This window comes from Primulina eburnea, chromosome 17 (genome assembly GCF_022965805.1).
Source record: "Primulina eburnea isolate SZY01 chromosome 17, ASM2296580v1, whole genome shotgun sequence".
Taxonomy (NCBI): Eukaryota; Viridiplantae; Streptophyta; class Magnoliopsida; order Lamiales; family Gesneriaceae; genus Primulina; species Primulina eburnea.
The window spans coordinates 2,438,114-2,581,409 of NC_133117.1; the positions used below are offsets into that span (position 1 = coordinate 2,438,114).

At 34.2% G+C, this 143,296-nt stretch overlaps 16 protein-coding genes across 21 annotated transcripts in view; 8 read left to right on the forward strand and 8 right to left on the reverse strand.

Annotated features, from left to right (window-relative positions):
* Positions 1-838: 838 nt before the first annotated feature.
* LOC140818569 (temperature-induced lipocalin-1-like) lies at positions 839-2,534 on the forward strand. The gene is made up of 2 exons (XM_073178571.1): positions 839-1,396; positions 2,197-2,534. The coding sequence occupies exons 1-2, from the start codon at positions 1,025-1,027 to the stop codon at positions 2,380-2,382; spliced, it is 558 nt and encodes a 185-aa protein (XP_073034672.1). The 5' UTR covers positions 839-1,024; the 3' UTR covers positions 2,383-2,534.
* A 1,692-nt stretch (positions 2,535-4,226) lies between these two features.
* LOC140817785 (mannose-P-dolichol utilization defect 1 protein homolog 2-like) lies at positions 4,227-9,939 on the forward strand. The gene is made up of 8 exons (XM_073177569.1): positions 4,227-4,531; positions 5,900-6,050; positions 8,393-8,465; positions 8,583-8,649; positions 8,764-8,823; positions 9,110-9,170; positions 9,266-9,307; positions 9,609-9,939. The coding sequence occupies exons 1-8, from the start codon at positions 4,343-4,345 to the stop codon at positions 9,710-9,712; spliced, it is 747 nt and encodes a 248-aa protein (XP_073033670.1). The 5' UTR covers positions 4,227-4,342; the 3' UTR covers positions 9,713-9,939.
* A 748-nt stretch (positions 9,940-10,687) lies between these two features.
* On the reverse strand, positions 10,688-12,116 carry LOC140817784 (class V chitinase-like). The gene is made up of 2 exons (XM_073177568.1): positions 10,942-12,116; positions 10,688-10,844 (listed from the first exon to the last, which is right to left on the reverse strand). The coding sequence occupies exons 1-2, from the start codon at positions 12,023-12,025 to the stop codon at positions 10,783-10,785; spliced, it is 1,146 nt and encodes a 381-aa protein (XP_073033669.1). The 5' UTR covers positions 12,026-12,116; the 3' UTR covers positions 10,688-10,782.
* A 5,915-nt stretch (positions 12,117-18,031) lies between these two features.
* LOC140818210 (nod factor hydrolase protein 1-like) lies at positions 18,032-19,567 on the forward strand. The gene is made up of 2 exons (XM_073178098.1): positions 18,032-19,226; positions 19,335-19,567. The coding sequence occupies exons 1-2, from the start codon at positions 18,101-18,103 to the stop codon at positions 19,355-19,357; spliced, it is 1,149 nt and encodes a 382-aa protein (XP_073034199.1). The 5' UTR covers positions 18,032-18,100; the 3' UTR covers positions 19,358-19,567.
* Positions 19,568-19,807: 240 nt separating this feature from the next.
* Positions 19,808-27,816, reverse strand: LOC140817759 (protein INVOLVED IN DE NOVO 2-like). 2 transcript variants are annotated; one of them, XM_073177538.1, is made up of 7 exons: positions 27,661-27,816; positions 24,685-25,724; positions 24,418-24,599; positions 23,506-23,595; positions 23,125-23,412; positions 22,336-22,545; positions 19,808-20,204 (listed from the first exon to the last, which is right to left on the reverse strand). In XM_073177538.1, the coding sequence occupies exons 2-7, from the start codon at positions 25,598-25,600 to the stop codon at positions 19,968-19,970; spliced, it is 1,923 nt and encodes a 640-aa protein (XP_073033639.1). In that variant the 5' UTR covers positions 25,601-25,724; positions 27,661-27,816; the 3' UTR covers positions 19,808-19,967. The 2 variants fall into 2 exon arrangements, with proteins under 2 accessions (XP_073033639.1, XP_073033641.1); XM_073177540.1 differs by having other exon boundaries at positions 24,685-25,747; positions 27,661-27,806.
* A 1,450-nt stretch (positions 27,817-29,266) lies between these two features.
* Positions 29,267-34,444, reverse strand: LOC140818215 (triosephosphate isomerase, cytosolic-like). The gene is made up of 9 exons (XM_073178106.1): positions 34,284-34,444; positions 33,705-33,780; positions 33,002-33,125; positions 32,254-32,338; positions 32,009-32,141; positions 30,252-30,346; positions 29,959-30,037; positions 29,595-29,677; positions 29,267-29,486 (listed from the first exon to the last, which is right to left on the reverse strand). Exons 1-9 carry the CDS (start codon positions 34,320-34,322, stop codon positions 29,436-29,438), a joined length of 765 nt encoding a protein of 254 aa, XP_073034207.1. The 5' UTR covers positions 34,323-34,444; the 3' UTR covers positions 29,267-29,435.
* A 1,721-nt stretch (positions 34,445-36,165) lies between these two features.
* On the forward strand, positions 36,166-40,954 carry LOC140818425 (ATPase 8, plasma membrane-type-like). The gene is made up of 12 exons (XM_073178370.1): positions 36,166-36,408; positions 36,797-37,015; positions 37,099-37,236; positions 37,327-37,641; positions 37,816-38,262; positions 38,383-38,505; positions 38,600-38,704; positions 38,810-39,634; positions 39,727-39,900; positions 40,014-40,196; positions 40,309-40,490; positions 40,622-40,954. The coding sequence occupies exons 1-12, from the start codon at positions 36,358-36,360 to the stop codon at positions 40,716-40,718; spliced, it is 2,859 nt and encodes a 952-aa protein (XP_073034471.1). The 5' UTR covers positions 36,166-36,357; the 3' UTR covers positions 40,719-40,954.
* A 3,092-nt stretch (positions 40,955-44,046) lies between these two features.
* LOC140818708 (uncharacterized) lies at positions 44,047-44,808 on the reverse strand. Its single transcript, XM_073178751.1, has one exon. The coding sequence runs from the start codon at positions 44,806-44,808 to the stop codon at positions 44,047-44,049; it is 762 nt and encodes a 253-aa protein (XP_073034852.1).
* A 1,320-nt stretch (positions 44,809-46,128) lies between these two features.
* Positions 46,129-50,602, reverse strand: LOC140818709 (uncharacterized). The gene is made up of 5 exons (XM_073178752.1): positions 49,525-50,602; positions 49,322-49,413; positions 49,124-49,216; positions 46,666-48,188; positions 46,129-46,612 (listed from the first exon to the last, which is right to left on the reverse strand). Exons 1-5 carry the CDS (start codon positions 50,600-50,602, stop codon positions 46,129-46,131), a joined length of 3,270 nt encoding a protein of 1,089 aa, XP_073034853.1.
* Positions 50,603-51,859: 1,257 nt separating this feature from the next.
* On the reverse strand, positions 51,860-68,502 carry LOC140818376 (dicer-like protein 4). Of its 4 annotated transcripts, none has more exons than XM_073178311.1 (25): positions 68,239-68,502; positions 66,873-67,050; positions 65,001-65,111; positions 64,530-64,670; positions 64,355-64,427; positions 63,055-63,095; positions 62,669-62,812; positions 62,462-62,590; positions 61,365-61,503; positions 60,952-61,048; positions 60,532-60,718; positions 60,201-60,361; positions 59,925-60,131; positions 59,553-59,815; positions 59,197-59,471; positions 58,687-59,114; positions 57,805-57,899; positions 57,061-57,269; positions 56,700-56,909; positions 54,283-54,741; positions 53,920-54,192; positions 53,200-53,526; positions 52,743-53,073; positions 52,554-52,668; positions 51,860-52,217 (listed from the first exon to the last, which is right to left on the reverse strand). In XM_073178311.1, exons 1-25 carry the CDS (start codon positions 68,385-68,387, stop codon positions 52,031-52,033), a joined length of 4,929 nt encoding a protein of 1,642 aa, XP_073034412.1. In that variant the 5' UTR covers positions 68,388-68,502; the 3' UTR covers positions 51,860-52,030. The 4 variants fall into 4 exon arrangements, with proteins under 4 accessions (XP_073034412.1, XP_073034410.1, XP_073034413.1 ...); XM_073178309.1 differs by having other exon boundaries at positions 64,530-64,694; XM_073178312.1 differs by having other exon boundaries at positions 51,861-52,214.
* Positions 68,503-72,020: 3,518 nt separating this feature from the next.
* LOC140818514 (protein ENHANCED DISEASE RESISTANCE 2-like) lies at positions 72,021-86,604 on the reverse strand. Its single transcript, XM_073178501.1, has 23 exons — positions 86,067-86,604; positions 85,222-85,296; positions 84,999-85,052; positions 84,305-84,370; positions 83,777-83,835; positions 83,309-83,385; positions 82,572-82,697; positions 81,601-81,635; positions 81,319-81,419; positions 81,153-81,248; positions 80,275-80,339; positions 79,494-79,565; positions 78,602-78,772; positions 77,829-78,037; positions 77,674-77,740; positions 77,371-77,546; positions 75,667-75,768; positions 74,791-74,838; positions 74,170-74,313; positions 73,980-74,075; positions 73,128-73,229; positions 72,353-72,439; positions 72,021-72,256 (listed from the first exon to the last, which is right to left on the reverse strand). Exons 1-23 carry the CDS (start codon positions 86,367-86,369, stop codon positions 72,248-72,250), a joined length of 2,340 nt encoding a protein of 779 aa, XP_073034602.1. The 5' UTR covers positions 86,370-86,604; the 3' UTR covers positions 72,021-72,247.
* Positions 86,605-90,694: 4,090 nt separating this feature from the next.
* On the forward strand, positions 90,695-93,149 carry LOC140817753 (uncharacterized). Its single transcript, XM_073177524.1, has 3 exons — positions 90,695-91,283; positions 91,853-92,775; positions 92,862-93,149. The coding sequence occupies exons 1-3, from the start codon at positions 90,755-90,757 to the stop codon at positions 92,985-92,987; spliced, it is 1,578 nt and encodes a 525-aa protein (XP_073033625.1). The 5' UTR covers positions 90,695-90,754; the 3' UTR covers positions 92,988-93,149.
* A 533-nt stretch (positions 93,150-93,682) lies between these two features.
* LOC140817754 (sugar carrier protein A-like) lies at positions 93,683-96,490 on the reverse strand. Its single transcript, XM_073177525.1, has 5 exons — positions 96,474-96,490; positions 96,186-96,373; positions 95,572-95,891; positions 94,611-95,237; positions 93,683-94,191 (listed from the first exon to the last, which is right to left on the reverse strand). The coding sequence occupies exons 2-5, from the start codon at positions 96,328-96,330 to the stop codon at positions 93,784-93,786; spliced, it is 1,500 nt and encodes a 499-aa protein (XP_073033626.1). The 5' UTR covers positions 96,331-96,373; positions 96,474-96,490; the 3' UTR covers positions 93,683-93,783.
* Positions 96,491-106,975: 10,485 nt separating this feature from the next.
* LOC140817712 (transmembrane 9 superfamily member 11-like) lies at positions 106,976-109,580 on the forward strand. The gene is made up of 2 exons (XM_073177444.1): positions 106,976-107,122; positions 107,280-109,580. Exon 2 carries the CDS (start codon positions 107,380-107,382, stop codon positions 109,351-109,353), a length of 1,974 nt encoding a protein of 657 aa, XP_073033545.1. The 5' UTR covers positions 106,976-107,122; positions 107,280-107,379; the 3' UTR covers positions 109,354-109,580.
* An 8,788-nt stretch (positions 109,581-118,368) lies between these two features.
* On the forward strand, positions 118,369-120,004 carry LOC140818164 (uncharacterized). 2 transcript variants are annotated; one of them, XM_073178045.1, is made up of 3 exons: positions 118,369-118,609; positions 118,716-118,836; positions 119,732-120,004. In XM_073178045.1, exons 1-3 carry the CDS (start codon positions 118,477-118,479, stop codon positions 119,976-119,978), a joined length of 501 nt encoding a protein of 166 aa, XP_073034146.1. In that variant the 5' UTR covers positions 118,369-118,476; the 3' UTR covers positions 119,979-120,004. The 2 variants fall into 2 exon arrangements, with proteins under 2 accessions (XP_073034146.1, XP_073034147.1); XM_073178046.1 differs by having other exon boundaries at positions 118,370-118,611; positions 118,721-118,836.
* Positions 120,005-142,460: 22,456 nt separating this feature from the next.
* The window catches only part of LOC140818710 (uncharacterized), a 1,855-nt gene continuing 1,019 nt past the window's right edge, over positions 142,461-143,296 (forward strand). The window contains exon 1 of the mRNA XM_073178754.1: positions 142,461-143,296. This exon is cut by the window's right edge and continues 214 nt beyond it. Within this exon, the coding sequence (XP_073034855.1) occupies positions 142,461-143,296 (836 nt within the window).

The following is a 143,296-nucleotide window of genomic DNA, read 5'->3' on the forward strand; positions in this document are numbered from 1 at the left end:
TCTATGTACCCATCTTACTATCACTACTTTGACATATATTCATTCTCAATACACCATGAACAATATAAGAGTCATGTTCAATCTCAATATTGATACTTCATTCATCACGTGAAACCTAATGAGGTAATTAACTACAAAATAAACGACATAAACACGTTATAATCATTTGTACGAGTAACCGGGCATTACATTAAGCTTGTGGAATCGCTCGTCTGTTAGGCTATCACTACTTTTTCCTAACGTGTGACAATTGTTCCACGTTGATTTATTAAACTAATAAAGAGTGATTCGTAAACTCAAGATGTCATCTCATCCAATATGTAAGTTTTTTGGGGTACAACAATTCTCGGGTTTATAATCTAACATTGAAAAATGTTAAGGTGACTAGTTTGAGTCAACCAAATAAACTTGAGTTACGGTGATAAATTTTTTATCGTTATTTGTCGAATGAATTATGAACAATTCCTCATTTTATACCAACTATCGTAATTACACTAAATCAACTAACTAACACAGCAAGTATCTAAGTCTACCTTCTTTCGATCTTTACTTCTTTTCTGATATATTTTCTTAGTAGTATCATTATGTCACATATCGAATTTGCAGTCATTATCTTCCATACACATTAAACAAATTCTCAAATTAAATAATAGTTCGCAAATCGCGTTACCTAATTAAATCATAATATAAACATTGTGTGCACTAGATTGAGAAAAATGTAAGTAAAAAAAATCAAATTTACGAGTATTCAATTAAACGATTAGTCAGATGGGATAAATGTATTGATAGGATCGCCAAACGCATTAACTTTCCCATCCCGACCATTTCTAGAATCTTCACGTTTGAAGCACCGTTACACGTTTAAGGTTGTGCTTTCTCCACGCCTCCAAAACCCTCGTATATACGTACAAATACTTCTCCCTTAACCCGAAATCCAACACAACCTTATCGAGAATCACTACAAATACATACCCCCAAAACGTCGACCCAAGCAACCCAAACAAAGGAATTCTCGTTGAATTAAATGGGAACGAAAGAAATGGAGGTGGTAAAGGGTTTAAACGTAGAGAGATACATGGGAAGATGGTACGAAATAGCTTCATTTCCCTCCTTTTTTCAGCCCAAAAACGGTGTGGACACGAGGGCTACGTACACTTTGAATCCAGATGGCACTGTGCATGTTTTGAATGAGACATGGACAGGTGGGAAAAGGGATTATATTGAAGGGACTGCTTGGAAAGCTGATCCGAAGAGCGATGAGGCGAAGCTTAAAGTTAAGTTCTATGTGCCCCCTTTATTGCCTATAATCCCTGTCACTGGGGATTATTGGGTTTTGTACATTGATGAGGATTATCAGTATGCTTTGATTGGGCAGCCCAGCAGGAGGTATCTTTGGGTATGCTTCTGAAAATCTTGCTTTTTATATGTGGTTTTTGTGTTTGATTTGACTGAATTAGTCTGTGCTTGTGGATTCATGTGATTTTTATTTCTTGATTAAGGATAGTTTGGATTAATCTTGGCTTTTTGAGAAGCAATTTTCATGTTTGATGCGTTTTTATGCGTTTGAAATAATTGTTCTGGTGTTTTTTTAGGCATTTTTACAGAACAATCTGTTTTTAAATACCTATTAAAGATCACTTTTTCGAGCTTTTTGAAACTCATGGAGGAAGAAGAGATGCTGATGTGTTTCGAATTCTAACTTCCAATTCTTTTGGACTTACTATAGTGTCAGCTTATTTTGATTGAAAAAGTACCTACATTCCGACTCCAAATGCAACCCAAGATCAATCAATACTGTCTTTTTATCTGGAGGAAAACAGTATAAATTCTTTATATTGCGTTCAAATCTATTTCACATTGATCAGTGTTGGAGTCTGGATACAGGCATTTTATGTGGGGGGCAAGGGGTTAAAACAAACAAAGTTAGGGGTTGAAATCATGCGAGTAGTAAGTGGGCAAGTGCTTCGGCAATTCTTGGCCTCTTGGGTAGCAAGCCTCGTCTTTTTGAAGAATGCAGCTGGATTCAATTTGCTGCTAAGTCTTGACTTTATTGTTTGATCGGAAACCGTTTGGTTCATCCCATAAACATGTGTGATATAGGGTTGGATAACAATGATCTTCGACTCTAGCTAATGTCTAATGCTTCGTATCAAAAGGCGTCTCAACAGTTTTGTGTTGCTTGTTGGGTATTGGCAGATTCTTTGTAGGCAATCTTCTCTTGATGAGGAGACGTATAATCTGCTTTTGGAGAAGGCCAAAGAAGAGGGGTATGATGTCTCCAAACTGCACAAAACAACACATTCTGATACTCCACCTGAGAGTGAGGAGGGCCCGAAAGACACCAAAGGGATATGGTGGATTAAATCTATCTTCGGGAAATGAATAATAGGAAACTTTTAATTCGTACGTTATCATATTTAAGTGTGTTTTGTGAGGTTTATTTCTGGTGCTACTCTGCTTGTGGATGTTATGTTATTTTGGATTCTTTGTGTATTTGCAGTTTCTGTTGAATGACCATTTACTTTTCTTTGATGTTCCAACTAAATATCATGCCAGAGGACTATCAAGTTAGGATTTTTTATATTTGAAGGCATCATTAGCACTTAATCGCTTGGATATGGATAGAGTATTTTTGTCTGATTCGACTCATCAAAAAAAAAAAAAAAGTTGGTTTGGACTTGGTTTTGGAATAGTGATGAAAGTATATTTGATTCTCGAAAAGGATTCTATTTCAAATCACTTAATTTTTGTTATCATCGCTAAAATATTTGATTGTTTAATTATTTGAGTATGTCTCTTGTGAGGTGATATGACGAATCTTTATCTGCGAGACGAGTCAATTTACTGATATTCACAATAAAAGTAATATTTTTAGCGTAAAAAGTAATATTTTTTCATGGAAGATCCAGATAAGAGATTACGTCTCACAAAATACGACCTGTGAGATCGTCTTACACAAGTTTTTGTCTAATTATTTAAAAGTATACCGTATATGCAAGCGGTTCATTACTTGAGAAAAGTTTTGAAGTTGCCATTAAATCAGGTTAGACATTTAAAATAATAATAATTAAGAAATTTCGTAATAAAATTATTTCAGGGAAAACATTCATAGATTTGAAATAATGACAATTTATTTTAGTTAAAAAATTTGAGAATAATTATATGAAATAAATACATATAATTTTTATAAAATGGTATTAATTAAAAATTTTTTCATGTACGTAATTTACTTTTTTCGATATAATATTTTTTTGTGTTATTTTGTTTTATATATAATTCATTAAATTCTATGAAAATGTTTATAAATTTATATAAATCTTTTAAAATAAATTTGTAAGAGTTTATTAAACTTTTTTACAACTCTATGACATTCTTTAAAAATTATTAAAAATCTATTACATAAAAAAATAATAATTAGATCTCTACTTGCTAATATGAATACTCTTCAATTAGTCTTTTGTTCAATTAGTCTTTTGTTCTTCTTCAGTAAGAAAATTCTATTTTCTTTGAAAAGTGCACCCAACACAAATGTTAAAGTATAATTTTATTGAAGCTTGGGAAGGTTAACTCAGATAAGTCAAGACACAAAAAAGTAAAAATCTGTGTGAGATGGTCTCACATGTCATATTTTGTAAGAAAGATTTTTTATTTGCGTCATCCATGAAAAAATATTAATTTGTATGTTAAAAATATTATTTTTTATTTTGAATATCCGTAAGATTGATCTATCTCACAGATAAAGATTCGTGAGACTGTTTCACAATAGACCTACTTCAAAAAAATTTGCCAATAAAAGAGAGATAGGGTGCATGGAAAAGACTATTGATTGGTGATAGCAATTTGGATGAGTAGGATCGGGGCTATATAAAGATAAATGACAAAAATTTGTGTAAGACGGTCTCACGAGTCGTATTTGTGAGACATATATCTTATTTGGGTTATCCATGAAAAAGTATTATTTTTTATGCTAAGAGTATTATTTTTTATTGTGAATATGGCTATGATTGACGATCTCACGGATCTCACATGAGACTCACTCAAAATAAATTATATATGATACGAATTCACCATGTGTATCTTTATGAACATTGTTGAAAGTATGTTTTCTGTTTTTTTATTAATATTATTATTCAAAATTCCGTACTTATAAATTTTTTAATTTGATAGTTAATTACATAAAATAAAATAACGATATGATAAATAAAATAAAATAAAATAATAAAAAAGAGGGAGAGGTACAATCTCTTTTGATTTCCGCGCGACGCTCACCTCTGAAAGACCCAAACCGGCCACTGAAGCCTCACCAAACGGGCAGCAGATCCGGCAACACGCCTCCATACGCATGTCCAGTTCGCAAGCGGCATCTCGAAGAAAAATGGTGGAGATGAAATTTCTTGGGATAGACTTTAGCTGCGCATTGGGATCGCTAAGCAATGGTGAATTCCCTGAGAAGGATTGTTTGCTACCCCTAATATCTAAGATTTTGGGTTACTGCATCGTCGCTGCGTCCACCACTGTCAAATTACCACAGGTAATTACGCAGTCTCGTCTAAATTCGTGTCGATAAAACGAGTTCTAATAGTGTAGTTATGGTTGTTTCTCGTGCGTTAATTTTTGTATTGATTGGACTTAGCGCGGTTGTGGTTGTAGATCCATGTTTACTGCACTTCTTTCTTGATGTTTTGGTGCACCATATGTTTAGTATCTTAGATGGGAGGACGCGAGAGGGTGGGAAGGTTTTTTTTATTGATGATAACATTATCCGAATTTTAAAAGTAATTATGCATTAAATAGAATGGATTAATTTTCCCTTTTGTCTGGATTTGAGAAAATTAATTGAAATTGCTATAGAACCCAATGTATGAGTTAGGAACATCATTTAGAAATTGTTGGTTATTTTTCTATTTTAATTTAGAAAAATCTTTTCTTTTTTATTTTTTTAAATGTGCTTTGTTTGCTTGATTTTTCATTAGGTTTCATCTATTCAAATTCAGGATATCAAAATCCCGTGTTCTGTGTAGATTGGAACTCGAGACGAGATCATTGTTATCTTTTCCACTTGGTTATCAGTTTTAGCGTGGATGATATGTATTGCTTGAGATGTGCGGATCCATTGGGACTTGAGATTATCATTGTCTCAAAATTTGTAATGTATCGAAAGGAATTGCCATATTGAAAGGGGGATACCATAATTCATCAAAATTTTCGATGCTCATAAATTTGAATATCAAATTAGAATCTTTCGTTGTATTCGGTTACCCTGAAAGATAAAAATTATTTGGGGCAAAATATATGCACAGATTTATATGTGTGCTAATCCTTTCTTTAGATATTTTTTGCGGTTCTCCTTTAAAATCTTGAAAAAGCTCTCTGGTCTAGTCTGCATTGATATAGATTATGGAGGATCCGTTAGAAACCTTGAATATGCTGGGAAATGGATCAGCTGAATCTTTATTTTAAATTACTCCCCTGTTCAATTCATTCATAGGATAAACTTTTCACACTTTCTCATCTTTAAGCTGAATGCATACTGTGATTCAACATAATTGTATGATATCACTTGACTAAATTGATGTTCTCAAGTTTATCTTTCACAGGTTATTCATTTCCGAGTGGAATCAGTTAACGTGTGTCCATAGACTTGCATAGAATGATGTGTTAATCTTAATCATGCAAATGAATGATAAAAGAGTCAATGATGAGAAATAAGCAAGAAAAATTAACATTGTTCTATCAATGGAGGGGCGAAAATGTTTTATTTCCCCCCATTTTCGTGCCTATAACACAGTGAAAAGGGCTTTTAATGTGTATGATTTTAATTCTCAAGTCAATTGAGTCATTTTATCTCGAAACTTGTGATTTAGCTGTTCGATACCAAATGTTTGCTGCTCTTTTTCAGATACTGAAAATATTGAAAAATAGTAGTGTGAGGGGCCTAAGTATTTTGTCTTTCGAACTTGAAGTAGTTGGTTATAATGCTTTAGCGTATTGTCTCCACAAAGGGCTCCCTTTTTCAGCATATGGGGAGTTGGCATTCCTTTTGCTCCAAGGTATGTTTAATAGGGTTCCAGCTTTCAAGTTTTCACCATTTCTGATATCACGTGACATAGAATTATTTATGATTTATGTTACTGCTTAGCAAAAGTTTTTACTACTATATTATACGCCTTACCAAAATTTATAAAGAATTATAAGTTCCAATGAAAAAAAAAGAAAAAAACTATTTTTTTTTGAATTTATGATACTTTGTCAGATTTTTGTTATGGAAATTATGAGTTTTAAGTGTGTAGATGATAATCTAGTTATTTTTTTCACTAATTTATAAATTACATCTACAAAAAAATCAATCTTTTTGATTTTATTTTTCCAGAAGAATGGGTTGTTTCAATCGATATTTTTTCCCTTCTTTAATCCTACTACTGATTCTTTAAATTATCAAACTTTTTTTCCAAATATTCTTTTGTTTTAAAATTGAATGTAAAGGAAAATTGAACTAGAATATTATTTATTTTTCAATGTTTGCATGTTTTCAAGACTTTGTGTGGCTTTATTTTTACGAGAAGATAATTTTTTTTTTATTTAGAAAGAGATGTTGTAGCTTGAAACTATAGTTTTTTACACATTGTTTGGTGGGATTTGGATCATCCACAATGCATTGTAGAACATGAGGTCCACTTGATCCAATGGTGGTGTTGTGCTGCAGTCATCTTTTTGGTGTGGTTGATAATATGAGTTTTAATTGCTCTACTCACATTAAACATATACACCAAACATAATATAATTAATCACACTGCATAAATTACATGTATCTATCAAAATTTTTATCACTCTTTTTTGCACATTCACATTCTTAATCAGCACATACCACTTACCAAATATTAAGTTAAAGTTATTCTCATGAATTTGTAGGCCATTGATGCCCTCCTTTCTCTTACTTTTCATCCAAAATTTGAATTTCTACTTATGTACACTTGTATTAATATGCTTGAAAAACTAGCCTCAGGCTCAATTTCAAAAAAGTAGTTATCAAGCGTATTTTTTCTTAACACTCTAATCGCACTTCTTTTAAACTCCAAAATAATATAAATATGGATGCACCAATTATATACAAATGCATTATTTAAACCAAAACATTACAATGTCATGTTTTATTATAGTGGTGAATAAATGGTTGTTCCTAATTATAAAGTACCAAATAAAATTATTTAGATTATTAACTTACTACTAAAACAAAATTAAATAACTCAATTTCCACACTATACAAGTAAGACGACAAGGAAAAATTCAAGGAAGAATTTTTATCAAGATCTCGGTGCACCTAGTGTAATCTCTATTATTCTTTTATTAATTCTGGTCGAATTTCCATATATTGTTGAGGTGACGGGTTTCTAAATTATTTAATGGGTAATTTGCATTCACCTCCTCTACATGTATTTGACACTCACATCTCTTGACATGTTATAATATTTACACTTGATAAAGGAAGTGAGTGTCAAATGTTTAAAGTGTAGGGAAGTTGAAGGCTAATGACCCATTATTTATACCCTCTCAAACTATATCAAACCTAATATTAATTTGCAACAATTAAATATTTTTAAATTGATTAACAAATTAATATTGCATTTATCATCTTTGAAAGCCACTAGCCTTCAATTGAATAATTTATTGGTATCACACATGTATTTGACTTTATTTCTCGGTCTTGGTCTAAATCCATGACATGTAGTATTCAATCATATTACAATCTCGTCTCTCGATTTTCGACTGTAATACATAAAATAATTAAAAAGCTCAAATTTTGAAGGCATTAGAACAATAAAACATGCACTCATAAAATTTAGGAAATCAACTGGATAATAATTAAATTATAGGCTCAACAAAAGGTAACCTGATCTTGATAAACTAAACTTAGTTCACAGTTCAAGATCAGAATAAACTTAGTTCATAGTTTGATCGAAGAAATATAGTCTAACAATGTTTAGCAACACCTCAAAAATGTCATCGCTCTAAACAAAATTAAGAGACAGTTTAATATAAGGATAAACTCTTGAATATCAATCTTTGGTTGATCCTTCTTTGTTTCCCTTGCATTCTTCCGCTGCTTCTATCATTTCTTCTTCAAAATATGTCGCTCCCTATTAATATTATATATATGTGAGTCAACGTGGAACCCTGGGCCTAGGCGCACTAATTCTTTTATTTTTCATATGTGAGTCAACAATATCTGATAAGGCATTGATCCTTGCAATATCAGTGTTCATCTAAAGCCTTGTTGATCTTGATACATGTTGAATAATTCTTGTAATCAAACTTGGTAAACATAACCTGTTAGGTGCTTACATAAACACTTGACAAATTTCACATCTACACTGCTCTTTTCTGTTCTTTGCAGGCATAATTCTGGTAGCAATCATTTACTATTTTTCTCAACCTCTAGGAACCATGACATGGATCAGGGCATTACTGTATCCTTTCCATGCCTGTTTATATAATTGGAGAATGTGGTCTACATTTCCGTTTGGATGATCTTTTTTGTATGGTTGGATAATGTAATCTCCATGTCCTTGACCACTTAACTAAAGATATTGTGCTCTTGCACCAACTATTTTAGCTGGTCGAATCGATCCCCTACTTTTTGAGGCTCTATATGTGAGTCACAATGTCTACTATTTATGCACTTACTTTGTTTTTGCTACTCTTCATCAGTAATATTTACAAAGTTTGAGCTTTGAAAATTTAATTTGTGTGGGTCAAATTTCACAGGCTTCTCAACACGCAATATTTTTCTGTGCAAGGATTCCACAGATCTGGGCCAACTTAAAGGCAAGGATTTAATCCAACCTTATTTCTTGGTATTTTAGCAATTATGAGATATCTCTTTTGATCTAATTACATATACTAATTCCATGATTGAGATTTTGTTTCTGCAATATTCAAAGGAAACTTAAAAATTATGGTGTTCTGGAAGTGCGAAGGATATTTTCTAAATTGTGGAAAAAAGTCTTGATTTAAATCAACTGTTTTGGATGAAATTTTTTTAGTAATAAAATTTGAAATAGTACAGGTTCCCCCTTATCGTCTAACAAGTTATTATTGCTGTTTTGAGCAGAACAAAAGTACGGGCGAGCTTAGCCTTTTGACGTCGTTGATGAATTTTGCAGGTTCAATGGGTAAGTTTGTTGCATTTTCGCATTCGCGTAGTTGGATTTAATGGGAGGTATGTAATTGACTAATTGTCTAATTGATGTTACTTTCTCTTTACCAGTAAGGGTCTTCACCAGCATGCAGGAAAAGGCACCAATGAGTGGTAAATTTACGTTTTCTTATTTGCTGGAAACTAATATTGGTAGTGAAACCTATGAAAACATTAAAATATAATGACTCTCCATAATGTCATGTGATTGCTATCGATTACTGCATGCTATACAAGACCGACTTCAGCCCCACGTGGTCTTGGAATTTGCATTTTTAGTCCCTGGTTAATGGAGTTGGATGAGTTTTTTGTATCTTAATATGTACTCAATTTAGGACCTATGACAAACAATTGAATATCTTGTTAAACTGTTGTTTGAACTGACTTTTATCTTTGTTTCTTGAATTTGCTGTAGTGGTTTTGGGCTCCGTTATTGGCATTATGACTAATGGCACCATCTTAAGTCAAATAATTCTGTACCAAAAACCACCTGCAAAGAAACAAAAGAAAGCTGATTAGAGAACTAAAGATTGCTTCTCCAGGTTTCTCATACTGCCAAGGACGAATCAATTTTGGTGGAAAAATTTGTACGCTGTTGCACGGTAACGGTTCTAATTATTGCATTATTTCGTGTTTGACTAAAGTTTTACAATATTTGATGTAAAAAATAATTATGTTCTCTTTAATTTTCTATTTACTATATAAAGGAATTCTCCAAAAATTAATATACGATAGAATAAACATTCTCTCAGTTCCTAATTGCCCTTTAAAATACCAGGCTCTATGCACAAACATCTAAGCCACTATAGACTATAGTAAACTCAAATATATGAGAAAATAACTATTAAGTCCTTGTATTTTAGTTCTTGAACTTATCATGAAAACATTTTTGTCTTGTAAACTTTTAAAAAAGAGCGCAAAAATAATTTTTACCCCACTATCTACAATAATTGAGTACAAGTTCTTGCTCTATTAGGTCAAATGCAACACCTAAGAAATGAAATTTCTATTTTTGTATCTCCAAAATATAGTTTATGTCTTATATTTTATTTTTTATAGCATGATCGTTGAATGTTTATTTTGTTTTATGATCTAATTATGATACTCTTTTATTTGTTTATGACTTCATTTAGAGGGCCAATAATTATAGATCATTATGTATAGCTTGTTTAATTAAGTCGACTTCTTCTTGTTTTTGTTTTGTTTTGTTTTTGTTTTTTGTGACGGGAACATACATGCGTATTTGGTAAACTTTCGTACTTAATGCAAGAATCATGCTTAACATAATAATTTGCAAACCGACTAAGTATCATTGTAAACCATCCACCGACGAAGGTAGGCTATCGGGTTCGAATTTTCAGTAAAGTCATATTGCGTGTCGTCTTTGTGTATGCATAATAGTATTTTTATTTAGTAAGTGAGATTGATGTTGCCATCTCATCTCACCCTCTTATCTAAATTGGTACCTTCTCCGATTCCAGAACCATGTCTCCGATTTAATCAAAACTCTTTTTATTCTGAACCACGTATATTTACAGGCATTTCCCATCCATTTCTTTATTATATGCCTTGTATTATAACTTGTTCCCTCAGAACTCAGACAAGCCATAATAAGCAGCTTCATGCTCTCCAAGTCCCCATGATTGTTTAGCTGCATCAATATTCAATAAACAAAAGATCAACAGTTTGAAAAAAAATATATTATTAACAAACATAATAATATAAAGAAGCTCCATTTTGATTGTAACCTTGTGTAGAAAGAGCCCAGTTGCTATCAACTCCCACGTGCCATGCAAAGTAACCAAGCAACCCTTTCTGCTTGGCATACGAAACTTTAGCAGCAACTGACTGAGTGTCATCGTAACCGATCCAAGTCGTCCCTGAGTAACAGTAATTAGTCACAATCGTGGAGTTGTAGATAACCACCGTGCCAGTATTGCTGGCAATGAAATTCTTGATTTGGGTGTAGCCCATCGCGCCGCCATCTGGTGCGGCAGGTCCTGTCGATGGTGCCAACATGCCATGATTATTGGCATTGGCCAAACGCCAAGCATACCCGTAAAACGGTATCCCAAGTGCCAGTTTCTTGGCACCTAAACCTGCCTGAATCCAAGAATCGATTCCATAACTTCCACTAACTTGGCTGGTTGAATCATACAGCATAGAATGTGAATTTGTGTATCCATACCATGAAGGACCGTAGAAGTCATATGCCATAGCGTTGACCCAATCGAGATTCGTATTGATCGAATTCACTGGGTAGTTCAGTCCGTTTACGTTCGCCGCGTAGTAAAACGCTGCCGTTAGCAGAAGGGCCGACTTCCCGGAGCTCTGGGCCTCCGTCGTTACGGCGGTGCGCCATTCTGTTAAAAGGGTACCTAAGTTAGTCATATCCGAGGATGTTTGCGGGTACTCCCAGTCGAGATCAAGCCCGTAAAATCCGTAGGATCTGGCTAACTTTATGGAAGAATCGATGAAAGATTTTCTTGAAGATGATTGACTAGCCATCTGAGAGAAGACAGTTTTGTTAGCACTTCCACCACCAATGGACAAAAGGGTTTTGACAGAAGGGTTATTGAGTTGAACAGTTCTTGTGAACTGGTAGAAAGAAGCATTATTTGCGGAAGAAATGGTGACTTGTTTGGTTTGAGGATCAAGATCCGCAAATGCGCAGAATATGTGCGTGAAAAGAGCCGAGTTGATGTCTGAGGCTGCGAATCCACTGTCTGGGAACCAGTACACACCATTCACTGCATTTTGTCCTGCACAAAATTGCAGTTCAACGAGAGAAACGACAGAGAAAATAAGGAAGATCTTCATCGACGAAGCCATTTTGAAAAGTCGAGGCTCTTCCTCTATGTTTTTATAGTAAAAAATTATCGAATTCGAGTTTTATTCGTGCAAGTAACCTATCACGTGGCTTGACTTTGCATTCAGAAATCAGAGTTATAAGTTTATTATGAGACGATATTTATTCGTGAGATGACATAAAAAATATTATTTTTATGAGTGACTCGAATAGAATATTTGTCTCACAAAGTTAACTTCTTAAATCGTTTCACATTAATTTTTTTTTTGTTAATTACATAATGCGGAAATTTTTTACCACTCCCACGATGATAAAAGCTACTTGCTTAATTTTTCGTCTAGATTAGGTGGCGTTAAACTTTTTGAATTAAATTTTTGCAAGGTGGACATTTCTCCGACCGGTAACTTCACTATGACACAAATTATATAATGCAAACGTTTTCGATTTTGAAACGCAATCGAATTATGCAATAATTGGATTACAAAAAAAAAGTCGAATAATAAAAATAAAAATAAAATGAAATTTCACTCGAATAGAGTTATATATCCCCATACTTTATAGGCGTATATATTTATTTATATAAAAATATAATTTAATTCCCTAAGTTATTAAAATATTAATTAACATGTCATGATTTATGTGCGAGTACAATCTTAATACACTCTTGAATAAACATAATAAATAAATTAAACTTATTTATGAGTTGGAAACCACTTGCCCCGAATTTGCTTTTGTTAAATCATGAGAGCTAATCACGATACCAATTAAGTTAAAACACATAAAAGAGACGAGTCAATGGATTCTTTTTAGGGTCAAAGTTGATTTTTTTTAAAAAAATTATACATAAAATTTAATTGTTTTCTAACTGTGAGAGCCTCTCATTGTATCCATTTTTAAAATTATTCTTAAATGTGTTTAATGAACCTCATGTAGGATAGCTAACATAGGGATGACAATGAGGCGGAGCGAGAGCGAGTTTGTCATCCTCATTCCCATCTATGAATTTCATCCCTATCCACATACTCATCCTGATCTTGTTTTCCTAACCTAAGAAATGGCAGGTCTACGATAATTCGAGTGGCTGAAGCTGAAGCAACTACTTTCGAAGTAACATAAAGAAAATCAACGACAAACTGCTCAAAAACCCGTCCTCAGTTCGGATTGCTGGCTGCAACTCTCGCGAATTAGTGAATTAGACATGACTCCCCTTAATGAATTTAATGGTCCTTCGACCTTCGTTTGATTCCGATGGCCGGCTTGATACAAATAAACGAATTTTTGTTCTGCGTCTAGCTTTTATAGAAGCGTTAACAATTTATGGATTGGTTGTAGCATTAGTACTTTTATTTGCGAATCATTTTGTTTAATCTTAGAAATAGGAAAAATATATATTTTTCCTATTTTATTTCTGTGGACTTGTCGTTTGCTTTTTCAAATTAGACACGAAAATATTAATGGGATAAGATGGAGGAGGGTATGGAGATTCTCCGAACCAAAACTTATTATTATTTATTATTATTGGTGATAATATTAAATATTATTAATATTTTAAAAATATTTTTATTATTATATTATTAATCTACTAATATTATTATTAATATTATTTTTCGGACAGATTCGGTGATGATGATACCCGTCCAAACTATAACGCTACGTTTGGTAGGGGTGATAAGGTGGGTTTATTTTTTTTAACCCACCTTATCACTCGTTTGGTACGCGTGATTATTTAACCAAGTCAATACCTCCTATGAATGATTATGTTATATTAGGTGGGTTAAAATAATACATCCTCACCCCTTAGGATAATTTATCCAACTCTTAATCCTTCATATTTTTTCAATTTTACCCTTCTCCTATATTCAAACCCACCACCACTTCCCGCCGCCACCGAACACCGACCGCCGCCGCCCTCGCCGGCCGACCAGCGCAACCGCCACCGACCGCCGCCGCAACCGCCAGCCGACCATCGACCGCCGTCAACCGCCGGCCGACCGGCGCCTCCGGCCGACGACCGCCGCCGGTTGCCGCCCAGAATCAGTCGCTGACCGATAACTTTCGGCCGACCGACAGCCGTCACTGTTGCCGGACCGCCGCTGCCACCGGAGTGGAAGAAGAAAAAAAAAGAAGAATGGGTAATTTTGTCATTTCATCAAAAAATTCAAAATTATCCTACATTTAGAAAGCTCATGATATTATCATGAGCCCGTGATAAATAATTTTATATAGGGATAAAGTATCTCTTTTATAAGATGTGATAATTTTAATCTAATGATAAAAACACCACAAATGACTTAATTGCCCTCAATATATAAAAATCCTAAACCTTATTGTTCTCTCATTTTACTCGTAGAAATTAAAATTAAATAAATATTTTTATTTATTTTTATATATTATATAATAAGAAAAATATATAAATGAACTCGAGATAATTATATAAATGATTTGTATGAATCTCAATAAAATTATTAGTATCACTCGATTAGCCTTAAAAATTTATATTTGACTTGGCTCACAAAATTAAGGGCTCAATTATCATATTATATAATATATAAAATTAGGTAAAATAAAATAAATCATGCAAACACTGTCGGCGCATGAACAAATAAGAAACACGAACTCAAGCAACAAATTTGAAATTATAAAATTTATTATGATAAGGTTAATTTTGTCATTACAATCTAATATATAAATTTAATCACTCTTATTAAAATCATACCAAACATTGAATATAATATCCAACATCTTATTTATCCTTAACTTATCCTTATATTATATATCACATGTTTATCCTATCATGTGTACCAAACTATGTCTTAAGTGTCTTATTAATTGTTTTCTCATGTCTTCATTAATTAGTTTGTACATTATTTATTGAGTAGGTCTCTTGTAAGACGGTCTCACGAATCTTTATCTGTGGGACGGGTCAACTCCACTGATATTCACAATAAAAAGTAATAATATTAGCATAAAAATTAATGTTTTTTATGGATGACCCAAATAAGAGACTCGTCTCACAAAATACGACACGTGAGACCGTCTCACACAAGTTTTTACCTTATTTATTTGGTTTGTCATCACAATTTATCTTCATTTCCATTGATTATTTTAAAAATAAGGCTACAAATTATTTGTTTAAATAAAATTTATTTACAACAAACATTTTTTTTATATTTATAAATTGTTTGAATAAAATATGATAAAAGATCATTTTTATATTCATTTTTTTAGAGTTTCCAATTTTCTAATATGTAATTCTTTTGTTTGTGATGTTGGCTAGAATTAATGTATTTTTTTTAAAAAAAATTAACCAACATTTTTTGGGTTTACATTTATAAACTACTTGAATAAAACATGGTAAAAAATCATTATAATATATGTCTTTTTTTAGAGTTTATATTTTTCCATTGTTTTTATTTTACTTGTGTCCATTAGCCAGAAATTATATGTATAAATAGAAGTTTTTTTTTTAGAGTTTCTAATTTTTAATATTATTATTCTTCTTATGGACATTAGTAATAAATTATAAATTTAATTAAGAGTATCTCTCTTGTAAGACTGTTCACGGATCTTTATTCGTGAGATAAGTCGATTATGTCCATATCTACGATAAAAGTAATAATAATTCATGAGTGGTCCAAATAAAAGACCTATATCATAAATTGACATGCGAGACTATCTTATATTATTTTTTTTGTGAAATTATATATTTAAAAAGTATCAATTATATAATATCATTTGGTTTCCGATTTTTATTTTTTTATATTATTTTTTTATTTTTATGGTTTATATTTATAAATCTAATTTAATAAAATATGGTCAAAAAATTATTGTGATATATATTTAAAAGAATTTCTATTTTAAAATTTATTTAGTTGTGATCGTTGGCTAGAACTTATGTATTTAAGTAAAAAATGTTTGCAAACCAACATATTTTTGCGGTTTATATTTATGAATTATTTGAATAAAACACAATAAAATATCATTGTGATTAGAGTCGTCAATTTAAGTTGATCCACACCACCAAAATATTTAAGTGGGTTGAAATTTTGTCAACCTATTTAAAGGTGAGTTTAAATATGCCCGCGTGAGTTTATATTAAATATCAATATATTTCATATTATTGATTTTCAATCATGAATTCCTCAAATCAAGGGGAGCATATCGTTTTGATTTTAAATTTTTTATGTTACTAATCTGTCCAAAAATTATGGATTGTTGGGATATCCCTTACCAATGTATTTTTACATCCCACAATTTTGACATATCGCTTAGTTTCGTTCATCTTCGGTGCAAGAGCGCTCGATCTGTGAGCTATTACGCAACATATAGTTGATAATACTGATAACTCTTGGATTTTCTTCATCCTTTAAATTGGAAGAATAGACAAAAAAAAATTGACATGATTGAACATCATATTTATCTAAATGTAGCGGATAACAGCGAGGCTCGAGAATTGATGTGTATTCGAATCATATGAACTAGCAATCATAGGGGATTTTTTTTAAAAAAAAATCAGAAAATATGGTTATTTATCCTATATTCAAAGACAATTGTTAATAAATTACAAATTCATTAGGTGAAAAAAGTTTTATCCAAGAAATGATATCATAGTTTACAAACATTTTTTTTCAATGTATATTATAAAATGTAATATAATGGTGGTCCTTCCTTCCACTCAATATTATTAGTTGACATTGGTCTTATTCCAACATGAGGAACCTTCCACCTTATATCGACCAAATGCAACATTATTTTGTCTTGGGCGGCACTTTTCACAATGAATTGCTAATTTATATGATAAAAAAATAAATATGAAATGCATCAAAGAAAAATTTAATAAACACATTTTTCTTTAATCGGACGAGCATGTCATATAAGATTTCGTCCAACACGATTTACCTGACTATTGAATTAGTTCGGAATTTATCTAAACACATAGAAGAGTAGTGACAACAATAAGCTCCACCCACAAAATTCCACTAGCTAGCAACACACTTGTTCAATTTTATTACTGCAATGTGTTTTGAACAAGTCTATACTTTTTATTTAATCATGAAGGGCAAGGGCGGCTTTGTCTACGGAAAAAAAAAATATTGATTAAATATTAATTACTCTAACATCTTATAATCTTCATAATATTAACTCGATGTTGTCACATATTTCATAGATCAATTTAATAATTTAATGTATTAATGATGCAATATTGGTCAAAAAACATTCAAAACACTTTATATATGCGGCTGACATTAGTCAAAATTGGATATTTTTTTTATCCATTGTACACATGATCGCGTCGACGTCAAGTTGGTGTCATTTCTGGATCGCACTATGTCAAAAAATACCAAAATTACAAAACACACACACACAAAAGATAAACCAAAATTGGTCAAATAACATTCAAAACACTTTATACATGCGAGATTTGGATCTTCTACTGTGTTGAAAACACAGTATTTGGTACTGTGCAGTTTTTACACGAGATGATCATCTTGTAGACATCACATCATATGAGATAAATTTAAAAAGTTGTCAGATTAAACAAGATGATCATGTGATCATCTCGTGTAAAAAGTGCACATCACTTCGTGCTGTGTTTTCAACACAGCAGAGAATCCAAATACATACATGCGGCTGACATTTGTCAAAATTGGATATTTTTTTTTATCCATTTGTACACATGTTCGCGTCGACATCAAGTTATTGTCATTTCGAGGTCGCGCTACATAAAAAAATACCAAAATTACAAAACATACATACACAAAAACGATAAAACAAAAATTGGAATTCGACAATATAGTAGAATAAAATTAGAAAAGACAAATATATACCATCAAATTTGCAAATTATATATATCTATAGAATTTAAATTTCGTCGAGATACCTCTTTATTGTTATTGAGAGAGTTCATATTCTTCTTGAAATTCAAAAATTAAAGTATTATTTGCAAATTTGAGAAAACAACATATACATATATCAATGCTTGATGGATTATTAAATAAATCAAATTTGGTGTTTTATGTCTATCGTATGGTATTAGATTCATCACTGGTAGTTTATAAATATCCACACAAAATACACAGAACTCAACTTGGAAAACAATGGCAATGATGAAGAAAACTTGCGGATTTGCAACATTTTTAATGGTTCTCATCATGAATTCGTATTCTGTCAATGCATCTTCTTCATCTCCTCAAGCAATCAAAGGTGTTTATTATCCTTCATGGGTTTCATCTAATCTCTCTCCATCTTCCATTAACACGAAGCTTTTCACTCACGCATACTACGCATTCCTCACACCAAACAATGTCACCTTCAAGTTCGACATAGAACAAACTCAAGAAGCTCCACTGCTTCTGAACTTCACATCAACTCTTCATGCAAAGAATCCACCAGTCAAGACAATTTTCTCGGTCGGAGGGGCAGCAGAAGGCCCAGTTTTATTCTCACGTATGGTGGCGGATTCGTCCTCTCGTTCGCATTTCATCCTTTCGAGCATAGAAGTAGCAAGAAAATTTGGATTCGATGGGGTTGATCTTGACTGGGAGTTTCCGCAGAGCCCCGAGGATATGGAAAACCTGTCGCATTTGCTAGATGAGTGGCGTGGGGAGGTCAAAAAGGAAGCGAAAGCCACCTGCAGGGAGGAGCTACTCCTCTCAGCCGCGGTGTATTATTCGGCTGATACGTTTCTTTCCGGCCCGCAAAGATCGTACCCTTCTGGTTCTATCAGCAAGAACCTGGACTGGATTAATATGATGAATTATGATTACCATGGTGGTTGGGACCCTACTCTAACTGGAGCTCAGGCAGCACTCTTCGACCCCAAAAGTAACGTGAGCACGAGTTACGGAGTTGAGTCATGGATCCGATCAGGTGTGCCACTGAGCAAGTTGATCATGGGTTTGCCCTTGTACGGTAGGACATGGCAGCTCAAGGACCCAAGATCATATTACATCGGTGCGCCAGCGGTTGACGTGGGACCGGGCCCGGATAAAACCGGAGTATTGACTTATTCCGAGATAGTAAAGTATAATAAGGATCACAAGGCTAAGGTAGTACATGACATTGAGACTGTGTCAGTATATTCTGTGGCAGAGACAATATGGATTGGATACGATGATACTAAAACAGTGGCCATAAAAATTGGTTATGCTCGAGCTCTTGGACTTCGAGGGTACTTCTTTTGGGCTGTTAATGGTGATTATAAATGGAAAATTTCGAAAACAGGTACTATATTGTTCACAGATCTGATATTCTGTTTCTTGTATATATTTGGCTCCTTTAAAATCTTTTTGCTAACTTATGATCTTCTGGTATATATGTTTCGATTTGCAGCGTCGAAGTTGTGGTCTCTATGAGTGTGAGATCAGATTTGGATCGATAGGTTCGAGTGCACATTTGGTTTTTCTCACGTTGTTGAATATCATTGCATGTTTTTTCTTTCCAAATGTATTCATTATGTATTGTTTCAATTCTAGAAGACAACTTTTATTCTTTTTTATATGCATAAATTAGTGAAATGTCAAATAAAAGGTAACAAAGTGATTGTCCTAGTTAATGTTTCCTTAATATCATATAAATGCTTCTTAAATAACAAGAAATTCCACAAACCAAAATTTAAACAACTCAAATCCAAAGAGGATCAGAAAGGGATTTTTTCCTCGGCAGAAAAATAAAACTTGCTGTCAAAACCAAGTGTCTAGGTAAAATATCCTCAAGGCTTCGAGCTTTAACAAACTTAACTTTGTATTTTATAGAAATGGGGTTATCATGTTGAGTCCAGTTATAATTTTAAATCAGTTGACTGATTTTGTATTTCAAATGCAGCCTAAGAGATGGCTTTTTTTTTTTTTTTAATTTAAAATATAAAAGTGTACAACAATTGGTCGATGATAATGTTTAAAACCAAAGTGTACAAACACAACAGAGCACCAGTCCAAGATTTAAACCGTAGCATAATTCTAACTTTCAATCCATTCCCCTTGCTCGCTTTTGGTATCCCCATCGCTTCAATAAAGAGGTGACTCCTTCTTTCAAAGTAGCTTTCCTACCTTCTTCATAGTTCCATAGTTCAGAAATAATGTATCTCCCGCTTGGGTTGTATTCGTTTATCTCGAATAAAGCGGATATCACAGCATCGTAAACTTTGACACCACAATTTGCTTTAAGATCTACTAGCTTTTCATCTTCTTCATTTATCACTGTCTGCAACAACAAAAGAAGTCATTCGAGGAAGTGTTTGTAAACCATAAGATCGAGACCGGTGGCACAATAATAAACTCAAGAGAATTGTGCACGACTTGCCAATTTTTAACCACTCTGAATCCAACTTCATCTTTTAATCTATTCTAGTTTCGAATGAACTATAATGTGAATCAAATAGGATTCTGTATTTGCATTTCATTATTCCACAAAAGATTTGTAGATAATGCACTATGTGTTAAATACATATCATGAAACGGTAAGTCGCATCCATTTGCCTCAAAATGTAATTCTATTAACCATTTGTCAAATTTATTTATCTACACAATGATCTTAAAATCGGAATATTAAACATCAATTGACTTTATCATGACTACCTTACATTTCTGGTAATTGATGAACAGGTGATGCAAAATTAGTAAATTAACTTTTTCACAACAGCAAGAATCTACATTCATCAGCCACACTCTTCAAGCGTTAAGGATACTACACACTCAAATATACCAATGAAGTCATTACTTTGAAAATAATAGATTTTTACATGCATTGGATCCAGTACACTCCGTTATATTATTGAATAAAACACAGAAATTCAATGGAACTTAACCATCAAACGAGTAAAAAGGTTGTCTCAAGTAAAAATAAACAAACAAATATGCCGTACAACTAAATAGAGTAGTCCGAATGTCATACAAGAAGCTTTGGAGGTTAAACAAAGTAGATTTAACAGTATGATGTACAAGTTTAACACAGTTAGATTATGACTGACACTCCCATCACTATAATATACATCATCGTTTCCATATACATGAATAAATGTGGAAGTTAATTCATTTACTAAGATAGGCTGCTTTGGAAGGTTAAACAAAGTAGATCTAATAGTATCATGTACAAGTTTACCAGAGAGATTATGACTGACACTCCTGTCACTATTAGTAAGATATCCTGATTCAATTCTATTAGTAAGATATCCTGATTTAATTTTTCCCATTTTAATTTTTTTAATAAATACTTTAAAATGGTTTCGTAGACCTTTATGGTTATTAATGCGAACATGAACCAACAAATGGTTCTGGAAAGAGTCCAAAGATATACTGCAAGAATCTATTAGGGCCAAGTCTATAGAAAGAGTTAGTTAAAAAAAAAATTTGATGCGGAACTTCAGATGCAAAATTTTATAGGAGTTGAATTGCTATTTACTTAACCCGAAAAACAACATTAAAGTGTGGAGCAAGACAATATCCAGCTGCAACTTGATAAGAAGACAGCACCACCAGCACTCAGGCTCATCTCATGAGGGTCCAAAATCTTTTAAGAAATCTAATAATTATAAATTTTTTTGACTAAAACATTTCTTTATCTCGATTAAGATAAAATCCTGTAAGCTCAAGGCTCAGACATTTAACAACTTGGCAAGCAATAAATCAAGTAGTTTAGCCTCGATGAACTAAATAAGGGATAAGCAATAAGATTATCCACAACAATTTTGTCAAATATCTAGCCCTTAAATCCAGAACCCTACAGAAATATTACATAGTTATCACAAACTCTTCACGCACAACCTACCCTCTAAATGAGGAGAAAGGCCCTGATCAATTTGCCTCACTCATATGCTCCATCATTAGGTCAAATCGATATCATCATTCGATACGATAAACAAACTTCAGTCATTCAATATGTCACTGTTAATTGGGCTTCAATTGTTAGAGTCAATTTGACCTTGTATAGAGTCAATGGGCTTTGATGCATACGTGTTAGCTGATTGATGGGGCTTGGACAGTGTAATCTCATGTTTACAGTTTGGTTTATGAACGAATACAGGTATTCTTCATTTTTTGCTTGTTTTTCATTTCTGTATCTATGTGTGCGTGTGCGTGTGTGTGTGTGGTGTGGAGGGGGGTGGTTAGAGAGGGTAAGATAGATAAATAGAGAAAGTGAGAAACTAAGTCAAACCGCTATCAGCCTACAACTTATCAGCATCATGTTAGCGTTCGTAGCACTTGAGAGATGCAATCGACCCAAATAAAAAAGAGTGATGCTGAATTAGCTTCCGCTTGAAGTGCAAAAACAAACAAAGATGTCCTCATTTCCGACCACACAAACAAATAGTCACATGGATATGTTGCTTACATACCTGATGTTTTCCATTAATTTGAACCACCTTTAAAGGATGCCATTCAGGATCTCGAAGGTACTCCTCCCAGAGAGAGCACAATTCTGTGGCCCTCTCATCGGCCTCAGCTTCACTGTATTTTCTCTTCATGGCTTCATGAAATGGTTTGCTGTCAAGCTCCCCCATTCTCTTAACACCAATATGAGAGTTTGATGATAAATCTTTCAAGCCCTAGAAAGCAACTTTATCAAGTCATTCTCCAAATTTCATCCAAACAACGTGCTTGTATCGAGAAATATCATGTACGGTTAGCATGCTTCTATCATAATGACTCTAGACACAAAAATCTACCCACCGGCCTGGTTGGCTCCAGGGAGGAAAAAACACTTCTTCAAGTTAAAGAGTTACCATTTTAATTATGAAATGCATGTGAAACCAAAATCAAGAGGGGTAATCATGATAGAAGTAGCTAACACTTTAACCTAAAATGTGGCTATATCATCAGCTCCTTCAGAAAAACACAAATTCTAACTTACTGCTTGTGCAACAAATGCATTATCCTATGTCGCTTGGAGTTGCCCGTGAGCGCTAAATAAAACATATAATCTAAAATATGTACATTGAATTTCCCATGAGCAACCTTCCTCGAGTTTCACACAGCAGGAAAGTCGATGTAAAAAAGTTGAACTGCGCTTGTGTTAGCTGTTAAATCAGTAGCTTGGCCATTCAGTCATACCCAGGCCAGATCTCATGGCAAGGAATGGTACTGAGTTTTCCAAATAAAACGAAGAAAACAAATTTGAAACTTACGTTGAGTAGTTCTTTTCGCGCTTCTTGTAGTTCATCATTGCTCTTGCGCTCCTGCACAATTAAAGTTTGGTTCAATGCTGTAAAATCCTCGAGCTCTCCTTCCTTTTCCCTCAAGGACTTGAGCAGCAAATCCACTTCTTCTAGCACTTCCAGATCACCTTCCTCCGCCATGTGTTTTATGACATTTAATTTACCTCTTAATTGCTCGATTTCAAGCTCCACAGCTTGCTTTGCATCCAGTTGTTTCTCCAGCAAAATTATTCTATTATGGAGGTCCTCCTTTTGTTTCTGAAATCAATAAACCCAGAATATAGACTCATGTTTAACTTTGCATCCTGGAACAATTCCAGTCACCATAAGGATATAAGAAAAGTTAAATACCTTCTGTTCTTCAGCCAAAATCATTACTTCTTCATCAAAATTTCTTTGCTTTTCAGCAGCAGCCTGAAGGGAGCAATTTTGCACTGCATTCTGGAAGAAAGAACAATGACATAATAACTTGGTTAGATTATAAATATGCGGAACAATATCACAAAGAACAATACATGTTGAAATGTTCAATTCTCTCAATACAACAAGCCTAAAAAAATTATGGCGCCATAGAACTTTGGCGTGCAAACAGCAGGTTTGAATATTGGGAACTTTGTGAGAAAATAGGCACATAAAAGTATGCATTATTCAGATCTCAGGCAGTCCTGTCACTTTAAATGGAGAATTAGAAGGCTTTGCATGAAAAATGGGCCCCTAAATCAAGTGCCACAAAAGAAGATATCCTTTTGCAGGTCCACTTGCTAAAATTATTCTTGAAGCAATTCTAAGATCTTTCCTCTATTTAGCGATGCTACATGATAGTGGTAAACCCCAGTCATCTATAACGGTCCCCTTAAAAATATAAAAAATGATAAAGCCATAATCTGCGTGGATTACAACTACCCCTTCAAGGATGACAAAAGTGGTTTCTCAAGAGTCCCATGTCATGCCGAGCATCACAGAAGCTGCTTAGACAGCTAGATACAGGTTTACGAGATTTTATTTGAGGAAAATTGTTGCTTTGTTGACAATATAACATCAAAATGTATAGTACAGTAAGTAAATATCAACAAGTGAGAAATTAAATTCAGAAAGGATAAGAGTAGTGTCATTCGACATCAACAGCACTCAGCCATCAGGGCAAGTTTACAGCTAATTTTACAAGCATCATGATGTCCACCTTTGTTTCTGTCAAGTAAAACAAACATAGGAAATTCGAATGGAAATCACAAACAATAATGATATAATAAAAGAGAAAGGAACCTTTTCAAGGTCTTCCGCAAGTTTTTTCCGCTCATGTTCATTATGAGTCTCACGTTTCTCCAGTTCTTGTCCCCGAAATTCAAGCTCTCTCTTTTGGTTGACCAAAAGCATCTTTAGCTTTTCATGGTCATTGAATATCTTTTGGAAATGATCTCTTGCACTTGATTCAATCTTTTTCATCTCTGATTTTGCAAAAATGGATGTGAAGATCAAATTTAAATCCATTACATTTTCTTTTTTTTAAACTCCAAATTAGACACAACATACCTTCATTGTAAGATTGATGAAGTTTATCCTTTTCCATGATTAATAGGCTAAGAGAGCTTTCTGTCTCATTGAACTTACTCTCCATCTCAATCAAGTGCATGTTCTTTGCCTCAATAACATTTGTTAAATTACCTACAAGCTTGTTAGTTTTTCGAGCTTTTTCTTCCATGATATCCGAAACCGTTCCGAGGTCTCCAATCTTGCGAAGATTTTCTCCAACAATGTTATTAGCATTATAATCATCTGCCCTAGCAATCCATCCATAAAGATCAGCTTTCGTTTCACTTTTTGTCAACCAATTTCTTTTGCCATGTTGATTAGCATCGTAAAATTTCTCAAATGACATGGCATTGTTAAACCCTTGCCAACCTTTAACAAATTCAACAAGAGCGATTCCTGAATGTCCTAAATAATTCCACAAAGGTCGCACTCTAGTCGGATTAAATCCTTTGCTTGCCAACTTATCCCTCAACTTAGACCCGCTTCCTCCAACATAACGACCGTCCTTTAATTCAGTAGGAATGTTGACAACTATACCAATCCATGGCCAGACAAACATCTCGTCACGGTCATGATCTACAAGGGCATCAGCCTCAACAGCAGGCTCTGAAGGACCATGCGCACCCATGTCATTTTCCAAGTATTTTGCCAGTGCAGCATGATTGGCCTTGTCTCTAGCAGTTCTTTTCGCTGAATTGCACTTGCCAATCCCACTTGCATGTTGCAAGAGTTCTTTATACAGATAGTCTCTCTTCTTCTTGTTAGAACAATAGGGGCAAGTATACTCGTAATCAGAGATTTTAACTTGGTGCTTACCATTCTTCAGCTCTTCATATGTCTCCTCCACATACTCCTCCACTTCAGAATCGTTTCCATCACTTTCTTCTCCAGAACCGTGCTCCATTGAACTTCTCATGAGTTTTCACCTCAGTGAATATTCACACATACCCAACGAGAGAATATCGTTGAAAGTCACTATGAAAGTGTTTCAAACGTGATTCTTATTTCGGTCAACACCAACCCATAATGAAATGATGCACCTACACAGAAAAGGAGAGAAAAACTGTCCAGGAATCTACATAAAAAAAAAGTATACAGCCTTTTGAACATGATAAAAATTAAAAAGGCTTATAGATTTAAAAGGGGAGATCAAAAATCCAAACTTTTTTAAAAATATTTTAAAATATGCAAGTTAAATATCATTGAATCACATTTTAAATTACTATTGCCTTCACTACTTACTCAACAAAGGAAAAGTAAATCTGCAATCAATCTCATTTTACCCCACTTCTTTTCCAGAACAATAAAATACAATTGGCAAACTCAACAAAAATTGCAAAAGTTCAGATCTGAGTTAAACTGCACAGAACCTCGGTACTTTTAATTCAGACTTCAGAGAAAAACAAAGAAAGTGTGGAAACCATTATTTCACTTTCTCAACATCGACACTATTCAATAAGGCATAATTACAAAAACCCAAAACAAAACAGAAATTCAAAATTTCCGAATCAAATTATATCTTAAAATGCAGCAGTTAATGAACTTAATCATAATAAAAGGCGAAGAGTATTGCACATGCATGTACGGAGTGAAGCATAAAATTTATCGAAAATAGAGTAATTCGTTGCACTGTAAAAATCGGCATTCATGAAAATAATTCAAACGTTGACGAAATAAAAATTGAGTTAGATTAGAAAATTATTTATAACACCCGACTGATTAAAAACATTAGTTAAAAAAATAATAATATTTTAAATATTATAAATAAAGAATTGGGTTATTAATATGAAATGCTTAAGATGATGAGCAACTAAGCTTTGCGTGAACTTCCGGGTCAGAAAATAGAAATCATCCCAAACCAAATGCTCATCTTTGACTCATCACTCACTGTGTACATACAAAAACTTAATTCTCACCAAATTAACAACGCCGATTTTTAGAGTGTGGTGAATTTCTTTAGTTTTGCGGTAAATTTCCTGCTTTACTTCGTACGTGCACGAGCAATACACTTCAACCCTTCATCATGTTTATGTTCATCAAGATACAATTTGATTCAGAAATTTTGAATTCTTCGTTTTGTTTTGGTTTTCTATAATTCTGGCATTCAGTCAATGATATTTAACTTTCATTGTTTAAAATGTTTTTAAAAAAAGTTTCAATTTTCGATCTCCCCTTTTAATTTTCAAGTTTCAACTCATGCAGGGTCAAAAAAATTGCTTAATGAACAAGATTTTGGAATGGGTGGGCTTGGATATTGAAGCCCTCGGCTTCAACAAACAATTTGTTAAGCAAAGTTCTTTTGAAAGCACACAACTGTATGTTTGAGTAAGATAGATACTTTTCTTTTAAAAAAAATTGAACAGAAGTTGAGGTAGAAGAATTATAATCTACATTCTGACTTCATGATTATGATTTGAAAGTTTTAAAAGTCAAACCAAACACTAACATTAAATCTCAACGCCTTTTTTTAGTTTGGCTTATGTGCCCAAATGCACTCCATTGTATCTTGTATGGGTGGGCGGTGGGTCGGGTTTTCTGGGTCCGGTTTACCCAAAATTTCAGATACCCTAACAGAGCACACGCAGTACCCTACGTCGGGTGCTAAAAATGATGGCTTTTTAACAGTGCAAAAAAGAAGATTTACTAACATATACCTTCTAAGTTCTAACTGTTTTTGCTCAGCAAATTTATAGTAAACATTTGAGTAACTAGCAGAAATTAAAGGCATAAACTAATGAAATGATGGCCAAATAATCGACATTCAAAATTTCTGAATGTTTGAGTTAAGAGTAACCAGTGCAAAATCAGAATTTTCCCCCAAATTTAAGTGACTAAACGATAAATTAAAGGAATAAAATAATGGGGGGAAACCGGAAAAGTGAGCAGAGATGGCGAAACAATCGACATTCATCACCAATCAGAAGGAATAATGGAACAAAATTCGGATTAAAACACTGAGGGAGAAGATGAGAATACCGGTGCACAGTGTGGCCGCCGAAAATCGCCGAGGAAGACGAGGAGAATACCGGTGGGGGTGATTATGAACCGCCGACCCTAGCGGGTAGCCGCTGCAAATGGCCGAGGACTGAGGAATCCTTAAGACGAGTGAAGAGTGAAGAGTGAAGAGGAGAACATTTGTACTTTTTTTAAAAGTAATTTTTCTTTTATTATTGTTAATAATTAATAAAATATTAAATTAATTAAAACTATATTTAAAAAAATTCTATATTTGTCGGGTACCGAACCCGATCGATACCGAAAACACTATCCGACACCAACCCGAAAAAATTATCAGATTCGTGTTGACATGCTCACAAATTATCTGATCGTATCATATCTGTTTTTCGAATCGAAATACATCAACCTCTGATCTTGTATGTATACAGTATATACATAAAAAGTCAACAATTAATAAAATATGACAAATTTATCAAATACTCTCAGAATTTATTGTTTTTATTGTATGTCATATCTATATTATTCTATGTTATATCACCAATTAATTATTCAGATATTGCCTTCTTTCCTGTAAAGATGAAGACGTATTTATTAAATTAATCTTGCAGAGTTGAAGTCAGTTTTTAGTAGTATAGATGTTAAATTATTTAAAAAAAATTTCTAGTAACTAAATACTACTAAATTATGGAGTATATGATTTGATCGTGAATGTTTATTAAGAGAAAGTATTGTAATGTTGAAATAATATCATAAGTTTTTGTATCATATTTTTTGAGAAACGATCCACAGACAATAATTTTATCGAGAAAAGTAAAATTTGTCATAGAAACTGATAAAATGAAAAAATAAAAACTTTTTTTTGTTTATGATTTCAATCAGAAACCTAAAACCCCAGACAAAAGTTGATATAATAAACAAGTTCAAAGCAATTTTTTTTCCTTAAATAAATGTTTTATTGTTCTTCAAAATCATCTTCTATATATATGCAACTTAGGAGTTAGGAGCATCGGGTTAAATGGGCTGCTACACAGGGAATCAGGGAAAAAGTAAAGAAGGAATATTTAGGAGCCCTATTAATAATAATAAAAAAAACAAAATATCAATTGGACTTGCCTAAAAAAAAAGATTGTTTTTCAGAAGAAAGAAAAAAAGATCAGTATATTATTTGTAATCCAGCCCTATTTTCTCAAGAATCTAACTGGACTTGCTTAATTTTTAACAAGAGGATAATCGTAGTGTTTATCATGTAGCCTTCCAATAATGTCATATTTTCATTGTGTAATAATTACACATTATTTATAAATTGTGAAATATTTTAAATTTCATAATCACAAGAGAACCAAATATGAGCTAATATAAGAACACACTGATAAAAGGTAAATAAGTAAAGATGTAGGTCATGTATGTAAAAACCTATTTAAGTGCTTTCAATTTCTACACACAATTTACAAACATTTCACTGACTAGAAGTCTGTAAATACTTGAAATAAACTTTTGCAAACGCTATCATAATGACGAGACGTGTCGAATTTCAAGTATACATACACACCCGCACAGAGCAATAGCAAATATGTTTTCCAACTAGCCAAATATATCAAATCACTTGCAGAAACATAATCGTTCATTCAACAGAAGAAAGGATTTGTTTCAATTTATTCATACGCTGAAGGCTTGTCTTCAACAAGCGGCCAAAAGTTCAAAGTCGTAATTAGACCAGAAGAATTCCACACAGTAGTTGCATCTTCTCAACCAAAATGTTCAAAAAATAATCATAAAAGACTGGGTAACTACACTTAACCAGCTTTCTTCACCTCAGCAGACTTGATGATGTCGATGAACTCCGGCTACACGTGGGAAACGAAGAATATGATTTTATCTTCCATTGTATTATTAAAAATTATCGTTTTCTTAGGATTACTAGAGTAGAAGAGGAAGAAAGGGTCCTAATATACCTTAAGTGAAGCGCCACCAACAAGAAAACCATCAACATCAGGTTTTGCAGCCAATTCCTTGCAGTTACCACCAGTCACAGAACCTGCAATTCAGTAGAATTTGGAAGCACGTCATTTGCAAAATGAGCATCAGGTTGTTTGGATTGAATTTGTCGTACAAGAACTATGTTTGAGTGAAGGAAGTTAAACATAAATGTTGTGGTTGCAACACTAGTCTTATCTCGCAAAAAGAGAGTGTATGGATGTCATGTGTCATGGATTTGTTACGATAGTTCTATTATAAGCAAATAGAGCAAATAGAGCCACATTTCTAAATTTTGCATGCAATTGTTGTTCCATAATTTGGTTAGGCATTGGGCGCTACCTCCATACATGATCCTGGTTGAGGCTGCAACTTCAGAGCTAACATTTGCTTGAAGCCATTTCCTCAATTCACAATGTACCTGTACATCATTCCACAAATTGAGCTCATTATTTTCAAGTTTAAGGAGTATACCAGAACAAATAAACACTTTTTTTGGGGGGGTTGGGGGGGTGGGGCAGCATATATAGTGAACTTCAACCCAGAAATAATCCACTGAGTTCATTTTTAAATTGATTTTTGCAATAACCGTGTGTACTAATCATGTGTATATGGAATTGCTGAAGCCAACATACTTCCTGAGCCTGGTCAGGAGTGGCAACCTTCCCAGTTCCAATAGCCCAAACAGGCTCATAAGCCAAGACGACATTAGTCCAATCAGCTATTTGTTCTGTACATGAAAATCAAAATGAATTTATGTTGTGAATGAAGTCAAAGCAAGGCAAACAAACACTATTCTGAATCCTGAACAAGATGCAAAATTTCCATGACTCAGTCGAGGCATGTTGTTATTTCCCAGCTCAATTTACAAGATATCATTCACCTTTGAAAAAAAATACAAGGACTTCTGTTCTCATTTTAGGGGTGAAGAAACATGTTTACAGCAGAAGGATGAGAATAATCCCCTATATGATTTGGGGGAAAAAAAGAATAATTCCCTATATAGGTCAAAAGGACCATTAAACTATATGAAACATGATATAATGATCAGAAAGTCTTCCCAGTCAAACTGACCAAGTGCTCCAACTACACAATAAATTTTTCACGTAACTAACCTTCAGATTTAGAGTGCAAAGCTTTTTGGAAGAAAAAACTCAGGAAATCCTACTAAACAATTAAATGAAAAGAACATGAAAAATGCAACAATGGACAAGTGAGCTGACAATTCACAAACATTTACGCGAAGCACCCAAGAGAAGCACTTTCATGTCGATAACAAGTTAAGTACAGCATAAAGTTAAAAGGAGAGTAAAACAACCCTAACAAAGATGGAAGTGCATCAGTTGTATATTTAGCTGTGTTCAGACTACAGAGCTCGATTAACTATGTCCCAAGAGCTTTTGAAAAAAAATAATCCAATGTTGGTAATCTAGTAACAAGTGAGGAGGAGGAGTGAACATTACAGAAACATACACTAGGCAACCCAAGTCTCTCGGTTACACAGGAAACATGTGTTGAAACAAAAGAGAATGTACAGCGACATTTAAACATGAAGTTTCAGAGATTATAGTTCAAACTTTTCACTTCATTTCCTCGAATTCATAAAGAGATGCCTTATAACTAGTTTCATATTTTACCAACGAGAAAATGGCAAAAAAATCCCAATAACTGAAGATTTATGCACCTTCGAAGCATAGTAGAAAGGCAGGAAATTGAAGTTGCAGGAAAAAATATTGTCGACAAATTATAACACTGAGAGATCAGAGACAGTTCTTTATAGCAACTAAAACTGAGATATTAGATAGTTTTTACTAATTAACTATCTTGAACTTTACTCTATTTTCATTATATATATATATAACACTGAGAGATCAGAGACAGTTCTTTATAGCAACTAAAACTGAGATATTAGATAGTTTTTACTAATTAACTATCTTGAACTTTACTCTATTTTCATTATATATAATGAAAATAGAGTAAATGTAATGACCCGACACCACTAGCTCAACTGGGACCTTTTATTGTAATGACCCGACACCACTCACCCGCGACCATTACTCATAGGACTTCTCCAGCCCAGTCACTGAAGCTTTTACTTTCCCAAGATTATAACCAAAGACTTCCTGGACTTATAGGTCTTAGCAGCAATCCTGGTACCAATTGAGCTATTGTTGCCGAGATCTATATGTCCAGGAGGTCTTGGGTTCTAATCCTGGGAATCCCAGGTAAAAGCTCCAGTGTCTAGGCCGGAGAAGTCCTATGAGTAATGATCGCGGATGAATGGTGTCGGGTCATTACAGTAAAGTTCAAGATAGTTAATTAGGAAAAACAAATTTTAACTAAGTTTAAATAAGAGAAATCATGGAACAGCTTTTTGAGACGATTCAAGTACCTGCAATAGCCTTCGTCTGTGCAGCAACAACATCAAGAGTGGATCCTGCTTCTCTCTGTTCAAGAGTCTCGCCAACACAAGCAATTACCTTCAAACCTTGACTAAGTGCATATGCAACTTTACTTCCAACAAACTGAAATGAGAAGGCAGCACAAAAGCACATAAATTTTAAGTAGAAACAGAGTAAGATCCAATACCAATATATAATTTAATTTTCATTATTAAAAATCAGTGGGATGAATTACCTCGTTCGATTCTGCTAACAAAGCTCTCCTTTCAGAGTGACCAAGAATTACCCACGGTATGTTCAGATTGACAAGCATCTCAGCACTAGACAAAAGAACACATAATTTATGAACCAAGGTTAAAGTAGATTCATTAAAATGCTATTCTACATTCTGAGTGGGAAATAACGAATGTCCAAAATTAAAATTGAATAAATTAGTAGAAATAAACCATCGAAGTACTGTGTTAAATATATTATTTACTAGGAAAATTTATTTAAATGTCAGCCATGGTAAAGAAAATACATAAACCAAAACTTTCTAAACTACATTATTAAAAATACAAGGCTGCGAGTGATCTGAAGCCAAAGCACAAGGTGAGCGCGATGCATGCAACTTACTAAAGCAAGGCTTACTAAAGAATAATGTTCTTAAATTTAGATATATTAAATAAATTTGGCCACATATAATCCAAATGTACTTTAAAAACTATTGAAAAATACAAATGATTCATTGGTTTCAAACAAAAAACCAATTACCATAACAATTTATTTAATCGTGTATTTATAACTCTTGAATTCAGCCTTTAAGCTGCATATAGGCATGCGCTTCACGGCCATGGGCCATGGCGCATGCTTTGCATAGGAATCGCCGCACCATGTGCCTAGGTGTGGATGGCTTCTAATACCTATGTGCCAAACGCCTAAACCCATTGATCTTGCAGACACTCGACAATAAAAATCAAGAAAACGTGTTCAAGAAGACATACCTAACCTCACCAGTGTAAGCACCCCCTTTCTTAACCCAACAGTTCTGAGCAGCGATGTAAAAATCAGGTCGCAGAAGACTTTTTACGATAGGAAGAAAAACAAATGGAGGGCTGACAACCACCTCTGTACGGAAAAAACATCAAGTAACTCGAGCAATCAAATCAATTAATGACACGGAAATTTAATTTGCATCACAGAAAGTGCTTATGTTAAAAGACCAAAAAGGTTTAAATTAATCATTTGTAGCTTTCAATCTCTAGGAATAGTTCCACGAAACAATTTTAAATCAAATATGACTGACCCAAGCTCAAATACAGGAAACTGTTTCAAAATCAAGAATGACTTTCGGTTGTTCAAGGGCACAACAGAACATTATTCTTGGTCTTCGTTGTATATAAATTTCTCGAAAGAAAAATATTAATCTCTTGCTTTTAGAGATAAACATGCAAGGTACGGAGCTTGAATACTCAATGTTAAGACTAAGTAGAATGTAGGGAACACAGCTCCCTCACTGTCTTTAGTTCTTCGTAACAGTTAAAAAAAAAAGAATCAGAATACTAATGCAAGTTCATGTCAAAGATTGCTTTTACTTAAGCTTTCATTTAATTTCTTCTCCATCCTGAATAAATTCCATCAGATAGCCAACTGCTAGCCTCCATGAAGTACGGTTAAAGAAAGAGTAGCTATGCAACATGTACTGACCCACGACATCTTCAGGTGGCACTTCAGCAGCATTTAGCGTTGAAACAATCTTCTTCACTTCTTCGGCAGTTCCATTCTACACAGAAGTTCACTCTTTAAATAACATTATCATTTCCTAAATTTAGCACGCAAACATGTACATATACAGAAGGGCTAAGCCATTTGAGACGACTCACCAATTGCAAGCCTCACATGAAAAGAATATATAAATAAACTGTATATGTAGGTTTTCCAAGAAAAAAATACAAGTTTCTCCATCGAATCTACGATTATACCGCATGAACATGCTCACACATAGACATATACACGCATCAATTATTTCATCGATACCATCAATCAGCTATAATATAACAGATTTCCTTCTACAAAAAAAGATCGAAAAATACACGAGTAAAACTTAAACATCTGGATAAACAACTGATAGAAATCATACACTAATTATTCAATTTCGGATCTCGAAGATCCGTCATTCAACATGGTTAACGTTAAATCTGAAACAACGGTGGAAGAACCAGCCGATCAGTTATCAAGGTGGGTAAGTCGAGGATTGAAATATTAGAATCAGATTCGGTAACTTACGCATTTCCAGTTGCCTCCGACGATGAATTTTCTCCCCATTTCCGACGAAGATCACAATAATTGCTCAACAAGAAAATACCAGAAGACTCGAGGCTTTGGGTGTGTGGACTGTGGATTGGGATGAGCTATGGGTGAATATTTTGTACTATTCTATAACACTAAATTATGACAACAGTATCAAAAGTTAAAATTTTATTTAGATTTTTCATCAAAAAAAATTATTTTTTATATTATGAATATTATTTTTTATTATAAATATCGATATATAAAGATTCGTAAGATCGTTTCATACTCCTAAATTATTTCTATTTTTTCCATAAAAGAATTTAAAATTCCTTGCTCAATTTCTTTAACTAAGCAGATGTGAATCTAATGTCTAAATTGATCAATGGAGAAATTATTGACAGATAGTTGATTACAATCGATTTTAAACTTAATCTCGTATTAAATTCGTCACAAAATCAATTTTAAATATAATCTCGTATTAAACTCGTCTGTTTGATATGGATTTAAATCCTATCATATAAGTCTAAAATTAGGTCCGAAAAGAAGAACGGATTTTATGAACTCGTCCTGCTGTCCTGCATATGTATTAACAACATGTTTATATTGTATATTATAATTATATAAGTTTTCCCAAAATTTTAACCATTTAAATGTCCAAAATTATTTTAGACTTTATGATATAGTAAGATAAAAGATAGCTAACTCTGTAACTCACAATATTATCATCGTTTGTTTCTAAATTATTATTAAAATGTTATTTTTTGGATATAAATTTGAGGTGTGTCGTGTTAATTTTAGGACCCTTTTTTTTTGTATATTTTGCTAGAATTAAAAATATTTTTATTATTTCACAAATTTACAAATTTTTACGACGGAGTGGGTCCTAAATGACATCATCTCTAGTTCCAACATACTTAATTTATGGAATTTTTGAGAGCATAAATATAAATAGACTTTTATTTTAAACTTGGGAAAAAATATGAAATCCTTGAATAGTAAAAAAAAATTAATATCACTTCTAGATTTATTTAATTTTGTCATATTCTTCCGTGATAAATTACATAGACACCGTTATCTTCAAATAATAAGACATTAAATGATTTTACATCATTCTTTCATCTGATTATTTATTCAAATTATACAAATGATCAGAGTTATAATTCATTATGTTATCCATATATAAATATTACACATTTTTCAACGTCCCATGAATGAAACACCGAGTATAACAAAATCTATTCAACGATATTTCATTTCAAAATGAGAACATAAAAATTTATTGATTCCATTAATCACACAAATATCGGTCTCAAGTATAATATCACATATGCATATATACACTCTATAGCCGTATTATAATTTGTAGAACAATCTAATCTACAATATAACTATGTAATATCGTAACATTATAAATTATTTTCATGTCATTGTTTACGTGCTTGTTATAAGGCCAATTCTTGGTCATAGAGCAGAAATTTCTCCGTTTTTCATATTTTTAACTATTTGACAATATTTTCTGGCTTTATATTTTGTTTGCTTATTACGTTACCTTAACAATTACATTAAAAAAATGTTAATTTAAATTTTTTTTGTCCAATTTACTTGTTCATTTATATACCCTCTTTAGGCATTTTTTTAACATTCTCGTCTAAAATATTTGAGTCCACTCAAGTTCATATGTCGACCAAACTCCACGAGTGGCTCTCCAAATTTGAAGGCCAAAACTCAAAGGCCTTTAGGTATATTACACGAAAGTTTTAATGTTCAATTTTTTTTTTCCAAAACAAGAAGTCGGAAATGTGTGATCCTCCACCATTTTAGAGAGCTTAAGGCCACGATAATTGGCTAAATATAAAGAGGAAAGGCCTCTAAATAGCCAAGGCTTCTCCTTCCTCATTGTGTGCTCATCGCATGGACGCCTAAGGAAAGTTGGTTGGTTTGTGGAAGAAAAGTGAGAGCAAGAGGGAGGGAGATTGAGAGATATTTGGGTTCTCAATCTTTCTTCCTTGATCTATTTTGAATTTTCGTTGATTGTTTTCCTCTTTTATTGAAGAAAAAAATAAAGATCATGGCCTCGGATATTTTATTAGAAGAGATCAAGAATGAGACTGTTGACCTTGTAAGTATTGTTTTTCGCCCCATAGGCTCGTGAGTTGTTCGATTCGAGCTAAATTTGAGCTTTTACATTATCGTTCCAACAGCTCGTGTTTTACTGCTATCAAACTATCAATTTTTGTATCAATTAAACATCATGATAATTAATGAAGCTATTCTCAATAATAACCATAATAGTAATAATAATAATAATAATGAAGTTCATTTGATATTCAAGTTTTAATTCAATCTTCTCTTCATAATACAATGCATACTCTCATAATATATACTCGGTTCAATAAATCATCAGACTCGTTTCCACACCTACATATATGGTATGTTTCTTAATCAAGCATGTTTTTGGATTCAAGAAAGAGGAGTTGAATGATGGTATTTTCTTGTTATTCACACAGGAGAATATACCCATTGAGGAAGTGTTTACACAGCTGAAATGTTCAAGAGAAGGTTTGACATCATCAGAAGGGCAGAAAAGGCTCGAAATTTTTGGTCCCAACAAACTCGAGGAGAAAAAAGAGAGCAAGTTCCTTAAATTCTTGGGATTTATGTGGAATCCTCTCTCATGGGTCATGGAGTCTGCTGCCATTATGGCCATTGTTTTGGCAAACGGAGGGGTAAATTTGTTTTTAGGCCACTAAATTTTCTTCATATAACTGGAAATATCCGTGCATAAACTCAGTTTTATTAATAAATGCAGGGCAAGCCTCCAGATTGGCAAGACTTTGTCGGTATCATCGTGCTGCTCATTATCAATTCGACCATTAGTTTCATCGAAGAGAACAATGCAGGAAATGCAGCTGCTGCCCTTATGGCTGGCCTAGCTCCCAAAACCAAGGTACTATACTACGCATTTCATTAGGAGAAAAAGGATTCAATTTTGTTGTTTGTTCAATACCTGGCTAATTGTATGATTCATTTGTCGAAGGTTTTGAGAGATGGTGCCTGGTCTGAGCAAGACGCTGCAATCTTGGTTCCGGGAGATTTGATCAGTGTCAAGTTGGGAGATATTATCCCTGCTGATGCTCGTCTTTTGGAGGGTGATCCTCTCAAGATCGATCAATCAGCCCTCACTGGTGAGTCCCTTCCTGTAACCAAGCACCCGGGTGATGGAGTCTACTCTGGTTCTACCTGCAAGCAAGGTGAGATTGAGGCTGTTGTGATCGCCACCGGTGTCCACACCTTCTTTGGCAAAGCTGCTCATCTTGTGGACAGCACCAACAATGTTGGACACTTCCAAAAGGTATAATTTCTTGAATAAAACATGAAAAAGGGCACTTCGAAAATGTGCATCTCTTGAATGAAACATGAAAAAATTACTAGTTTGAAACTGAAGCTAGTAATAAAGACGTGAACCAATAAGGGTTATCAAGATTCTCCTTTTATCCCTGCTACTAATTCATTTTAAATGACACAGGTGCTGACTGCTATTGGAAACTTCTGCATCTGCTCCATTGCTGTGGGAATGGTGATTGAGATCCTAGTAATGTTCCCAATCCAAGGCAGGAATTACAGGGAAGGAATTGACAATCTTCTTGTGTTGCTCATTGGTGGTATCCCAATTGCGATGCCAACAGTTCTGTCCGTAACCATGGCCATTGGATCTCACAGGCTGTCGCAGCAGGGAGCCATCACCAAGAGAATGACTGCCATCGAGGAAATGGCGGGCATGGATGTGCTCTGCAGTGACAAGACAGGAACACTCACCCTAAACAAGCTCACAGTCGATAAAAGTTTAATCGAGGTCTTCCCAAAGAATCTCGATAAGGACAGTGTTGTCTTGTTGGCTGCCAGGGCTTCCAGGGTTGAGAACCAGGATGCCATTGATGCTTCAATTGTTAACATGCTCGGTGATCCAAAGGAGGTGAGTTTTGAATAATTATCATTTAGCCCTCGTTCTTTAGACTTGTACTCTTGATATCAGAAATGAATCTGTTTACTGTTATGTTCAAAATTGAAAAAAACATTTCATTTTGAACTTTAGGCAAGAGCAGGACTCACAGAGGTGCATTTCTTGCCCTTTAATCCAGTCGACAAGCGCACTGCAATCACGTACTACGACTCGGATGAAAATTGGCATCGATGCAGCAAGGGTGCTCCTGAGCAAGTAAGGACTATATCAATTTGTGTAGTAACTAATAAATGGTCTTCATATGTTCCATACTCTAGGGCTTACCTTTTCTATTTCTACGATTTGACAGATAATCGAACTTTGTGAACTCAGTGGAGAAGCAAGCAAGAAAGCCCATGAGATCATTGACAACTTTGCAAACCGCGGACTTCGTTCTCTTGGGGTTGCACGACAGGTGATGGCATGGCTCTCAATAAGTTATAAAACATCATAATGCATAGGAATAGCTATAAAATAAATTTTTTGAATTCTAAACAGTGTAAATTTGGTGTCTTCACAGACTATCCCCGAGAAAACCAAAGAGAGTGCTGGTGGACCATGGGAGTTTGTTGGATTGTTGCCATTGTTTGACCCTCCAAGACACGATAGTGCAGAGACTATAAGAAAAGCTCTGGATCTCGGTGTCAATGTCAAGATGATCACCGGTGATCAATTAGCCATAGGCAAAGAGACTGGCCGTAGGCTCGGAATGGGAACCAACATGTATCCATCATCTTCTCTTCTTGGCCAGAGCAAAGATGAGTCCATTGCTTCAATCCCAGTGGATGAGCTCATTGAAAAGGCTGATGGCTTTGCTGGTGTCTTTCCAGAACACAAATATGAGATTGTGAAGAAACTGCAAGAAAGGAAGCACATTTGTGGTATGACTGGAGATGGTGTTAATGACGCTCCAGCACTGAAGAAAGCAGACATTGGTATTGCTGTCGCAGATGCAACTGATGCTGCCAGGGGTGCATCGGACATTGTTTTAACTGAGCCAGGACTTAGCGTGATAGTTAGCGCCGTGCTGACCAGCCGAGCCATCTTCCAGAGAATGAAGAACTACACCATTTACGCAGTTTCCATTACAATCCGTATTGTCATGGGATTCATGCTCATTGCTCTGATATGGAAGTTTGACTTCTCACCATTCATGGTTCTCATAATTGCAATCCTGAATGACGGAACCATCATGACCATTTCAAAAGACAGAGTGAAGCCATCTCCATTGCCTGACTCGTGGAAGCTCAAGGAAATCTTCGCCACAGGCGTCGTCCTTGGAACATACATGGCTATCATGACTGTTATCTTCTTCTACCTCGCAACTGACACGGATTTCTTCTCTGTAAGCTCTTAAATCCCAGTTTCATCATTTTTTTTCCGACTCTAGGAAAATAAATAAAAAATTGATTAATGACAAAAACTTATCGCTTGTAGGAAATTTTTAAAGTAAAACCTATTAGGGACAGTCCAGATGAGCTCACTGCCGCCCTGTACCTTCAAGTGAGCATAATCAGTCAGGCACTCATCTTCGTCACAAGGTCACGAAGCTGGTCATTTGTTGAACGTCCTGGTCTCTTGCTCGTGAGCGCATTCCTGATAGCTCAATTGGTAGGTTACAAAGAAATCAAATTCCTCAGTTTCATTAAAAATCACAGTTGATCAGATCATTCTCCTACTCAAATTTCAGAAGTTTTGACTAACTATAAGTTGTTGGATTTCAGTTGGCTACAGTTATTGCCGTATACGCATCATGGGAATTTGCGAGAATTCAAGGCATTGGATGGGGATGGGCAGGAGTCATCTGGATCTACAGCATTATTACTTACATCCCACTTGACATTCTCAAGTTCATCATTCGATATGCATTGAGTGGAAAGGCATGGGATTCCATGATCCAGAACAAGGTATGCACATGATGAAATTAATCATGTCTATATCAAACAAGAAATACAAGATAAATAAGCTTACCTGCTATCAAATATTCAATTTCATGTTTTTTATTCTTGAACAAATTAGACTGCATTCACAACCAAGAAAGATTATGGAAAGGGTGAAAGAGAAGCACAGTGGGCAGTGGCTCAACGCACTCTTCACGGCCTCTCGACCACAACCGACACTTCTGGGCTGTTCAACGACAAAAACTATCGTGAATTGTCTGAGATTGCTGAGCAGGCCAAGAAAAGAGCTGAAGTTGCAAGGTATACATATATGATTTATAGAAAGACTACTACTTTTGGGCATGTTTTCTAGGACTTTCTTATTTAAAATATTTTTTCTTCATCAGTTACCCTGCTGAATTCATTTACTTCTATGAAAAAACATATTGCAGGCTGAGGGAGCTTCACACTCTTAAGGGACACGTCGAATCGGTAGTCAAGCTAAAAGGATTGGACATTGAAACCATACAACAACACTACACTGTCTAAGATACGATAAGTTTAACTGGACGACCAAATTCATTGTCAAACAAGAGAAAATGGAGAATTTAGATTCACATAGAACACGTTTGTGACGTGTAAACATTCTTTTGTATATCAAGGAAGATGTCTTCATTAAAATTAACATCTATTATGCACTTGTACCATTAAACTTACATTTGTAGCAATTACCATATTTCAAAATATGTTTTGAAGTGATCACTAGGGAAAGAACATACAAAGAATTTTGGTTGATAAAGTATTATGGTTGAATGTTAGAGTTATTTCACGAGGTAGGGACAAATAGAGTAAGGCATTATGCTCACCATTATCAGGGAAAATTAAAAATAATAGGTCATGTATTCTATTTCTGGGTTATCTACAATGTAAATGTTGAACATAAAATAAGACTAAAGTTAATTCTTATAGATGGTTCAACAAGTTAAACTGAGCTGCCATACAAGAACTCAAACAACAGAAAGGGGAGCAAAGAAATGTCAAACATAAATTTGAAAATGTGTTTATTAAGAATTAACCATGCGATTTAGCGTATGACAGATACAAGAAATACATAAAGATGATCTCAACCGGTTTAAGTTTGAGTTTGGTGATGTTGAACGATATTTTAAGGTATTCATTCAACCATGTTGAGCGTCAAAACATGGAATTGTAAGAAATATGACACATACATGTTAAAAGACATAGCGTGTAGGAATTGGCGACGGCCAAGAAACCTACCATTTTTGACGAACATGCAGCCTCAAATTTTTTACAATTGAGACGGCATGCGCCTTTTCTTTTGATATTCATGCTCCCAACTTTTCTCGTTGTTGGTATGAGAAACTCTTATGAATAGAGCGATTGAAGTCCCTAAGCACACAACTCATAAGAAAATTATACACCATCTATCGAGATGGTGGAGTGCTTAGAACACTTCAACCGATTTTTCAATGGCTGGAGGTAACACTCGATTTATTTTCGCATATTGATTATCATGTTTATATATATGCAGAAACATGATTTTGAGAAAAATTTCTAACATAAATGATTTTGCCACTAATTTACCCGAAAATATGCTTATACATGGAAATATGCTAATGTACAGCTCATAAAAGACCAACTTTTGGGCTTTCCTAATGCGTACGACGAAAATTCGTACCTGGGCTCAAGAGTTATAGCGACAATAATTCCTTACAAGAAAGGGACGACTGGTCCTCTATCACTCGGGTCCTTTCAAACCAATGGAGAAGGTTCACTGTCACGCAGAGGCGCAGAGCTGCAGCACTTTGTAACGGAAGCATAGAAAAGCTTCATCGCCTTCGTGCAGGGGAATGCTGCCACTTCATGCCATCTTCACAGTCCGGAAAAACCCTGCGAGGATTATTTGGGATTTCGAAGAGTTGTCACGGACGATTACTTGTGTGATTTATTCTTCCAAGAAGTTAATCCAGAAGGAAGTAAATCTTGATTACAAGATAGTACAACCTGCGCTATTAATTTGACTAGCCAACCATGGAACAATATATCTTCGTGAACACCCAATACTTGCAAGCATGAGTCCCATTCACAAATTCATCCACACAACCAAGAAGCGGAAGTGATCCTTCGGCAGTCAGTGGGGGCATCGCCCTCAGTCCTGCAACAGCTCCAGCGACAGTCCAATATTTAATAGCAGGATATACTGCAGATAACTTTGGAAAAAGCACTTTGATTGCCTCGGAAGCTTCCCCCATGGCGACTTCCCTTGAATAATTCCTTGAATTTCAATCCCATGTTGAGCCAAGGTCTAGACATCGAGCTCCTTGCACAAAAAGCCATGCATTTGACAAGATCAAGGGACTGTGTTCCGGATATGTTTCTCTAAAAGGTTCAGTCACAAACATTATCAACAAATGAAAAACATCATTAAAAAAACTTTAAAATGCTGATAATCAATCAGGTTTATTAACCCACGAGCATTTTGTTTTCCTTTGTGCCACCCACTCTCTGTCTACAGGATTCACATATTTTGTTTCGTGTATCTTGTGGGGCCATGGTTTCGAGATCCCCCCAAATTCTTTAAAACTTGAACTGGTACCATGACCCAATACGAGTTTAACGGAGGTTTGATTCGTTAGACTTTTACATAAAAAAAATTATGTCTATTGTGAAACGGTCTCACGGATTTTTATTCGTTAAATGAGTCAATTATAGTCATATTTACAATAAAAATTAATATTGTTAATAAAAATTAATATTTTTAGCATAAAAATAATATTTTTTCGTAGACGACCCTAGCAATTTCAAATGTGGAAACTTTGAGATAGAAGATTGCTTATCTCTTTGGGCTATGGCTAAAAGGATAAGACCCTGTTGGACTCAGGCCATCTCCAATCCACTGCACTACATTCTGCACTACATTGGTGTTACACTAAAATCATCTCCAACCACATTGCACTACATTTTACACTACAATAGAATATTCCAAGAATATTCTTTTTTTTTTTCAATATTAATATTTTTGTTTTATGTTAATTATTTATAATTTGATAATATAATGATAATTAAATATTATAATTTATATATTAAAATTTATATATTTAAATATTTTAATTTATATATTAAAATTTGAATTAATTATTTCATATTAACAAAATAATTATTTGATTTACGTACAATTATTTAATACAAACTATATTTTAATAAAATCAAAATATCATTGAAAAAAATACGTTCATTTGATATTAAATTAATAATACAACAAAAATACAATATTAAATATTCAAATTACTATATTATTCCCATAAATGCTCAATTAATTTATTCGTAATTCATAGTGAGCATCTCTATTTTTCATTTTTTTATAACGAGCGAGAAATTCTTGAAATCTTGTATTTTCGTCATTGACCATCATTTCAACGTCTGGAACAGGTGCTTCCATTGCATCTTGAATTGGTGCACTAAGGTCACGTTCATCTTCAATAATCATGTTGTGCATGATAATGCAAGCTTCTATAATGTAATGTAAACCATTTTTACGCCAAGACCGTGCTGGAGCTGCCACAATCGCAAATCGAGATTGAAGAACACCAAATGCACGCTCCACATCTTTTCTACATGACTCTTGTTTCATAGCAAAATATTTCTTTTTCGGCCCAAGTGGGTCGCGGATAGTTTGCACAATGGTTGCCTATTTTGGGTAGATACCATCAGCTAAGTAATAGCCAGTATGATATTCTTTTCCACAAATAGTGTAATGTGCAGGAGGAGCAATGCCTTGAGCCAAATTGGTAAACAAGGTGGATGCCTCCAAAACATTGATATCATTGTTAGAACCAGGCATACCAAAATATGTGTGTCATATCCAAAGATCATAATCGGCCACTGCTTCTAAAATAATTGTTGGAGACCCGCTACGGCCTGTATATTGTCCAGCCCAAGCAGTAGGACAATTTTTCCATTTCCAATGCATACAATCGAGACTTCCCAACATTCCCGAGAAGCCCCGTTGTTTACCAATATGTAATAGTCGAGCGACATCCTTGGCATTTGGAGATCGTAAGTACTGGTTTGCAAAAACTTCAACAACTGCTCGGCAAAAGTGTTGTAAGCATTTAATCGCAGTTGACTCTCCTATTTTGATGTATTCATCGGCTGCATCTGCAAGTAAGATGTATGCTAATAAACGAATTGCAGCTGTTGTTTTTTGATTAGTTGATAGCTCAAGTCGTCTCAACCCATCATTTTGTTGTATAAAGTAGCTATCATGATTCTTGACAGCATCGATGATATGAAGGAATAGATTACGGGACATTCGAAATCGTCGTCGAAACAAACCTTCATGAAATCTTGGATTTTCAGAAAAATAGTCGTTGAACAAACTACGATCCGCTATTTCTCTATCGCGTCGGATTACAACATGACCTGGAATTGATCTTCTTCTCGTGCCTTCGTTAAGTTGTTGATTGATATAGGTGTGCATTATCATATTGCGTGTATGAATATGAGTAACAATTGCTCCTTGAATTTCTTCATCAATGGCTTTAGCATCGTTAACCAAATAATTAGTTATGTCATCTTCATTATCAGACAATGAAGACGAACTTGAAGAAGAATTCATTTTTTTGGTGGTGTTGTGAATTGTGTTATGATGAAGATGTAATTGTTACTACTTTATATAAAGTTTGTAAGGATAATAAAGATGAGATTTCTTATCTACAAAAATCTACATTTGTAAGGATAAGCTTTTATTTTAATTTATTTTTAGTATGATTTATTTTATTTTATCAATGGCATAGTATCATTTAAATTGATGATACGTACATGCATAGTATAATATTTTTGTATGGATGCATACTTTTGTAAGGATAATATTTTTAGTATCATCTATTTTATTTTAATTTATCAATGTCATAGTATCATCTAAATATTATATATTTATATGTATATATATATAAGAATAATATATAAAAAATGATAAGATTTTCTTGGATGAGATCTCAATGGATAAGATTTCATCCAAAGGATACCATTTCTTTTTCATATTTCTAAGGATAACTCCGAAATATTATAAATAAGTCTATATCTATTTAGAAACATATCCAACACAAATACAATCATATTATTTTGAGAATGATGGACGAAAGTTCAAGAAAGAACTACACTATTGATGAAGATAAGTTAGGTCAATATTTATTTTAATATTTCGCAAGATCCTATAATAGGTATAAATCAATCGAGAGGTCAGCTTTGGTCTCGGGTTGTAGAGAAATACAACAAAGAAAGAAGAAGTGATTTACATCCTCGTTCTCAAAGATCAATTGAGAAACGCATTGGAAGCATACTCACTTCTGTTGCACATTTGAGAGGATGTGTTCGTCAAATTGAAAATCTCAATCCGAGTGGTGCATCAGAACAAGATATTGTGAGTTAATTATTTTTAAAAATTACAAGTTATTAATAATCAACATTTTGTAATTAATTTTGTATACTTTGATTTAGATGAATCGTGCAAAAATACTATATGCGCAAGAGTAAAGATAACAAAGCATTTCCATTCGATCATGTGTGGAATATTGTTAAGGATTGTGAAAAAATTGCAGGAGACAAAATCCATCCAACCAAGAATCTAAGACACGTGCTACTTATCTAGACACATCACAATATGATATTCCACTAGAAGAATCGCCCCAATCAGGTTCACCTATGTTCTCTGTAGGTTTAAGTAATATAATTCGCTTATCATTATTGAAGGGAAAGCCGCAGCTTTATAGTACAAGAGATAGGATAAAACTGAAATACAAACCAAGCAAGAACTTAGGAACTGCCTAACAACCAACTAGATAAACTAAATAGATAAGATGACAACTGATACAAAATCATCTAGATAAGATGACAACTAATTAATAAATCAAACAACTAAAAATTCTAACACTCCCCCTCAAGTTGGTGCGTAGATATCAAGCATGCCCAACTTGCTTACAAGGCCCTCGAACACTGGTTTGAACAAACCCTTTGTGAAGATATCAGCCACCTGTGCTGAGGAAGGAACAAAAGGTGTGCATATCAGACCTTGATCCAGTTTCTCCTTTATGAAGTGCCTGTCTACTTCAATATGCTTAGTTCGGTCATGCTGAACTGGATTGTGAGCTATACTAATTGCTGCCTTACTGTCACAGTATAATCTGATCGGTAATGTAAACTCTAGCTTCAAATCTTTCATAACACGTTGAGCCCACAAAACTTCAGTTATACCATTAGTCATTGCTCTAAACTCAGCCTCTGCACTACTACGCGCTACCACACTCTGCTTTTTGCTTCTCCATGTGACTAGGTTTCCCCATAGGAACGTGCAATAACCTGATGTAGACTTCCTATCTGTCACAGAACCAGCCCAATCAGCATCGGTATACACCACCACATTCCTGATGTCACTTTTCTTGAAACAAAGTCCTTTGCCAGGCACCCCTTCAGGTACCTTAAGATCCTATTTGCTGCTTCAAGATGATCTCTAGATGGTGCGTGCATAAATTGACTGACGAGGCTAACCGCAAAAGCTATGTCGGGTCGAGTATGAGAGAGGTAAATCAGTTTGCCAACTAGCCTCTGATACTGATGCACATCGGCTGGTGTTTTGCAGTTCATCTCGCCAAGTTTCTTGTTAGCATCAATAGGAGTATTTGTTGGTTTACATCCACTCATACCAGTTTCCTCCAGGAGATCGAGTATATACTTGCGCTGAGAAACAACAAGACCCTTCTCAGACCGTGCGAATTCCATGGCTAGGAAGTACTTTAGTCCTCCTAGGTCTTTGATTTCGAATTCTTTGGATAGTCTGGTTTTTAGTGAGCTCATTTCCTCTCTGTCATCAACTGTGAGAATAATATCATCCACATAGACAATTAAAATTGAGATTTTTGAACCTGAGAACTTCATGAACATAGTATGATCGGATTGAGCTTGTAAGTATCCTTGATTCAGAACAAAACTTGTGAATCTGCCAAACCATGCCCTTGGGGACTGTTTAAGTCCATATAGGGCCTTTTGTAGCTTGCATACCTTGGTCCCGAATTTAGTTTCAAATCCAGGAGGAGGATCCATGAATACTTCTTCGTCTAGGTTACCATTTAGGAAGGCATTCTTTACATCAAGCTGCTGTAAAGGCCAGTCTAGATTGACTGCAATCGACAACAGGATCTGGACTGTATTCATCATAGCAACTGGAGCAAATGTCTCTAAATAATCAATACCGTAGGTCTGAGTGAACCCCTTTGCAACCAGCCATGCCTTGTACCTCTCAAGGGTTCCATCGGCATTGAATTTGGGTGTAAAAACCCACTTGCATCCCACTGTTGTTTTTCCTTTAGGCAGACTCTCCATTGCCCATGTCTGATTCTTCTCAAGGGCACCAATCTCCTCATAAACAGCTTTCTTCCACTCAGGACTTTCTAGGGCCTCTTGTATATTGTTTGGTATGTGAACATAGGAAACATTTCCTAAAAAATTTGAGAATTTTGGGGACAATCTATTGTAGGTAACAAAGTTAGATACGGGGTATTTAGCACAAGACCTCTTTTCTTTTCTAAGGGCAATTGGGAGATCAAGAAGATTTGAGACCTTACCTCCAGGAGATGGCTCTTGGTCAGATGCTTGAGAATGAAGAGGTACGTTGTCTCTAACTTCTTGATTTGGAATTCTTCTCTGGTAGACTTTCTCGTAGAATTTTCCTTGTTGATCATTGATATTATTGATCGGAGAACTATCATGAGAATTATTTTGACCATTAGGCCCAATGTCATTATTATGCTGTTTATCCATGTTAGGAGTGGAAGGAGGGGTATTAGATTCCTTATATGATGTGGAATTTTCAACCAGGTTTATAGGGTTTTGTTCTAGAGAGTTGGTAGTCCCTTTATTATGTTCAGAATTGTTTTGGTTTGAAGTAGTAAAGGGAAACATTTCCGAATATATTTCCGAATCTTCAACACCTTTGAACTCCCCCTGAAGATGATTCTCAAAATATGATCTATCTTCAAAAAATGCTACGTCGAAAGAAGTATACATTTTTTTGGACATTGGATCAAAACACTTATAACCCTTTTGCGTCGAGCCATACCCTACGAATATACATTTTTTTTTGCCTTAGGATCTAACTTACTCATGTTCCTATCCAAATTTCGAACAAACACAGTACGTGCGCAAGGTGAGGGGATTTGAAAATAATTTCGAGTTTGGAAAGTGTTCCTTAAGTTTATCAAGAGGGGTCTGAAAATTCAACACTTTAGAGGGCAACCTATTCATCAAATATACTGCAGTCAAGACTGCTTCTCCCCACAAGTATTTAGGGACCTTATTGGTGAATAGGAGAGCACGAGTGATTTCCAAAATGTGCCTATTTTTCCTTTCTGCCACACCATTTTGTTGTGGACTATCAGTGCATGTACTTTGTTGAATAATGCCCTTCTCTTTAAAAAAATGCCCTAAGATTCCTTTAAAATACTCTCCTCCATTGTCATTCCTTAACATTTGCACATTTGTTTGAAACTGAGTGTTAACCATATGGTTGAAGTGTTTAAAAACAGTCTCGACTTCTGATTTTTCTGATAATAAAAACACCCAACAAGCACGAGTATGATCATCTATGAATGTTACAAACCAACGTTTACCAAAACAGCTAGTGACACGAGAGGGACCCCAAACATCACTATGGACTAGTGAGAAGGGTCTGCTCGGTTGATAGTGTCTTGGAGGATAAAAAATCTGTGATGTTTAGCCAAGGCACAAATTTCACATTTAAACATAGAGGGATTTTTATTCAAAAATAATTTGGGAAACAAATGTTGCATATAATTGAAACTAGGGTGTCCTAAACGGGAATGCCATAAATAAATCTCATTATTCGAATCAATAAAGGTAGTTTTCAACCCGGAAAATGCCTGAGCAAGTTTACACGAGTCGGTCGCTCCATCGAGAATATAGAGACCACCGCATTCTCTAGCATTGACAATCATCTTCCCCGAGGCCACATCCTGAAAGTCACAATAAGAATCATTAAATTTAGCTTGGCATTGTAGTTCACGGGTTAGTTTACTTATTGAGATAAGGCTACATGACAATTTTGGGACATGGAGAACATTTAGTAAGGTTATGGTGGGTGACAGCTTAATGTCTCCCATTCCTACAATAGGAGTGAGGGAGCCATCTGCAATCCGAACTTTCCTATTTCCTGCGCATGGTTTATAGGTAGAAAAAAATATAGGGGACCCGGTCATATGGTCAGTGGCACCTGAATCTATGATCCAGGTACAATCAGGCTAAGAGCATAGGAGAGACATACCAGGTACTTTACCATTTTGAGCAAGGATACAGTTGGAAAGTGTTGGATTCGGTGGTTGAAGTAACCTGAGAAGCTGATCTATTTGGTCCTTAGTGAACGGAAGTTGTTCAGAGTTGGTTGATGTCCCTTGTGTTGATTCAGAAGTGGCTTGTAGGGCTCTCTCGGGACGCTTATTCCAGTCAGCTGGCTTTCCATGAAGTTTCCAACATGTCTCACGGGTATGCCACGCCTTTTTGCAATGGTCACACCATGGTTTTTTCTTCTTGTCGAGGTTGTATCCTGGATCAGTACCGTGGGATACAAGGGCAGATGTATCATTTGGGGACCCTCCATTAGTCTCATGTATCACCTGGTTATTCATAACATTTTTTCTGCTTTCTTCTTGGCGAATCTCAGAGAAGACTTCTCTGATTGAGGGAAGAGGTCTTCGACCAAGTATTCTCCCCTTGACTTCATCCAAGTCGTGATTCATTCCAGCCAGGAATACATAGACACGGTCATTTTCTTCCCTCTTCTTCTGCCTTGCAAAGTCCTCCTTGCTTTCCCACACATCATCATAGTGTTGGTCTAGTTCCTGCCACAGGGCCACCATCTCGTTGTAGTAGATTGTAACATCCCTATCATGTTGTTTCTGGTTCCAGAGTTTAGTTTTTAACTCAAAAATCTGGGAAGAATTCTCAGAGTCAGAATAGGTCTCTCTGATTGAGTCACACACCTCTTTCGCAGTCTTCATAAACATGTGAGGTTTGGCAATGGAGAGTTCCATTGAATTGAGAAGCCACGCCATGACCAGAGAGTTCTCCGATCTCCATGTCTTGAAGGTGGGCTCTGTTTCTGCTGGTATGGTTGTTTCTCCAGTCAGATACCCTAGTTTCCCTAGGCCATCAACTGCCAATTTCACGGATTGAGACCACTCCAGAAAATTCTGACCATTGAACCGATGGACAGTAATTTGAATTGAACTGGATGTCATGTCGTATATAGAGGTAGGAGAAGTATTTCTTGAGGTTACTTCGGTCACAGATGTTAATCCGAATGAGCCAAAGGTTACCCCTTTATTGCCAGTATTTGCGGCCATGGGAGAGGGTTGAACCTGGCTCTGATACCATGTAGGTTTAAGTAATATAATTCGCTTATCATTATTGAAGGGAAAGCCGCAGCTTTATAGTACAAGAGATAGGATAAAACTGAAATACAAACCAAGCAAGAACTTAGGAACTGCCTAACAACCAACTAGATAAACTAAATAGATAAGATAACAACCGATACAAAATCATCTAGATAAGATGACAACTAATTAATAAATCAAACAACTAAAAATTCTAACATTCTCTACATTTCCTATAAATTTGAGTGATGACAATATCGGTGACAGTTCTGAAAGACCAATTGGAGTGAAAAAAGCCAAATCAAAAAAGAAAAGAGATGAAGACATATCTCAAATTCAACGTACAATGGAAGAACAACATCGCGAGTTATTGAATGTTTTGAAACAAGGAACTGCCGAAAGACAACAAAACTACGATCTTCAAAAGATTAGACTTGAACAAGAAGAAAGAAAAATGAATGAAAGAATTTTATACAGAGATTTGAGCAAAATTACTGATCCAACTCTGCGTGAGTACACTAAAGCTCAGCAACAAAAAATATTGTAAAAAAGACCTGAAGATGAACGTCGAGAAAATGACAACTTCGGATCTTATTTTGGAGATATTGGAGGATCGGGGTCTGGTTTACCGCATTACTAAAAATCTTTTTTTGACGTAATTTTTTTTATGTTTCGTAATTTTTTGGTTTGTTAGTTGTCGTAGTTTGTTTATTGTTTCGTAATTTTTGTTGTTTTTTGTTCGTAATTTGTACCATTTTAACGCATTATTAATTTAATCTGTGTTTTTTTATTTTTTATTTTTACACTTAATTAATTTCTAATCAGAATATTAAAAATTTTATAATTAAAATTTCGAAAAAATATTAATTAATTAAATATTAAACACTTATATTAAATTAATCAAATTAAAAACTAAAAAAAATTTGTGGCGCAGCAATTAGAGCAGCTTGTAGAGCTGCTCCAATCCAGCGCCAGTTTTGGTGCTGGATTGGAGTGAAAAATCATGGCACCATGTGATGCCATGATTGGAGATGGTCTGATCAGGTCTCACAACCCATGTCTTGTAAAGCATTCAAGCAACACAAAGTCTCTGTGTTTTAACCTTAGTTAGCTTCTTTTGAGTAAGAAAGTCTAAGTGCAGTACATGGCTCGATTCAGAACATGACAGGTGGTGCTAAATAGTATTAAAATAACATGGAAATAGTAAGTAACAACGATCTTAGTATAATAAATTTTACATTAAACCAAACATTGAATGAGATATCAATTATAAATTGGTTCATGTACGAGTCTTGTTACTCAGAGGTCTTTACATATATATAGATATATCTACAACACAATAAGTGACACAATGAAGATAAATCACACTTAATATTTTCATATCAAAACACCAGCATATCAATTTGTTTGCTTTCCTTTATTTAATTTTTTATCACATAAATAGCCTTGGCATTGCAAGAACCAAATCGCCCCTTGTGCTGCATTCTCAGCAGCATCTTTCTTTCTTGTTCGAGGTTCGCCATAGAACTCGAAAGTTTCCTTTGGCATCTCGTCAATGTCCAACACAATTTTGTAGATGAATCTGCTAGAAACAGGAGTTGTGCATAATGAGATTCTTTGAGCAGCGAGTGTAAAAAATATGAAAACGGATACACCATTATTGAAACCTTTCGAGAAAAATACATGATCTCCCAAAGGCGCAAATTAGTCTGACTTATAACTAGATTGTCTAGCTCAATTTTTAATTTATTTTTTTACAGAGAATGAATCAAGCTTGAGCTCAAATCATTTCCCCAAAATTCTATTTCTTAAACTCAAAGAAAAACAGACAAGACCACGGTTTCTTTCTAATTAGAGCTACTTACAAATGGACTTGAGATATAGAAAATGATGACTCAAATAGTTTGAGCCGATAACTTACTGTTTAGAGTGGCTTGGACCTGTCTCATCGCAACATTCAAATATAGGTGGTTTCCAGCAGTTGGCAGCACACATCTCATGCAGGCACGACTTTGCCGTTCCATTACAGATAGAACCTAAAGCATTTGTTATAAGTTAACGAAAAAGTAAAAATTGAAAACAAGACTTTACAAGGCACACGGGTCCGCACCTGTTCCCTGTGGATCAAACCCGGAGTCAATAGTTAGATGACTAGCCGGTGATTCAACATTGAAGCCATTATTGTGAATGGTTTGTGTCACATGTAATTCTGTATGTCTCAAGGGTCTAGAAACAATATCATACTTGCTGGTGGATGCCTCACTGAGAGGATATAGTTTCGCTTCACAATCACTTCGAGGAGATTCTTGAATTTTCAGCTTACCAAGTTTTACAGATTCAATAGAGGATGTCTCGTCTAACCCAATCAACTTGGCTTCTCTCTTTTCACATTTTTTAAGCACTTCCTCGAGTGATTTTGATTTGGATCTGTAACCTTGAGCCTACAAACAAAAGCAAAGAACACAACCCAGTATGCTAAGGATTAATATGCTACAGAAAAAATCCATAAAAAGGAAAAAAAACAATGAAATGAGAACACAAAAAAGTGAAATAATTTTCAAAATCACCTTTAAACATTCAAATACTTGTCTTGCAGCAATTTTTTGGGCTATTTTTCCGCTTACGTTAGTGGCACAAGCTGTTGCTGTAATCGTTTTTTCATCCACTTTAGCTTCAACTAAGAACTTACCATCTTTCCTCACTTTAGAAAACTGCAGTTCCCAGTTATGGAATTGACAAAGTTCTCGTAGATCTCTGAGAGGATTAAATTGCAACTTGGATAAAGTAACAACAGGATCCAACAAAGACAATACTATTTTCCAAACACAGTTCAAATCAAATCCTGCATCAAGATATAAGGCACCAACACAAGACTCCACCACGTCACCAAGCACCTGAATCGATACAAGTTTAATCAGTTCACCATTGTTTCCGTAATAAAACGAACATAGAGATAATTGATAAATATGATCTCATACATCAATAGAGCTATTAACTCAAGAAAAAGCCATGTCATATTGACAACTTCCATTTGAACAGTTCTGAAATTTTGCCACAAGAGATCTTGGGTATAGTTAATAAATAACAATAATAATAGGTGGACCCTAGCAATTCATAGACATCATGCAATATAATAGTTGAAAACTTTTTCAAGCTATTCACCTAAATCATCAAATACATCGAAAGAAGTATAATTTAGTTGAAAAATAAGAATTGTGGAATCCAATTATACAATGGAACACATACTCAAGCTTCAAGTAAGGACACAGAAAGTGAATAAATTCAACCTTTGGACAAGTCAGCTCTTCAATATGCCCTTTTGCTGATGTTGATGTGCTAATGGAGTTCAAATATTCAGTCATTGATTCCAGGAGAGGACTAGAATCACAAAGAATGAATTTGTGCAAGGACCATCGTCCAGCTACATCAGCAAATGAAATGTTGTTTACCGAAGCTGATCTTAAATCGGTTAGCTGGCCAGGTTTCAAGCTTGGGTACACTGAATACAGATAGGAAGTGATCAAATAATCCAGGACGGCATCTCCAAGAAATTCAAGTCTCTGATTCAAGAGATCCATTATGTGTTAGAAGAAGAGATAAAAAAAACTTTAACTAACAGATTTTCATACATGAGAGGCAGTGAGGAATACCTGGTAGCAACCTCCCAAATGATGGTTGAAAGATGGATGAATGAAAGCCTGAATGAGTAAACCCTTCTGGTAAAACTTGTACCCCAACAGATTTTCAAGGGCATTAACATCAATCTGATCGGAAAGTGGGAGGAATGCTGCACTAGCAGAGCAGATGTTATGAATTTGAGAAGGTGAAAAATCTACTTGTATGCCCATCCAGTTAAGAAATGCAGTTGCAGCTTTGAAGCCAGAGTCAACAATAAAAGCTCCAATAAGTGCCTCAACAACATCTGCTATGACTTTTTTGTATAACCAGATATGACCTTTGTTACACCTAACTTCGGCATTTTCACCTTTTACCTTGTCAGAACATCTAAAATGTATGTTTTTCTCAGTCTCCTTTTTGCAAGTTATAGGACAAGGATGACCAAATGTAAAGAACTGGCTTGGCTCTAATGATTGATCACGAATATACACCTGAAAATGTATTTGGATATGATACAACATGTCAGCTAATTATAAACTATTAGGGAAACAATGATTAATGTAGAGCCATTAATCTTCAAAGCACTGGCACATTACGTGGGAAAATATGGATTTATAGAGCAACAGATTTATCTCTTTAATATGTTATAAGCTTATATTCCAAATCCAAAAACAGAATGATAATTTGTCAATAATGTTTGAGTGTCATATATAGTGTTCCACCAAAAAGCAGATAATTAGTTCATTAGAACCACAACAGAGTGCCTATTCTAGAGAAATAATAAACAGAAACACAGCTTAAACAGAAATAGTACCTCTGTTTATTATATGTTTTTGTTTAGGTTTTACAAGACAATATCTTTCTTTACCCTTCACTTTCTAACAAAATAACATATTTCTCACTAAATGCATTAATAACAAAATTGAAAAATAGAAAAAATTTCACAAAATGAAAACCCAAAGAATTTTAGCCAAATATAAAGCAAATTGTAGAACTTAAACAAAATATTTGTGAATACATAACATACAATTATTACACTACTATTATTATAAAATTACCGATATATTACATCAAAATATTTTGGATGGCATTTTAATTCGAATGTAGTAATTTTAGTGTTCTATTTTTAATATATACTAATGTAATTAGCAGTTTATTTTAATTTCATATTTTAGTTATTTCTAAGTATAGTATTTATATAAAATATCTATAAATCTTTATACTATACTTAGTTAATGATTTAACGACTATATTTAACTTCAAAAATAAATTTATATTTAAACTTATTTACAATTACTCATTGATCATTTCACCAAACAAAAGTTGCTTTTGAACAAACTCACAAACAATCACTTGTTTCTATTTCTACTCAAACATGATTGTTTTCCAAACAGCCAGCTATTTCATTATTTTTTGGAAAAAATGCCACACACCAAAAATAGAAAATAAATAAGTAACGAAAAATCATCCCAGATAGACTCTCAGTCCTCCCATTCAAGAACTTAACCCACTTCCTGACGCAGTTTTCTATTCCAAGCATATCTGCGTCAGGGTAACGACATCCACTCCCAGGTGCACATCTATACTATTAATATTTTTATCTATAAACAATATGTTCTAGGACCCAGTTGATCCCACTGAACTCAATGAGGCACTGCCCACAGTTCCAACGAAGAGCAATTCAATGGTGGGTCTGGTATGGTCAAGTAAAAGCCATGAATAAAATGGAAGAGTGTGTTTAGCAAGCTAAGTTCAGCCCATGTCTCTCAATCAAATCAATGAAGGAAGTAAATTGTACCTCAATTTGTTGTTGATCCCACTCAACTCCATCTGTCTCCATCCATTTTCACCATCAAGAGCATTTTAAGAACTTATTGTGATTTAATAACAGATAAATATCATGTTGCTAAATATGCTATCGCTCACTCAGGTTTTTCCTTCTCATCTTGTTAAGAAAGTACTAAACCTTTTAAATTTCAATTTAAAGAAAGAACTATTTGTGAAGTAAAAGTGAACCAACAGGTGAACAAAATTAACATAGTAGATACGAAGTAACCACAATATAACTCTGCTCATGTCAGCAAAATAACATAGTAAATATGAAGTAACCATGGTTTTTTTTAACTGGAAGTAACAACAGTTTTAAATCTACTCATTAGCATGGGGATCCACATTCTTCATGGGTGAAGCCTTTACAGATTTAAATGGAGATAGACCTGATAGCTTATTATTTTTTCAAAAAACTTTGATCCACTATTACCTTTAGGATGTCCTTTTTCCATTCTAACGTCTTAATCCTGACATTTGTTTTTTCTAACAAGTAATAAGAAACAAAAGCTACTGGCGATTGGGCAATCGCCCAATCCCAATGTTTTTGAATTCACATTCTAAGGACAGATATATCCTGAGAAAACCAAACATGACAAAAAATACGAGTCATGTCAGTTACCTGTAGATTATTCCTCGTCGCCAGCTTGTGTAAATTATTATTGTTTACAATGTTGGAACGCTTTCTTGTTAGTTGCCCTTCATCTAAGGCATCATGCTCGAGGAAAAGATGTCTTCCAACAGCAAACTTGAGGAATGCGTCTCCAAGCACTTCAAGTCTTTCAAGAGAGAAATGTTCACAACATTTCTCAGTAGTCAGCGCTTCAAGAATCTGACATAATTTTAAATCATTCATCACATAAATTTATAATAAGCTGGTTAGATTATAACAGAATGTCCTGCTCTTGGATAATTAATGGTGGAACTGAAGATTGATGCAGGCCTTAAACACAAGCTGAGCCATAAACCCAAATAAACCTTACACGATCAGCAGTAACTTCTGCTGCCTCAGGGAATGAAGCAAATAGTTTCTCCCTCAATTCAATGGCTACAAGAAAGCTTTCAAGCCGACACATGATAGATGGCAATAGAGACAATGAACTTCCAATATCTTTAGAAAAACCTATAATTTTCAATTGACATATCTCCGGAGGTAATTCAACGAAGTGTTCCTCCTTTTCTCGCCATTCTTCTGAAAAAACAATTCTCCAAAATGTCGAATTCAAAGAAAAAGGAAGAAAAATTGGAAAATTAATTCTAGAAGCATAAAAGTCAACATGAAGTACCAGAAGAAATAAATTTCAATTTCCTAGCTACTTATGTTTTAAGATTATATCATCAACGTACATGGTATTGTGAATTGTGATAGGAATAGATCCTAAGCTCGAATTTCAGCTTCCCCGCCATTCATACTCATTTATTAAACAATTTGGGTGTCAGGACTCAAACAAAAAAAAGTTTTAGCCCTCACAACTGAAAAATGGACAAACTAAAAAATTCGTTTCCTCGAATATTATAAATTTCTTAAAAGAGAAAAGTCATAAATTTCTTCTCAAACTAGTGTTGTTGAAATAAATACAAAGGAATGTGGCAAATGCTTTCTATTCTTGGTAAAAACCTTAAACTCAAACCATAGCTTTTTTATTATCTTTTTTTTTCACACTACACTCACGCACATAATCTGACAAAATAATTATAAAAGATTCACGGACTTACACAAACTATACCTGAGTGTTTTTTCTTTCGTAGTAAGTTGTCCAAAATAAAAAGTTGTTTTGCTTTTAGTAGTGGTTGATCAGGGTGTGCAAGATGAATATCAAACCTACAACGTAAAATATGAATCGTCACATGTGCTGAAGTGACATTAAAACCACAACATGATCAATCGTGTAACACCAGCACAACAAATCATACATGCTGGACTGAGATCTCAGAATCAATAAACAACAAAGCTACAAAATTTATCAAACAAATATTTCAAGTCTCATAATAAACTATTAATCTAATGAGGTAAAAACCATGAAGTTACGCATGAGAAATGCAGTGAACCCCAGAAGTGGTGTATTAATTAACGGTGAAACGAAAATACCTAGTGATATTCTGAACTAAAATTCTATTCAAGAACTAAATAAGCTTCCTAATCCAGATACAAAACGATTATCAATGTTTGTCACAAAAGTCAGTGTACAAGAAAAGCTTATTGTTGAAAAACTTGCCTCAGTTGTTCCTTTACATAAATTTTGTAAACAGAAACGTAAGCTAAAGATGAATCTCTCAGGACTTAAATCAAACATAATGCCAACTAACGGACAAGTAAAATAGTTTTATAATGCACTCTTAACAAAATCTAAAGCGCATGAAAACTACTGAAGAGAAAATACTGGTTCAATGCTCAGTGTCACTAAATTTCTGAAGTTCAGTCTTACTTTAGTGCTGTTGATTATTGTAATTTATAACATGCAGATATGAGTAAAGTATGTTTCATATGGATGGAGTTCATATCAACTCATATATTATCATTTACTCCTAAATGAAGCCGATGGTAAGAATAAAAATGAGGAATTAGTGAATTAGTAGCGATAAAAAAGTCAAGGAAAGAAATAACTTACACTTCAATGTAATGTTCCGTATGAGTTTTTGATTCATCATATAAGCTATACCCATTTTTCTCGTGACAAATATCAGAAATAAAGAAAAATGTATCTTTGCATGGGACATACACCAAACTGTTCACAATATCATGCACATCTTTGCCACCATTAGAAAGATGCAAGTGGCTGCCGGGTTGAGAAATTTCATCATCCACAACATTGTCTCGGTGTCTAAAAATTGGTGATGACAAGCATCTGTTCACTAGCATCCAGTCAACAGAGATTTTGTTATCATCATGCTGAACAATGGGAAGCAATAGATAGAAGGTTGAAGTGTTCGCTTCATGGCCGTCATTCTCTTCTAATGAAAAATATTCTGGTATGAATTTAGACCGATCAAGAATGATACTAAGAAACATTTGCTGGAACTTCTCCGCAGATGCAACCTGTGCAATATAAATTCCAAATTCCGAGGCATAAATTATGCTAAGCGTGCTTAACTATTTTGAATAGAAAGTTGAAATTTACCTCATCTTCATTAAATATGGCAACTCCAGATGGAATAAATTTTGTAGCCACCATTCTACCACGAGCCAGACAAAGATCCAATTGCATGTTCCCAGCTTCTTGGGGTAGTCGCTCTTTCACAAAAAGACCAAACTTTCTGTAAATCCTATCCACTGGATTAGGAGAAAACTTGACGTAATAAGAGCTAAAATAAGTGGAATCACCCACTTTGTTCCATGGTCCTCTCAGAGCTGCAGGAACAAGCATCTCATGGAGTTCTGCTGGTGAATTTCCATCTGCAATGAACAAATTCATTAAACTATCAAACTAATATTGAAGAAAGATAGTGCAACTCACGAGTACCAACATTCCCTCACCATCGCAGCTGTCAGAGTCTGATAAGTCCTGAGTCACCTCATCATACTTATCATCATGATCTGGCAAAAGGTAATCAGTCAATGCTCCGACTTCATGCAATTCCTTGCATGCCTTCAAGCAGGCATCTCTTTTAGATAACTCAATCGACAATTGTGGTGCACTGACAATTTGATGAATTGGAGCATTGGCTGGAAGGATTATGTTGCAAACCACTCCATCTGCATCATCATAGTAAAAGAACTGCGGCTTTGGCTTGAAGTACCTAATCAAGACAAAAAGTAATTAGACAAAATATGGTGAAACTAAATGGAATAGCCTTAATACTAGAAACCAGAGAGCCTAATGGAGACTGAATAACTAGAATATCATACTCATCATGTGGAAGTTTGGAACAATAGTGGTGCAGTAATGCAACACTCGAAACAGAACTTATAGTTGCCCCTGTAATATCAACTTTGTAGGTTCTTTCCTCAAAATCAGTTGGTGTCACGTGAGATTTTCGAGAGAAAATTTCTTCGTTCATCCGATCTTCATCTTTCTTAAAATGTTCAATCAAATCAAGTTCCCTCGGGTTGCCCCTGTAGTATTTCATTAGATTTTAACTTTACTGATAAAGTGAAACCGAAAAATGGATTTGCATAAATCACCTGTCCACCAAAAATGCATATTCAGACTGGGGCATACGAGCACGGCCTCTTGATTGTATAAAACTAGCAACTGTTTCTGGAAGATCAAATCGTATTACGAGGCCGCATGTCTGAATATCAAGCCCCTCCTCGCCAACTTTTGTTGCAACTAAGAGATTTAGCTGCCAAAACAAGTTCATCAGAAAAACTGAAAAGCTATGTGAACATGATTCTTTCTGCAAACAATCAGATAACCATAACTGAGGAAAGAAGAGGCTTAAAGACGACCAATACCTACTTAAATAACCGTTTTTCCAGGCCATAAATAGTAGAAATTAAAAGAAAGTATTACCTCACCAGAACGAAACTTCTCGAGAATGATGTCTGTGTTTTTACGTGAGACAAGTCCAGAGTGAATGCCAACAAGGAAACCACATTTCCAAGAACATAAAAACTTCAGATTTTGAAGTATATATGTGAGAGATCTTGCAATGACAATTCGATTGACAAATATTATACATTTCATACTTGTTTGTAACCTGGAAAAAAAGTTGGTTAAATTTCAGAGAAGCAACGAAGAAATGACCACAATATATACTTCAGTTCCTTACTGTCACATGATAGTTTTGTTTCTAGGTCATGATAATCGTTTTCCAGTGGCGATAGCAAAATGTAGATACACTTTACCTTCGGTTTCGGCAAAATAATTTTCTAGAGAACATATTCAAGTGGATCTAGTGTATTCATAATTTTGCGCCAGCGAAATACCGACCTGAAATTTGATAGGATTCCAATAAGCCGTAAGAGCTTTTTAGAGAAAAATGGCTCCTTCAAAACATCTACACGGGATATATCAGCTTGCATGCCATCTGCAAAAATAATAGGAAAATTTCAAACATCGACGGTAGGAAAAATGCACATGCCAAAAAGTTTATCAAGAAATATCTGTACCAAAATAAATGAAAATATTAGGCTCCCTATCAATTGATTATTGATGCAATCATGCAATGCGGATAATGCTAATATAAGATAACAAGAAGTCAGTGATGGTGATAGAGGTAGTCTCCACACTTCTTCAACATCAGGGATACATAGGACATGTGTAGGTTACACGCACACACACGCATATATAACATTAAAAAGCCATATGATGGATGAAAACCCATAGTATCAACTACAAACTACCTCCAACGCAATCAGAAGCGAGGACTGAGGCTGCCCGCTGCAAGTATTTGTTGCACAAATAGTGATCACTGCAACTCCTCTCTTCCTCCACCATTTCAGTATTCTCGTAATGATCACCCTTTGAAGCAATATAGCTAGCCTTTGGAAAAGAGAGAGAGCGAATTAAAAAGTCAGTCATCTCCCGTCAGAGATTTTAAGACACACGTACACACCCTAAACCAGCGACATTGGGTTGGATGGTTAAAATCAAGATATCAAGCAGTAAAATCCAACACAGAAAACTGAATCAGTCCTTCAAAAGTCACAGATAAGAAAACCTACAATGGCAACCTCTCATAGAAATTCAGGTAGGGATATGAGCGTCCTTAAAAGTTCTTAGAAATATCTTTACCTTTCCCCTTGGTGCTGTACATTTTCTGAAAACTAATGATACCAACTGTTTTTGCCAAGGGCTGCCAAAATAACACTCTCAAATATTGACATTTACAAAAGGAAAGTTGAAAGGAGTTTCAACTCATATACGACACTGGAAAATGCAGACTAGATGGCAGTAATGTAAGGCACACTCGGTCTCATCACAGTGCACATACTAGCACAACAACATATGATAATTATAGCACGTGGCAAAAATGTCAGTTCAACCATCAAGTGATGAAAACAGAAACGATGACAGTGGAATTTGAAGAGATAGATCCAACTTTGAATCATTCTGATTTTATAAAACCATTAACGGTTCGTGACATGACATGAAAATTCAACCGATCATGTCAATTTACATTTATTGGTCTTGTTGATCAGGACGTCTTCTCAAAAATCCAGCCTGCAAAACCCTTTGGGCACTGGTTTGACATTTGAATAGAAACTAGATCTAACAATTAAAAAAACTAAAAAAGTTAAAACAAACTAGAGGTTTGGCACAATGTAATAGAAAGAATAACAATAACGCCACTGAGTTTGGAAAGACAGAGAACATCTCTTTATTTTTACTGCTAAAACAATAGAGTTGAGGAACAACTTAGTGATATTGCATTTAAGTATAAACAGACAAATAATTGTAAATGGGAAAGAACTCAGAGCTCTAAATATTTTGACCTTACCTGTAATGCCCCCCATAGTCCTAGGTTTTGTAGACAAAATACTAAATCAGAATGCTTCTTTTGAAGTGACTTTTTGGAGATCCTGAGAATATTCTGATCGAGTGTGCTCGTCCGAATGGTAGACATACTCTGTGATACCGTGGAGGGATCAACTCAGTGTATTAAATGCAATGAATTCACCATCTAAAATGTTCCAGTACACAATACCTGGTGCTTTATCTCCTCAAGTTTCCTAATGAACATCGAGTGAGTGCAAGAGTAGCCATTCTCGGTAGAACCATAATAGTATACATTTACTTTGGGGGATGTTACAAATTGTTCCAGTTCATCTTTGTCTTGAATGGAATAAACCTATCAACAAGAAAGTCAAATGATCAAAAATTTAAGTCACAGCCACCAGAGCCACAACATCGTGATTCTAATCCCAAAACATCTAGGAAACTGAATTTAAAGTAAGAGAATGAGTTGAGAGTTGCTTCATCTGCCAATCCTCTGAACTTGCAACTTTATAAAGTTTGTATTATAAAATGTATAATTTATCAAATTGAAGTGTATAAAAAATGAGTATTTTCATATTCATTCTCGGAACTCACCCTTGCTCGCAACAAAGCCTCGAGACTGTCAATTGAACCTCCTGAAAACACAAGAAAGTATGTCAGGAAACAAATCAGTGAACCAAGGTACAATCTGTTGGTTGCAAAAATCGACAGAATTCCAGTACTTCGTAGCATATACAGATGCTCGGAAATAAACGTAAAAATAGAGATCGATGGAGTAATGGAAAAAAAAACGCAAGAAAATATCGGTTACAAAGTGAGAGTGCGAGTTAAAGAAAATAGAAATCGGGAGAAACAAATTACACTCATTTGGGAGATCAATAACAATAAAAAATGAAACTATCCAACACACCAGTATGCTTACATTTAACAGGCCAACGCAACTGATGCAAGTAACATGTATTCACTTCACAGAAATAAAAATTACCAACATGTTGATAAATAATTTGCTCCATACTCAACAACATAAAATTTAAATCCAATGCTTACAAAAGTAGATATTTTTCCTACATATGTCTCTAAAATTTAGTATAAGCCTTTGTGCCAGTACTTAGCTCTCATCAAATACATTTAATCAACACCTAGGAATAGGGTCAGATCAAACCAATCAATTTATACATCATACCAAAGTACTTAAAATAGGACCGAGCCGTAAAATCTTGATTTCTGAAATTAAAAAGACACAAGAGAAGTCATTTAAACCTGAAGGAGGAAATTCCATTTTGTCCATTTTCAAACTCACATATGGCACCATCAGAATAATTGTCCTCACATTGCTCATCTCACTTGGTTTGCAAGCTAATCAGCTAACCCCTTCCCACCTCTGAAAATATAGGAACTAAATGTATGCATTGGAACTCCAACTTGCCTCACTGAATATTTAAATCGTGACCCTCAATATTAACAACCGTGTTTTTGTTTTTTTATCCTAGCATTTTGAATTAAAGCACAATAGAATGTGTTACGTCACAAAACTACGAATGATTGAAGTTTAGCCACCATAATCATAAGAAATCAGGCCGTAAATTCTTTCATAACATTCATTTTATCCAAAGATTGTTGGATCCAACCATTTTATTCTTGCTACTGAATACCGATAATCCTTTGCTCGACTTCCACAGTTAGGTATCTCACCCCAACTACAACATTTTCCCCAGTAAATGAAGCACTAAAAAATACAGCAATTTAGTTTACAATGGAGCATGCGTGAAATAGAACGATATGAAAACTTCAACAAGAATGCAATCAAAATACGTCATATCAAGGGGGAAAAAAGAAAGAAGTTTCTTAGCATGCTCAAAAGAAATGTTCTTCAAAAGTTACTTGGACAGCTTACCTTTCCCTAATATTGGAGATGCTGTCATTCCAAAAATACGTGGAAGTTTCACAGAATCCACTTTGTAAAAGATCTGTAGCATTTTCAACATTAATCCATGTGTCTCTTGTTATGACTGAAAGGATCAATTTTCAACCACTGCATGCTGATTAACTCATTAATTCAGTTTACCCACCTTCATAATTTCAGCATAAGGATGATTGCTTTCAACTTGGGCATAATGACACTCATCAAATATCAGAAGGGCAATCAGCTCAATCTTAATGTAGCAATGTGAAAGATTATGCAACAATATCTGAGGCGTCATAACAAGGACCTGGAAATGGAAGAAATGTACAATCTGGAAATCAAAACAATAAAAAACTTCAACTGTTTTCCTTCGCAAGCCAGAGGAAGATAATTCCCCCAGGCAAGCCAGAGGGAGACGATTTATCGCAAACATGTTGAATGAACCATAAAGGTATTTTTTTTTTTGATAATATTATTAATATATGAGTGTTTACATTACAAGAAGTGGACTTGTGGTCCACTGCCACGAAATAGAAAATCATTCATTTAACAATACACATAAGACCAAAACCATAAAGGTATTAAAGAAACAGTTCCAGTACATCCATATTTAAAATTGACAACTAACTAAACTAACCTCGTGTTCCTCCAGTTCTTTTTCCCAGTTACATCTTCTCCTTAAATTCATTGAACTCCCACAGTAGGTACCAACTTTGAAATCAATAGATTTTCCTATGACCTTGGCTTGCTTTAATTTCCCATGGAAAAAAAAAAAATCAAAGTAAGATTTCGATAAATTATCACAAACTCCAGATGAACTTCTTTAAGGAGTAATTATTCTATCAATACAACACAGTGCTGACATGCTTTAACCAGAAGTTAATAGTTTTAATTTATAAGCTGTTCATCTAACAAAGGCACTGTTTATGTTACACAAGCTGAAATCTGTTTAAAATATAATTAAACCCTTGGAGCACTTGAGCTAAGGTGGTTTGAAAAAGTTACACCACATTTGACAAAGGCTCACCAGTGGAGAAAAGTGATGGGGAAAGTTTAAAAGGAAAAGGAAGAGGTCAACCTAAACATACATGTAATAAAGTGTTCTCGACATTATTAATTTCACTTTGTCGAAAAGGAAAAAAAGCATTATAATTTCACAGAAACATGATGCCAATAATCTCATTATGCTACCAGTTAAATGATAAGCTGGCCCAATGCTTATCAATCATCCTGGCCCATAGTTCAAGCTCAACAAGTCCATAAGTCCAAGATGAATTGGCCATCGGAAAGACTTGGCCCATTACGTCTACGGATTCTTCTACAAACATCTTTTGTCATTGTTCGATAGATTAATTACAACAGCGTAACAAACTCTTTCTACACTTGTCAATATGAGGTTAAATGCAATTGTATATAAATAGAATACGCTGTATACGAGAATATCAGTGACTAAATATACAATTCTCAACTCTCTTTCACATCATTATTTTTTTTCTTGCTCTGCTCAACAAACCTTGATCTAAACAATTTAATATGTTCTGATGTTCAAGTATTGACACGGCGACCCGGTGTACGAGTCCTACGAGACTTAGAAATGTGCTTCTCCAAACCCCCCTTGCCACAACCATGACTATAGTATATATATGTATAAGACCCATCCTCATTTTGAAAATATAACATGTAGACAGTGATATTCATTCAGAGCCCAAGAAAATGCCTATAATCCTTCTTCTTATACTAATCCTCCAAATTCATTTTGTGTTTTCCCAGTTTATTTCAATTCATTTACTTTAATTTACATATTCAGTATTTTTGTTTACAGAAACGTATCCGCTACATTTCTGCCCAACTTTACTTTTCCTTTATCTTCTCCTCGCATTCAATTATCCCTCAACATGTTACCTCATCTCTTAGGCATTGTTATACTTCATCGAACCATTCGATATATTTCAGGAGGGCTGAGGGATGGTATTAGCAGAAAAGCGCTGGGGATACAAGACATAAATGGGCAGACATAATTTGAGGAAGGACTTAAACCACAAGTGCGTATGCAATTATGCACCTAATTTTTGGCATCAAACGCAGTCAGAATAATTTGGATCCAGCTTTGCAAGAAAAGATACTTCGGGTAATCTGAAAAAACTTATGTCACACAACTTTCTGAGAATTGGCAGAAGCCATAGAAAATTTATCTAGTCCCCATTTTTCTCTTCCCACCACCACCGGCATAATTCATCATTAGTTGTTCTGAAAAATCAAATGTACGAGGCAGGCACAAAATTTGAATTCACACCAAATATGGAAGGACATAAAGCTATTTTCACTATTGAAGGCAAATGATTAACGGTATAGTTGGTAATATTGATCCTTGAATGAAATAGCAAAGGCCCGCACACATTAATATCAGTCCACGGCCCCACACACATTAATATCAGTGCACGAGTAGATACAATATCTACAATACCACAAAAAAGAAAAAAATGGAGACTGCAGAAAGGAATGGGGAAACCTGCTGGACTAGAGCAACTGTAGGAGCTAGAAAAATGCATACATTCTTTTGAGGCTTTTTAATCAGGTGTCCCATCTCATAAATTAGTAAAACGGCGATATGAGTTTTCCCACAGCCTGTTCCCAGATAGATGATTACATTCTCCTCCACGGCTTTCATACAAAGGTCTATCTGGTACCTGTGAGTATTTCAAAACATCAATTAGATTTGATTTTCTGTCTCAACCTATACGGGATCAGAATTCAGACATACGTTTGGGAGGGTAATTAATTCATTTGAGTTCTAATGTCTTAGACTGTCACTAAGATGACATCAGGCAACATGAAAAACAAACATTAAATTAGTTTCTTTCTTTCATTCCTTTATAGGTGATGATAACAATACCTCTTGCTTGGTCCAGAGAAGGAAGATCAAAAAGACTCTGAACGAACCAAGAAAACAACATCTAAAATTTAAAGTAAAAAACAACATTCCAGTGGAAAATGGTCAACAAATCTCCTTTCTCCATTAAAGTAATCAAGGAATAACAATAAGAAAATTCTTTCGGCATTCTTCTTTTATGTTAGCACATTATCAGGTGGACCAAAAAAAACAAGTGATCGCTCAGGTGCCTTTGACATCAATTACGATGATATTATCGAGACCTCAATATATAAATGCTTAAGGTAACGTATGAAAAAAATATCGGCATGCCATAAATAAGTATATAAACATTCTTATTACAAGCACGCCAAGAAGAATGAATAGCTGGGCTTGGTCTCTCTCAGGCCGAGCCATGAGCCGACACACAGTCCGCATTTAGCAGGCTTGCGTACTACTGCACATGCTTGATGGATTTAACCAGTTTTATTGCGCAAGAACACATATTTAAGGATCTCCAAAGTGTCAGGGTGGATTAACAGACAATTTATCCAAAAACCAACCTCGCAAGAAGCAGCTTTCCAATTTTGTAATTACAAAGGATGGATTTTGCACGTAAGAACATATGTACCTGAACCTTTTTTTTAACTGGTTCCCATATTAACAAGGTAACATTCCAATATGTTGTATTATTTACACTAAAATTGAGAATGTGGGTAAAGAGATAGGGATTTCCCACAAGTCATGCAAAAGTCCAGCCAGCTTCATTCCCAACAAAATCCAATACAGCATGCTGTTGTGATCGCACATGACTCTGCCATGCCAAAAAATCTACCAACATTGTCATCTCCCTTCTATTCCTTTTCCCTCTCTCCTACTTCCCCATACACAAATATAAAAATAAAAATAAAAAACACGACAAAACAAAAAAAATCAAACAAAACCCACAATGAGAATTCAGTAGCATGATTAAGAAACTATACTTTCCAGAGCTAAAAAAGCTTACTTTCTAGCAATTGTTCTGGGGTCTTTCTCCGACTTCTCTGTATTTTTCTGCTCCTCGTCACCCTCGAGAGAAAGAGATGATAGCTGCTCAGAAATCCCGTCTGCTACAAACTGACTCTGATGGTGCGGGATGCTGCAGCTGCCGTCCATAGAGGCGGTTCCGGCAGTGGTGATCGGCGTCAGACAGTGGATTGACCTGTAGTTAACTCAAAAGTCTGACAAGAGTCTTACGATTGTCACTTGCGTAAGAAAGTGACTTCTTTTGGGCTCCGTGAGAAATAATAAAGCAAAATATAATAACTTAAATAATAATAATAATTATATTCGAATTTATTTTATTATTATATCATATTTTTAAAAAAATTAAAAAAAATTATAGAAATTTTTGGGAGGAAAAAAAATTGTTCGAAAATAATTTGTTGCTGTTATATTATATATATGAGTAGGTCTCTTGTGAGATGGTCTCACAACATTTATCTATGAGACGGGTCAACCCTATCAATATTCACAATAAAAGTAATACTCTTAGCATAAAAACTAATATTTTTTCATAGATGACCAAATAAGATATCCGTCTCATAAAATACGACTAATAAGATCGTCTTATAAAAGTTTTTGCGTATATATAATATAAGGTGTTTTTGTATTATACATAGTAAAAGATATCATTTTTTAAAATAAAAGATAAATCATAATAATTTGCAATTACCACATTATCTCTTATTTTATAATAAAAAACCTTATATTATTTTTACTTTATAAAAAAAGTTCCAAGAAAACCTATAATAAAATATTACAATTGATTATTTTAAAAAAATCTAATTTTTGAAAAAGTAAATTGTGAACAAATATGGGATGCAAAGCGTATAAGGACTATGACAAGGTGATTGTAACGTGACGTGATTCTCCCTCTTTAATTATCTTTCTTTTTTGGTCAATTCAATGGTCTACTTTTATTCCATTTTCTAATAAAAGCAATGGGAAATCAATTTTTTTTTTTTGGACTTTTTTTTTATGGTTGACAAAAACTGTGTGAGCCGGTCTCACGAATCATATTTTGTGATACAGATATCTTATTTGGGTCATCCATGAAAAAATATTACTTTTTATGCTAAAACTATTATTTTTTATTGTGAATATCGATAAGATTGATATATTTTTCTGTGAGACCGTCTCACAAGAGACATTCTCATTAAAGCTAATTGATTAAAGTTGCAAGAGTTGTCCCTTCAATTCTTGGCGATTAAGGTAAGACTTGATTCTTCACTAAAATCGACTCAAAATTTATCAATTAAGGTTTCCAAACAAATAAAAAAAATCTAATGGTGTGGAATAAAAGAACAATAATTAAATATTATTGTTCAAAAAATCCATTTTAAAATAAATAAATCAAGCAACTATTGATTTCTACGTTGAGTGTATATATGTTCAATGTTACTTCAAAAATTGAAGAGTTTAATTTAAAAAAATGAAAATTGAATTTTGATATTTGATGTGATTCATGATAATAGATTCACGTGTTCTAATAGATGTTATACACTTGTACTTGCTGATTTATGGAAAGGGGTAATAGCCAAAAATAAAAAAAATTGCCGACTTGAAAAAGGTATTTGATTTGGGAAATAATCACGTAAATCTTGGATTATTTGAAATATATTATAATTTTTTTACGACATAAAGATCTGTAATCATTATCGTTCTATGCACAGTGTGTGAACATTTTGTCTAACGTAATATTTTATAAATCATGGTAGTAAAAACCAAACATATTAGCAAGCCAAATGTGACGAGCTCGTCTTATAAAGTATTGATAGATTACCTACCACAATTAGTCTTGAAATTATACAAATTGATTTCAAATTTATCCATCAAAACAAGTCACAAAATTTGAAATCAATGAATATAAATTTATGACCACCTAACTTTCTCAGCATTTCAATATTCGACCAAAATACGATTCTCTATCCTTCAAATGTGAAAAAGCTTATTTATATATAGTAATATGAAGCATATAAATTATCAATTAAATCATGTTGGTTATACAGTCCAAATAAAATGTTTTAGATTTTATTGATGCATAATTGTCAATGTTATTACAAATGGAAAATTTTGATTGTAAGTAAATAAAGAAATATATGATATGATAAAATTATTCAATGTTTCTTAAAAGAATGTGAAATTTTTCCTTTCTAAACTAATGATATTTTCTTTAATTAAATATTTTGTTGTTCGATAGTATTATGATAATATTAGTGATATTAATGATAAGTTCTCTAAATATCTTATTACTATTCAAAATAATTTTTTCCTAATGAAATTCTCGATTTTCTATGTGTGTAAGACTCTATACAAGGAATAAAATTTAGAGGAAAAAAGGACATAAATAAGATAACATGAGAACAACTCGATAGAGAGGTGTGTGTGACTAAAGATACTTTTGTTGTTGATGGTGAATTGCATGAAGAGAAAAGAATTTGTAAGTGAAGATTTCACGTGGTTGACTTACATTGTTTTGCTGTAAGGTATTGCAGACGATCGAAGACAACACTCATGTAAAATATTGGTCAAAGAGTTACTTGTGGCTCCCGGGTTTTGGCAATACAATCAGTGCATCCGTGGTTTTGTAATTTTTTATTTGAGATGCACTTTACTTCCTTAACCTGTTAAGGAATATCGTTTTTCGTAGTTTCACTAGTATTAATTTTGTAAACTATTTACAATATCTAGTTACTATTTTGTGCATATTTTATTCTATCTTGTTTTAGTGATAAAACTTTATTCGTGTGGTTACCTAATTTATTCTGCTGAACACTTGCACACAACTGACAACACCTCGATCCACACAATCTAACAACACTTAAAATCCGATACACACAATATAAATATTTTATGTACTTTTATGTTAAATAAATCAACTTTCAGTTTCGTTGATACTTCATTATTAATACTTGTGTATTATTTTTTTCAAACTCTTGATTTCTTGCATAATATTTATTCTTAAAAAGAATATTTATTTTTGATGAAATAAAATTCACATGAACAGATAATCCAAATATATAATCACAATCACAACAGAATTAATTAATTATTCTCATCTCTCATAATAAATTGTACTTTAATTCATTTGGCTAATTTAATCATATGAACAACTAAATTATTTTTGTATTTACTCCAATTTATTTATTTTTCCCGGAAATCGTCGGTTCAATAATATCAAAATGAGATTTAGAGAGATCCAAACAGACCAAAAAAGTAAAATTCAAAAGTCCAGCAAGACAAACATACCGAGAAGTAATTTTTTCTTGATTTAAGTTTTATTCTAACAATTAACATTCCAAGCTTTCGTGACATTTGTAACCAAAATATAAATTCTTCCAAGAAAACTAAACTCTTAACTTTATAGAGCTTAATATCATTAATATATAAAAATTATTATCATCATCGTCGTATTAACATCAATACCTGATAAAAATTCGAAAAATAATCGATATACTTTTTAAATTCATTTTTTTATAATTATTTTTGAAAAATAGACACATCTTTCATGTAGAAATTGAAGCATATACCTTGAAGAAAAGCTCTTTCATCTAGAAATTGAAGCATATACAGCACAAGTGATGAAAGTTGAAGGCCATCTGCTAATTGCGCACAAACTAAGTATCTCCAAAGATTCATTTGCATAGTGTATTGATATATGCTATATTTTTACGTGATATTAATGCTAGACTGGTATAGATTCTACACAAAATACATGCGACTTTATGAATTATTTGGACGAGTCCATGTCACACCGAATACCTTTCCATTTGTAATATCCCAAAATTTTGAGTTGCTTAAGTTAAAGTAGTATTACAACAGTAGTAACTGAGTTCAGTAGCAACAACTTTCACAAATAGCTATCATGGAAAATTGATCCAAAAGCCTATCTAGATACACCCTTTTCACAATCCGAACGCAATACAGAATGAAAAGGAAGAAGATGTACAAATGCTTGCTCAACCATCGTGGCATTAATATATCTGCATGTACCGATTTTTGTACTCGAGTAGAAAGTAGACAAAAATCATCTGTGTTGTGTTTTATCGAACAAGTAGCATGAATAGGTGACCTCAAACCTTCAAGGTTACAGCAGAATCAAGCTGAAAACGATTCAGTCTAACGGTTCCAAGAATATATTCTGGGAGTTCCGCCTCTTCTCTTGCCTGTAATAAAGAGAGAGGAGACGTTCTTCACATGTAACATCCATGCATTCCGTAATTGCTAAAAATACAAGCCACAGCCGAAGACAAAACAAACATGCTCTAATTTAGTAATAACATGTTGAATTGAATAAAAGACATCTAATAAAAGATGTGAATATCAGCACATTACAGCAAGCAGAAACACCAAAGAATACTAAGCCACTCTTTGGGGACAATGGGAACCCACAAAATTTGGCTGATAAAAAAGGTAAGTTGATGGAATGAGTTTTTGATGAAAAGAGAACGGAATTTATTCTTCAAAGTTGACCGGAGAATATAAATTCTATTTCGTATTAAATTGACGAGAACTTAGATTGGTTAAATCCAAAAGCAATCTTGTCCCATAAGCACATGACAACACATAGCTTTTCAGGGATGATCTTACAAGTAAATGCCCAAGGATTTCAATATTAAGATGATTCAATCGCATGTCAATACTAAAACATCACTATATCGATTCAATTTTTATCAGTGAAAGCAAGTGGCAAAGAGAGGAAATAACAATACACGAACCTCTATGACAATTGCAAGATCAACAACAAAATATTAAGATGATTCAATCGCATGTCAATACTAAAACATCACTATATCGATTCGATTTTTATCAGTGAAAGCAAGTGGCAAAGAGAGGAAATAACAATACACGAACCTCTATGACAATTGCAAGATCAACAACAATGCTTGTGACATATCCCAGGACAAGGCCAATGACGCTTCTTGCTACTGATGATGAACCAATATCTACGTCAATCTGCAGGATGGGTTATTCATCAATAGCCCAATCTGTAAAAATGTCAAAGGCCACCATATTCTGTACTAGAGAAACTTTGTAGCTAATAAGCTGCAAATACAGAAAGACTAAAAAGACAAGAGGAAGTTATCATGGGACTGCAACCTAGTCCAGCCAATGAAGTAAGATAAAACAATGATCTATAAGCAGAAATATTACAGTGCCACATTTATCTTGCTTTCCAGTCCACAAGGTTCTTTGCAGAAATCTCACTGGAAATTAACCAAAGAAATCCTGGTGATTTTAGTTGCCAACAATGATATTGACTTATTTTTATAGGTACTGTATAATTTGTTCAACCTATTTGATACACTACTAGAAACATGGTATCAGCTCTACAATTCTTGCAATCAAGTTTAAGAACGACTGTTTGACATTTTGAGTAATCTCAGGTCAGGCCAAGCCAAAAGCTCCATCGATTTGTTTCACAGGGCTAACTAGCTAGTCAAGCAGAGTACTAGTTCATCTCAAACGTTAATGTCATCTTGTTCACCATAAGGTTGATATACAAACTGTAACAAAAATAGCAACCGATGAGGAAGAAACATGTAGCAATAGACCATTTCAATAAGCAGTGACTAATTGCTCTCACTTGCAGAGTATTGTAAAAAATGAAGCCCAAAATACTTTTAAGTTTAACTCAATCAGCTCAGAGGCAGCAATAATAGATGCAGAATTGTGAACAAATGGGAACAAGGTATGATTTCTCACCTCCAGAAAATTATCTTGCCTGAGGTAGTTGCATGTTACTGCTTTTCCCAGAAGGCAAGCTTTCGTTCCAACAGCACGCTTTACCATCCAGTATCCCTGTTATAAGAAATTTAGATAAATTATGATTTATGAGAATGTCGTGCATGTTTCACAAAAAGACACCACTTCGTGTGATTGGAAATAGGGCTACCTCAATAATGCTAGGAATAAGCTTGAATCTTGAATCACGAAACATATCAGTGCCATTGACAAATTTACCCAACAAAGAACTTTTGTTTATGGGCCTGTCTGCCGCAAAATAAATAACCAGGCTGTAGTTCGGTCTGGCAGGAACCTGATAAAGAAAACAAGTGTAAAATATACAATTAAAAAAGTTGCTACAAGAAATAAGAGGAAAAAAATCTACAACATCATTGAGATTAAGCAGGAGAATTTTCCAGCTTCAATTAGACTTATGTGCACCTAAAATACATATATGTTTATGCTTCACAACTTTTTTGCACAATAATAGGTCCCCCAGTACAAAATTAGCATCAGTGCAGTTTTAGAAATCACAAGAGCTTTCCACTAGGACACAAAAATAAGTGTGTATGACAATTGCTACAACGTTTGTTAGTTTCCACCAACCTCAAGCATCTATTTTGTTTTTTTGCCTGCAATAGAGTTTCTGAAGCAAAATACAGAGTTACACAATGAAAAGGAGTTGATATTGTAATATGAGACAAAGACAACTAATCAAAAATATATAGCATTCAAATATTATGTTCACAATACTCTGAAGAAAAGGAATAGACAACAGTTATCAGCACACCTCAAGATTAATGACAAGGATGAATGGAAGCTTTTTCCCAGCTTCACTCTGCAATTGAGACAAAGAAAGAAGAAATTTTTTCTTTGAATTAGGTATCACAAGACAGAAAATACTCTTATATCAGTGAAATAAAACAATTCTTGAGCTAGCAAATTCTTTGTTGAAGCAAACACTCTAACTATCAACATTGCTGTCATAAGAGAGAATGAAAGCAACAGAATAAGAAAAACAAATAATATATCAGAAAACGATGTGGAAGTACATCAGGGAACATGATGCATCCAACAAGAAACAAAAGGCAACACTCACGTGGAACTGCTTAAACTTCAATGGCATTGCACTTAAAGAAAATGCATATTTAACTCATACACGGGGTTTCATGAACTGTGTATCTCATTCAACAAAGAATTAAGGGGAAATTGCAGGAAGATAGAAGAGGAATTTTAAAGAATTCTCATTGAAATCCAAATGACCATGCCATTCAGACACAAATTAGTAAAGAAACACTGTCTGAAAAACATTTTGGACAGTACAATGGATTTAACCTTACATTATCAATTAATCATCAGTTGATCAATCACTCTGAATTCATGAATTACCAAAATAATTATTACAAGCATGATTATAGAAAACTGAGGTTGCTAACATACTATTATATATCGTGGAAAAATAAGCAGCTACTTTAAAAAGCTTTTCGTTCCAAAAGTCAATTTGAGAAGAGCACAACATTGGTCAGCTTATCGAAAATTCAAACTGTAACAGCTCAACAGCTCTCTGTTACGGTGTTAAGAGAATCAATATAGAATAGAATGGAAAATCAGCTCATATAGCTTTTCCACTAATGTGAAATGATGCAATCTCAATGTTTTACATTACCTGAACGATGCTTTTAGGATGCAAAGCAACATTTGTGACACAATCTTCCACTTTAAACCAGTCAACTGCAATGAGCGTAAGAAGAGGTTCGCCACCTTTTACCTGGATCAGGAAGTACAATTTGATGAATTAGATAATCATAGATAATGTATGAGAGAAAATATCTACAAATATAAAAGAACCAATGCAAAAAAAATTGAACTAATGTTGTCCCATAAACATCCATGTAGAAAACGGTTCATTGTACAAGATGGGTCTACTTTGTGAATGGACTAGATTTACTCCAGCTTTATAATGGGAACTCAACAACAACAATAATAATAATAATAAAGATTAAAAAGCATGAATGGTGATTGTGGCAGAAGGTTACCAAATCAGGGAAAGATGGCTTCGTACACCATCGCAAGAAAACAAAAATCAGCAATTATATAATTCTAAGACCAAATGTAGATGACTAAAGATATCGGATAAATAAACTTGAAGTTCTTGTCGAGATTATAGATCAGATAACTGGAAATTTAATGCATTACCAGAAAGCTACATTCTTACTCTTCATGATAAACTAATGCTCCAGCACGCGTTGCGTGCTTGTAAAGTATTTGATATTTTGAAAGTTTTCTTTGTAGTTTAAATTATATAATAGAGATAACAACTCTAGGAAGGGACCTTATTCGCCTGGATGTATTCCTTTGTACAAACAAAAAAATTATGCTCATTATTGGACATTTTTTTATTGACTTCCGTGTAGATAATAAAACTTAATTTGAGACTTTAAAAGGATTCATGTTCAACGCACACACACTTACAACCATTTAATTGACTGCTAAAGTCAATCTCAGTTTCCATTTGAATTCAAATTTGGGCATTTCCCAGTAAATATTTTTCATGCAATTTTAAATTGACACACTGTATTGATACAGAATCAGGAACTCTTATTAGAATGGTACAAAAAAGAAGATATAACACCTAAAGAGAAATCATCCTCACTTTTCAGCATCAATGGATGGTTATTGGTACATAGCTCGTAAAATAGTCCTTTTAGTATCCACATTTTATACTGCAGGTGATACAAGTACGCAGTATCTTTTTCTGGATATTTGTCAATTTCAGTATTATATTTCTTTTTTCCACAACTCAATGTTTCTGATTTTTTTTTTCATTTTGAGAGCTGGCTTTGAATTACTAAATTAAGTCAAAATTTACTCGTAGAATAATCACCTTGAATCCTTGATCATAGTGTTTCCTAGTTATTTACAGGTAAGACTTAGGTTTAAAGAAGTTTATAAATATGAAAGAGCTTTGATAAATTTAATCAATTAAAGAGTGATAAACTATTTGAAGTATCTCAATTTTAATGCCGAGAATTCACTACTTTCTTCAATAGACATCCTTGGAAGCTATCAAAGAAATCCTATAATTTTTACAGCTTTCAAAAGTGATATATTTCTGCTGTTCTTCCTATTCTTCAATGTTGATCAACTTTCTTTTTCCAACTAATTGTATAAGCCAAACAGCCTTGCATTAAAGAATTGATCATCCTACATTGCACCAATTGCAGGAAACCTTCCATATTTTAACCCTCAACGCCACTTGAGTTATGCAAAAAATTTAGGTTGGCAGGGTATATTTGATTTAACATCACTATAATCACAAAGATATGGTATAAATATCAGGGAAACATTGCATTTAAAATACTGAATAGACCTTTATGCTATCCTTCAAGTATGTCTTCCCTCTTATCATGAATCCAGAACCATCTGGAGAAGACCAGCAGTTCTTATCAGCTTCATCCTTTGCTCTCCTCATGGACCCTTGAAACTGACTTGAATCTAGGTTGATTGGATGTACCTTCGAGTTCAACTGATTACTTGGGTCTGGATCTGTATAAATCAATGAGAGAGATGATTGAAGAATACTTAAATGCAAAAATATATTTATTGTTAGAGGGAAAAAAATATCAGGAAAAAATCTAGAATTATTCTTTAATACAGTGATTGGATAAAATACCTGAAGCCTTCTTTAGTGCCAAACCTGCTATAGCCCATGAAACATTCTTCAGCTTAATTTTTTTGACCTGCCAAAAAACGACAAAAGTTAAAAGAGAATGAAGTCCTTTAAAAGTAGATGATACAATACTCCCAACACCAAGTAAGGAATATAACCTTATTAACTCCCATTTCATCGTCGTCGTCGTCGTCATCATCATCATCTGATGAAGAATCCGCAGCAATTGCGTCGTAAAACTCATCTGCTGTTTCTGTATCCTCAAATTCACTCAAGGACCCAGAATGATCCGATAAAGTTGTATGAACTACCATGGAAGATGAATCTGATGCAAGTGTTGGATTTGCTGCGACGTATTCCTTGAGACCTGAAATATCATAAAGTAATAAAGGATTTGTGCAACTAAGAGGAAAATGGAAAAAAAAGAAGGAAAGTATTAGCATGTGTTAGAGCAGAGGAAGAGAATCTGGATAGATGAAGTTTAGGCATTGCTAAGCAGAGTTGAATCACTTAAGGGGGTAAAGGAATTGACGGCAACTAATGGGCATCTAAATAGAGAGTTAAGTTTTAGATCACAGGTTTCAAAAGAAGAAATAAAAATCATTGGTTATACCAGCTCCTTCAAATAATCAAGAAGTATAATGGTTATATTTCTCGAATTTTGGACAATAATGAGACAAGAAATCATGGAGGCAATTTGATTTGAACTTCAACCTAACTATGATTACCTATAAAAAAAGTTAAAAGACATATATCTTCTCTCCTTTAAAAATTTACTAGAAACCCAGTTTTATGAGGATGGGGAAACAGTATGAACAATAGAAAGCAGTAAGAAAAGCAGACAGGAATCAGATTAGTGATTGGAAGGGACTCCTCTCACTAATGTTTCACGAAGTTATGGGCAAATCCGGATAAAAAAAACATAACAAACCTGCTACTTGATTCAGCAATGCAAAAGGAACAGTCTTTTCAAACTTCTGGCAGTGATTATTCCTCCACTTAAGCCAACCTTTGGGGTTTATCTCCAGTGTTTGTGTCACAAGACATCTAACAGTTTTTGGCGATGAAGATGTGCTTAAACTACTAATTTCCCATGTGGAAGCTACATAGTGAAGCAAATCGAAAAGGTAACTACCAGGCATTGGGAATTTCTGCCAACTTAAAAAATTAAGGACAATCAAGCTATCTGACATACATTATTTAAAGGGCATTAGACGAAGAAAAAACTTGAACTACGAGAGAAAATGCTGACAAAGCACCCATAAACAACAAAAACATAGAATGAATAACAATTTGGCTCTCATGCAGAACTGATATTATTAGGACAGTAAATGTGGTATTTGATACAAGATAACTTTTTTTTGGACGGAATACAAAATAACTTTCACCTTAAGATCATTGGACCCATGGGAAAACTATATTGCCAACAGATTGAAAATCTATTTCAGTTGAGATTTCATGCAATCTCCAATAATGCGATTACCATACAAAGACTAAGTAGGTAATTACCTGCTTCTAGTCTCATGCCAACGCTTCAGAATATTTTCGATAAATCAAACGGAAAATGAAAAGGAGAGGCAATGACAAATCGTGTTATCTGTATTGACTTCCAAAAGCATGAAATTTGGGTATCACGTCTCATATGGCAAATACACCAGCAGTTACAAATGAGCTTTTAACTTCTATTGTTTCAGGTAAAATAAAAGCCAAAAAAAAAGGATATAGATGATTCGATTCTCCGGTTCCTCTATCTTCTCAAGTACAATACAGAAACTGATTACCAAATACTGGAAATTCATGTTGATTATATTGAATCATCTTACGGTTAATTTTTGTGCGTTTGTATCCAGATCTTGAAGGCTGCTTCTTGTGTACAGAGGGGAACTGCAGGATTGCTGCACAAAGACTGTCAATCACAAAATGGTTTGATTTAAACTGCATCATGTACTACTCAATCCAGGAAGGACAGTCATTTCCAAAGAAAAAAATTGATATTATTCCAGATTAATAATACAGAAACATCAATTCTTCATCTTCAGAAAGTCAAAATATTCTAAAACTAAATGAATACAAAAAATCCTGGAAAGTATTTGTACGGAAAATAATTATGGACGACAAATTTAGAGAATGGTTATTAGTTATTACCACTCAAAGTAGACTCTAGAAAGATGATTTCGCGGCGAGTAGAGTTGGGAGACATTGATCCACTATTTTAACAGTGTGCCTTGAGAAGTATTTTTTTTTTGGCAACAAAAATTGATATTTTATTAAATATTTAAAGGCTTTTAATTACAATAAACGGACTCACGACAAAATGCTAAACAATACCCTAACCATATCAACAATACACAAAAGCTCGTAAATCTGATATTGAGACATTCTCAAACTCTACGTGACCTGCATTCTTCACCCGTGTCTTAAGAAAGTATTGTGAATGACAAACTGATTGAATCGCTAGCTTATGGAAGTTTCTAAACTCTAAAGCTCTAACAATTTTCAAGAACAGAAAATGAATGATTATGGGTATTGAAGTTTGACTATCATGCATCAAGTGAAGCTAACTGAATGTAAGCATGGAGAAGCCACAAAATAGCAAATGCTTACTGTATGTTCCATCTTGTCCACGAAACCATTGCCTTGAAAAGACAAAATCCCTTTTTGACTTCCACCTGCATATAGAACATCATAGAAATGATGATCAATGATATGGGCAGAAAATAACAGCAAAAAAAACATCATTTCTCTTCATGAAATGGATTGAAATAATGAATAAAGAGATAAGAATAAAATATTTAGATGATAAGACTTCAAAAAAAACCACAAAATCAAACAGGAAGAAAGGCTATAGCCTAACAATTGCATGAACTCAAGCCAATTATATCATGCAGCCGCTATAAGCTTCTTTGATATTTAAATTACACTTCCATGAAATCATTGAGATCTGGGTTATTACATAGCAGGGGAACACCTTGAAGAAAACACACATAGATGCAGCCACTAACTCTCAGCATACAAAAGATTTGTGAAGTCAATCAACACAATGGGTTGAAACAGTTTACTTTCAGCCAAGATGAACTTCTCGGTTCCACAAAGTGATAACCAATTATTTATAAAATATAAGCAGTACAATCTCTGAAAATGATTAAGTCAAGTATAACACTATCACTCGACATAGTCAATAACGTGGTATAAACTCAAGCCTTTACAGGTCCTCAAACAAGGAAACAACCCTTTGAATAAGTTTCAAACTAGCAGCATCCTGTGGTAATATAATCATTGATTAAGTTCTCTCTTATATCAGTTACCTTCTAATGTGAAGCCAAGAGGATATAATGCTGAGCGATAAATAAAAATGTTAGGATTCTTCAATGAAAGTATTACCAAAATGCTTGAGGAGATTTAAACCAAATGTTCAATGTGTCCTCTTTTATCTCCAAAAGAGAATATTATAATACAAGAAAGCTAATGCAAAATAAACATACCGAGTTAGATAACGCGGATCAAATGTACCATATACAACATCATAGTGTCCGTTTATTGAATCCACCAACTCCAAGTCACCTATTAACGTATCCCACCTGTAAAAGATGCATTAACTATTTTTCAGTTGAAAAGGCAAATCCAAATTCATTAATCAGGCCAACTCACTCATATCTCATATGTCGTTCAGTACTCAATACAACTTCAAAAACAGTATCTGCACTGGCATCAACAACACCAACAGCTTTGACAAGAATGCCTTTGCCACTCTTCAAAAGAAGCAAAGCATTCAATGAAATCATTATACCAAAATCCACATTATAATTTAACATGAAGGGAGATGCATTCTAGTCTCCGCTCCAAAATAAACCATAAGTAGAATGATGTGTTAACAGAAGTTTGAAATATGCACAACATGAGAATTACAGTGACATTTGATCAACTATCTACCTTTGAGTGGGCCACGTCTTCAAATATTCTCACACCTGAAACCCAAGAGAGAAGAACATATGTTAGGGATTATCTAAGTATGATATAATTCTCATAAATACCAAATGATATCTGAAAGCAAGAATACTAGTTCTGGTCCACAAGTAATCACATCCTCTTTCCTTCCAATTCCTATTCTCAAATAAGGCATTTCTCCATTCTATAAATTTAATGAAATTTGTTCGCAATCGTATATCAGAAATCCATAGAGACATTAATATTTTTGCCAGAATAAAATTTTAATGCATCTAAAAACTAAGAACCCCACTTTTAGACCAAGTATCTGACTTCCAAATGCTGCTGATTACAAAACTTGCAGACCCCTATGCCCATGTTTTCAATTTGTATCTGGGTCCCTTTGTATCTGGGTCCCTTCACTAAACCCATACCTTAGGTCCCAACAGGAAGCAACAAATTTAAAATCCTAGGGAAAAGATTGGCAACAGTTCCATGAAACCCCCAACATTCATTCAATTCCAATTTATAGCATGTTCTATGTCCAACTTTGATTGGCTAATTTGTCAAAACGTTCAAGTCATCGGAGGACACACAATTACATATTCAACGATGTGTGTACAAATCGTGTCAGAATCCTCCCACCCACTCACACATATGTTACAGAAGAAAAGCTCCTTCATATTTTAATAGAATGGACGAGTTCATTTTAAATTAAATAATTCTGAAAAAACAAAGAAAAATTAGTGACATGCATCAGACAAACATGGAGTCAACCACCAGCACATGATACGCAATGCTGTTAAATTTGAATTTTAACTAAGAATCCTTTTTGACCACTCATGTTAATACTTAAAATGATGAAATGCACAGTGTAAGATAAATGAGATTTTTTGTTTTGTCTTTCAAGTTCAAAAAGATGTTACCAATGCACTATCTTAGATAAAATATTAAGTAAAACAAGAACACAAGTTTACCATTGATTGTACGGACACATTTCCATTCATAAGTTTCGACCACATCTCCACCATCAGCATCAAAATATGCATCCAATCTACCAGCAGAACCTAAGTTTGAGGTTTTGCGCAGAAGCATTTCAGGCCCTGTTTATAGCAAAGATAAATCAATCACAAAACAATATTTGATATTTCTAATCACAGAACAGCAACTAAATTCCCCAAAAAGAAATCACAGAAAATATATGTTGGCCTAATATAACCATAGAGCAATTCTATGATGTGGTACAAAGCAAAATATAAGTACAGAAGAAAAACAAAATGCTACACACAATCTAGATAATTTGACACTTGTATGATCGTTACATTAAAGAATAAGAGTTATGATTTGTTTTAGTAATTTCACAGTTTAAAACTAAGGTATCTGGGCTGCTTGTGAAAATTTTTGGTTGAAACATTAAAGAAGAGATAAAAGTCATTTGAAACACAAGACCTTTGGTCTAGAGTATTTATTTTGTTTACACAGCTGATAACAGGAAACAAGAACAATTACTTTCACACGTATTTATGCACACAAGCTCCATGGAGGTGATGCGGAAAAATTAAAAGCAATGCCAACATTTTGATAAGAAGAATCTCTCTCTAACAATCGTCTAAATATAGCAATACATGCGTATAAGATCCTATAAACATAATTCTGTACCAATAACCCGATTAAGGCCACAAAGAAGAATGCCAACCACGTAATGCTGCCTCACCTTGACCAATCCTTACTAGCTTCTTCAGACCATGTGCATAACGCCGTACTCTAGGCCGATGTTCCTCCAGGTTAATCCTTCCAAAAAGAAAATCAATGTTACATTTTGTGCTAGTAACTCATATAGCTCAAAGTGTAAGCCTAAAAGATAAACTTTACGAGTAAATAGCAAATCATATTGGCTAGAACTGCAGGGCCAACATGCATAATAGAAAACATAATCATTCAGAATTAAAGTTATTCTAAGATCAAAATGCAAGCAGTTTGTACATTTTCCTGTGGTTGATCTCTTCTCAAAATTTCAATCTTGATGTTGTAGTGTAGGAGTAGAAATAAAGTAATGTATAATGACATGGAAGTTTATTATTCACGAGGACTGATCTGGTGAAGTACTTCATAATGAGAAAAGAAGACTCGAAATTTCTGAATAAGAATTCCGGAAAAATATTTAAGGAGTGAATTAACATACTCATCCTCCATGTTCAGCTTGTTTCTCACGCTTCTGTCTCTTGAAAGCTCATACTCTACCTTCAATATAACATATAGTGAGATACGTGAGCAGAATAATGATCCAAAATTTCAAAATAAATTGTATAGAGTGATACCTTTGTTATAGGGAAACTTGTTAGTTGTATGGAGAGTGGATATCATTTCTTAATAAAAAATGATATCCATATTAAATTGCAAATCAAAGCAATCAATTAAAAATGCATAGACATGTTGAATGGCTATATGCTAACATCAACTGCAATCAGCAAGTCTTATATAAACATACCCCCAATATTTATAAAAGAATTTACTAATGTTTTCCAACACATATCTTAGAACGTCAAAAACGTCCTTCGAGGCTCAAAAAAATGGCCATCAATATAACAGTCTAATATTAAAACAAGATGAGTGAGAGTGAAACAAAGTCGGCATCACAATAATGAAAAAACTATACCACAATTTCGTGCACAAGAAAAGTTTAAGACTGGTCTGAAAAGCATATCAATACCTGTTGCTTAGCCTGATCAAAAGCTTCCATCCATTTCCGGGCATCACCAGCAGTAGCACAAGCAATCTTGCAGCAGCCAAATAATTATTCAATGTGAGCAAATTAAACTATGAGTACTAAAATTTAAAAGTAACTCGCAGCAGCATAACGGCGCCATCCTGATCAAAAGCCCAAGCATGCACATTAAGGCTTCACCACTTTAAGAATAAGCAACTTCATGAACTAAACACATGGTTCTATGGAAATCTTGTTCATTAGGTTATTTTCAAGATGCAAACATTTAGCTTGCGATCACCGCAAGTACGCAAGAACAGGATGAAGCTTTCGTGTTTGGAAGAAAATAAGGTCTTATTAATACACGCTGATTCTCACAGTTGAGTCAAGGATCATTTGCTCCGGACCAATTCACTTCAGTATAAAATACATGTTACATAAGTTTGAGACCAATAAAATGGAAATAATTCAGAACTAAAGTTTCACAAAGTTGTTACTGTTAATAAGGCTGATAGATTAGTTTCTCTTTGCTGAATAAATTATAGATAAAAATTCTGAACTTGAGAAAGTGGAGCATAATAATGCAAATGCAGATAATTAAAATAGCAATCATAGCAGTATTGCAGTAATGTGGTTGTCTTCCTCATGCATTCATACTCACTTTCTTTAATGTATAAATTGTAATCAAACTATAACTTACTTCTCCCTTTTTAGTTTCATCCAACCGATTGTAGAACCTTAGCACATAAAGATCCTACAAAATAAACCAAATATCCACAGGACAATTAGCTATATATATCTATACCTTATAATTTTACTTCAAGCATGGAAAAAACAAAGGAAATAAAACATAACAAAAGAGAGAACAAATGAAGTCAAGTAACACATCCATCAAAACAATGTAAGAGTTGAATTGCCCTTACACCATGGTTAACCTTCCGACGTCCCGACTCCTCCACCATAAACGTATTCCCTATGACACCCCTGTCAATGGGCTTCTGGAATATGCAATTATTGAACAGGAAAACACATGGCAGATATTAGATTTAATATTAAACTCTACTATAAAAGTTCTAAATATTCTTGTGACATGAGTCACAAACCCCAACAAAATGACCATGGTATACTGTTTATCTTCATGACCAAACGTGTACATATGCATGAAACTAGCATATTAGTGAGATAGAGATGCAAGTGCCAATATTATGTGAATGGAAGATGTACAGAGATGTTTCTATCATCCAAGGCCAGAAGTACTACAATTAAAAAATATTCAAAGTTGATGGTAAGTCTTCAACCAAGATTCCATAAAACAAGGAAACTTAGGCCAGCCTAGGTGGTTTGACTTTAAAGAAAGCATTAGCAAGAGTGTATTGGAAAAGGGTGTCTAGAGTCCCTCATATCACTGATACCTCAAACATCTCAAGACTCAATATATGAAGTACGAACCATCAATGTAACATGCACATAACTTTGACCCATTCCTCGTCGTGCAAACCATATTAAAAAATTAACCACGCGTTCTCAAGCAAACTTTCTCCTGCGTAGAAGCCGATCTCTTTAAAAAAAAAAATCAGACTTTATTCGCAATCATTTAAAACTACAAGTTTCTCATCCAAAATGCTTTAAATTATCCCCAATACAGTCCGTTACTGTTTCTGAGCTAACCAACGATAAATAAATAAATAAAACAATATAACGATAGCCCCGCACAAGCTGACGAAAAATTCCAGGAAAAAAAAGTCCAGAAAGGGGAAACAACATATACCAGGCCGGGATTCTCATGGGGGTCACGTTTGTACATCTCCACGTACTTGCCGCGGATGAACAAGAAACGGAAATGGCAATACTCATGCCCAATTGAATTGAGCCCCAGATGATAAACCCACCCGGAATACTCAAACCTCTCCCCATGGTCACTGTTGCTCCTGATGCTGGTGCTGTGCTTACCATTCTGTTTGGCAGAACCATTGTTTGTCAGCAATCTCTCCTCGGAGCCAGACTCCGAGCCCATACTCGCGGGTGATTCTACCTCACTGCCCACCTTTTTCGTCATCGGTGCTGAAGCCATAGGCAAGAATCAAGATCTGCGCCTTCGCGTGAACGTCGAAAGATTGTAGCCGGTATAAATTGGATTGTAATAGAAAAATGGAAAATGGTGGTTGCAGACGTGGTGCGAATGAAGTCAAAGCAGGAAAAACCAACACCCGAATGTCGACAAAACAAGGAATTTTTAGGCGTGTGGCGTCACTCGGTGCCGACTTCTCCGAATTACTATTCGGGCTTTGTGTGTGCTTTGCGCGTACACATAGACAGTATCCACATAATCAAATGTGCATATTCAATAAAACATTACTTTAGTTATATTATGGGGTCATGTTCTTTTAATCTATATCCAAGTGTTTTTATCCAAACTTTTAGATATTATTATTACTTTGATTATTTTTTAATTGTAACTTTGACAAAAACTTGTGTGATACGGTCTCACGAGACGTATTTTGTGAAACAGATATCTTATTTAGGTCATGAAAGAGTATTACTTTTTATGCTAAAAATATTACTTTTTATTGTGAATATCGGTAAGTTTTATCTGTCTCACAGATAAAGACTCGTGTGACCGTCTCACAAGAGACCTACTCTTGTACTTCAATAATTTAATTAGATATCTTTTTATCCATTTTTGATACATACATACATATATATATATATATATATATATATATATATATATACATATATATATATATATATATATATATATAATTGATCTTGGACATTCATTCACTATAGACATCATGGTCGATCGATTTTAGATGCCAAAATTATCCTTATTTGATTCAACATTCATTATTCAAGAAAAATCCGATATCATAAATTTATCAGTAGGATGTTATCAGAATATACATAAATCATATAAAAATAAGGCAAAAACTTTTGTGAGACGGTCTCACGAGTCGAATTTGTGAGACGGGTGTTTTATTTGAATCATCCATGAAAAAATATAATTTTTTATGCTAAGAATATTACTTTTTATTGTGAATATGGGAGGGATTGAACCGTCTCACAGATTAGTATCCGTGAGATGGTCTCACATGAGACTCATTCTAAAAATAATCTATATATTTTTTTATTTTAAAACTTTTTGAGTGGGTCTCATATGAGACCGTCTCACAGATCTTAATCTGTGAGACGGGTCAACCCTACCCATATTCACAATAAAAAGTAATACTCTTAGCATTAAAAGTAATACATTTTCATGGATGACCCAAATAAGAGATCCGTCTCACAAATATGACCCGCGAGACCGTCTCACACAAGTTTTTGCCTTACTTTTTAGTCTTCTTTTTTGTTAAGTGTAAACTTGCGCGTGCCAAGAATACTCGTATAGTATGATTGCATATATAAATTGTCGGCAGTGATGGATTCAATGGATTTTTATTATTGTTTTTATTAATTTTTTTCCCCGAACCATCATTTAATGGATTTTAAGTCTAATATTGACTTATGGGCTTATTATCATTTATGGATATAATTGGATGCATGATAATAAAAAAAAGTCTTTGCGACAATAAATAACAACTGAATTATAGTCTTTTTCTGTCGAAAAACACAGTATATTGTCTGATTGAAGATAGTATATCATAATATTTTATTTTTCACTTTCTAAAAATAATAAATAGGTAAATTATGGCACCTGGACAAATCTATTTTTGAAAAAAATATAAGATAAACAGCGTAAAAATATAAATATGACTCCCACGTTTATATTTTTAAGTTTTTGTTGTCAATATATTATTTTTATGGTAAAATAAGATTTTTCGTTACGCTAAAAATTTATCACCAAAATATATTGTTTAAATCACTATATGTTGCATCAAGAATTTTTATGTATTAGTGATAATAAATAATTAAGGTAAAATTAAATTAAGATGAACTGATCTAATCGAACTAAACTGATACGGTCTCAGATTAAATTAGTTCTTCGCAGATTATCAGTTTCAAGAATTTCAGTTTACCAGAAGTAGTTTACACTAGAGTATTAAACTGTTGATTAATTAAAGTTGTATGATACAAAACCGATCTCACGGTGTACGATTGTCACAAAAATGTTAACATGGATTAAAAGCAAGTCAACAAACACTTTCTTTTGGAACATAAATTTTATTTCAAAAACTATCTATAGGGAAAAAAAATTCAGCCTAACAAAAAGGGGTTCTTACCACCGCCAAGATTCAATATTCAAAGCCTTCATATATCTTAATAAAACTCGGTCGGTCGAGCACATCTTTAAAAAAAATTATTTTTGATAATTTAAATATCATTAAGTGCTAAGATAGTATTGTAATTCATTATATTTGAATAACAGTTTGCATAGTGTCTATTATCAATTGATATATATTATAAATTTCAGTTTGACATTGTTTAAGTCTAAAATGAATTGATATCTTGCAAATTACTTGTATTATCTAAAATCTTCTAGTGTGAGCCTTCCAAAAAGAATATAGTGTGACGTAGGAGTTTGAGTTTCCGAACATCTAGAAACATACATGTGTATTTTCCACTTTAAGTTTATTTTTCAATTTATTTGGCAAACTTTGTTTGTGATTTGTTCTAATTTGTCAGTCTGACTTATTTGTTAGTCAACTGACATCGCTACTCGAGAATATATAATTTAGTTATCAACTCAATTAAATCAATCAAGAAAATAAATTTATATCAAGCATTCATCCAACCTCTCATCTAAACATTTCAACTGACCATACACTATAATTTATATATTTCTATAAATTTATATATTTTTTTAGATAAATCTAAACTCATTATTTCTTCTATTTTTTCATTTTGTTATTTTTATGTAAGTTGCTGAATATTTTCTTAAATGTTTTGTAATGATGACAGAATAAAAAATACTTAATCTACTAAAAAATTTAATTAATTGTATTTTGCCCAGACAATCTCACAAGTAGTCAGCAAAGAAGTCCAAGCGATAAAAATGCATTATTCAACCTATTAAATTATTGTTCACAATAAAGGTTATAATTACTCCAAATTTATTATATATATTAATAAAATATTAAAATTTGTGAGTGACTCATAAATTATCGAAAAAAATAATTTTATCTCGATTTTTGCTAAAAAAAAATACGAACATAATTAATTCTGGTTCAAGTTTGATAATTTTGAATACGAACCTAAAAGAGTTGTTTACACCATATACTTAACCTTCACGACCACGCCATTATTAGATGTAGATAGTTTGAATTTGTTAGTTGAATTTAAGAAGCTCGGCTTATACAATTGTGAAAACATAGAAAATCGTTATTTTGTTATTAGAGAACACTCGATCAAATGAGTGAATAAATTAATGCAGAAAAGTAATAATATATGAAAAAAAAATTATACAAAGATTTATAGAGGTTTAAAGCTTGAAGACTGCATGATAATGATTAAATATTTGAAAAACTACACGCTAAACTCATAATTATATGTTATAAGTAGAACATGTAATCTAATTAATTGGGTCAAATTTAACATTTAACACACTATTTATATATATATATATATATATATATATATATATATATATATATATATATATATATATATATATTTATATATAAAATATATGGTAAAAACTTGTGTGAAACGGTCTCACGGATCATATTTGTGAGACGGATATCTTATTTGGGTCATCCATGAAAAAATACTATTTTTTATACTAAGAGTATTACTTTTTATCATGAATATGAGTATGGTTGATCCGTCTCACAGATTAAGATCCGTGAGAGGTCTCACATAAGACCCACTCAAAGTATATTTGTAATCTCGTTCATTTTTCTGATGTGACAGCATGGCGCTGGCCTAACGTCGATGTGACTTTGATATGACGTTAGCATGAAGCTCAAGTGTGCAGTATTATATCAACACTCGTGATGAAAAATGATTAAAATTATCAAAAATTGAAAAACACATGACCAAAAAACTCAATTTTAACGTTATAGAAAATGAAATTTTATAAATTCTTTTTAAAATCTGGTTCAAGGGTTCTTATCTCTGTATTCAGATGATATTAATATAGCTATATAGAAAATTAGCATGTTTCTTACAAGTCATACCTTCTTCCGTAGGTTTGATATCATTGATTATTACATCATTAATATAAGTAATATTTTCAATGAGTAATATTTTCCACGTGCATTAGAATAATATTGCTCTAAAATGGGAATATCGAAATTTTATTAATCCAATAATCTCTATTTATGTACGTATTAAATATGATTAAATATAGAAAAATAAAATAATTGTTTCTTCAAAAATAAAATTTTCATATAATAATATTTATAAATATAATGATTTGATGATAATATGCTTGTATATTCTAAGAAAATATAAATGATTAGCTTCACATATAACCAACGTCACCCATTGATCTCGCCCACGCAGCTCCTCTACGCCATGGCCTCCGCCCCGGCGACGACTCACCTGCCACACGCATGTGCAGAAACTGTTGATGAAATCACTAGAATCTACAAAACCCTTCCGCCGAGACCCTCCATCGAAGTGGTTGAGGCCGCCATGTCTGTAGTTCAGACAGTGGAAACAGAGAAAGCTCTTCAATTGGAGGACATTTCAAAGCAAGCGCCTCCAGAGGACGTGCCCCCTGAAATCTTCTCCGTGCTGCAAGAAGTTCGGAAATCAATGGTACTGTTTCGATGCCTTGAGCAGAAGAAGGAGGCGGCGCACTTGATCGAGCAAGACAAAATTTTTCAAGTGTTTGATGAGCTCATCCAGAAGGTTTCTGCGATGGTTTCTGGGGATGACCATGTGGAGAAAGAGTATGATTCGGGTTCTGTTGATGATGAATTCGAGGAAAGTGTTGTGAGGACTGCGAAAACTTGCGATGAAGTTGACTCCAAGGGAGTGAATGAATTTAAAGGTTCTTTGCCAAGATTTTCTAAAACAGATGCAATTGTCCCATCTTCAGGTTTGATTGGATAATTCTCGTCTCCTTATTTATGTTTTAGTAACTCTAGTGTATGATTTGCAGTTTTAATAACAACGGTAAAGGAAAGATTTGAGAACTGTTTATATGTTAGCTGTGAGAAGCAGGTCAAATTTCGTGTGCAATTGTATAGGTAAAGTTCTTACCCCATAAAAGTAAAACATGGAGATTCTGGGTTGAACGTTATGAATATGTGAAGGGTTCAAATCTTGGTTTTGGATTTTGTTAATGATGAGTTTGTTTCGAGTATTTTTGTATTACTGGCTGAATTGCTGAAGCAGATAGATAGTCTGTAGTTCACTAAGATTTATCATAGCAACATCCTTTTTCCGAAATCTGATGTCACGTAAACTTCTTCTATGTTAAATCTTGATGAAGCTGTTTATAATTCATGGGTCGAGTACAACTTGTCGAGGGAAACAAGGAAAATTTTGTTGTTCAAGTATTTGTTTCATTCAAATGTGTAGCATAGTTGACTGCATTAGTTTCTCACAAGGTATGCTCATAGAACGATTTCTGGTGGCTTGAATGAGTTTCATCTACTTTTCCAGCTAAAGAAGAGGCAGAAGCGGAAAAATTGGATCTGCTGGACTTGGCTGCAGTAATCGAGAATTCTGCTAGAAAGAAAGCAAATATTTTAGACCTTCGGGGCAAATTGGTAGACAAGGTCGAATGGCTTCCTCTGTCTCTTGGGAAGTTATCGACACTCACAGAGCTATATCTATCTGAAAACCATATCATGGCTCTTCCGACATCCATAGCTGATCTTAGCGCCTTGATGATACTTGATGCCCGTGGCAACCAACTTATAAACCTTCCCTCTTCTTTTGGTGAAATGTGCAATTTGACCTATGTGAATCTATCTGCAAATATGTTAAAATCACTTCCCGAGTCTTTTGGGAGCTTGACCAATCTAATTAATCTAGATTTAAGTTCAAACCGCTTCTCGAATTTGCCAAATCTAGTTGGGAATCTAATTTCTTTAAAGATCTTGAATGTGGAGACAAATGCTCTTGAAGAACTTCCTTACACGATTGGGTTATGCGCTTCACTTGTAGAACTGAGATTGGATTTCAATAATCTCAAAGCTCTTCCTGAGGGAATCGGAGAGCTTGAACAGTTAGAGATCCTGACTTTTCACTACAACAGGGTCAAAAGATTACCATCAACCATTGGGAATCTTTCGCACTTGAGAGAACTTGACGCTAGCTTCAATGAACTTGAAAGCATACCCGAAAAACTTTGTTTTGGTTCAAAGTTGGAGAAACTGAATGTGGGGAAAAATTTTGCTGACCTAAGATCATTGCCAGAATCACTTGGAAAGCTTGAGATGCTAGAAGAGCTCGACATAAGTGACAATCAAATCAAAATCTTGCCTGATTCCTTTAGATTTCTGTCAAACTTGACAAAATTTCGAGCTGATCAAACTCCATTGGAAGTGCCACCGATGCATATAACGAAGATGGGCGCGCAGGTATGTCACTTATATATCACCGTGGTGATTCGACCTGTCGGCTGATTTAACAATCACTGACCTTTTTATATCGGTAAAATTTTCAGGCTGTTGTACAATATATGGCTGATTTTGTTGCTGAGAGGGATGCAATGTCTAAACAGCCGAAGAAGAAAAGAGGTTTCTGTTCTTATATATGCCCACTCCTCTGCTTTGGTGTTGGAAGTGATTAAGTTTCGTTAAGAATAAGGATTTTATACTTATTTGTCTCCCTATTATGGGATTGATGATCCTTTAGGAATATAATCATAATAAAGATTTAAGAATCATCCTTATGTTTGTATGTACATTTGATTGATCCTCAAAAATTGTTATTTCACTGGTGTGCTTGTACAGACCTGCTCCCTCCTTTTCAGTTATATATAGTCATATAATTTGTTTTTTCGATTATTTCAAATATATATTTCGATCCCTAAAAAACTTTCTTGTTTTTTCACTAATATCTTTGTTAACTAAATATTGGAAAATGTACAACTATTTTAAATATGAATAAATAAGAACAAAATAGAAAATTTGTTTGTAAACTCTGTTTTTTAAATTATTTTCTTAATTTGTATAAAAAAACGAACAAACTTATATATTTGAGAGATATGAAGTATGTTGTCATTTTGGTTGATCATCCAGTATTAGCAAAAATTACCAAAAAAAGAGACTTCAAATTTTCATGTCTAAAAAGCCGTTGAAATATAGTTACCTGACCCCTTTCATATATATTTAACCATAGAAATAGACTACTTGTATTACATTAACAAAAATGTATTTTTCAGAGAAATGAATTAGAACATTAGTATTTTCTGATTTATTAGTTACTTATATGTTCTTTTAAGGGATTTTGCACGAAAAACACTTCCTATATCACACTATACCATAAAAATTCACATACTGAGGTGCTTTATTTCACTTTAAATGGTTCATATTTCAACATGTAATTTCAGTACACTTCCCTCTAAATGCATTAGTATTGCTCACCTATAACACAATCCTTTTCCAAAACCAATGCTTTTTCCACAAGAAAATCATCTCTTCTATGGGAACACCCTTAGTCTCAGGCAAGAAAAAGTACACAAAGATGGTCATAATTGTAATCCAGCCAGCGAAGAAGAGGAATATCCCGAACTTGAAGGCACACAACAGGGAGAGGAAGGACTGACCAATTATGAATGTAAAGAAAAGGTTTACTGCTACTGTTATGCTTTGTCCAGCTGATCGTATCTCTAATGGGAATATTTCACTCGGCACGGTCCAGCCGAGGGGGCCCCACGACCATCCGAATGCTGTCACAAACAGGCAGATTACTACCACCACTAGTATTGAGTAGCTCTTGGAAAGTTCCTTGTCGCTGCCGAATTTGAGTCCGAGTATTACTGCAACTATCACCTGATTTGGCAATATAAGACATTATCAGCTATCGTTTAGGTAAAATCTCAGGACGCCAAGGCTATCTATGAATGTATTGAAGTGTGCGATTTATATTGTTCAGCTTTAGATATAGCAGGGGCAGCTGATAGTCGCCTCCTGACTGAAAATGTACTAAAATTTCAAGCGGAAATATTAGAAATACAACCCAAACCCTCCCGTAAAACTATAAGTCAACATTTGGTTTCCACTCCAAATTAAATATTTTTGATTCCGACATTCCGTCCTGCAAGTATGGTGGATCAAGACTAAAAGATGTTCAATGCCATCTCAAATGCTGAAATGTCTTTACAGAGATTAGCAGTCCATGGAAAATCTTGTCTTTTGTAATCGATTTATAGATCGATGGCATTGTCAACAAGTATCAGTTTTTCTCATACCTGACACACAACCATTTGTATTCCTCCGCTTATCAGCAAAACTCTACGGCCCCATTTGTCAACCGTTGCAATAGAGATAAAGGTTGATGAAGCAAGAACAGCTCCCGTCAAAGCTGAAGAGTAAAGTGATGCATTTCCGCCAAATCCTATACTCTGAAACAGGACTGGTGCATAGAAAAGAATGGAGTTTATGCCCGTGAGTATCTGAAAAGTTGGCATAAAAATCGCCATCACTAACTGTGGTCGGTTTCTCTTCTCGAGTATATTTCTAAATGGATGCTCAATGGAATTTGCAAGTTCACTCGCATCAATTATGTCTTCCAGCTCCGCATGCACATCACTTGTGCCTCTGATCTTTTCAAGAACTTTTTTCCCTTTTTCTTGGTAACCTCTCTCGATTAGACTGTTGGGCGTTTCGGGTAGTAGGATTCCTCCAATTGTCATCAAGATAGCCGGTACTGCAGCAAGCCCCAAGGACAGCCTCCATCCCCAAGGACGAATCTTTTCTGTTCCATAATTTATCATATTGGCCGTGAAAATTCCTAGTGTTGTGGCCAACTGGAACATCATATTAAGGCCTCCTCGCAGATGGGTTGGTGCCATCTCTGACAAATATAGCGGCACTGCCTTCAAACAGCAAGGAGAAACGGTTAAGGGAGTTGAAGTTACGCTAAATCTTGTTTTCCAGTGATATAAGCAAGATCCACCATTCTTATACTATGGTAGGTTTGGACAGACAGCAACAGTTCCCTTAACACCAAATAAAAGACTACTTCAATGTGCAACTTATATTTGAAAACGCAAAGTTCGAATCTATGTTTTTAACTTGTTTGAATATTAGATATGAAATGCTTTATGAAAACTCTTTTCACGCAGTTTGATTAACAAGATTTTGGTTCTTTAATTGCAAATGAGCAAAGTAGGGTACTGTCTATAACATGCCAAAACACATCAAATTTACCTGGTTGCCAAACCCAATACCAAACCCGAGCATGATTCGGCCTAAAATGAGCATGACAATATTTACTGCAGAAGCATCAAGTGCAGCTCCTATCATGAAACATATACCACCACATATTATACTCCCTCGACGGCCAAATCTCCTAGTGATCGGGGAAGCAACCAAAGAAGACACCAAACCCGCAAGATAAAGTGATGAAGTAAATGCTGCAAGCTTTTGGTTATTGTACTTGCAGTAATTGTTCTCATGAGCATGCCTCTTGTTTCTGTACACAGCCGGGAAGAATTTCTCAAGAAATCCATCCATGGATGTGACTCCTCCTGATTAAAAACACAGAAAGAATCACTAATTCTGATATTTTTTTCAAACTCCATCCATCTCGCTATAATTCATATTTATCATAAATTCTTAGGCACCCGAATTCATTTTATTCATTTTCCAGACCCAAATTAAAAAACCCACACATAAAATTCCTTTAAATCCGTATTCTCGCCACTTACATTTCTATCAACTTTAAAAACATATATAAATAAAACCCACAAAGTTTCCGACTTTTGGGCATAAATTTGAGGAAAAAAATATTTGCAACAACACACAGCCAACCGCAACAGTACCTGAAATCCCAATATCATAGCCGAAGAGTGATCCGCCAACGGCGGCAACAACACAAGCAATGATCACATAACCAGTGACCCTTCCTTTGTATTCCTCGGCCCTCTCCTTGGGTACTCCGGCCGCCCCAATCGAACCGCCTGGCATTGCTGCAGCGGATCTTCGTTTCGAATCTTTAGCTGTTCTTCGCCTAGAAAGAAGATATGCATGTCTATTTATTTATACATCCACAGCTCATGGTCAACCTGAAAGAAATATTAAAAGATTGAGAAAATCTGTCTTTTCATCACCATTTGACTTTGTAACCAATTTGTTTCATTGCCCATTAACTTTTCTTGAAATATATGTAAAAACGTTGCAGAAAAAATTGCCCATCTTCCCCGAAACCAATCGCTTGGGGGGCTTCGGAGCTATTACTTATTTTTGGGTAAAACCAAAAATTTAAAATATATTTTTGAATATATTTTAAAATATATATTTTTATTCTATGCATCTAAATAAATTACAAATTGATTAAATCAACTAAGTAATTTGGATAATATGTAGTGCGTACGTAATTGTTTTATTTGTAAAAATATTTTAAACTATAAGATTCAGATTTGAATGATAAACATAACTCTACTAGCCCCAACAGTTCGATTCATTCAACTGAGTTTGTCATATACAACTTGTTCAGTAAAGTTTATTTGGCTAGTAGGTCTCTCGTGAGAGTGACCCAAATAATAAATATGTATCAGAAAATTGATTTGTGAGACCGTATTAGAATTAGCAAAAACCAAAAGATATAAGATTAAATTGAAATTTGATTGTTTTTCCTATTTCTAAGATTAAACAAAAGAATTCGCAAATAAAAGTAACACTGAAATCCAAAAAAAAAAACCTTCATGACCCAAATTACAATTTTTTGAATAATTAATCCATCGACAAATCATTATCACATGTTTTTTAAAATTATGGCTGTACCGGTTTGACTAAAGAAAATCCTTGTCAATTAATTTTCCAGGAATGCAAATGTATATGGTGTAACATCACGAATAGAGGACAAGCAAGTACCCAAAAATTGAGCTGGAAAAAAGTATTTCTTGATTCTTAATAGAATAATCGTGTTTTTGTTGGAGTTGATGTCCAACAAATTAATTTGTGATTTAAATTTTATTGACTTTTATGTAACAAATAATCGAAACGTCTCGCTCATTTTTAAAATTCTACTGGGCATATTTTTTTTCTTAAATAAAAGTTCGTATTTTCGAAATATCATTTAAAATAATCGTCTTTATTTTACAATAAAAATATCACAATTTAAAATGACCAACATCAAACGTAAACGTAAAGGAGTAAAAATCGTAATAGAAAAATATAACATTTAAAAATGATCTTAAATATTTGTCAGTAAACATAGCGCAGTTTAAAATAACCCAACTCGTCTAAAATCATACGTAAACATAAACGTATAAAATTCTTAAAATCATCAACGTATGAAAATATTCATCTCCTCTCAATCTCATAAATCGTAATGCGGAAAACATGTGGTCTTCGGGTCGTGTCACCTTACCAGGTCTGCCTACGCAGAGTTCGGCACCTCCAGTCTCCTCATCATTAAGCTCATCTGCATCACACACGTCTAGTGAGTCTAAAGACTCAACACACCTACACCGTTAACAACAAGTACATACCTAGCAAACATCAGTGAAAAATATCATACTCAGCATATCTTTCATGAACTTAAAAGCATAATGTAAACGTGTTGTGTAAACTCATATCATATCAAAGCATGTCATCTCATATTATCATATACATAAACATATCTTTCATGAACTTTAAAAACATGAACATCAATGTCTCGTGTAAAATCATGTCGTGTCAAAGCATGGCATCTCATATCATCATATACGTAAACATATCTTTCATGAACTTTAAAAGCATGAACATCAATGTCTTGTGTAAAATCATGTCGTCTTAAAGCATGTCATCTCATATCATCGTATAAGTAAACATTTTCTTTTTTTTAATGAATTCAGTTCATTAGCTGTGACTTTCGTATCATCATGTCAGTCGATGGATCCATCTATGTGTAACCACAGTACTGGGCGGCAGGACACCAGCGACACTCTCACCCGTCAACTAGGCCTTGGCCTATCATATCATCATGTCATGTCAATGGAAATACGATCGTCGGGCTCCCTCTGGGACCTTCTCCCGTAAAAGGGCTCCATTTGGGGTCTTTTCCCTCACGATATCTCCAATCATATCATCATGTCATCGTGTTAGTCACAACTAAATCACTAAAAAATCCTTCAAAACGTGTCATCATATCCATCCTTAATAAAAGCATGCATATACACAATTTTTTTCCCCTTTAAACCAAGCATGCACCGTATTTATCATAATTACGTAAAAATCGTAAACATGATGCATAAACATTTAAAACATGATAAAATGTGCTCAGAGCGCTGCCAGGTCCAAAATCTCACCCCGGGTGTAAAATAACCATTTTGCCCCTAGACACCCAAAAATTATCGTTTTGTCCCTAGACGTAAAATTTCACCTTTTTGACATTTTCTTAATTTCATTGACTCTAACATCTCCCAGATAATTATTTAAGCCTACACGAATTTTCCCATATTTTTATTTAGCTTAAATCGATGGCTTTTTAATTAATATTTAACTATAACATATTAATGCGTTTTAATCCCGAATTAAACCAAACCTTAGCATAAAATTCCCAATTTAAAAACTTAGACTTCTAATAATTATTTAAGCTTAAATATAATTTACCATAATTTTATTAAGCATAAATCTAGGCGTTTCAATTAATCTTTTAATTAACCTTTCGTGAGGCGACTAAATCCCGGATAAATTCAAAACTCATTATTTTGATCCGAAACTTACCAAACTCCTTAAAATCTCCCAATTTTTTTTAAAATCATCCCTATACATAAAATCGAGTCAATTTTACAACGTAACCGAATTGTTTCCAAACTTAGACTCGGGTCCTGGTTTTAACCCGAATCGAACCGAAACTTAACCAAAACTTTTCCAACTTTTTACCACATCTTAAGAACACTTAAAAGTCCTAAATTCATCAAGACTAAGCCCCTGAACCTTTCGGCCAATCCATAAATGCTGCTGGACATATTCTCCCACAACCCCACTCGACCTAAGTGTCCCATCTTCACTATTTGCGTCTCTAACCCAAAACCAACTGGACCAACCCCTACTCAGCTTATCCTAGACCATCCTAGGACTCCTCCTAAACTGTGTCTCAGACCCGCAAGGGCCTGGTCCATGGCTTGGTTTAGACCCCTGTGCCACTAGTCCAAGCAAATCAATCGAAACCTCTACCAGCTAGCTGAAGCCAACAAGAGTCGAACCACCCCCACAAAACCTTACTCTCGGCCCTTCCCTTGCAGCGTCCAGCAACTGATCTAACTCACAAGGCAACTCCTTGACATCAAATACAGCCAGGGACGGAGCCACCCCAAAGGCTAGGGTGGGCTCCAGCCCAGGCTAGATTTTTGAGCCTGCTAAAAAATATGGAAGCATTAGCGACGGATTTACTATATCCGTCCCTAAAATTTTTGAATTTATTAAAAATTTTAGCCCATAGCCCAGGGCAAAAAAAAAAACGGATTGTTTAGCGACGGTTTTATTAAATCCGTCGCTAAAATTACGACGGTTTACTTGTAATAGCGACGGTTTTGAATAAGTTTTCGTGCCAAACCAAGAGCATAAAAGTTTTGCCATGCCAATACCGAAAAATGCATAAACATAACACACATGACAACACATATATGACGTGAATGATGCAGAAATAATGATACAATGCGTGCCTTAGATGTATTAGCGTGAGAAGAATGAAGAGAGGAGCGCCTGAGGAACTTTTTTATTGCAAAACAAGCAAAACCGTGGCCTTCAAATAGGAATGATGAAACTGATAGACAATTGCAGCTGGAGGATAATCTCTAATGAAAGGGGTGTCGGTTGGTGGGGAGGGTAATTGTGTAGGGTAGGTTTAATTAGTTATTAATTTTTTTACCTAATGGTCCTTAAATGGTTTAATTAAAAGATTAAAAGAGTTTTAAGTCCAAAGAGCTTAAAAGCTGGCTCATTAAATTCAAAGAAGCCCCCGAAAAATATTTCGTGTTTGAAAGTTTTTGAAAATATTAGTCGAACTCTCAAAAAGTCTTTCAATTCGATAAAATTTACGTACCGTTAAAAATTAAAATCATGCGGGTAAAAATACCCAATAAATCTCAATTCATGAAAAATACCTCTGAAACATCTTATATTAATTAATAAAAATTAATCATGTAATAAAAATAATTTTCTTGAAAATTCTCTGGTCTTCGTTCCCCGTTCGAGCGCGAAATGAAACTTAAAAATCTATAATGCATGAATCTTTGAAATTTCATGATTAAATTTTACCATGCAATAGTAATGCATAAAATACATAAAAATAATTAAACACGAATTAATAAAATAAACATGTATTTTATGCTTTAAAATAATTTAATAAAATACCAAAGAGAGTTAATAATTTGATTGCACGTGGTTCACGTAGACTTTCCGATTTTCGGGACGTTACAATTTATTTTAATAATATTTTACATTTTAACAAATTATGATATTTACTTTAGTTGCATACTCATGCAACCTGCCTAGATAAATATTTTGAATATAATATGATACAATGAGCTCATATATCTCAAGTCAATCATGAAACACACTCTAGTTTTCATATATTTTAAACTCGTTTTTAGTCGATTCAACAACCTAAAATTAAAATAAAAATCGTTCGAACTCGATAGTATTATATGTGATATTATACGCCACATTGCATTGGTATGGCATTGCTCCAGCTTACCTTCGTTTGGAATCTCTAGCTGTTCTTTGCCTATAAAGAAGATATGCATCTCTATTTATTTATACATCATGTTTAATTGATCCACAGCTAATAGTCAACATGAAAGAAATATTAAAAGATTGAGAAAATCTGTCTTTTTATCACCATTTGACTTGTAATTAATTTGTTTCATTTCCATGAACTTTTATCGAAATATAAATAAAAATGTTGAAGAAAAAATTACCCAACTCCCCCGAAACCAATCACTTGGGGGAGCTACGGAGCCATCTTTTTGGGTAAAACAAAAACAAATATATATATTTGAAAAAATATATTTTTATTCATCTAAATAAATATAAATGATTAAATAAACTAAGTAATTTGGAAAATGTGTAGTGCGTGTGTAATTATTATATTTTTTAAAATATTTTAAACTATAAGATTTAAATCAGAACGATTAGTATAACCTTTCTAGCCCCCAATGATTGTTATATATATACACACACACCCAAGTTGTACTAATATATACAGACACACATATATATATGTGTGTGTGTGTATATATTAGTAATATATATATATATATATGTGTGTGTGTGTGTGTGTGTGTGTGTGTGTATATATATTAGTAATATATATATATATATCTATATATATATATGTGTGTGTGTGTGTGTGTGTATATATATTAGTAATATATATATATATATATATATCTATATATATATATATATATATATTTGTGTGTGTGTGTGTGTGTGTGTGTGTGTATTAGTACAACTTGGGGTAAAAAATAGTAACAAATGAAGGAGATAATATATATGTGGGATTAAATTTGTAGAAGTTGGATTAAATATATTTAAGTAAGACAGAAATATATAAAAATAGGTGAAAGGTATCGTAGCCCGGTTAATTTGTAATTTTAGTTCAATATATTGATTTCATTGCGATTTTAATCAACTATGTGCAATGTGATATCTATACTTCTAATTAAAATGCTTAAATTCCAAAAATTGAAAGATATAAGACTACAACTAAAATTTGACTATATGACACTAAAATCACAAAAAAAAAAAAAAAAACCACATTCATTATCAAAATTACAATTTTTTTGAATAATTAATATATCTAAAAATCATTTATCACATGTTTTTTAAAATTATGGCTGTAACATCACGAATCGAGGACAAACTAGACCCAAAAATTGAGCTGGAAAAAAGTATTTCTTGATCCTTAATAGAACAGTGGCGTTTCTGTTAGAGTAGGGGTTTGGTTTAGACTTTTATCGATTGTTATGAAATAAATAATATTTATTTATAATATTTTACATTTTAACAAATTACAACATTTACTTTATATATATACTCCTGCAACCTGTATAAATAAAGATCTTGAATATACTATAGTACAACGAGGTCATATATGTCACATTGATAATGAAACACACTCTAGTTATCATATATTCAAAACTCGTTCCTAGTCAATTCAACAACCTAAAATAATGATAAAGATTGTTCGAGCTCGAGACTATGATATGTCATATTATACGCCACGTTTCATTGGTGTGAGTATTGAGATATCCAAATCATATAGATGAGAGCTCATATGATGGGTCATTGTACAACCCTCACTCGGATTTTTGAGTGGCTATCATTTGTCGAATAGATTAGTCTCCGGTTATGGTTTTACATCGTTAGTCCTTTAACCCGAGACAACATAGAGACTCTATGTACTAGTGTTGCAATTTGACTCGTTTATCGGCTTCGTGGGGGCCATCAAATGAAGAGATTGAGTGTAGTTTTGATACATGTGGGGACCTGAACGCTAATCATCTTCTTAATCATCCTTGGGATTTAATTATCAATTAAGATAAACATGGTCTAAAATTTTTTCTTTTTAAAATATAAGTGCGGAACGTAATGAAATTTAACTAATATACATCTCAGTATAAAAGTACAATAATGTACCACAATTATTCAAACTATTCTAAGGTTCAACTACCAAATTTCAAGTATTAAACCAAGTTGACATCCAAGTCCGGAATCACCACTCTAATCTCGATCTCTCATCATCCTCTTTACCTTGATCCTGCCCCACCTGTTGTCATGCACACATACAAACAAGACAACAGCCGCATACTCCGGTGATAATAAATCCCAGTATAAATAATGTATACATGCAATCATATAACTGATATAAAAGCATGAATTAAATCTTATCACATGTAGCATAATCGAACAACATGTATCATTACCAAACTGTAACTAAAACATTAATCTACGAAACATAATCAATAATAATCTGTAAATCAAGTTCTTGACTCGACATATAAGACTCGACTTATCTCTCATCTAAGCTAGGGATCCCGGTGAATAAGAACGTAACAAGTCTCCCACCTACTACTACCAGTCGCGGTGGCGGTACGTTCTTATTTATGGACTTTGGTCTAGTCTGTATCGAATAATCTACAATAAAAACAATGTTTGTATCTTAAGCATATCGATACACCAAACGTCCAGTGCCTTGGCGTATCTACCAAGACTAAGCCTATTCTGACAATGTGCAATGGGTCAGTGACTATACTGTCAAAATCTAACCCCTCTGTCAGTGACTTTCACTCAATAGCTCTCTGCTTTCTACTTCTAATTCAATAAAATAAACATAATCATTAAAACACAAAGGTATAAAAACAATACCATACAAGTATGTGGTTTAGGGAAACTTGAGTAAAATCTAACTCAAGTCGATCTCCCAGTTAACATCGATTTATACCTTTCTCTTCTCGGTCTAATGAAGACGAAGTCTTGTATTCCAATCTGTCCATACCCAGTGTCCAATTGTAGTCTGTGGTGATAGGAACACAGTACTGTAGTCGGATTCGAGTTCTGATAATCGGATTGAACAAAATCACAAGTCTAAGGTACGATGAGGCTTCGGAGGATTTCTAAAGCTCACCTCGTTCTTGCTGAAGGCTAAGGAAGGAAAGATGAAGCATATATATATATATATATATATAACTTGTACGTGGCTTCTCTAAAATTTGCCAAAAACCCACTCGCGCATATGCGCGACACAACCCGCGCATATGCGCGAGACCTACTGGTCTCGGCAATGACAATTTTAACAACTCGCGCATATGCGCGCTTCATCTCGCGCATATGCGCGCTTCATCTCGCGCATATACGCGAGTTCTTCTGGACCCCTCGCGCATATGCGCGTGTTTCTTCGTGCATGTGCGCCGGCTGTCTGAGATGTTCGGCCCAACATTTTGAGATGTTCGGTTAAACATCTTGGCTTATAATGTAACAATGACCGGCTTCTTCATTCAAGTTCGTATAACCTCAATCATGTCAATTAATCAACGTCTGATTACAGTAATTAAGTGTCGGGCATTACAATACATGTAGGAGCTGATGCTTTGTAGTCGGAGATTCATTGATCACCTATATATGTAGATGTACTATGTGATTTGATGAGTTAATAGTATAAAAAATCTGTTGCCAATGTATGAGTTGTGCTTTAGGAAAAAGTGTTCCCTAGTTGCACACATGATGTCACTATGATTACTCAAAAATACATCACATCATTATCGAATTCATATGTAATTTTCAATATACCAATGATTACATATTCGATCGAGATATTTGTGTTGAAGGTATCGTAATGTGAACTAACCTTAACCTAGTAATTTTTGCAGATACTATCAGTGATACATAGATAATCATGAAGCGATGCTACTAGATAATTTTACCGTGATTCAATTAGTGAAATCATAATTGAGTTCTGATATTTTCCTTATCAAGGGGTTGATGTATAGGCTAACAAGGTTAGCTCGTATAATAGATAAATGTTGTCTTGGATCACATGAGTTGTAAACCCACGATTAATTGTATCCCTAGACTATTGAGGTCACATAAATATTGATTTTTGTGTTCTCATTGGGATAGTAGAATTCAAGAAGTTGAATTCGATGATTAAGTTTGATGGTGATCAAACATTTGGTTTGTAAATTATTTACAAGTGGATTCTATATTTAGAAGTTGTGAGAGTTAACACGTTTGTTGATATTGTGGGGATATTACAACTGCCTAAATTTTGTGAAAGATATCAAAAATAGGCTGCTGTCAAAGTTGAATAAGTGGAAAATTGATTTTCAAAAATTTGAAAAAATCGACCACGGGTCCTTTGCGATGGCTCCGTCCCTGTGTGCATATATTTTTCTATATATATAATTACATTTAATCATATGTATAGTAGTGTTTTAGGAGCATTGCTACTATTTGTGAGGGCTTTATTGTGTGTTGGATGGGAATATGGATGACCTAAATAAGAGATACGTCTCATAAAAATATGAACCGCGAGAGCATCTCACACACGTTTTTGCCATATTTCAAAGAGAGACAAAGCTACCGGTGATGCAAGAGCCTAGGACTTAAAAATGGATCATATCATAAAATATATGTACAATTAATTAATAGTTTCATGAATTCTTTTCATTTTAACTTCATATTTTGATTCCATCCATGTGTTTACAGGCAGAACAACATGAACATTCAAGAAACAAAATCTATATAATTAATTGAATTTGGTAATTTCATAAACAAAAATTTCTAAAAAAATCTTAATAAATCATTAATTTTTGATTTCACACTTCTATACCCTAAAAAAATCTTAATAAATCATTAATTTTTGATTTCACACTTCTATATGTAAGTCAAAGTAATTAACTCAAAAAGTTAACAACTTTCACTACACACACACACAGATATATATATATATATATATATATATATATATATATATATATATGGTTATTATTTGGCGTGGTTGGACATGCCAATTCGACGGACTCAACCTATATTAACGGCCCTACTTAAAGCCCCCACCTCCAAATCAATAGAACATAAAACATTGGTTAAAAAACATAAAATATTCAATAAAATTAAATAAATGAGAGGGGAAAATATATGGAAGAGGTCATGGGTTCAAATATTCAAAGTCGATCAATTCCACCTCTCTTTGTTCAAAATGTGTATATATATAATATAAGTTGATAAATCAATATGTATAAATAATAAAATTATCATAGAAATTGAGCCAAACGTTAAATAATATAAAGAAAATAATAAAATATTCTAAATATATATGACACAATTGACAATAAAAATGTGAAAGTTTGAATCTGACAAACTCAAAATGTACTTAATTGAAGTAAGGTATTTTTTCTTAAAAATAATTTTTATACACCATAAATGTACCAAATTAAGTTGTGTGTGTGGGCAAATGGTGTGTTTTGTGCAAACTTTGGTGACAACTAAAAGATACAATAATTCATACTTTAGAAAGTTCTTGTATAATTATACAAAAATTCACCGTGGGATGGTCTCACATGTGAGTTTTATTAGACATATATTCTTGCTCCAAAAGGTGAAATCGCTCACCTTAGGCGCCTCTCATCCCCGGCCCGACAGGAATGTGAGAGGAGGTAAATCATGGTGACTCAGTCAACCAGCAGCAGCTAGACCTTATGCTACGCCGCGCACAAAGAGCTCCCCCTCATTGGAGGGAATTTAACTCCCACACTGCCGCTTGCGAGACTCGATCCCTGGTCATTGCTCCAAGATTTAATGCTGCTGACCAACTGAGCTAAGCCCATGCGGGCTATTAGACATATATTCTGTTTGAGTTAATAATGAAAAAATAGTATTTTTTATGACAAAAGTATTATTTTTTATTATAAAAATGAGCATTATTGATCCGACTCACGAATAAAGAGACTTACACTTACATAATATACATACAAAAATATTTATATGGCATCCTATTTGACATTTTTAGATTATGTATTTAAAAGATATATCAATCTAATTTAACATTTTTCAACAATTTAATGTTTTTTTGAAATATTCGATTACTGGAGCATGTGGTCTCGAGTAGACTTTTCTCGATTTTCGACTATTTATGAATCATTATTACCTTCATCTTGCTTTCTTTTGTCCGTTCTCACTCGGAGTTTCAGCCCCTTGCAGTTTCTCTGAGGCTGCTAGTTTTCCAGTTTCGCGGTGCCTTTTGATCCTCAATTTACTCCGTGATTTGGTAAGATCTCTTGAATCTTGACGCTTACTTTTATATTCACCTTCGTTGAGAATCGTTTCAATTGCGTCTTCATTTGGTTTTCTTGTTTTAAGGTGTGCGTTATTTCGAATAAATTTATAGAAACCGACTCCTTGAAGTCTTGTGGTTTGCATTCCAGATCTCGATAATACTGTTATCCTGCGCGGGAACTGGTTTTCTTTGCATTTTTCTTGATTTCCCGATCTGGGCTATCCAGATCTGACAATAAGACGTAAAAGATGGAACGTATTACCAATTTCAAGATCTGGGTCTTGCTTGTTTTCATGGCGTTCGTTCACCTAGGGCACGGGTTTTACCTCCCTGGTAGTTATCCTCACAAATATGCAGTGGGGGATGCGCTGAATATGAAGGTCAATTCTTTGACTTCAATAGAGACTGAGATGCCCTTTAGCTACTACAGTTTACCATTTTGTCGGCCAAAAGATATCAAGGACAGTGCGGAGAATCTTGGCGAGCTGCTTATGGGAGATAGGATTGAGAATTCTCCATATAAGTTTAAGATGTACACGAATCAGACCGAGATTTTCCTGTGCCAAACTAAGCCTTTGTCGTCTGAGGAAACAAAACTTCTGAAAAAGAGGATTGATGAGATGTATCAGGTCAATGTGATTCTTGATAACTTACCTGCTATTCGGTATGTTCAAAAGGATGGAATTACGTTGAGGTGGACTGGTTACCTAGTTGGTGCTAAGACGCCGGATGGCTACTTTTTGTTTAATCACTTGAAATTTACAATCCTTGTACATAAATACGAGGAGCCCAATGTGGCTCATGTTATGGGTACTGGGGATGCGGCTGAGATGATACCTACCGGTGGAAACTCAGGTTCCGAAGCACCCGGGTACATGGTTGTTGGTTTTGAGGTGGATCCTTGTAGTTTCAGGCACAATACTGACTTTGTGAAGAAGTTGGACGTGTATGACAAGTACCCAGCATCAATTAAATGTGATGGGAGTGCACCTGCCATGGCTATTAAAGAGAACGAGCCACTGATTTTTACGTATGAGGTGTCATTTGTTGAGAGGGACATCAAGTGGCCTTCAAGATGGGATGCATATTTGAAAATGGAGGGAGCGAAAGTTCATTGGTTCTCGATTCTGAACTCCCTCATGGTAGTCACTTTCTTGGCCGGAATTGTTCTTGTAATATTTTTGAGGACTGTTAGGCGAGATCTTACTCGGTACGAGGAGCTCGACAAGGAAGCTCAAGCGCAGATGAATGAGGAGTTGTCTGGATGGAAACTCATTGTGGGTGATGTTTTTCGTGTGCCTACTAATCCGTCCCTTTTGTGCGTGATGGTTGGAGATGGAGTTCAGATTATTGGAATGGCTGTTGTGACGATCTTGTTTGCTGCCCTTGGATTTATGTCCCCAGCATCCCGTGGTACACTGATAACTGGTATGCTGTTTTTCTACATGATTCTTGGAATCGCTGCTGGATATGTTGCAGTTCGGATGTGGACAACTATCTTTAATGGAAATAAAACGGGATGGGTTTCAGTCTCGTGGAAGGTTGCTTGTTTCTTCCCCGGTATATCCTTCCTCATTCTTACCACTTTGAATTTCCTATTATGGGGTAGTCACAGCACAGGAGCAATTCCATTTTCATTGTTTGTCGTACTTATTTTGCTGTGGTTCTGTATCTCGGTTCCGCTTACCCTCGTTGGTGGTTACTATGGTGCAAAGGCGCCTCATTTTGAATATCCTGTTCGAACTAACCAAATTCCCCGCGAAATCCCTCCTCAGAAGTACCCATCTTGGCTTTTGGTTCTTGGTGCTGGTACCCTTCCTTTTGGAACACTTTTCATCGAGCTTTTCTTCATCATGTCAAGCATCTGGATGGGTCGCGTGTACTATGTTTTTGGATTTCTCCTCATAGTTCTTATGCTTTTGGTGGTAGTCTGTGCTGAAGTATCCCTTGTTCTCACTTACATGCATCTTTGTGTGGAAGATTGGAAATGGTGGTGGAAATCTTTCTTTGCTTCCGGTTCTGTCGCGTTATACATTTTCTTGTACTCTATCAACTACCTGATATTTGATCTTAAGAGCTTGAATGGTCCTGTCTCTGCAACCCTTTACTTGGGTTATTCACTCTTCATGGTCCTAGCCATTATGCTCGCTACTGGCACGGTTGGCCTTCTTTCATCATTCTGGTTTGTGCATTACTTGTTTTCTTCCGTGAAGCTGGACTAAACTCATCTGGACTAAACTCATCTTGGGTCATATACCATGGATCGAATCAGATGCAAATGCTTTACAAATTTTGTTCGTATTTTCTTGTTTTCGGTGTATTTGCTAGCTAGCTTACTAAAATTTGCATTGATGGCAGGATTTTATTCCATATAAGGCAAAATGAGACCTTTTGTGCGATGTTTGTTTTATGGATTTGTATAATGTGGCTTTTAGTGGCTGTTCGTTTCCCTCTCATCTCTATCTATAGAGTAAGGCCTTCGTTGGATCTTGAGTCGAGATTTCTGCTCGAGCTGCTCGAGCAACTTTTTCGAGTTTTCAAATTGAGAATATATGATACGTTTAGCGACTCGAGTTTGAACTATATCTCCCTGTTTCTTGCGCTACTTAAATTGTTACGCAGGAAACTTGAGTTTGGACATATTTCTCTCTTTATTTGTTTTTTAAAAAAATTTGTTTTTTTTATTTATTTATTGCCATGCATTGATTTCTTTCATGTACGAATGAAGACTTTTAGAGAGACTTAAATGATGGTGATACTTCGTTTTCAATAAATTGGATGACCGGAAGCTTTTCAATCTTGATAACTTGTGAGATGGGTTTTACCTCAATTATAAATAAAGACTAAATAAAAAAGACCACATCTGTATTTATATTTTATATGTAGATTTTCTTGTGCTTTTTTAAAAAAAAACTAGAAAACTTAAAATAAAAAAATACTAAAATATGCAAATACCTTATGTTTTGTTTGGACATAAGGATTTTTTTGATTTGATCTGGAGAGATTTGAAATGACATTATCATATATATATATATATATATATATATATATATATATATATATATATATATATATATATGATAATTGCAATTATCATTATATTTACCTGAATTAATAAATAAATGGCTTCAATCCAAACAGCCTTAGGTTATGTGTGGATGGACATATTTAAATTTATGGAGGATTTTAAGAAAAAAATATTTGGAATGTATGAATTTGGAATCACTACGTTGGAGAGTAAATTTGAAATCGAAACAAAAAATATACAATACAAGATACTGCAAATTTTTTGTTGTAAATGCGAGTCTATTTGTTTTTTGGTAGATCTCATGTGAGACGATTTTAAAATTTATATTCGTGAGATGGGTCGACTCGGTTCATATATACAATAAAAATAAGAATTTTTCATAAGTGAGGTCGGGTCGAAATTTTCTTCATTGTAATTTTAACTCTATTTTTTGTTGGTCTCATGTAAGACGGTTCAATGTATTTATATTTGTGAGAGAGGTTGACTCGGTCTATAATAATATTTTTTATGGGTTAGGTGACTAGGCTAGGTCAAAAATTTGTGTCATGAAATTCATTTTTGAGACGGTTTCTTATGAGTTCTGTGATATTTTTAAAGAAACATTTTTTTTAAAATTTTTTTTATACAATGGAGGACTGAACACAAGGACAAGCCATACGAGTGGAAATCTAGCCCAATATTATTGATCTGAGATCTTTAAAGTAACGTTTAAATTTAGTAATTATATATATTATTAAAGTTTTAAAGCATTAATGTAAGTCACGTTTAGTTTAGCAGAGATTTTATTTCATAAACATCAGGTCGTAGGTTCAATTCCTATTTTGCTTTTTTTTTTTTCTATTTATATTTTTATATATATATCAAACTTACATTGTAGTCTATCACTATTTCTTATAATTAAATTTTGATCCTCATTTAAATATAAATAAAAAATATAAAAATATTGTACAAGCACACAACGCATGCGTCGATTAACTAGTAGGCAAAAATTTGTGTGCGACAGTCTCACATGTCGTATTTTGTGAGACATATATCTTATTTGGATCATCCATGAAAAATTATTACTTTTTATGCTAAGAGTATTAATTTTTATTGTGAATATCGATAGAATTAACCCGTCTCACAGATAAAGATTCATAAGACCGTTTCACTAGAGACATGTTCTACTTATTATTATCTTTGGCTTATGGGCTCCAAAATATCTATGTTAAAATTTGCTCAAAGGGGTTGGCCAAAAGACCACGTGCTGGTTCATGCAACAATGCTGCCCACAAATGTCGCTCACGCAAACACTCCCCCTTTTTCTTCCATTAACCTACGCCCATCGATTCCCACCATCAAATGCAACAGAATACCCAACAGAAAATCATTTTTCCCAATAGATAGGCAGGCAGGCAGGAAGGAAGTGTTGCATGGCGACGGGGGCAGCCGGCGGAGACGGGCTTCTCCGGGGCATGTTCGAGGGCTGTATCTCCCGCGGAGACATGGGCATCAAACGGCGGCCGTATCACAAGAACTGCGGCTGCGCTCTACACGAGTCGCGCGGGAGCTGCAAGCATTCGTCCCGTAACAGCGTCGTTTCGTATCCCATCAGGCGGTCATGGAGCGAGGGATGCCTGTCGCTAATGACGGCCGCCGGCCAATCCTCGCCAAGTTCCTCCCCCAACCCAGCCGCGGGGGGGATCAAAAGAGTGCAGACGCAATTGGTGCTTTGCAAAGAGGAAAACGAAGAGGGTGAGGCGAGTGCCTGATTTTTTGTCTCTCTTTTACTTCTTCGCGATGGGATTTGATGTTGCAAAATCAATTCGAGTTCTCTTGCATCATAGTCTACAACATATGCTTTATTATGGCGAGTCCGAGTTTTACTGCTTATATATAACAAATCAAATCATATATAATTTTTAAGAACAAAACTCAATTATTGTAATAAAATTGGTATAGGTATCGTTTCATTTATTATTCTACTTTTTCTTGCCGAGGTAAACGGCGAACCCGATTTTGTTGCAATAAATTTTCCGACAACTCTTGGACGCTCGAGTTTTCATCGTAAGTCCGACGCAGAATCACCTTTTTAGGTGGCGAGACGGGCTGGGCAGGGCCATTACTGTTGTCATTAATCCAACTTAGCTAAAGAATAAACCAACTCGAAATCTTCTCGACCACCAGACCAGCATGATCCAGGGACGGAGCCACCGCAAAAGCTAAGGTGGGCTGCAGCCCAGGCTAGATTTTCGGATTAGCGACGGTTTTACCATATCCGTCGCTAAAATTTTTGAATTTGTTAAAAATTTTAGCCCATAGCCCAGTACAAAAAAAAAAAAAAAAACGGATGGATTAGCAACGGTTTTACTAAATCCGTCGCTAAAGTTACGACAGTTTTGTTCTAATAGCGACGGTTTTGTAACTGATTTACGACGGATTTAATCAAAACCGTCGTCGATTTAGATCGACGACGGTTTTTAGAAGAGCTTTCGCTACTAAGGCTATCATTCAGCCCAGTATCAATTTAATTCCTGGCTACGTCCGTGCCAGCATCATGTAGATATCGGAATAATTTACTACGTAAAACCGTGTGCTGAAATATGAACAAATTGCATGCGTTGGCAGCGTTGCTCATATTTTTTTATACACAAATGGAACTGTTAATAAGAAAATTTTCGTCTCAGGAAAAAAGAGTCTTGAGAAAAAAAATTAATATTTTATAAAAATAATATTTTTTCGTGGATCGAGACAAATATCTATTTAATAAAATTGATGACCGTGGCTGTCTCCTATGATATATTATTGGATCAATTTTTATAATCAATTCCAATTTTAATTTATCGTTATACTTGTTTAATTGAATCCGGGAAAATCATGTTTGATATTAATTATTAAATTTCCTTCCATGGAATCAATTTTGAACTGCTACGCGCCATGTTCGATTATACATTATACTAAAGGCAAATCAAAACAACAAAAGAGAAAATAGAGCGAAACAAAAAGAAAAAGTAAGGGATTCCGTACCATGAAAATGTCTAATTAATTAAAACAATATTTACAAATATAGGTTAATAATAAAAGACTAATGTATTCTTACTAAATAAGTTATTTACATTACTTATCATTCGGTGCGAATTATGATATTCAATATTCTCACTTCACACCACGTTTGACTCAAATTTTCCAATAACCAGAGCTAAAAAATATGTAATGCCCGAGAATTAATTCCTGTAATCAGACGTTGATTAATTGACAGAATTGAGATTTCAGGAGCTAAAACAAGGAAGCCGGGCGTCGGTACATTTTAAGTGAAGATGTTGGACAGAACATCTGGCGCCCGAGCGGTAGAATATGACCGCCCGAGCGCCAGTGTTCAATAGGAACATCATTCGGACAGAACTTGTGGCGCCCGAACGGTAGAAAGTTACCGCCCAAGCGCCAATGGATAATAAGCTAAGCATCCGGACAGAAAGTGCCGCGCTCGAGCGGTACTTTCTTACCGCCCGAGCGCGAGACGTGGAATAGGTGAGATGAGACACTTGCCTTCTTGCATGCATCGTGTGTATATATATATATATATATATATATATATATATATATATATATATATATATATATATATGTATGCTTCGAGATTTCTTCAGGAACGAGGATAAAGGATCGAGAAAAGGTTTCTGGGAAAGAGTGAAATATCTTTACGCCTTTTTTGAGAAATCCGTCTGTCCGAATTAGAATCTGACTTCAGTACTGTATTCCTATCGACGCAGGCTTCATCTGGACGTAAGTTTTGTTACGTTTAGACATGATTTGAAATTATGATATTGTCAGAATTGAATATGAATCAGATATGATGTTTCTGCTACAGTAGACATTGTATAATTGAAGTCAGATTAAAGAACAGATTGTTTCTGTAATTGTTATGATTTTTGAAAGATATTGACTGAGATTTTGATATCAGAATTGTATATTATTGATTTTGAATATACCGATATTGAGATTATGAGTTCTGGTATTATATCTGGGATGTTCAGATTGACGGGGTTATTCAGATTGTACTGTTATGCCGTCGAAACATCAGTATTGATTTAGATTGATCAGATATGATATTGATTGAGATTCATTGTTATATTGTTGACTTGGATCAGATTGTATACCCAGTTGAGTATTGATCAGAACAGATTCTGAACTGAGATATATACTGATATTGTATTTATGTGATTTGTCATTATCAGATTGATATGGACAGATTCGACTTCGAGACTTCGTCTTCGTCAGACCGGGACGACAAAGGTATAATTCATGTGATATCTGGGAAGATATAACTCAAATAAGATCTTATTTGAGTTTCCCAATAAAATCACATACTTGATTATTGTTTATCTTCTGATATGATTATGATTTGTTTATAGACTTTATATTCAAATCTTTTGAAATGAACATGCTTTGTTTACAGATTGTTATACATTGCATTTGAGATAGGAAAGTTTGACAGATAGTCAAACTTCTAAATGTTCAGTGTATCGTTACATAGGAGCAGACACCCTCTTATTCACCCCGGAATTCCTAGAGTTATAATTGAGTCAAGTCTAGACATGATTTGACTAGAACTGCATGCGTTTATGGATGTGGTTTCAGAGACTATGAAACCCGTTTTTATTGCTTTCAGTCATGATAGCATGTTTTTATGGTTTGATTTGAGTAGCATATTTAACTGATTTGTGTTGCATGCTTATTTGAGTTGATTTCATAGATTATGAAATCTATTGTTTTAAGTTTATTCATGATAGAATATTTCATGATTTATTTTATGTATATGCATGTTTACCATGTTTTATACTGGGATTTATTCTCACCGGAGTTATTCGGCTGTTGTCTTGTTTTGTATGTGTGCATGACAACAGGTGGGGCTGGATCGGGGTCAAGAAGATGAGGAGAGAAGAAGAGTTAGCGTGGTGATTCCGGACTTACTGTAGATTTGGTTTATTACTTGAACTTAGTAACCGAACCTTAGACTTAGATTGTACAGTATTGTACTTTTATACTGAAATGTATTTTATACTGAGATGTATATTATTTAGATTCCGTTACCTTCCGCATTTACATTTTAAAAAGAAAAATTTTTAGACCCTGTTTATCAGAACTGATAATTAAATCCCAACAATGATTAAGAAATGATTAGCGTCCGGGTCCCCACAACATAGCTATGATATCCTTATCTTTCAATTTTTCTTCTCAACATACATTAATTACTAAAAATCTTGTAAGACAGTCTCACGGATCAATTTCGTGGGTCGAATATCTTATTTGGGTCATCTATGAAAAAATATTATTTTTTATGCTAAGAGTATTACTTTTTATTATGAATATCGGTAAAGTTGACTCATCTCACAGATAAAGATTAATGAGATCGTATCAAAAAGGACGAGCTTTTCATTAATTATAATTGCCAAACATTTGTACTTTTGGATTGGAACATATTATTTGAGTTATAGATTTTAAAACAATAGATTTGAAATGACTCCAATGACCTTATTCTTGCTTTAAGAACAACTTAAAATCTAAGCCAAAGAAAAATTTGACTTTAAATTTGTGGATTTGAAAATCACATAATAATTTGAACATAAATCCAAATATATCAAATTCTCCAATCTAAATAGAATAAGGGATAAAGAAATGCTAATTTTCCAAGGTGAATATCAGAATCTTGAAAGAGGAAAAAAATAAGAAGAAAGTCAAATTTATTAATTGTCTTATGGTATTAATGAGAATTTGAAATATATATAGAAGTAATAAATCATGATAGCGAGTTTTGAACACGTAAAATATTCAAAGGTTGAAGATGATTTTTCAGTGGAATTACATATGAATTCAATATCAGTACTTAACATTCAATTCAAAATAGTTTGAGGGTATACAAATTTTAAAAGCTTTAATTAATTAATTAATTAATTAATATTTGACAACAAATATCAGTTGTATATAAGTTTATTGAGATGTATAAAATATTTTTTATTGCCCTAAATCCACAGTGTTTCAAATTCTAAGGCATATTTAAAAGTAAAAAAAAAAATACTAATATATGAATTAGTAATTATAAATATTTTTAATCTGAAATTCAAATTAATTATAATTTAAAATATGTGATAAAGAAGTACAAATTAAATACATCTTTTTTTTGCCTTGATTTGAATGTAACACATGATACTACAATAAACTTACAACTGATATTTTTTTTGTCTACTATGTGATTTTTAATGGTCACTGGCTATTGTTTTGTCCACGTACCAAAATTCGGTCTATACAAGTTTTTCGTCATCTACTTAGTTAAAATGTGTTTTTAGTGCAATAACTTGGTCTTGTGTTTGCTGTTTTAGTTTTGTTTATGATACAGATAGTGGTTACGTATCTGATATCATTTCAATATTTCGAAAAAAAGTTGAGTTATAAGGCAATAAAGACGGATTTAACAATAAAACTCGATTTCTAATCGGATGAACGAAAGTACCTACGTACAGAGCAATGTTTTCAAAACCGGACCGGACCGGCCGGTTGGACCGGTTCAACCGTGAACCGGCCTCCAGACCGGTCCGGACATAAATAAAAACCCGGAAAACAGGTTTAACCGGAAAAAACCGGTTAAAACCCGGTTCAACCGGAAAAACCGGAAACCGGCCGGTCTTCAGGAACCGGCCGGGTCTGTGAAATTATTAAAAAATTGCCCAGAGATCGGCGACGGTTATAAACGTCGCTATTGGGTTGCGTCGTTTTACGAGGTTTGTTTAAATGATACAGATAGTGCTACTTTTTTTTATATTATCTTGATATCTAAATTTCAATGTTCGAAAAAAATGAAATGAGATATTTATGAATTTCCAATACAATAAACATAATTCAATAACAATATTAACTTGATCCGTTTAATCGACCGTGATGAACGAAGCACGTTCGATTACGTCCGTTGTACAGAGGACCAATTTTTTTTTTGCTCTTGTTTTCTATTGTGGAATCTATGGGATTAGGGTCGAGCATTTGAATACAAACTGCTATAGTAATACCTCATGGATGAGCTCATTAAAATCAGATCCATACCAAATTTTGGCACCTTAACCCATCTACAACCAAGGTAGAAGGCTCATCACTGGTTCATGTATTCTCCTATAAATACCATGTTTGAGTGTTTAATTCATTGATTCACTATATTATTTTTTAGCGGCACCTTTAGTTGCTCCCCTTATATTCTCAATCTCTGACTTGAGCGTCGGAAGGGCTACGCTGGGACATTCTATTGGCCTCCTTCTAACGGTCTTACTCTTGATATGACACTCAGAGAAAATTCGAAACATGCGTTTGGACTAGTGACACTTGCAGGAATCGAACCCTAAATTTTCATTAAGTATCATATAGGAATCTATAATTTTTTCCTTTTGTGCAAACATATATTGTGAGAGGCAATCATTAACGAGCTAGTTTGGAATTAGTTATAATGTTGGGCATCCAAAGTGGAGAATGGTGGAATGTTGAGTCATCCTTCATATAACAGCGACTTATTTATATTTTGGGCATGTAAAAAGGTCTAGTGATTGATATATACCTTGATATGTTATACTTATAAATGGTTGCGTGTTTGGATCCGATTCATTGTGCAGTCGTGTTTGCGTCCTATTCGCCATCGTTTTACAAGATGGTTAATTCAAATGGTTATGGGAATGAGTTATAACCCCTTTAAAATCATTTCAAATATATTTTTGTAACCCATATAACATAGGGACAATTCACATATTATTACAGATGGTGTCCGGAGAGATCCTACAGGGTCCATATATCATGCATATCCTATCTAAACATATCATCAATGTGAATGATGGAACCTAGCTCCTAAATTATTCATCCACACTTTCGTCGAACTTTCTTCACCCCACCCCGGGTGACCCGAAGTGGGGTATATATATATATATATATATATATATATATATATATATATATATATATATATATATATATATATAGTTTTGATATGGTAAGCATCCAATGTACGTATATTTATGAAAATCGACGAGGTGGCTTCATGTATATTTAATAAGTGGACATCATTTCAATCTAGGTTCAAAAAGATATCCACAAATAAAAATGCTCACAATATCAAAATTATATATATATATATATATATATATATATATATATATATATATATATATATATTCTTTCCCCGTAGAATAATTTCATTAAATTGAAAAACGTAATATTGACCAGAGCCTATATTTCACCAAACTTCAATTCCCACAAGATCACAGAAAAAGAAGATAATTTTCTTACCAAGAATCCATCCATCAGTTAAATGGCAGGCATGCTACCTGGAGTCGAAGCTGCAAGAAGAAGAAAATGCCACCAGAGCTCCGAACTACTCCCGTACACAACCGCCTACGGTGGCTTCTCCACAAGGCGCTCTTCTCTTACTTCAGTCTCTTTCATGGTACAAATCATCGGATAATCCAATCCAATCCACCATACATGCATATAATATTTATGTGGAATTTTTTTTTAATGTACCTTTATTCTTTCTTGGAATATTTAATCTGCAGCGGAATCCAGCGAAGCAGGCATTGTTTGATGACAGCAAGCTTGGTGCGGAAGCGAGGGAGGCGAAGAAGAGGCTGGATGCAAGGCTGCAGCATCGATGGAAGTCCCAAAGCAAAAGGTTGGTTGGTGGAGACGATAATTTCAATGAATTTACAAGTACTATATTATTATTTCTTGAAATTGCAGATTCTTGGCTCGAATTATTTAGGTTTTGAAGTCAGCATCATTTCATCGCATGACGTAAATAAATAAGAAATCATGAAATAATCGTAACACGTAATCTTGGCTATGAATTTGGACTTTATAATTTTGATGGTTTTACATTTTTTTTTTTAGAATTTTAATAGTGAGACAAATGATTTTTAAAACAAATAAGTTTGATTAAATTTAATTTGGTTTAGTCTTTAATATTTCGGCAGAAGTGAGAAGATTCAGATGTAGAACAAAATATTCTCAAGCAAGGGACGAAAATAATAAATTTTTAAAATTTATGCTTGTGAAATTATATTTGTATGTATATAATATAAGACAAAAACTTGTGTGAGACAGTCTCACGAGTCGTATTTTGTGAGACAGATATCTTATTCGGGTCATCAATAAAAAGTATTACTTTTTGTGCTAAGATTATTACTTTTTATTGTGAATATCGATAAGGTTGACTTGTCTCACGGATGTCTAACATATAAAGATTCGTGATACCGTCTCACAAGAGACTTACTCATAATATAATATATAAAAATATAAAAGTATCTTTTAAAATTTTAGTGGAAATCCACCGTGTCACCCAATTTCTTTTGTCCCACTATTGGTCATAATCATCGTCCCTAATATCAAATCAGTTGAAAGTGTCATTTATGTTATATGTTTGGATCAATGATATTCACTGAATTTGCAGTGATATATAAAATATCTCCTTAAAATATATACTTTAAGTAGTTCAAGTTTTATGATAGAAAGTTGTTAATCCAATTTTTTTATGTAATTAATATTTATTTACACGTGAACGATTTCAGACCACCGGGTGAACCAACGAATCCGGCGAAGGAAGAGGCTAGAACGATATCGAAGAAACTAAAATGGTTAAAAATAAAGTGGAAATCAAGTGAAGAAGAAGAATGTGCAGTTTGTTTGGAGCAAGTGAAGGGAGAGGGAGAGAGCATAATGCATTTGCTTTGTGCTCATAAGTTTCACACCAAGTGTTTGGTGCCATGGTTGGAGACCAATGCAAATTGCCCTTGTTGTAGAATGAAAATTCCTTAATAAATATTTTAAATAAATATGTTTAACTAATATATAATAAAATTAATAAAAAAAATTGAACTAAAAGTGATGATTATGTTGTTAGATTAAAAAAATTAGACTAAATAATATTTTTAAAAAGGATGTGAAAGAACTCTATATGTTACATAGGATATATGTTGGGTGCAATAATTGTTCCTGCTTGGTAGAGCGATCGAACCGTGTTGTTTGAGCTACTGTGCGATTTAAAAGATTTGAGTTGTATTATTACTACTAACTATAGCTTTTGGTAAAGCGGCAATCGCTAGGTCCTACAGTGTACATATAATAGCATTGTGTGTTTAATATAATATAAAATTCAAAATATATAATAATAATATTTTAATTTAAACACATAATAACAAACATCGTCTAAATATGATATTTATGTTTCATTGGTTTAAATATTTTAATTTAAGAATCCAATTGTATAAACTATTAACTACTCTACAAAAAAAAAAAAACAATTGTTTCAAAAATTCAAAAATTTCACTAAAAAATATTAATCATAAAAAATTTATTATATCAATATAATGTAAAATAGCTTTCAAGCATATTCACAAAGTATTTTGCAAGTTTTAAGTTCCACTTCTCCATCATTTTGCATCTTCCATGAGTCAAACATTGAATAAAATATAAATAGATTTGGTTGACGAGTGACTTGATTCTTAATTCTGATCTACCCGAACTAACCCAATCCAATCCAATCCAATTTTTTCGGTTCAGATTCCGGGTCGATGTCATTTTAACTAGACATATTACCTTACATCTTTGTGCACTAACCCGCCAACTTTATAAATGGGTCATGCGCAATTGATTTGGAATTTCACTTTCTATCCATTCGTAAAAGGTCCCCCCCATCTAATTCATGGTATTGTCTCGTCTCAGTCGCTGTTGAAAAGTTGAACCGAACCAATAATAAGCAAAAATATAATGGGAGGTTGCGTTTCACTAACATGTTTATATAATATTTAATGTTAATTACGATGAATTTCAAGTTTTTTGAATGATAGTGTCATTTGAAATTCATATTATTTCGTATTACTAATGTGTAAATAAGTAAGATTATGAATTTTTTTTTTTTGGTCTTATGTATTTGTCTATTTGCGATTTTGGTATTATATTTTATCACATTTCAATTTTATTCCGCTATTTTTTTGTGCGTTTGGTAATTTTAGTTCTTCTTCTGACTTAGCGCGTGGTGATAATGAACAAATGCAGTTCTGATGTATATTGTGCCACATCAGCACTTCCGATTAAAAAAGACTAAAATTGTCAAAAATAAAAAAAAATCACCGAACTAAAACTGTAATTGGATAACATAGATGAACAAAATTACAAAGTAACAAAAATTACGGTTTTTCTTTTGAAATTGATTTATTTTCGATTGTAGTTTTTTATCGTTTCGTTGTAAACAATAAAAAGCTAGAATCGAAAATTATGAATTTCAAATCCATCGATCCATACACACATCATCATGAGTTTATATATTAATTTTTAAATGCATTTTAAGCCCTTGAAATAAAGTATATGTTCCATTCTAATTTAATTGCGGTCGCTATTACCATGTCCCAAAAATTGCTTGCCAGCTTGTAGTTTGGCTGATTCATTGAAGACCGAAGAAAGCAGTTGGAAGGATCCCACAAATCAAAGGAGCTTTGAAAGGCAGTCAATGCCTTGGGGCATGGCTGTCCTTTTTATTCACAAGAAGTTACTCCAAATACTATCCCAACATGATTGAAACACCAACCATTTCGTACACTTGAAACAACAAAAGAAACAAGTCTCGGCTACGTTGATTAAGTTGCAAGGTTTACAATCCCCGGAGCCTGGCTGGATTCCATCTCGTGGATAGTTTCTTGCCTGTTCGTTTTTGGGTATTTCTGATCAGAAGCACGTTATGGCCTATGTGGATGAGCATTACTTTTTCGTCGTTATAATGCAATTATCGCCATTTTATATTTTAAAAGTCAAGATATGCAATGACATTTACGCATTTCACGAAAAAGTAAGAGAATGGTTAAGGGGGTGGGGGAGATCGTCGGTGCCATATATGAGGTTGTACGGATAATGAGTGCCTCATGGCAGGCTTATAGGTGAAGGGAACATGAATGAACCGAACCCACACCGGAATGAGAGGGGTTCCAAAACTGTTCAAGTATGATACTGTGTAGTTGAAGAGTGTTTAAAAGATTTGATATGTGATACTCATATCAAGAATGCGTATCTTCTTTTCAGAAGCACATCATATAAGAACTCCAAAGTTAAGTGTGCTTGACTTGGAGCAATTTTGGGATATGCGAACCCCTGATAAGTTTCCTAGGGCACGTGTGAGTGATTACATAAGCACGTTAGAAAGACTCGTCTTGGTATAGTGAGGATATTTGTCGAATTTGGATTGCTACAAAAAAAACTATCCTTTCTCCACGCAAATACTGAATGAGCTCTTGTCTGTCCACTACAAGTCAACCAAAATTAGATAAAATTATGGAACACTGGTCCAGATGAACATTTGGTTCGGCTCGATAACATGGTCATGCTGTATTGTTACGAGGACAAAATCAAGTGTAAAACTTTCTTGTCCACGTTGGTAGACTCGGTCCAATGATGGTTTGAAAAACTCGATCCACAGATTATCCACTCTTTCGAAAATTTCAAGAACATTTTCTTGAATAACTTCAATAACAGTAAGAGATATAAGAAGACTGCTTTTAGCTTGCTCAAGATGAAGCAGGATGGGGACAAGTCATTGTGGTTGTACATCCGCAAGTTTAAAAAATCAGTCCTGGAACTATCATTATGTGCTCCTGAAACCAAATTCACAACATTCACCCAAGGACTCTAGGAAGGATATTTCTTCCGGTCTTTGGTAAAGAAATCCCCGAGATTTTGAAAATCTGATATCTCGGACAGAAAAATACATCAATATAGAAGATGCTTAGAGGCCAAAGATGGAATCCATATAAGAAAGAAAGAGGGGACCAACCATGAAGAACAGAAGCTCGGGTCCAGAAAGGAAACTCTCTCGGGCGATTTTCTCAATCATTAACATGAAAAATCAGTGCCCATAACAATACCACATATATCATGGGTGGCTATCCCCTACTATTAGAAGGCAGAGCATGTGTAGATGTCTAATTAGAAATAGTGTCCAGGTGCTGCAATCGAGATCATATTCTCCCCTATAAAAACTCATATTTGCTCATTCATTTGTGACATGAGATATTGTATTATACTGCATTCACTATATATTCTCTATACATTTTTTTTCTTTTGTACAAGTATCCAACTAACTTGGACGTTGGAGTTGCTACGTCGAAAAATATTGCGGCTTCCCTCTAACGTTCTTTGTTTTTCAAGTGTGTAGATCACTCAGCCCGGTTCCCACCGCTTCCAAGGAAGAAACATAACCCGACCCAGTAAATTGTCCACCCAACTAACATAATTTAGCCGGTCTCATCACACAGAAAAAAATTGCTTTAAACAATTTTTGCTTTATATTTAGGTTCTTTGAACCATGATCTGAAGTTCAAACCCCGCCTAATCATTAAAACTCCGACCCCCAGAACTTGAAAAAACATCAACATTAGGTATATCTCCTTGAAATTTAAAACTGGAAAAATTATCTTGGGAAAATTATAGTTGGGGCAAATTATATCAGCATCTCTTGGGAAATTTGAAATAAAAAAAAAAAAAAGCGAAAATCTCATGTGTAATATCAATTGATTGAGTGAATCTCATGTGAAACCGTCTCACGGATCTTAATTTGTGAGACGGGTCAACCCTACCCATATTCACAATAAAAAGTAATATTTTTTCATGGATAACCCAAATAAGAGATCCGTCTCACAAACACGACTCGTGAGACCGTCTCACACAAGTTTTTGCCCAATTGAATTTAAACCTCCGCGTTTTTGAAAATCAGACGTAAAACTAATTGTAAATGTGGTAAATACGTTTGAGTTTTTAAAACATAGGTGTTAAATTAAATGTGGTTGATTTTAGAAAACACATCGGTGTAAAGGCTATTAATTTTTTCAGAAGATTGTTAAGGATGTAATATTGTATTTTCCCATTATATTGTATTAAAATATAATAGAATTATTTTCGGAAATGATGAAACTTGAATATAAAATAATGAATGTAATGTGAAAGTGTGTTAAATCTATAATTTTAGAAATGAAATATCATAAAACTTAGTACATTTTTTTTTTTTGGGTATATATTTTGTAATAATATTCCGGGAAAAATTAAGCAAACATTCCCTAATATTCTTGGTGTAAGTACTTTACTGTCCTGAATATATATTTTTTCTCAAATGGCTGTAACTATGATACAGAATTCCAAGAACCAAGCAAATAAATCTCATGATCCTAATTCAGATATTGTTTTATAGAGAAAATCGAGAGGGAGCAGCGCAAAGACGGGCATCATCTGTTCGTGAAATCGCCATATCAATAGCCGAGCGACGACATTCCACAGACGACACCAATCGTCTGGTGAAGCTAGACATAGCAACAAATAATATTTGTAGAGAGTTTCTACTTCATCAATAAATGTCTGGTTTTTTTTTTCAGTTTAATCATTCATTCCGATATTTTTGTCATTTTTTTCGAGATGGTATTGATGTGACGCCGACTTCATGTTCATGTGACGCTCACTTATGTAATGTCTCGTCAATATTTTGGATTAAAAAATGACGAAAATTAGAATTTTTCCCACTACTAATTAATATCGCAATATACTATAAACAATCTCCGAAAACTCTCTCATTTTAGTCAAAATGTTTTCTCAAGACTGAAAAAATGCCGACAAACAATTCACATAAGCTTATGTGAAGGAAATGTCAAATGATCATCAAAAGAGAAAGAAAAACGAGATAATCATTAAAATCTGTACAAAAAACATTGAGACGTGTATAATATACAAGGGCATCTGCATTTGTTACCATTATAACACCCACCACCTCATCAAAAATCGTAAGGTCCACGTGCCACATACACATTATATTAACACATTTATTCTCTAACATTCATTTTAACATTAACACTCATTATTTATAGGTCCTGCTATCCACTCATTCAACTTATTTTTACTTACATGTAAATAAATTCAATTTAGAAATTATTTCCAAAATTTAAAATATTATTATTTTATATAAATAATATGGCCGTGATCATTTCTGAAAAACAGAGACAGGATACAATAAATCAACACATTTGGACACATGAGAATTAAATATCTCTTAAAAAGGTCAAATACAAGACATCTTACCTCCATCTCTCAGTTTTCCTCTCTCAATATAGATTAAATATCACCCCATCTTCAACTCATGGATACATAACTTATACGTCTAATAATTATATCTCAAGACAACATATATAGTTTAAATATAGAGACTTTGATAAAAACATCATCAAATTATTGTTTAAGCAGCAGGTGCCACGCTTGAGCCATCGTCGTCGTCATCATCGTCACCCTCAATACCTCGGAATATTTTAAAATAAACCTCAGACACATCTTCTTCGACAAATATTTTTTCGCAACGTCCTTGTTTCTTGCCACTTGTGTACACCATCTTGACTCAACACAAGAACAAGTAGTGAACTCTGATTAAAAAAAGATGAAGAATTGCTAAAATAACGATTCTAGGGTGGCTTCGAGTCTACTAGGGTTTGAGGAGTTCCCCTCCCCCAACCTATTTATAGCATCAAGAAGCAAAATCTTCCCAGCCCTTTTACAAAGGACGTAATTCTTTCAGTATCCAATCCTTTTAACTTTCCAACTTTTGGCCCTTCCCTACGATGAGGCCATGATAGGGTTGACGCATTGTAAACCTAAAGGTCGCACATATGTGCGATGTCAGCAACGACAGACTCAAAAATTTAGTTAGACGGTAAATCATCTATTTATCTATGTATGAGAATATAAATTATATTTTTTTCTAAAAATCACAGATAAAATATATTAAAATTTTTATTTGACGCAAATTTTAATTGGAATTTTTTTTATTAGTGTGGGTTGGTGTTAATTGAAATCATATTTAGGAAGAAATAGTGTGCATGAGGGAAGCTCATGGAAGAATGGTGGAGTACACATCCTGCACGTGGTGAGCAAAAGTTCAGCAGCATTTCCTTGTTCAGATTCGTGTGTATAATTCTTCTAGCTCATGGCGAGTCACTGGGGGGGGAGTCCAACCAATTTCAACGCTTTTGGTCAATATATAGAAGCAGCTTTGAAGATTAGTGGAACTACTTTATCAAGAGTTACAATATTCGTAATATTTGATTTTATTCGAACCGAACTCGAATATGAATATGTTTGAACTTTTTTCGACCGAACTTGACCCCAAAATATTTTGTTCGATAGTTCGTGAGCCGCATGCGAATATTAATATAATTTAATTATATATTAAATATATATAAATTTCGAGCGACTGGATGTTTTGAGATTTCAACCTTTTATTCTTGAATCTTACTATCCGAACATTAATAGTTCGAATATGTCAGGATAGGTTCGAATATTTTGAGACGAACTTTAAACTTCATTTCCAATCGAACTTAACCAAAAAAGTTAAAAACAGTGAAACAATGACCAAATTTTTTTTTTTTAAAAAAATGGAAGATACAAAAATAAGACTCAATTCTAACAATATGACATATCAAAGAGTTTAGAAGACAGAAAAATCATTTTTCTTGAACGGTGAATGTCGCTGCAATCAAAATTTTGATGACACGTAGCCGAGTATGGATTTGTTTTTTTATTTATTTATGAAAATTAAATGCATTTTTTCTATTTTCTTATTATGCTTGCATGGTTACATAAATTGCTAATGCATTCAAATTTTTTAGGGGGAAAATATATACTTTCGCTCCTACAATTTTCGTTTTTTTTATTTTTGTCTATTTATTTATATCTTTTTTTAATTTTAGTCATTTTTCAAAAGAGTGCTAGCGTAATGTTCGGCACCACGTCAACAATTTTCGGTGATACATCGTCATTTTTCGGTGCTATATCGACAATCCAATGAAAAAATTATTGAAATTAAAAAATCATAAATTAGTGGATCAAAACGGTAAATTGAGGTACAAGCATGGCGTCATAGCGTGCAAGCTCTCCTGCTCTGTAGTCCAAGACAACAGGAAGCCATGGGTACGCAGCATCCAGTCTGACAAACCATATATATTTTATCTGTGATTTTTAGAAAAATCACAGATAATCCTCCGCGGATGATTATTGCTTCATATGTATCTTCTTTGCTCTTGTGCCTACAATGCATTCAACATTCTGCTAATGTAAAATTTGACATATCTTTTGAATTTTCTAAGGATAAAATCGTGGCTTCAAAATTTTCTGGATTTGTGACAAAGATCTTTTGAACAATTAAAGAATCTGAAAATTTCGTATTGAGAAGGCTGATTTTGCTGACAATAGTACTGAGAACTTTGTCATAATATTCCTTAATTTTTTCTGATTTCTTCATCATTTGAATCTCAAATTTTCGAATCAAATCCAACACTTGCATCCCTTTGATCCTTTCGCTTCATTCTTTCGAGCCGAAATTGGACTCAGTATTTAATTTGAACCGAATTCGAGCCAAAAGTTTTAGAATTTTCGAACTTCGAATCAAGCTCTGTTAAGACTGAGACTTGGACCTAACTCAACCCCAAAAGCTAGCTCAAGGGGAGGATTAGGCAAGTCTCAAGAATTTTATCTAACTGATCATGTAGGAAAACTAACGCACCCCTCCGCCCAGGAATGAATATTTGGGACGTGAAGTTTACAAATGACCCAAATATGGACAGAATGGGTGACCCAATATGGGCAGTCCAACACATAACAGTGGAACATGAGCTCTAACATCATGTTAAGATAGGAACTTGGACCTAACTCAACCCCAAAAGCTAGTTCAAGCGGAGAGGATGGTCCATGTCCATATATGTAAGTTTCGGGAATTTTATCCAACCAATGTGGGATAACTAACAAACTCGAACTCGAATAGAACTAATTTGAGCTAAATTCGAGCCTCAAAATTTATTCATATGCATTTCGATATGATTTACACCCTTAGTTTAGACCAATGTTGACAATATTACCCACATAGCATTTCATCAACCCTCATGTTGTAGGCGAATTGGTAGGTATCTTAATTTATTAGACTTCTTTTATCCTGCATTGAGAGTGGTCATCAGATTGGGATGGACCCAACAAAAACAGATAGGATCCACTACTATCCAATAATTGGCAATGCACCGGGAGAATGTTTCCCCGTGTATCATAGAATTGAACGAGTCTTATGTGAGACCGTCTTACGGATCTTAATCAATGAGATGGATCAACCCTACCGATATTCACAATAAAAAGTAATACTCTTAGCATAAAAAATAATATTTTTTTATAGATGATCCAAATAAGAGATATGTCTCACAATACGACCCGTGAGACCGTTATTATATTACTGTTAATGACAAGCTGCCTAGCGCACACATCATTTTTGTTTGCTACTAATTAAGATTTTTTTTTAACAAAAAAAAACTTTAGCGAACTAAGACGGTAAACTGATCGATAATTAATATAATTAAAAAAATACGCAAGTTACGTGCCAGTACTGTAATGTTCTGGTCCAACTGTCAATTGCATCAACGTCAAAGCACATACATAATTTACGGTTCACTCAATTTTATGGTAGATGTGAATACGACTCTATTATTGTAAATTAATCATATGATCTATGGAGTGATGGGATACATTAAGAAACAAAAAATTGTTGACATAACCCTTTATAAAATTAAGTACAAGTCCAATGCATGATTCATAATCCATGAAGAAAAAGTTGTCTCGAGGTGGACAAAATTCTAAGCCGAACCCTCGAGTAGTTCCATCCTTCAATGTGTCTCCCATTGGACAAAATGGTTTGTGAGGTGGAAAAATTATGCACACGAATTCGAACAAGAAAATGCTGCTCAACTGCTGCTGACCACGTGCGGGATGCGTACACCATGAGCTTCCCTCATGCACACTGCTTAATTCTTTGTGCCATGTGACAATGGAGGCCAGCCACACAATTAAATGCCCACTCATTTCCTTCTAATTATAAAATTTTTTAAAAAAATTGTTAGCTTTTTTAAAAAATTATATATATGATTTCTAGAATATTATAAATATGCCGTTTCGATCATCTCGTAACTAAATTTTTGAGTCTGTCTGCTGATATGTATGTATACTTAGCACCCGATACCCCCTTTAGTTGACATTATTTCCATGGCCTACATAGAGGTCCTTGTAGGGAGAAAATTCTAAAAGTTAAAAGTAGAAAATTACAAGACGAGAGTAATATTACGTGCTCGATAAAAGTGCTGAAAAAAAAATTTATTGACACTATAAATAGGTTGGGGGAACTGCACAAACCCTAGTAGAATTGAAGCCACCTAAAAATTATTACTTTAAAAATAATAATTCAGAGTTTCACTACTCGTTCTTGTGTTGAGTCAAGATGGTCAATACAAGTGGCGAGAAACAAGGGTATGAAAACTTATTTGTCAGAGAAGACGAGTCCGAGGTTTATTTTAAGATATACCGAGATATTGAGGGCGACGATGATGACGATGACGACGGCTCGAGAGTGGCACCTGCGGCATAACCATCTCTATATTTAAACTTTATGTTGTCTTGATTAGATCTAATCAATAAATATATAATATTGTCTCTGCTAGAGACAACGGAGAGGAAAAGGTAAGAGGTCTTGTGTTTCCCTTTCTCAGGAGATTTATGCACATCCAAATGTATTAATCTATTGTATCATGGTCGATTATTACTAGAAGTATTATAAAATATGATATGTTATTCATGTTATGTTTATTATTATTTAAATATCCCGATTCGCCGCATAATCTTTATCAGCAAATTGCACATTAGATTTTTGGTTGATTATTTAGTTAATTAGTTAGTTGATCTCCCTCCTTCACAGGACATGGGGCTTTAATTGTGTATAATTAATTAGCTAATTTTTCTTGGAAACTTCTCTCGTGTTGTCTTTGTTCTTTCACAGGATGAATTCTTGTTTAACAGAAACATTTATCCAATGTTTGCCGATATTTTTTAGTACTGCTGTGAAAATATTTTGAGGGAATGAGTTTTGGGATTTTGAAAATGTAAGAATACTCAAAATTGCCTCTAGTCTCTAATTAGTAGATATAAGAATATATATAAATTCAAAAAATGAACATTCAAAGTATGTATGTATGTATGTATATATTTAAATAAATAGATATATCATATATATAAGCTGTTGTGTTGCTATATTTTGTGCATAAAATTGGTCTGCATCGATCGATTCAGTGACTTCTGGAAAAAAAAACTCATTTCGAACCGTAATGTTTACGATGAATGCGTAGATTTTTAAGCATGTATGTCTCCATATAAACTAGATTTATATCTAAGATCCGTATAATACGTAATAATATTGCATGGCTCAAGAGATTGATGAATGTACATAATTATGGGGTTGTATTTGTGTCCATTATATATGGTTGTGAGGATTGCTCCATCGACTATTAGTTTTCTAGCATTGTGAAACCAGCTTCTTGGTCTTACTTAAATATTGTGACAATGTAACTTTTATGTATGCTAATAATTAAGTTGATCATTTCATGAATCAGTTCAGAAAAAAAAAAATTACTTATCGAGGGATTGACGAGGACAAATAACACACATCACTCATACTCATGAATGAATACTCGGAGATGGAATTTACAAGACAACGAGAGGTCTAAGTATGTGTAATCCAACACATAACATTGAAACATGGTCTTTTGATAACATATTAAGATTGAGACTTGAACCTAGCTAAACCCCAAAAGCTAGCTCAAGAAGAGATGATTGTCAAAGTTCATACATGTAACTCCCAATGATTTTATCTAGCCGATGTGAGATAACTAACGATAAAATAAAACAAATAAAGAAGAATGTTGACACTTAATTCATCAATGTAGATATATTACATTGTCACACTTATAATCAAACTAAAAGAAACAAAAAAAAAAATACATACAAAAGGAAGCCGATGAACATATTAACCAACAACACAAACGTAACCAGAAGAAAAGGAACGAAAAAATATTAAAATTATAGGCCTACCTTTCTTCATTCAATAATATGGATCATTTCATTTCTTCTGGAAAAGACTGCTTTTACTGTACTTAAGTTTGATCCAATGAACGCCGGTCGGTGGCGCCCTCCTTCACTTTCTTGGCTGCCACCTTTGTTTTCTCCACGCTTTTCTCCATCCCCAGCCGATGCCGCCTCCTTCGTTCGCTCGAATTTCTGGCTTAATCTCTTGGAAAGCTTCGGGGACGGCCCCCCGAGCCGACGTGGCTCCGGGGTGGGCTTCGAGGAGGCTGTGCTGCCGCCGAATGGGTTCTCGTTCAACAGCACCATTGTTTTTTTGTTCCCAAGAAAAGACCGGTGGTGTAGTCTTCCTTGAGAGAACGATGATGAACGGTACGCTGAGTTTTGTGCTCTCTGAATTTGTTAGGACAAAACTTTTTTCACTTTATGGTTTGAATTTAGTTTCGATTATGACCAAAGGTGGTTGCTAGTGCGTGTGGACATGAAGAACTCAAGGGTGGCAAGAGAGATGCTGTGCGTGAATACAGGAGGCTAAATATAGTTATGTGGATATTTGATCATTGTCGGTAAACCGGTTTATTTCATCCTACTCATGTGGGTATTGACCTCATGATAGGATGAATGACCAAGATTTGCCCATGTATATATAAGACCCATTTTTTTTTTGAAATTGTATGTATGGACAAGATCTTATCCGTTGAAATGAAAAGAGGATAGTACTCACATAGATAGGATCTCATCTACCGGGTAAACCATAAGCAAATTGTCCCTAATATTACTTTATTTTATATATACATATATAATCTCTATTCGTACTTCGACGTATACTGGATAAATTATCATAATAATATAATACCCAGTATTACACTTTCAATTTTTCTCCTTTTATGTGAAAGGGGATAAATCACATCAAGTAGGTCACATATATTATATTCGTGAGATGACTCTATCTGATCTATACAAGTAGTGAAAAATAATATTTTTCATATAAAAATAATATTTTTTCATGAATCGAGTTGAATAGGAGATCTGTATAACAAAATTGATCCATGAGACGGTCTCATAAGAGTTTTTGTGAATTGCATTCAAAAGCTATAATAACTTATGAGGAGCCCTCCCTCTATTTGAAAATTTCACACAATTCAATTTCTCTTTTCATATTTATAATCTCACATTAAAAGATCTAATATTAGCATCGAAATATTTAGATTGGAAAATTCCACGTCTACTTTGATGAGTGAGTCTCATGTGAGATCATCTCACGAATTCTAAGTTGTGAGACGGGTCAATCCTACCAATATTCACAATAAAAAGTAATAATCTTACCATAAAAAGTAATACTTTTATCATGGATGACTCAAATAAATATATGTCTCACAAAATATGATCCGTGAGACTGTCTCACACAAGTTTTTGCACTGATCAAATCATAAAATTTTAACACTTTTTTTATGGATCGGACTAGATTTAGATTGATCTTCGGGCTTTTATTTATTTTTTTAATCTGGGCTTTGAATCAACCACACGTTTGGTTTGTCCCGACAAAAACAATTTTTATGTTTGAGTATAAATGTTAATCCACCCGTTTAAGCATTTTGGCTTTTAATATTTATTTAAAATGTGTTAGAAAGTAAAAATAAGTTTTTATTTTTAATTATTATTCCAACGAGGGTGGATGGTTTCTGGCAATATTGTACAAGTTTTGATTGATGGACAAATTTATAAATAATTGAGTAGATCTTTTTTGAGATAGTCTCACGAATCTTTATCTGTGAGACAGGTTAACTCTACCGATATTCACAATAAAAAGAAATACTCTTAGCATAAGAAATAATATTTTTTCATGGATAACCTAAATAAAATATCCGTATCACAAAATACGACTCGTGAGACCAGTCTCACACAAATTTTTGTCTAAATAATATTATGTAAAAAACGACAAGAATAAAAGACTGTTGTATTTGCAAAGCTCATTTAAAGAACTGGAAGTAAGTCTATTTTCTAACTGATCTTTACTCAAAGAAATTATACTTTCTGTTGTAATCATATAAATTACGTTTTCTCGTTTATCTCAAATATATAGGATTATATTATATTTAACAATATTGTTTCTACTCTTTTACTCCTGTCGATTAGATATTGAAAACGTGTAATTATTTTTGAATGAATAAAAGAGAAATAAAATAAGAAGTTTGTATTAAATTGTTTTTTTTTAAGATATTGCTTAGTTTGTGTGAAAAAAAAAAATAGACTTATATAATTGGATGGATGTAGTATCAGAAGACGAACAACGAATCAGATACTAAGATAAGATATTTTGTATAGCTTAATTCAAATATTGGGTAAACCATGGGGCAAAAGTAATAGCCAGCAAATCGCAATAGTCAGGTAAAATCGTATTGAACAAGTCATGTGTGACAGACTTTTTCGAAAAGGTGTAGTTATGGGAAATCTAATTTGTTACCATTTACCAAACAACTATGAACAATTCCTTGAAGACAATAAACATATATGTTTGAGATGGAAAGATTAGGTTTCATCTTTAATTTTTTAAAGATTAATTATGTGTTTGTGATTTTCAATTAACATGTATTATTTGGTATAGGAAAAAGTCAATTAACTTTCAACTAGCATGCATTATTTTCGATTAACTTTTTAAATTAATTATTGGTATGGGAAAAAGTTAAAACAAATCTTGTTAGCATGCATTATTTTGCATCACGGCTGTTGAGGATGAGAGAAGTAACACGACAAATTGGTACAACGATGAAGGTGACGAACCCGCACAACCTATCCATGGCTCAACTAAGGATTTCAAGATTATCTTCGGACAAATTCTGAGCTACATGACACTCAAGTTCATCACCAACTTCGTGTAGACTTAGTTGAGCATATCGGAGGACAATACAACAACAATCCGTGAATTAGTATTTCATATGTTATTTTTAATGTCATCAAACTGTGGTTTATTTTTACTTATTGTTTCATTTCAATTTCATAATTATATTGTAACTTTAAATAAATCGTGTTTAATATGAAAAAAAAAATTTAAGATGATTGAGTGGATTGTGAGACCCATAAATAATGAGTTTTAATGTTAGGACATCCACAATTTTGGTATAATCTAAGCCATGTCATCCAAATATCCTCTTCATATAAATATTCATCGCTGCACACCATTGATTAGTGTGCCACAAATATACTCGGTTACAAATTTGTAACCGAGTATTGCGATTTTTTTTTTATTTCTTCACGTCAGCGTGAAACTCATATGTGATTTGGAATGTTCAAAATGAGAATGGTAGCCAAATCAGATGCTCTAACTCATTATACGAGCCTAATTAAATTATTTTCTACTGATTCAAAGTCTTGTAAAAATTAATTTGTCCAAGTCGTGGAGTTGGCATTAATTTTTTAGGAAAATTTTGACCCCAACCAATCAAAGAATTGGTCAACGACAAGCAATTAACACTAAGAGTAGATGGTAAGTGCGCATCGCGATGGAATTATGGAGCCGACCTTTCTTAAAATTGGACTGCCCAATACCAATTCCTAACAGTTTTGTTGTTTTAATTTTCTTTAAAGGCAAAAATTTGTGTGAAACGGTCTCACGGTTCGTATTTGTGAGACGGATCTCTTAATTGGGTTACCCATAAAAAAATATTATTTTTTATGCTTAGAGTATTACTTTTTATTGTGAATATGGTTAGGGTTGACCCGTCTCACAGATTATGATCCGTGAGACGGTCTCACATGAGACTCACTCTTCTTTAAAAAAGTATTTTCATAATTTTTTAGTTTTATATCGATTTTTTCGAATTAAATCAATATATTAAAACCAATATAAAAAATATCAAATACGCAATATTCAAATTATATTTTTATTATAATTAAATAATAAGATCAAAGATGCCTAAAATGATAACTAAAAAAACCTGGATTCCAATTTTAGAGCTACAAATTGATTGATTCAAACAGCTTTCAAACATGATATAGACAATCGAATTCAAAATTTTCATGGCTAAAATTATTGTGCAAACAGAATGATCATATCATATCACACGTAAGAGTGAGAAAAAATACTGATTGTTTCGATATACCGCGCTTACAGTATCGCAAAATAACGCACATATCGAATTTAATGGTATACAAAACATTTCGGTACGGTGAATTTTCGTTATCAGTACAGGTATGTAATTCAAAAAATTTCGATATACCGAAATATCGATTTTTTCATATATTTTAGAAATTATAATATAATATTGTTGGGCTCACTTACTCTTTCAATTCTTATTTTTTTTGTTGAGTTTTTTGGTTTTTGGTGATGATAATAACTCAAATTTTTTAAAAAATTTGAGCATACACTACAAAAAAAAGGATGGTTTAGCGACGGTTTTTAAGGAACCGTCGTCACATTTGCGACGGTTTTCTTAGCCACGGTTTAAAAAAAACCGTCGCTTTTTTAGCCACGGTTTATTACACCGTCGTAATATTTTGCGACAAGTTTTAATAAACCGTCGCTACTAAAAACACGTGACGGTTTAATAAAAATCGTCGTTTTTTTAGCCACGGTTTAATAAACACCGTCGATTTTTTAGCCACGGTTTACTAAGAACCGTCGCTTTTTTGGCCACGATTTTATTAAACTGTCGTAATATATTGCGACGGGTTCTAAAGAACCGTCGCTAATCGAAAAAGCGACGGTTTTTATTAACCGTCGCTTTATTTAGCGACGGTTTAACGTCAACCGTCGCTGCCATATTAGGCGGCTTTTATGTACCAGTCGCCATGTGCAACGGTTTAACACAACCCGTCGCAATATACAGCGACATTTAAATAAAACCGTCTTAATATAGCGACGGTTTTGTATAAACCGTCGCCGATCTAGATCGGCGACGGCTTCGTGTAAACCGTCGCGGATATAGATCGACGACGGTTTATATATAACTGTTGCTATTACAGACGGGTTTTTGAAACACCGTCGCTATTAGCAAACTGTGTATAAATTGTCGCGTTTTCGGCGAATTTTCTCCACTGCAACTCCTTCACTCACTTCTGCGCGCGATATAAATCTTATCTCCCGGACGTTTTTTGTTTTTACTTAGGTACGTTTTTTTCCCATTCAATTCTTAGTAAATTTCTATCTTGTATATATATTTGTGTATAATATAATGTCGTTATCTAACAAATTTTTCAAAAACTTGTTATAAATCCTGGGAGGATGTTAAGACGACATCCCACACTCCCGGTAAGGGATACGACAAGTATACAACACGAAAAGTTTTATAAACAAAATATCTGATGTCACCTCATTATAAAGTAAAATACATCTTATTTATTATTTTGTAGGATCAAATGGATAACGATAGAAATTGGATGTATCGTCGGTTGGAGAATGGATTTCTAACGGCTGAATATTGTGTTTGTGTAGAGTCGTTTGTAACATTTGCACTTAGTCATCCTGAATGTTTATTAAATTGAAATATCCGTTGTCCTTGCAATCGAAAAAAATGTCAGAACCGAACATATTTAGATGAAGATACTGTCAAGGTTCATCTCGGTCGTTATGGATTTGTACCGAATTACTACAATTGGTATTTTCATGGAGAGGAATATATTCGGCTGTTCTATCCTAATTTTAATATGGAAGCTCCTTCGTCATCTTTGTCTCGTAGGGCACCACCAATTGCTCAAACTATATTTTTCGGATTTTTTTGATACTATTGAAGAAAATGTTAACTTTGAAGAGAACCCTGAGAATGAGAATGAGAATTTTGGTGAAGAAAATCCTACAATAAATATTGTTCCCGAAGTTCCTGAAAGTTCAAACAGTTATATTAAGTCACTGTATGAATGCATTAAATCAGCCGAGAAAGAAATTTGGGAAGGAAATCTGATAAGGCCAAATCTTACAAAGATTTTAAGGATTTGATTTGATAATATTTGCCCTTATCTAGACTTTTTATCTCTAATTATGCGCTTAATTGAATTAATAATTGTAGATTTAAATAAAAGAGGTACAATGATTAAATTTGGAAATAAAATAAATTTACAAGACTTCAAAGGAAGAAAATACCAAAAGAAAAGAAATAAAATATTCTTATATTTATTATCTTGATATTATTGAAGTTTTGATAAAGATGAAGTCTCATATTTGAAAATAAAATCTACAATCTTATTTATAAGGGTTAAGTTTGAGATGGGCTTCAAGAAATTGGAGGATTAAGCCCATTGAGCAAGGATAAAAGGAGAAGAGGCTGAGGCGTGAAAGGAGACGCACAAAAAGAGAAAAAATCAGCGCGGAAGAGAGAGGAAGAGAAGCAAAGAGGAAGAGAGAGAGAGAAAGCGTACAGAGGCGCGAACAGCAGAGGAGAGAGAAGAGAGAAGACGGAAGTGCAGAACAGAAGACTAACGAAAGAAACAGCGAGGAAGACAGAGGCAAAAGCTGGAGGAATTCCTCACACACGCCTAAATCACAGAGAATTCCCCCTATTTACTTCTTTCCTTTGTTTTCTTCTATGAAATTAAATATGTGTTCTCACTTTTGTTTTGAATTCATGAAGTAATTTTATTTAGACTAAGACCACGATAGGGCCAAACAATATTTTATTTGATATTTGTTTTATTTTCATTATATTATTTTTCTAAATTTTAATTATTGATTGATGTTAGTTTAATATTTCTTGTTAATAACATGATCAACTATTTACATGTATGTTGATTAATCACGAATCGGAAGATGATTGATTAAATATAGCAACAAAGACGTCATCAACACATGGTTAAACTGACTAGAAATAGTATTCGGTTTCAGTGTGCGGTTTTAGGTGAAAACTGAAATTCCACGAAGATTTAATGCATTTAAATGTAATTAAATTCAATTAGAAATAATTGGACTGTTAGATTTCAATAGGTTTATTAACTCTAGGAATCGTTTAATAAATAAATTTGGGGATTTCACCGTAATTGTCAAGAATTAAATAATTAATTGAATTTTAACATGTGTCAACATAGTAGAGTTTGGTACCGTTGTGTGTCTTAGCTATTTATTTGAATTTGAATCCCTCCTTGATATCTGAATCTGTCGTTTTTAATTGCAATTATTTTATTTAAAGTTTAGATTGTCATCTTTTTATTTATTTTGTCTAGCTTAAGTTAAGTGATAAAATCCACACGGTCATTCTGTGTTGTCTGTGCTCGCTCGGTTATTGAAGATGAAACATGAACACAACATGTCCGAGCGCAATTACAATGACATGTGTCAACTCATGTCAGAGTTATGTCCGTCTGATAACTACGTCCCTGAGAGTTTTTACGCGACCAAGAAAATTATGAAAGATTTAGGGCTTCCGGTTGAAAAGATTGATGCATGCATGAATAATTGTATGATATACTGGGGTGTTGACGATGTTTTAACATAGTGTAAGATATGTGAACATCCTCTGTGAGAACCCGAATTTCCAGCATTTCAGTAGAAATGCAAAATTTCCAGCAGAAGATAATATTTCAGAAGCTGGTATTTTTCCAGCAGACATGTATTTTCCAGCAGACAGAATCCAGCAGCAGAAGAGCGAGAAAGCAGCAAACAGTTACTGATTCAGCTTGGACTTATAACTGAAGCATTTAAAATAGAATCAAGGCTGTTAAATGCAGATTATGACCATTAATAGGGAGCCTAACAGTCAGATTTCGGCCTATAAATAACACTCTCAAACCTCTGAATTGGGTTATACAAATCTTGAGAGTATCACTTGAATTTTTGAGCTAAGAGAGTGTTGATTTTCGAACAGTAGAACCAGTAGCAAGAACAAGCAGATTTCAGACTTCTACCGAAACACTTTTAGCAAATTACAGTAAGTGGCCTTATATATAAATATCTTGAAATCTGTTTGATAATTCTGTTTTAAAGATCAGTTTATGTATGTTGATTTCTGATATATGGTTTTGAAGCACTGAAACTCCCTAGTGAACTAATGGTAGGAATATATATTCTGAACATTTCTGAATTCTGATTCTGGCCTCACCCCTTACAGGAGAGAACATATAGGGGACTGATATCAGTTTAGCCATGAAATTCACTAACGTGCTCAGTGCTTACTAACTCTGATTTCTATTCTGAAACCTGTAAATTCTGAATTCTGATTTCTGTTATGAAATACGAGTTTCCTGTATATCATTGTATTTCTGTTTCTGGATTAAAATGATTTTCGAAAACTGGGAGTTATTCCCGCCCCTGCTTTCTGAGTGACAATCATATCACTCACCCACCAAACCCATATCAGATAAGAGTACTGAAGAAATGCTAGAAGAAGAAGAGCAGATCCAGTTCTGGGGCTGGTGAAGAAGACAGTTGTTCTTAGTTTATGTTTATTTTTATTCCGCTGCATCTGTTAAGATACTGTAATATTTGGTTTTACAATTCCGCTGTAAAACATTAGTGATTCGAGTTGTATCGGACAAGGAATTATTTCGTTTTATGAATAAAAGGCTGGTTTCTGAAATTTTGTACTTCTGAGGCTTGTTGTTTTCGAATGTAAATTTGAGAGCAACGCCGGTGTCAACCAACCCCCGTCCCGGGGTGTGACATCCTCGATACAAACGTAGTAGAAGTCGATCTCAAAATCCTCAGAAGAAGGGAATTCCGTACAAGTTGATGTATTATTTTCCGATCACGCCACGTTTGCAAAGGTTGTATGCTTCGAAACCTACAGCGTCACCTATGCGTTGGCATAATGATCATCATTTCGACGGTGACACAATGACACACCCTTCTGATTGTGCAGCGTGGCGTCATTTTGACGATTTGCATCCATCTTTTTCTTCAGAAATCCGAAATGTGAGATTAGAATTATCAACAGATGGATTTCAACCGTTTGGACAAAGTGGCCAGCAGTATTCGTCATGGCCTGTCATTGTTACTGTAGTAGCCCGAATTCCAAATTTGGTAATTAACGGATTAATGGTGATTAAGAAGGTTTAATGTGTAATTTTGACCGTGGTCATGATCGGACGGACCGAAGATGGTTCGGTAGCACCGAAGAGTTCGGACGATCCGAAGTGGGTTCGGTGGATCCGATCATGAGGTGTCAAGAGTTGATCGACACGTCAGTTTACATGCAAGTTCGGATGATCCGAAGTGTAGGTTCGGTGGATCCGATCATGAGGTGTCAAGAGCCGATGGACACGTAGGAGTTCGGACGTTCCGAAGTGGGTTCGGTGGATCCGAACATAGCCTATAAATAGTGCTCGGATTTCCTCATTTGGCATTGCAAATTCTTGAGTTGTGTCTCATATTTGAGAAGTTTGGAAGGTTTCTAGGGTTAGTTGTCGGTCGAGCGATAGCCAAGAGCTGCCAGGATTGGTAGTGTAGCGACGCCTGAGTTACGAGGCAATCGACATCAAAGGGCTGTCGACGGACGAAGGTAAACCCTAAACCTTTGGTAGTACTGGTTTTGCTAGTCGAGCATGGTAGTATTGTTCATTGGGTATGCTTTTGATGCGTAGGCTTGTTCTAGACCTGATTAGCGGTGTTGCGTAAGGCTAGGCTTGCTGTGATAGAGGTACGAAAGTACTATCCGAGATATCCTGGTCGAGTATACATCCTTATATGTGTTGCATGATTATGTGATGCATTGATATATGTCATATGATGCATGCTATTATGTCAACTTTTATGATGCATGTTGCATTTCATGTTGAGCCGTATCTCCTTCGAGATAGCCTTTACTGTTGAGCTGTATCTCTTTCGAGATAAGCTATATCTTGTGGGGCCGCTCAGCCCTGTCTTGTCTTGTGGACGCATGGACACCGAGAGTACACAGTGGCCGACGGGTCCGGAGGGCTTCGGTGATCCGGGACATTTTAGGTCCACGTCTGTTCTTGTAGTGGATGCAGTGACCCAGAGGAGTACCGCGCGGCACTATCCACTTGGCGCCTCTAGACTGAGCATTTTGAGATTCTTTGTTACTCCTGTTTCTTGACTACCCTGGTATCATATCATAGCATGTGCATTTCATATAGGCTTGTATACTCATGCTTTTGTACTGGGCGTTCTTATCGCTCACGTCCTCGGTTTTGTTTATCTTGGACACCCCATTCCCACGGGGCAGGCCTCAGGTTGGACAGCTCAGGAGGAGGAGGAGGAGGACGTTAAGTAGCTGGTTGGTTTAGTTCTTCGGTATCTTTTTGATTCGATATGGTTGTACCGTATATTTCATTTTAGTTTAGTTGTCCTGGATTTTCGATTGGGTTGTATAACTATCTTTTGGTGACAGTTTTCCGCCTTTATTTCTGATTGTTTTTAATTAAGTTAATCGCATGCTTAGTTCTTGATTAGTAGGTGATTCTGGAACGGGTCACTACAGTTACTCCATACAGGGCCGTGCTTCTTTGGAGTCATGAGAGTCGGATGACTCAGGCCCAATTTGTTTTGGGGCCCAAAAATTTTTAAAAAAATTTATTATATATACTGCTTTTTTAATTTATAAATATTAAAATATAAAGAATAATAAAATATCAAATAAAATATTGTCAAATTGCTTATCCCAAACTTGGCGAGAGAGACAGAAACAACGGCCAAAGTGATATCTATCCTTCGTCTTCTCCATCTTCGACTCCAGCATCAGTTGCTCACCTTTGTAAGTGTATTAATGTTATGTACAGTAATAATTTGTATTATAATTCTTTCTTCCCTAATCAGTTGCTTACAACGTGCAGACGATGAAACCTTGTTGAGGTCTTGCAAGAATCTTGAAAATTCTTTGACTCATAAGGGTTGTTCTGATATTAATGGGGATGATCTATTTTCGGAGTTGACATTCTTGAGGTGCTCATTACCAAGAGAAGCAAAATCGGCCATTGATGTAGTGAATTACTTGAAGAAAATGGATGGGTGTTTACCAAATGCTCATATTGCTTATAAAATCTTGTTGACTGTCCCGGTCACAGTAGCAAATGCAGAGCGAAGTTTCTCAAAGTTAAAACTCATCAAAACTTTTCTCCGTTCAACCATGTCACAAGAAAGATTGAATGGATTGGCTATGTTATCGATTGAGAAAGAAATTACCGAACAACTTGATTGTACATACTTGATTAGTATTTTTAGCTCTAAAACTGTTAGACGATTTGTTTTTTAGTGATCATTTTGGACATGTTTGATATTTTTATTCATTTAATTTTTTATATTGTCTTTAACGTATTGGTTTAATTTGAAAAATTGCTATCGAACTAAAAAAAATATCTACACACATTATGATTCAGAGACCTCTTTTTAAAAGTTAGACTCAGGCCCAAATATTGTTAGGATCGGCCCTGACTCCATATAATTTACCACCTTGGATGTGTATGAAAGACGAATACATGTTCTTGTCTGTGATTACACCTGGACCGAGTAACTCAAAAGACAAATTGGACGTATTCCTTCAGCCTTTAATTGCCGAGCTTCATTCCTTGTGGTCTAATGGTGTTCCCACGTACGATATTCACGCCCAACAAAATTTTAATATGCGTGTGGCTTTGATGTTGACGATAAGTGACTTCCCCGCGTACGCAATGTTGTCTGGTTGGAGCACTGCCGGAAAACAAGCATGTCCTCACTGCATGTCTGACTCCGACGCCTTTAGTTTGCCATGTAGTGGCAAGACATCATGGTTTGACAATCATCGGAAGTTTTTGTCTGAAGATCATCCATTGCGTCGTAATAGGACAATGTTTCGAAGAGGTAAACAAGTGTTACAGTCGCCTCCGATCACTAAAACTGGGGGCGAATTACTCAATGAGTTGGACGAGTTTGGTTTCAGACCTTCGTACGAGATTGACTCTGACACAATCAATAGAAAGATTTGTAACTTGACGAGATGTGGTTGGAGAAGGCGGAGTATTTTTTGGGAGCTTCCATATTGGAGTACGAACCTCATAAGACATAACTTGGATGTCATGCACATTGAGAAAAACTTCTTCGACAATGTCTTCAATACGGTTTGTAATATACAAGGGCGTACAAAGGATAATGCCAAATCAAGAGCAGATCTTGTTCAGATGGGTATTCGAACCGAGTTGCATCCATCTACAACTGACGGAAGATTTCTGAAATCAAATTACACACTTGACAAGCATGCCCGACAAGTTCTTTTTAGATGGCTCAAAGAAGTTAGATTTTCTGATGGGTATGTTTC

Coding starts and splice junctions, on each gene's coding strand:
- LOC140818215 (XM_073178106.1), bottom strand. CDS start 34,322: ATGGGGAGAAAATTCATCGTCGGAGGCAACTGGAAATGC. Junction 32,142..32,253: donor TGTTAGCAGAATCGAACGAG/GTAATTCATCCC, acceptor TTCTCATTTCAG/TTTGTTGGAAGTAAAGTTGC. Junction 30,038..30,251: donor CTCCTGACCAGGCTCAGGAA/GTATGTTGGCTT, acceptor AATGATGTACAG/GTACATTGTGAATTGAGGAA.
- LOC140817784 (XM_073177568.1), bottom strand. CDS start 12,025: ATGGCTTCGTCGATGAAGATCTTCCTTATTTTCTCTGTCGTTTCTCTC. Junction 10,845..10,941: donor CTGGGCTCTTTCTACACAAG/GTTACAATCAAA, acceptor ATATTGATGCAG/CTAAACAATCATGGGGACTT.
- LOC140817754 (XM_073177525.1), bottom strand. CDS start 96,330: ATGCCAGGCGGTTCGATTGGGGCGGCCGGAGTACCCAAGGAGAGGGCC. Junction 95,892..96,185: donor CTATGATATTGGGATTTCAG/GTACTGTTGCGG, acceptor GTTTTTAATCAG/GAGGAGTCACATCCATGGAT. Junction 94,192..94,610: donor TACAAATGGTTGTGTGTCAG/GTATGAGAAAAA, acceptor TTGCCAAATCAG/GTGATAGTTGCAGTAATACT.
- LOC140818164 (XM_073178045.1), top strand. CDS start 118,477: ATGGCAGGCATGCTACCTGGAGTCGAAGCTGCAAGAAGAAGAAAATGC. Junction 118,610..118,715: donor TCTTACTTCAGTCTCTTTCA/TGGTACAAATCA, acceptor GAATATTTAATC/TGCAGCGGAATCCAGCGAAG. Junction 118,837..119,731: donor TGGAAGTCCCAAAGCAAAAG/GTTGGTTGGTGG, acceptor GAACGATTTCAG/ACCACCGGGTGAACCAACGA.
- LOC140818210 (XM_073178098.1), top strand. CDS start 18,101: ATGGCAATGATGAAGAAAACTTGCGGATTTGCAACATTTTTAATGGTT. Junction 19,227..19,334: donor ATGGAAAATTTCGAAAACAG/GTACTATATTGT, acceptor TTCGATTTGCAG/CGTCGAAGTTGTGGTCTCTA.
- LOC140817753 (XM_073177524.1), top strand. CDS start 90,755: ATGGCCTCCGCCCCGGCGACGACTCACCTGCCACACGCATGTGCAGAA. Junction 91,284..91,852: donor TGCAATTGTCCCATCTTCAG/GTTTGATTGGAT, acceptor CTACTTTTCCAG/CTAAAGAAGAGGCAGAAGCG. Junction 92,776..92,861: donor TAACGAAGATGGGCGCGCAG/GTATGTCACTTA, acceptor TAAAATTTTCAG/GCTGTTGTACAATATATGGC.
- LOC140817759 (XM_073177538.1), bottom strand. CDS start 25,600: ATGAGAAGTTCAATGGAGCACGGTTCTGGAGAAGAAAGTGATGGAAAC. Junction 24,600..24,684: donor TCATCAATCTTACAATGAAG/GTATGTTGTGTC, acceptor TTGCAAAATCAG/AGATGAAAAAGATTGAATCA. Junction 22,546..23,124: donor CGCGAAAAGAACTACTCAAC/GTAAGTTTCAAA, acceptor GTTGCTTTCTAG/GGCTTGAAAGATTTATCATC.
- LOC140818569 (XM_073178571.1), top strand. CDS start 1,025: ATGGGAACGAAAGAAATGGAGGTGGTAAAGGGTTTAAACGTAGAGAGA. Junction 1,397..2,196: donor CCAGCAGGAGGTATCTTTGG/GTATGCTTCTGA, acceptor GGGTATTGGCAG/ATTCTTTGTAGGCAATCTTC.
- LOC140817785 (XM_073177569.1), top strand. CDS start 4,343: ATGTCCAGTTCGCAAGCGGCATCTCGAAGAAAAATGGTGGAGATGAAA. Junction 8,650..8,763: donor TACTTTTTGAGGCTCTATAT/GTGAGTCACAAT, acceptor CAAATTTCACAG/GCTTCTCAACACGCAATATT. Junction 9,308..9,608: donor GGAAAAGGCACCAATGAGTG/GTAAATTTACGT, acceptor AATTTGCTGTAG/TGGTTTTGGGCTCCGTTATT.
- LOC140818376 (XM_073178309.1), bottom strand. CDS start 68,387: ATGGACGGCAGCTGCAGCATCCCGCACCATCAGAGTCAGTTTGTAGCA. Junction 61,504..62,461: donor GACTATGGGGGGCATTACAG/GTAAGGTCAAAA, acceptor TCTTTTCCAAAG/GCTAGCTATATTGCTTCAAA. Junction 60,719..60,951: donor GGAATCCTATCAAATTTCAG/GTCGGTATTTCG, acceptor CTTTTTTTCCAG/GTTACAAACAAGTATGAAAT.
- LOC140818425 (XM_073178370.1), top strand. CDS start 36,358: ATGGCCTCGGATATTTTATTAGAAGAGATCAAGAATGAGACTGTTGAC. Junction 37,642..37,815: donor ATGTTGGACACTTCCAAAAG/GTATAATTTCTT, acceptor TAAATGACACAG/GTGCTGACTGCTATTGGAAA. Junction 38,506..38,599: donor GCAAGGGTGCTCCTGAGCAA/GTAAGGACTATA, acceptor ACGATTTGACAG/ATAATCGAACTTTGTGAACT.
- LOC140818708 (XM_073178751.1), bottom strand. CDS start 44,808: ATGAATTCTTCTTCAAGTTCGTCTTCATTGTCTGATAATGAAGATGAC.
- LOC140818514 (XM_073178501.1), bottom strand. CDS start 86,369: ATGGCTTCAGCACCGATGACGAAAAAGGTGGGCAGTGAGGTAGAATCA. Junction 83,386..83,776: donor AAGCTGAACATGGAGGATGA/GTATGTTAATTC, acceptor TCTTTTTGGAAG/GATTAACCTGGAGGAACATC. Junction 82,698..83,308: donor GCTAGTAAGGATTGGTCAAG/GTGAGGCAGCAT, acceptor TGCTATAAACAG/GGCCTGAAATGCTTCTGCGC.
- LOC140818709 (XM_073178752.1), bottom strand. CDS start 50,602: ATGGCCGCAAATACTGGCAATAAAGGGGTAACCTTTGGCTCATTCGGA. Junction 49,217..49,321: donor CCACCATAACCTTACTAAAT/GTTCTCCATGTC, acceptor TGTGACTTTCAG/GATGTGGCCTCGGGGAAGAT. Junction 46,613..46,665: donor GCAGCAAATAGGATCTTAAG/GTACCTGAAGGG, acceptor AAGTGACATCAG/GAATGTGGTGGTGTATACCG.
- LOC140817712 (XM_073177444.1), top strand. CDS start 107,380: ATGGAACGTATTACCAATTTCAAGATCTGGGTCTTGCTTGTTTTCATG.